We start from the raw sequence: 144,179 nt of genomic DNA, 5'->3' as shown, positions 1-144,179 counted from the left end.
ACAGAATATAAAGCATGCCGCAGTTTACACATAGAAAGAAGCAAGAGAGTCTCCAGGCCTAAAGTTGTGGGATGCAAGGCTTCTAGGGGATTAAAGCAGGACCAAGGAAAGCAACATGCGACTTGCATGTAATTGAAGAAGGGAAAGAGTGAAGTGGACACCAAAAGCAAGCAATAGTTGCCTCTACAAATCAATATGGAGTCTCTGTCGTCGTCGAACGGAACAGGGAAAAGCTCAAAAAACGACTTTTTCTTTGAAAACACTTAACAAGCTCTCAAAAGCACTTCGCAAAACCAAAGTAACTTTTCCAAAGGTTCCTCCAAGGTCTCTACACACTTGGATGCAAGTAAAGTCACCCACAAAGCTTCCCATAGAGCTTCTCCTTCCTCCCACAGAGTTGCTAAGCTTCAAGCATTCACGCACACTCAGCTAGATCACCCGGGCTCTGATACCAGTTGAGAGTGCTCTCAATGGAAGTAAGAACGGAAGAGGGAGAGAGAGAAACAGAGAGCCACACAAGTTTTGGTGGGTGCAGAACCACCCTAATCTTCTTTTTCATTCATTTATATATGTGTTTGAGTATTGTACATAATCGGGGTGAAGGCACAGTGACCTTTAACCCCCACAATTCTCAGCATAATTGTAGATAAACCTACGATAATAGCCCATGTGCCCAGTGAACTGTTGTACACCCTTTGCATTAGTGGGTGGGGGTAGTTCCAGGATAAGTCTAATCTTATTGTAATCCATGGAAATTCCATTTTTGGACACTATGTCACCGAGTATAACCCTATGTTTCACCCAAAACCAGCACTTCAAGGGGTTGAGGGGGTTTGGTAGAGATGGCATTTCCCAAATACGAGCCTCAGATACTTGAGATGATCATCCCATTTGGAATGAATGCAAACTCATCCACAAATACCTTTAGAAAATCTCTCAAGTATTCTTTGAAGGCCGTGATCATAAGCCTTTGGAATGTCATAAGAGCATTACTGAGTCCAAAGAGCATTACCTTTGAGGCATAGACTCCTCGTTCCATTGGCGAATGCAGTTTTATGCCAATCCTTTGGTGCTATAGACACCTGATTGTATCCCAAGAACCCATTTAAGAATATATACGCCTCTTTGCCTGTGACTCTCTCTAGGACATGCTCCGTAAAGGGCAGGTGGGTAATGGTCTTTGCAACTTGCGGCATTCACTTTCTTGAGATCAACGCATACTCTAACCTTGCCATTATTTTTCAACACTATGATAATGGGAGACACCCAATCTGTATGCTCAATCTCGTAAATGAACCCTGCATCAATCTCCTTTTGTATCTCTTCTCAAACAATCATCACATACTTTTGGGTTCATTGGATAGGGTCATTGCTGCTGGACCAATCTGATATCTTCCATCATAGGGATGATATGTTGTAACACTTCTGGTGGCATGCCCTTCATGTCCATATATTTCCATAGATTTCCAAGCAAAATAGTCTTGAAACTCATGCAGCAAAGTAAGCAAGGTCTGTTCTTGCTCAGGGGTCAAATCATCGGCTATGTAGACCGATTTAGGGTCTTTGCCTTCATTAGCAAGGTCCACCTCCTTAACCATAGCCAGGCTATCATACCCATACTAGTTTCCTTGCTCGACTGACCATTTAGTATGCTTCAAGAGTATCTCGAGGTCCTACACCATGTAAACCTTGAAATGCTTAGGGACCTATTATAGATTAGTTTCTTCCTCCTCCCCATCCTCTACAGCTTTTGGGGTTGGTTGCTTTTTGCTGTAAGAACCCTTAGTATTTTTGGCTCTCGAGGCCTTGTTTTATTGGGGTAGTTTCTCTTCCGCAATAGGCTTATAACCTTGGCAAGAGGATCTTCCTTAAAAGGGATCCAAGGGGGGCCTTAATTCTTCTCAATCTAACTCCCCAATTGGATGAGAACTCATGGTGTGCTATAACAACACCCACATATTTGATCCGTCTTTACCCTTTGCACTCCTTGTTCATCCTACTAGTGCCCTTAAGACGTTTATCATATTTAGGGGAGCTACAGTTTCTGGCCCCTTGGGATCATAAGCTGCCATTTTGGTTCCTGTCTTCTCGATTGTATCTATGATTGCTAGGACATGCATTTTGGTTTTGGAACTGGAGCATACCAATGCTCGTCCAGGTTTTCTCCCATGTCCTTCTCATTACAGGCTTGTAATGCATGCAGTTCTTTGAGTTGTCTAACTCAACTGGCAATATGGACTTTCTAGGTTTGTAGGTCGACCCTCACAATCTGCTCATCCTTGCACAAATAAATTCTATTGAGGCATAGTCATGGACTAGACCTACAATGTGCAGCATAAAGGGTCTCCCTAGGATGACATCATAGTAGCCATTCAGCTACTCGTGGAAGTCTATCACCACAAATCAAACCCGATAGATAAGACCAAAGGTGTTTATCTTTATATCCTTCAAGACTCCCACTAGCTAAGCTGTCGTACCATTAGCTAGCTTCTATTTCCAAAGATGCAAGTACACAATGAAGACCAAAGTCAATTTTTTGTCCTTAAATACATTCCACCTTTTGAAGGGAGGGCTAACCCTTGTTCTCTCTTGTACCTCCCTGAGAAGTGCTTGGATCACTTTGCAAACCAAACAATATAACTGGGCTCTCGAAGCTCCTGAACATTGAGATGACTATTGTCTTGAGTCTACTTTTGAGGCCACTATGGTTTATTATGTCCAATGAAATGGTCCTTGAAATTATAAAGCCCTTTTTGGGATATTTGATCAAATGTTTCCCAGTCATCTACAAGCTTTTTAGGTCAGTTCGGCATTGGTTTCAAAGTGATTTAATGCTCTACTTTTGATGGGTGGACCCCTTTGGGGCCCTAGTATGACCATGCAAAGAAAAGAGTCTATCAATGGGACAATAATATGAAGCATATGGCTATAGGCCACAACTTGGTTATGCTTAAATAAGAGCTTTCATCTAAATATTTGATATCCCAAGACTTTACAAGACATGGATGTGCACACAATTGGAAAATTCTTTCAACATATGCACACTACCTACTAGTCAAGTATTGGAATTCCATTATAAATTGACTACACTAACATAGTTGGTGATCAAATCTTGAAGCTAATTGGATTCTTCTTCACGATAAATTTCTTTAAGTTCTAAGTTTGGTTGATCATCTTTAAATTAATGGGCAAACAATAAGGAGAGATTATGTCAAGGATGTATGTCTCAAGATAACCATTGGTGGATTGGGAGAAATTATGTTAGGGATATATGTCTCAAGATAACTACTAATTAGGTGAGAGTTGGTATCTACTTTTTGAGTGGTGGATAGCTCCTCCTCATAGCATAAGTTGTCCACAACCAGCTCTCTCTCACAGTTGGATACCCTGAATTCTCTTCTTATCTCAAGCCACATCTTTGATCTTGTACTAGCTTGTTATGACCCCAAGGTAAATGATAGTAAGAAAGCTATGTGAACACTAAGATGATTTGTAAACCATTTAACAGAGCTTTGTAAATATATTTGGCATAATATAAATCACTTGGACACTTTGGTAAACTCGATCAAGCTTGGTCAATTTGGTAAGCATGGTCAAAGTTGGTCAACAAGACATTGGACCATCGTTAATAGTGATTGGAATAATTCTATGTGCAAGAATGGTGAAACCATGTATATTTTGGGCCTTAAACATAGCCTTGGTTAGAGGCCAGCATAACTTTCTTGTTTGACTAACTGTGAACGATTTGACATGTCAATAATTTGCTTGTATGCATACCATGTAACACATGTTTTGGAAGATTTTATGACCATGGAAGGTCTCTGAAGTGCTTTGAAAAGCTGGGCATTACTTTTAACGTCTAATGCTCACATGTGTGACCTGAGACATCCATAATTCTTGTCAAGGCACATTGTAAGAAATTGGGGCTATCACCATCATCCATACATGAAACTATAATTATGGTGTTCATGTACATGCCTAAATGGGTAATTTATAACTTTAAAAATATTTAAGGGCTAAAAAAGGGTTTGATCAATAGCCTTGGTGTACATGAAGGAATGTACAAAAGGAAGCCACTAGTACCAAAACTCTCTCTAACAGCTCATTTTTGGCACTCTAACCCTCCATAACACCTCCAAGCCTTCACTCTTGGCACGTCTTCATCATCGCTCCCTCCTACATACACTTTTATTGCTCCACCATAGGCAGCCTACTAAGATTATGATTTCTTCTTTACTCGCCTAATGTACCCTCTACTTGTGCCATTTGAGCCAGTTCATTCTCTATTACTGCTGATACTCTTGCAGCTGCCTTCCTTTATTACCATATTGCGCATATGTAACCCAGCTATGTTAGTCAAAAGTTGTATACACATACAAGACAAAAGAATATCTTCTCTTGAAAGATAGTGCTTCCTATTAGGAGTGTCTTGTGGCGTACTAGTATGGCAACCAAGTCAAATTCCCCCTCAGGGTTGGATTTCATGTACATCTCTTTCTTTATGGTAATATGTACTTCTTTAATATGTATTGGAAGCATTCTTCTTGGCTGCTCAGGCCTATCCTTTGAGCTCCCTTGCTACCTCCAAGCCCCTCTAAATGAATTCCCCTTTGCATTGGCATGTTTTCAAGTTATTTCTTTCTTATCCAAATTCTAACCATTTCACCCATCAAGCCTCTATTGAATAGAAGTCCATGGGATTTATAGTATTTCTAGAATCCATTCTTGAAGGCATGAGTCTAAAATTGGATAGATTGATCTAAAGGCATTCATGGCAAAGAGTTAGGAGCCAATGAAGCCACACACTTTCTATTGTGAGTCAGAAGCAAATCTCTTGACCTCTATAGTAAATTGTGGCACTATAATCAACTTTCAAAACCAGTGCACCACTTTAAGGATGACACTCAAGCATTGGAAAACCTAGGTCTAGGACTAAGGTCATGGAGAGAACTCCTTGAGTCACTTACAGGAGTCTGCGGCAAAGCTAGAACTCTAGGAGTTCAGGCACTCATACACACAATCAAGTAAAGGAATTAGTCACTCAAGGAGTGAGTAGCAAATTAAACTCAAGGAGACACAAGCCATGAGTGAGTCGAAGATTGAGCTGCAATATGAGCAAGCATAAGGATCCCACTAAAGCCTTCATTTGAGGCATGTAGGATCCACGCCATATTTTCATTATCATAGCTAAAGTGCTATTGTGACAATCTAATAGTATTAAGAGATGGGTCACTTGTAGATATACTCCCATTCCATTGTTACAAATACGAAGAATAGGGTGATTAGTGACATGGCTAAAGCCATGATGGATGAAATGAATATGCCATTGACTGTTTGGGCTAAAGCGATACAAACGACCATGTCTACCATGAACAGAACACCCACGGATGCCATGCATGGGATGACACCTTTTGAGAATCTTTATGTGTATAAGCCAACCTTGGCATATTCGAAGGTGATTGGATGTGTTTGTTATCTGCATGTGCCAAATGAGTTAAGGAAGAAGATGGAGCCAAGGGCTATAAAATGTGTGTTTTTGGGATACCCATATGACAAAAAGGGATATAAATGATATGATTCCATCACTAGACAAGTATATGAGATTCGGGATGTGAAGTTCAGTGAGCATGAAGCATCGTATCAGCCCAAACTGATTGTTGTAGAGGATGAGTATATGCCAAAGGGTGAGAAGATGAAATTACAACAAGCTAGACCCTCAAGTAAAGTGATGTTAGGGCCATCACAACCTGAGGAAAGTATTGATAGTGTGAGCCCATGGAGTGGTAGATTAAGGGGGAGAAAGCATGTGGATAAAGGGAAGCAAAAAGTTGAAGTTGAAGAGAGTGTTGCATGCAAGTAGTGATGAAGGGAGTGATTTGCAACTTGTTAAGGCTCAAGAGACAAAGCATGCCTCAAAGTACATGCCGCCACATGCTAGAAAGCAAATGGCAAGTACACAGCCCTTAAGAAGATCAGAAAGGGTGAGACATCATGTGGATAGATTGACTTACAATGGATATATGAGGATGCCTATGCATACATGGTTAGAAAAGTGCAACATGTTGAGTCTTCAAGTTTTGAAGCAAGTTTTGAAGAGGTTGTAAAAAGTTCAGATTGGAGAGATGCCACGGATCAAGAAATGGATCCTTTGGATAAGAACAACACTTGGACACTTGCCAACTCCCAAAAGGCAAGAAAGATATAGGCTGCAAATGGGTTTATAAGGTGAACTACAAATTGGATTGAATTGTGGAGAGATATAAGGCAAGGTTAGTGGCAAAAGAGTGTGCCCAAACATATGGTTTGGACTATAATAAAACATTTAGCCTGGTGGCAAAGATGACCACTATAGGGATTGTGATTGCTTTGGCAAGCATGCATGAGTCAAAGTTATATCAAATGGATGTAAAGAATTCATTTTTGAATGGTACACTCCATGAGGAAGCTTATATGCATCATCCCAAGGGGTATATACACACCAACATGTGTGCAAATTTAAGAAATCCTTGTATGGGCTGATGTAAAACCTTGTTGAATATGCACTTCAAGCAATCCAAGGCTGATAGCTCACTATATGTGAACCAAGAGTGTACCAAAATGGTGATTGTGATCATATACGTGGATGATTTGATCATCACGGGGAATCTTGATGCAAAAATTACATCAACTACGAAGAGATTATTGAGTGAATTTGACATGAAGGATCTTGGACAGCTAACGTACTTTCTTGGAATTGAGATAATTGATTCACCTTATGGTATTCGGATGGTACAAAGACAATATGCTTTGGATATGCTAGAAAAATATGGTATGACAGCATGCAAACCGGTTGAAACTCCACTTGAGCAAAATGCTAAGATGGTTGATGATGGCTACTATGTGCAGGATGTGACTATGTTCTGGAAGATGGTTGGAAGTCTCATATATCTCACCATTTCTAGACCGTACTTGAGCTATGCTTTGGGTGTGGAGAGTCAATTTATGCAAAGGCATTGCAACAGTTACCTTGATGCGGTGAGAGGATACTTAGATATGTGAAAGTCAAAATCAATGTTGCCTTGTTTTATGCCAAGAGAGGAGGAATATGCTTGCATGGAAAAACCGATGCAGATTGGACTAGCAGCATTGATGATAGAGGTCAACTAGTGGGTATGCATTCTCTCTTAGGAGTGGTGTGATTAGTTGGAGAAGCAAAAAGCAGTCCATAGTTGCATTGTCTAGTATAGAAGTTGAGTATAAAGGGGCTACCATAGCAACATGTGAAGAAACTTGCATTTTCTTCATGAGTTGGGTGTATGCATGGATGGTCCAGTAGTGATATACTATGACAACATAAGCACTATGATGCTAGCCAGGAATCCCATTTACCATGCAAGGACTAAGTACATAGAGGTCCACTATCACTATATTAGGGAGATAATGATACCTAGAGAAATTGATATGAGCCCAAGTTGCAAATATCTTTGCCAAGCCTTTGGGAAAAGATAAGTTTTGTCTTTATAGAGATGCTCTGGGTCTATGTGATGTACAAGCTCATGCTAAGCTTGAGGGGGAGAATTGTTTATGTATGGATGTTGCATGTATGTTTGGATATAGAGGAGTATAGAGGAGATGGCTTGGCATCTTCAAAGTACAGATGTAAATGAACTTTAGGCTAATCTTCTTGTATAGTGAATGTAGAGAAGAAGAAGAGATAGAGGTGTAATGATCTTTCTCCCCCCGTAATGAAGAAGTATGTTACATGAGCATTGTGCTATCTCTCCCCCTTTGCATTTTCACTTTCTTTATTGCATAGGGTCACCCTTGTATACAATAGGTCTCTCTCTCTCTCTCTCTCTCTCTCTCTCTCTCTCTCTCTCTCTCTCTCTCTCTCTCTCTCTCTCCGTATGTAATGACAAGCAATTTGATAAGGACTCTTGACAGCAGATTCTCTCAAATCCTTAACATAAGCTTGGAGAAGAGCTAAAGTTGTAGGACACTCCTTTCTGGTCATGTTCAACCTCTCCTTTATCCTTTTACTTTTGTGTGAGACTTGCCCTATTAGTGCTTAGAGCAATCCATGCAAGTTACAAAATTTCGTTTCCTTGATACTTGAACCAAACATGACATAGTCTTTTCAATGTCAAAGTTCAAATAATTTATGGTGTCATGATATCATTAATCTCCCGTTGCTTTAAACTCTTTTTATATTGCTCTTTTATCTTGTTTTAAACTTTTGCTATTCCAATATTCAAGATAAAACTATCAATATTATTTATGAGTACCAAATCAAGAAAGAAGGAATGATACAGAAAACTATCAAGAATTGTAGGAGCAAATTGTCATAACTACTTTTGGATGGCTATAGGAGAAAAGATGGAGATAAACAAAAAATGGTTTGGATGCAATTGGACACCACAGCTATTGCTAGAAAAGCGTTTAGGTACTACAACACTTTTAGAAGGTGGAAAGAGATACAACACGCAACTATAGTGAGAGTTTATGCTACAAAAATTAAGGCCCACATACTATATAAAAGTTGAAGAGTATGAGATGTCATGACACTCATAGAAAACTAAATTTAATTCAATCTGAGTAAAACATCAACAACGGCTCCTATGCATTCATTCCAATGGTGTACATCTTTGTATTGTATATATTGATTATCACCTTACATGCGAAAAAATGATAAAAAATCTTGGAATGTCCACAAAGATATCTCGTGGCACTAGAATTCATGTTTTCATACAACACAACTACATGCAAGTAGATTGTGGAGTCATCATTCCAACCTCCTACTCAAAAGTAGTGAACCATGTGACATGCGAGCGAGTCCTTCCACTTCTCTCATCATGCATGAATTGAGTTGTAATGTTTCTTGGAGCAAGCATCACGATGCACACAATAAAAAGGATCATGAGTGCTCTTGCATCATCCTAGATAGCTAGCATCATTCCATCAAGAGCCCAAGTCCATAAGAAAGAGTTACATATGAAACAATTCATGATAAAAAGTATCGGCATGAGAGAATTATTACTTCCGCACGGTTGGAAGAATGCATGAAATCAAGAGGACAAAATAGCTCAATGCTAGCCATCATGGTGTCATTTCTAAATGTGCCAACCTCCGGAGCTTGTACAATCAACTACTGGCAGCGATCAAGAGGAGGATAAAAGCAACAATGTCAATGGTAGATTTGACCAACTTTATGGTAATGACGATAGTGTGTAATACGAGAGGAGAAACTTGGTTGGCTCGAGATGAATGGAAAAATAAGAGCTAGCGTACAACGAGAGCTTTTGCTGCATCCAATTGCCACATACCTTGATTAAAGTATGCGTGTACACATGTATTGGACACCTCACTTGTAGTTTGGGTGATTTTTCTATCTCACTTTAAAGCTTACCTCATGGATATCTCAATCAAGGTATTCACTACTAGTTGTGTTACCACATAGGCGAAGTCTCAATCTAGCCGAGTTTCCCCTCTCCTCCTGTTGCACAACACCTTCACTAAGATGAAGTTAGTCAAATCCACCACTGACGTTGCTGCTTCCATGCTCCTCTTGGCCGCTGCAATTGGCTGTGAAAGCTAATGGTGCCGTAATGGCTGGCACTAGTGGATGCTACTCCTAGGTTGTTTTGTCCTCTGAGCCTTACCTTGCAAGGTGGACGTCATAAATCTCTCCAAGAGAAGGTGGCAACAAAAAGAGCTAAAACTTGTTAATGAATGAATGAAGGAATTTTTTTGTGATGCAAAGTTCTAAGCCTCCTGCCCCGTGTGTGCTCTTTTCGAGCTGACGACGTGCTCTCTCATCTGGCATCAGTGAACTGTTGTATGATGAAGTTGAATCCATTGCGTCCTCTACGTGCCACCCTCGCAACCACGTCGACCTGCTCCTAAGGCCTGCATTCTTTGGGATCGATGGGAAGCCCCTCCGACTCAACCACAAGCCCCTGCGTCTTTAGTGGCCAAGCACCCTCTGCATGATCGTCCAGTGGTTCCGTCCTCTGTGCCTGCAAAACCTCGCTTGGTTGTGCGCACTCAAAATGCTTTTCCTGAGGCTCCCATTGAAAACGAGCAGCAGGTTCCCATCGAAAACGGGCAGCAGGTGGACGGAAGTTTCCGTGTTCTTGCGCGTTCAATTGTGGTGCAGCAAAAAGGCAAAGGTAAACAGGTTTCTGATTCTGGCAAAGAGGTTGTTGGTGGCGGTGGTGAAAGGATTTCGGATGTCCCTTTGCGCACTGGACAGGGAAGTCGCTCTTCGCGAGAACGTTTGCCTCGATATTAAGCCTCGATGTCTCTTAGTAAGGGTGCTGCTCGGAAGCCTGCTCAGTTTACTAACATCTATTCGCCTTTATTTGATCTTATGGAAGAGGAAGATGCTCCGGCCAATCTCTAAGTTTGTTATGCAGAGGCTACAATGCATGTCTTGGAATGTTAGGGGTATCTGTTCCCACTAGAAGCAGAGATGCGTTCTTCGAACAGTTTTGGACCTCCGTCCTGATGCATGTGCTTTGCAGGACTTAAAGACTGGTTCCAACGATTTACAGGATCTCTCTATCCTGAATTACTCTCTATTTCTCAATTGTCCGGTGCAGGGTAAGGATGGTGTGGGACTTCTGATTCGGTCGTCCTTATGCCCTGTTGTGGTTGCTTCTGACGTACTTGGTAGGTTTATTGCCATTGAGGTGCAACTTCAGGACCTTCGATTGTTGCTTGTTTCTGTTTATGCCCAGAATTGTCCTCATGAACGTACGGTGCTTTGGGAGGATTTGGGGCGATCTTTTTCTGGGTATAAGGTTGTGTTTATGGGAGAGTGGAACATGGTCACTGCGTCTGAAGATCATTCGCATTTTACCTTTGATATTTGTGTCACAGAGCGTTCAGCATGGGATCTCTTTACGACCTCGGCAGCCCTTCTTGATTGGGGGAAGTTTTATCGAGACTGCGCAATATTCGCCAGTATACATGGCATAACAAGCATTTTGATTCAACTTGGAGGGCAGCAAGGTTGGATAGATTTTACTTCTCTCATGATGCTTCTTGGATTGCGCCGTTAATTTCTGGTGAAGTTATCACCAACTCCATATCTTCAGATCATTTTCCTATTTTGTTGTCCTTTAGGATTCCTTCTCTTGTGCGGCCTGGCAATGGGCCCATTCCTTTCAAGATGAATTTCTCTTTGTTCGGACAGCCACGGTTGGATGCTGCTGTGGGTGATGTTTGGAATAGGCAACGGGCCTTCCATAGGAATCCAGTTGATCGGTGGGAAGCCTGTCTTCAGAGTGTCATTTCGGTCAGCAAGTTGTTTGGTTGAGCTGCTACTAAACACCGCAGGTTTGCTGAATCGCATGCTATCAATGCTCAGTTGTCTGTCCTTGAGGCTCTTTCACTTCATCCAACAGATCCCTTCCTGCCCCCGCTTCTTAGTGCTTTGGATATATACCTTCGTAGGATTGAGCATGGAACGCTCTCTGCAGCACGCATTCAATCTAGGCTAAGGTGGCTTGATCAGGGTGATAGACCTTCTGATTTTTTTTTCAAGCATGTGAAGGAGAAGAGAATGCAGGAGCACATACAGGTTATGCTAGATGAGAGTGGGAGTGAGGTTTCAGGTGATCATCGAATTGCTGAATTGTTTATTTCCCATCTTTCTAGTATAGCTGGTTCTGACCCCCCACCAGTCCCTCACTATGAGGATCGAGTACGGGAGTTTTTGGAACCTACACCAATGGTGGTGTCGCCTCATGAAGCCCTTTCTCTGCAGCACCCTTTCACTTTGTATGAGATTAAATTTGTAGTTTTTTCTATGGCTCGAGACAAAGCCCCTGGGCCAGATGGTATCTCGATTGAGTTCTACCAGCATTTTTGGGAACTATGTGGGACCGATCTGACAAATCATCTTAATTACTGTTGTTCCATTGGCCAACTTCCTTCTTCGATTAATCAAGGTGTAATTAAGCTAGTTCCTAAATCTCAGAATCGCTTGCTCCCTAAAGACTTGCGCCCACTCACAATGCTCAATGGAGCATACAAAGTGTTGGCCAAAGCTTTGGCTAATCGGAGTAAGTTTATGCTGCCCCGTTTGCTACATCAACGGCAGTATGGCTTCATATCAGGACGGAGTATACACGATGCGATCATGAATCTCATGCTAGTTGTTGATTATGCGATGCTACAAAATAAAAAGTTTTTGCTACTGAATTTGGATCTTGAGAAAGCATATGACAGGGTTTGCTGGGACTTTATCCGTCATACGATGGCCAAGATAGGATTTGGGCAAGGCTTTTGCAATATGACGCAGACCTTGTTTTCTAATGCTTCTGCATCAGTGGCAATCAATGGGTGCCATTATGGTAATTTTCCACTTCGACGTTCGGTGAGACAAGGTTGCCCCTTGGCACCACTTTTATTTGCAATTATTACCGATCAGCTTCTACGTCAAATTGATGCCAAGCTTTCTGTGGGCTCTCTTCGCGGTCTTTCACTCCCCAATGGCTCAATGTTTGCTGCTCAATTTTTTGCAGATGACAACACCAATGTCTTGGAGGTTGATCAGGAAAATTTGCAGCAACTTTTATGCATCTATGATGAGTTTTCTGCTGTTTCAGATTCCAAGACTAACATGTCTAAGACTACGGTAACAACCCTGGATCGTGACCCTCCTCCGGACTAGCTGCTTGAATATGCATTTTCATACATTCCTTGACATGGAGTTGTGTTCAGATATTTGGGTTGCCCAATGGGTGTTTCAGTTTCTATGCAGCAAAGAATGCAATGGTGTCTAGATAAGTATGCTGCCAGATTTCATAAATGGCAAGAGAAGTCTCTGTCTTTGCTTGGGAGGCTTACTGTTCTCAAGCATATTATTACTCCCATGTTGGTATACGTATCTACTGTTTTACCTTTCTCTAAGGCTGGTTTCCCTCCTTTGAGAGACTTACAAAAGATTTTATTTGGCAAACTTAGTGGCACTCCATCCCCTGGGATGTGATTCACACACCGAAGCATGTAGGTGGTCTGGGCATTGAGTCTTTTAAAAGTATGTGCGATCGCCTGTGTTTGAAATGGGTCCTCAAGTTGTCATGTTCTCAGCCATGGGCAATACTTGCACGGCATTGGCTTCAAGAACAAGGGGTATTGGGTTTTCGGTATGGCACACTATCTTGGCAGGAGGTCCTTCTCTCCAAGTATCCGGTTAAGTTGCCTCAGTCGGATATTTTCAGAAGACTTGTCATGGTTTGGCGCAAGCAGCTTGGATTGTGTGTTTGGGAAGGCACTAACCGTTTGATGGGAGATGCCTCTTTGGCCCTGAATATTTGGATACATTGTTTCCCGTTTGTTAATAATTTTGCACCTGTTCAGTTACGGCCTCGTATGACACGCATTTAAATGCTCGTGGGCTTTGTCAATGGCGGGACCTGTGGGACTGGCATTCGCATTGCTGGCTCAAGTTACTGGTAAGCAGCTGTCTAAGCTGTGTTTACATGATTTTGATATTTAGTTCACTTCCAATGTTCCACTGGTAGCGAAGAAATCTTGGCAGCGTTGGGCTTCATGGGATTTTTTGCAGGTATGGGTTCATAGGCTGCGTTCTGTTTGGAAAGCTTCACCTTCTATGCACCTGAATTTTTTTATGTGGAGGGTAATTGTTGGGAAACTCTCTACGAAGGATAGATTATGTAAATGGCAGCCTTTCTCTCCTCTCTGTCCATTTTGCCATGTTGCTTTGGAGACACATTTCCATTTATTCTGGCAATGTATTGTGTCTCAGGGGTTGTGGGGGAGACTCCATAGTTGGCTTGGCAAAGCTCAAATTCATGTGGATCTTTGGTGGAAATTCTCACTTGGGTGATAAAGGGCGCTTCTCAGATTCACAGTTCTTTCTCTGGAGTATCATTCGTGGTGTGCTTCTTAGAGAGATCTAGAAGTTTCGCAATGCCAGTGTTTTTCACAGTTTGAGGCCACCTTCGGATTTCTTTCGCATTTTTCAAGTTTATACCTTGGATGTACTTGATTATTTCAGTCATTCTCATCCTGTGTTACTCCCTCCGGTATTAGGCCTCAGGGGTGTCATGTAACTTCAGCTTTATAGTTGTTTTTTTTTTTCCTTTTTAACAGTTAATAAATTTTAGTTTTTCACGGCCCCAAAAAAAAAAAACTTGTTGAAGGATCATGGACGTACCTTTGCATTTAGCTTTCGGTCGTGTACTTTGAGCTTTACTTAAAAACAACACCTCCGACCTCATTGCAGGGTATCTCATCACTTTATATGCCTCATATTTGTGCCACTGGCCCTATCTCGACCACTTTGCAGATCTCTTATTCATCTTCAACTCTTCGTCAAAGGATGCTTCAACGCCTTGCTACGTTGCTTTGATGCTCTGATTCGGGCCTTACGCTCCAAAGCCCTTTGCCTGCTACCAGGAATGCCCTCTTTGATTGCCACAAACAGGAATTCTCTTTCATCTGCATCACTAGCAAGTCACAATCCTTAGACGTTGTTGTCCCTCTCCAAAAGAGGTCGCCTTCATATGTTGCTCTCATGCAAACAATTATTTGTTTGTCTTTGGGTGGGACTCTTCTTCATTTTGGTCCGGTTGCTTTTTTTTCTGCTAAAAGAGCCTAGTTTCGTAAGTCCCCAATATTTCCAGGCTGCTACTCTCTCTCTATTATTGGCTGCTTCATTTTGTTAAGGTCTGCATTTTCGATGTTTTGCCCTCAAAAAATCTGCCGCGAGAAAACCTGTTTGCCCTATGCCCTTAGAGTACCATCTGCGTGATTCTTTACTGGTTCCCTCCAGGGACTGACTTTACCAAATTTCTTCTCTCCGTCAAGCAAGATCCTGCCTAATAGGCAGATCTCTTTTCAGAGTCTCGAATGCTTCACCAATTGGAGGATCATTACTAGTAAAAGATCAAAATGAAGAGAAAAATACAATACACTATCCAAAAACTACAAGAGAAAATGGTAGGTGAGGTTCACACCCTTCAGATTTCCAAATCAGTTTGTCACGGGTGCCCTCTCTTTTTCTCTTTATGGTTGAGGCTATGAGCATTTTTCTTAGGTCTTGAGTTGACATTCTTGGGCTCAGACTTCTGGTCAAATGGGAAGACGACCTCGTGGATTACGAGTTAGCGGATGACACTGCTATCTTCTTGCAGGCCTCTCCTCAAACTCTCACTTCCTTCAAGACAGCTTTGGACTATAGCAGGTGCTCACATCAATTGGAACAAGTCCAATGGCTTTTGGATCTGTGATGTTTGCTCTTGTGTTTGGAGAGCATTAGGAGGAAACTCCTTTTTTGGAGGTTAACTAGACTAGACCTTACATCTAGAGTGGTGATTGTGAACCAAGTTTTGCTAGCCATAGCTTGGTATGTGTACTCATGTTGGTGCAATTCCAGATATTGTATCACTCAGCTCATAAGGCCTATCATGAATTTTTTATGGAGCGGGCTAGATGGCACTACCGACACTATTGCTAGAGCAACTTGGGACACCTTGATCCTTCCCACACAGGAGGGGGTTTAAACATCATAGATCCAGACTTGCAATGCATGGCCTTGCTTCTTGCTCTGCAAGTTTGTGGTTGAGCCTTGGAAAAATTTCTTCATTCCATGTATTCATGGTATTTAGGCTTGCAACCCCTCCTCAGGGGGAGATTGGATGGATAGCACCAGATGGATCTTCACCTCAGCCATCTCAAGACTCCTTCCTCCCCGCTTATTGTTGTGATTCTGAAGGCTTGGGCCAGCTTTAGAAGTGCCCTTTGGAGAGTTCCTCCCTCCTTCGTCGAAGAGATTAACAGGCAGCCAATTATGTGGAATGAAAGTATACTTGATGAACATGGCAGGCTGTTTGGCATGTCTCACTATATGCAGTGGTCCAAGAGAGAGGCCCTACCGCCTCCGTAGGTTCTTGAAAAGCCTCCAAGAGGCTTTCAAAAGTTCGTTACTAGCAGCAAACAATTACTCACCTCAAAGGATATGTGTAGGGAGGATACTTCAGATTGTTGCATCCCTTCTCCTTGATTGGGTGGATACAGGTGACATGCCCGTTGTTTGTTCCTTGTGGATGGGGGCCTTCTCAAGGATAGGCATTCCTCTATAGGTTATAGCTTTTTGTGAAGCACACGAGAATGCCTTGGTTTTAGATGTACATGCAGGTACCTAGCAGGCTAGTTATTTCTTCAGACGATATTCTTTTGAGCATGCCTTTTTAGACTTTCAAGATCATGTCAGGGCAAGGACTCTACATGGCATATTGATCTAAGCCCTCGTCTTTCTCTTTTGGGTTCTTGGAGGGTGTGGCTCTTTGGAGGAGTCCCCATAAATTTTCTTCAGTGGGACCTTGGAGAGTGGGAATGGATTCTTGCACAGAATCAAGAGAAGAGCCTTCCTTTCTTTGGTTGCGCGGTCAATAATTCCAGGACATTCCAGATGAGTTATAGAGGTTGGAGACCTTCTAAGGCCCCTCGTTGGGAGAGTTATCAGGTTTTCACTGATTTGCAGATGGTCTTCTGGCAAAGGCTTTGGAGATCCCGAAGAAATAGAAAGGTCACTCTATTTTTTTGGCATTCTATTCATGGAGGGATTGTAGTGAATAGGTGGAGGTCTAGATTTGGGGGGCAGACCCCACTTGTCCTAGGTGCTCATCTGCTGTTGCTGAGTGAATTCATCTTTGTCTATGGGACTCCATGCATGCAAGAGCCATTTGGATGGGAATTGTCAGGGTCCTCAATACTTTTGCTCCTTATCATTTCTTCTTGATGTGGGGATCAGTGGCTTGGCTCTTCCTGTCAGGGCCTCAGATCTTCTTTGAGTGGTAGGATACTTCTTGGGCCATATCGATTTGACGTCACCTAGTCGAAACTTGCTCTCTAGAGAATGTGCCTATCTCCCACTATAGACTAGTATATGCTAATGGGGATACCGCTTGGGAGATACAGGGAGATACAGGCTAGCATCATTGCTTGGCAGATTTGGAGGGCCAGATGCACAGAGGCCTTAGATGGATCTCAAGTCCATCCTTGGTAGACCCTGGCCAGTATTTGGGCTGACCCCGTTCACACACTGATGGCCAGTTGGGTGAGCATGTAGGGTTCTTCCCAGAAAGCCTCTGCCAGGAGGGTTATATATCTTAGGGAATGGAGGGATTCCCCCTTTTTCTTAGAGACTACAACAGGGTTGAGGTGGCACATTCAGCCTCAACCTTGGTTTCTTTCCAGCTCATTTTGAGTTTTTTGTTCCCTATTTTAGGGGGGTTTCCTCATGTAGAGCATGATGTATTTCCATTGTGAACTTGTTCATGCGGGTATTTTTCGTACTTAATAGAAGTCTTTTTCAAGGGGAGGGGAAAAGAACATGCTGCAAAATGCAACAAGAAAAAATTGAAAATGCCCTCTCTTAAACATATATTCACAGAGCTCTAGATAAGGAGCTGCCAACAAGCAACTTGTATCGCTAGAGTGATAAAGAATCTCTCAAACTAAAGGGGGACCAGCTTTCTCCAAAAAGATGAGCAAAAACCACCATTCAAGGGCTAGTCCTCCAATACCCACCGGAACACAATGATGATCTAATAGTGTTACCACACATTGTGCTCAAACCAACAACATGCATGACACAAACAAGAGGCAGCAAAAGGTATTCTCGAATAGGCCTACCTAGCAAGCGAAAGAAAGAGTGCCAACACCAAATATAGAAACTTGACTCGATGACCTAAATTCAGATGCCCCATGAGTTGACTCCCATTATTCCCCGAATGTTCCCTCTCAACCTATTGGCAAAGCCTAGATTGAGAGGGAAAAAGGTGGGAAGTAGGGAATGCAGCTCTCCCCCATTGTGGCACTGATGCCCTAATCTTATTGACTTTATCATATAAATTTCAATGTGAAACATGTTATTATAATACTCATTCTCAGAGGTCAAACACTTTTTGTCGATGCAAGAAATGCTGTTAAGAATCATTTCAATGCAAGCATGTCTAGGATAATTCTCATGGAGAAGTAATTAAACAAGCATCAAAGTTACAAATCAAATAGGACCAAACTCCTTGGTTAGATCAAAGGAACTAGTGATCAATTGACTTAATAGGTCAAGAGATCAACTCAAAAAGGCTAGTCTAGATTGCTCTCAATGGACTAGGAAAAGATTATGATTAGTTTGTGGTTATAATAGTCACTAGAGATGCATTGTTGTCATTTGAAATCATGTCAAATATGCTTGTGTAGGGGCACATGAGAAGATGTGTAAACACTAATTCAAAAATTCATGATCATTTATTTCTATCTAGACAAAAAGGATCCATAGAGACAGAGGTAGAAATACTAGTAGATTCAACAACCAAGCTAGATGGGATACTTGTCATAGCCATGGCAAATAGGTCTCCATCCTCATTAGGACACCACATTCAACACCATGGTTCTTTCATTTAGAGGGACATGGAATCCTAGAGGTAGAGGAAACCCTAGAAGAGGAGGGAATCAATCCAATACACCTAAGAGAATAGGCAATTGTATTTACTGTGGTATCTAGGATATTGGGAATTGAAATAGGAGGGGACAAAGAGACTTAGCCAGTGGTGGTATCCAGGATATTGGGAACCAAAATAGGAGGGGAAAAAGAGACTTAGCTAGTGATGGCTAGAACAACAACAGATCTAGAAATTTACATCCATATAAAGGCAATAAACAGAGACAATTTATATATTATGCCCTTTTTCAAGATAATTACCAACATAAGGTTCAAACATCTCTTAGTATGCTTATTTAGAGAAGCTAGCTACTCAAAGTCACAAAGACAAGGACACATGGTGGCTTAACTCAAGTGCAAGCAACCCCATGATACCAAAAAGGGATTTTGGTTCTCAAAACTCTACCCTAATATAAATCCTCAAGAGAATGTTGTGATGGGTGATGACACACATCAGAAGATAGAAGAAATTGGGAAAATATTTCTACATAGTAATACAAGCACCATAGAGAGCATAGGAGACACATTTTAAGTCTCAATAGTGGCACAAAGTCTTATTGTTATTGAACAAATAAAAAGAACATTGAGATTGTCTTTAACAAGTATGGATGCATAGTTAAGGGAACTTGGGGATCTTGGTCCCATCATTGCCAAAGGTGTTAAGATTGGCTAAATGTTCAAATTTTCTCGACAATCCAAATTTAGAGAGCCCTATTGGCTCATCCTTAGATCATCATGCATCTTTGAGTACACTATAGCATAGGAGGTTTGGATACCTCAACTCTAAGAGTTTGGTATCCTTGAAAAAGTCAAATATGGTACATGTACTTCCACAAATATACTTTCAGATTCATGTTGCATGGGATCTATAGATAGCCATTTCCAACATCTTGGTCCCAAATTTAATTGTTCCATAAATCATATAGTTTAACTTATGGGATTATGCTTCCACAATGTCAAAAATCAAAGGAGCAACAAGAGAACTATCAGTATTTAGAAGAGGTGCTACTCAAGTAATGGAATGAGCTTCAAGTAGGAGGCAAGTTACAAATGTAGTTGAAAACATAGAGGCCTCACTTGTTGATACTATGCACAATATGGGTGATGAGCCTATGGCTAGAGTTGTTAACGCTAATGCAAATCAAAATGAAGATCCACAACCACAAGTGGATGCAACATCCTCCCCATGTAATGCTCATGACAATTCTAGTCAAGGTACAACTAGAACATTTATTGAGGCTTCTTGAGTAGCACAAAGGAGAGAAAATTGTGGGGGGGACAAACATAAGTTTGTCGACTTAGAATGGGAGTTTGCAACAATCAATTTATGTGACTAGGTGAATCAAGATGAACATTTTGTCATGAGTAGATCTAGAGGTGCCACTCATATAAGCCCATAACCTACTTGGCTCTACAGATAAATTTTTTGCACTTTTCTATGCTCAAGGGGTAACTACCGTTGCTTGACAATCAAAATATAAACTAGAGACAAATGGAAAACACCAAGGAGAATTTAGAAAGTTACGAGTGATAGTTCCAAGGTGAGATCTCCCATTGTTTCCAACATAATCTCATATGCCAATCATACAACCTTGCACAGGTATTGAGGCTACTCAAGCCCATTTCATTAGTATTGGTGCAAGCATGCCTCAATCAAGGAATTGGGAAACACTCATGTCTACACCACATAGAATCAAAGTTACTTGTGGCAGTGGAAGCCAGAGCATGAGGCAACCATTAACTATAGAGACTATTTGGATGCAAGACTTGGAGATGAATCAATACATTCTTCATTGGTCAATTTTGCATTCTGGTTGTCCATTGAGTATGGTTGATAATGCAAACATGCAGGATGCATGGAATTGCACCTTGGGGTATGGTGCAGGTTTCACTCCTCCTAATTATAATTCCTTGTAAGGAAACTTATAATTCCTTGTAGGATAACCTATAATTCCTTGTGGTGACAATTATACTAGAAAAATCATATGCTTGGCAAAAAGATCACATCAACCATAGTATTTTTCAGCTCTTGCATAACACAAGATGCACAATATTTTTTGATGGAAGGACAAATATAAAAAGATGTATATTATTGAATGTGATGATTGTATCACCTAGAGGAGAGGCCTTTCATAAGTCCACTCCAAAAATGAAAGAAAGTATGGGATTTACATAGCAAGTATGTTGGCAAAAACCTTAAGATAGGTCCATCAAAGTGTAGAGATCATGCACAATGTGAAGAGTCATAATAAGCTTGGTATATTATTAATAAGATAGTTTCAATATTTATATGCATTAGCATGCTGCAATCACACCACCTTGAACTTGGAGTTGAAATATTGGTACAATTATTACCAAGGTTTAAAAGGATTATAATTGATGCTCATGAAGCTGTTAAGTTTATATTATCATGTCAATGGCTCAAGACAATATACAGTTCATGGGTTGGGTCCACAATTTTACAATATATAGCTCATGGTTGGGTCCACAATGTTACAATTGCCTACAAGAACCAAACTTTTCAAACCTATTACACGTTACAATCATTGATAAAAAATAAGACTTTTGATTGAGACACTCCAAGGGAAAGAATTTCATGTGTGTCTGAGTCGGGGAATAGTGCGGTTAGAGATGAATGCAATGATATGAAGAAAAGATAGCATCACAAGCATTTTGGAAGTCTTCATGGGATGCCATCAGGATAACCCATCATCTTTGCACTAAGAGGTTTGGACTCAAGTCCGCAATGATTGAAAAAGATCGGATGCAATTTTAGTGCATAGAGAAAGCACTCATTGCTAGAAATTTGTTAATGCATCCAGACAAGCAAATATTAAAAGGATTATCAATGCACAAAAACAAAGGGATCTATGGAATTTAGAGAGGATGGAAGAAAGCTCATAGCCTACTACATAGTGTTGGGTAACTCCTTGATCTAGAGTGGTGGAACATGAATTCCAAAGAGGTTCTTGAAGTCATGGATCATATCAATAAGGTGGTTCAAGCATACTATCCAAAGGATGCTATGTTTACTAAGTGATGTAATGAGCTACCTAGCTACCAATATAAGGACGATTTATTTGCATCCACCAATGTACAAGCACTAGACAAAACTACATGTGCAAAGAAATGGTGGATGATCAATGGTTCTAGGTGGTGAACTCCTACATCCAACCGCCATGATAATTTTTGCACCATCATGCTCCAATTCAAGTGCTGAAAAGAATATGTGCATGGAAATGGTGGATGATCAATGGTTCTAGGTGGTGAACTCCTACATCCAACCGCCATGATAATTTTTGCACGATCATGCTCCAATTCAAGTGCTAAAAAGGTTATAGCCATGACAAGTAATTTTGAGAAACAAAATCTAGAAGATTGAGGTGAGGAGCTTGTATATTTTTATTGGAATCATAAAAATTTGGCTACCTTGGGAGATTCAAGATATGAGGAGCAACATCCAAAATGAATATATGATGTTGACCGAGTCTTGGTGTGGTACTTGTAGTGTGGTAACTTGGTGTGTTACGTGACCGGGACTTGGTGTGGTACATGACTAAGACTTGGTGTAGTACGACTTGGTGTGGTACCTTGACCAGGACTTGTGGTGGTACATGATAGCCTTGACCCACCATGGGTCCCATGGCCAAGACTGAGAATTTGCAAAGAGTATGCACATGGATACTATTCTCCCCATGCAAGAGTCATGAGAGAACACATGTGGCCACCACTAGTCAAGCTCCTTGTCAGAGACACGGGTGGTGCATAGGTGATGCACATGGAGTAGTTATGGTGCACCAACTTGGCAGAAGTGGGCTGTTGTAGAAGACATGAAGAGATGACCTGGCAGGATGGCTAAGGAGGAGGGGGACAAGCAATAGCAGGGAGGAGGGGGACACGCAATAGTAGGGAGGAGGGAGATTTCCAACCAAGGGAAGGCTAGGGTAAAGTGAGGGGATGAGGAATGAGGGATGAGGGGAGGCAATTCATTCATTCATTGTATGGGTTTGTGAGAGGGAGAGGAAGGCTTGAGTCATGAGCTCGCCTAATGTATCATTGTGGTGTCATGTTAGTGTTATTTTCTTGTTTATCTCTTATACACTATGCTTCTTTCCATCTCTAGTCGCAACTCCAAGTCCTTTTCATTTTGTATGTCCCTCTCTTCGTCCCCCTTCAACTAGTATAATAGACCTTCTATCATGTGGCTTGAGTTTTGCTATATTACTGTTGAAGGTTGGCTGTTGTGATTACACTTCACTCAGCATCTTGCTCTTTCACATCACTCTTACACTCATCCAGCACTTGCACCATTGGTGACACCATCGTCCCCTACTCGTTCCATGATTTCATTGACACATCCTACTTGTTCCTCACACTAATGGCCTTAGGCCACTGGTAACACTTTCGGAAATGGTAGGAACTCTCCCCTCAGACAATTTGTGGATCATGGTGGGACACTACTGGTGTTGAGTAACAAGAGTGAATTGGTATTCTAGGGTCCTAGAGGAGAGAGGCCTTATGCCAAGTAGTTTTAATACTCTTGAAGGAGCTAGTGAGACAACTAGGAGGTACTTAAGGAGAGTAAAAACAAGACTTCCAATAGACCAAACTTGATCCAAGAAGCATTGCATGGAATGGGAGTTCTCAAAGTCCTCAAGGCAAGCACAGCATGAAACCATTAGAGTAGTAGCCAGAGCAAGCAACTTCATCAAAACTCTCATTGACTTAAACCAACAGGAGGATCCATGGTGGTTAGATAGGAACTTTGGAGAAGAAGAAGTGCAAAGCAGAGAGCGGGTGAAAGAGGAAGGTATGAAGTATGATTGGCAGCAATCCAAGGAGATGGAAGAAATCAAATAAGGTCTAATATATAGAATAAGGATGGATGAACGGTCACCCTTTGAAGCTTAGATAAGAAGTGGTCTCTAGTGCACCGAGTGCAAGGGTTCTAGCCATCATCACTAGAATGTCCCTTGAACCGTAAGGTACCCACTTCCATCTCTTTTTTGCACATTTTGTGAAATTCATTTTCATGATGCCTCCGAGTGTAGGTATCTTAAGGGGTTCCAAGGTCTTCTATAAGAGTATCCTATTGGGGAACCCCTAGTGGCTATAGTCAACGTAGCTGCACCAACCAATTCGGGCTCAGTACCCATACCTCCTGCCCCTGTGAAGGCATCTGAGCCACCTACTCCTCCTACCATTCCATGTCCGTTACTTCCTAATCCCCCTTTTCTCCAAGCTCCTACTTCCAATTGGATTGAGGCTCCATATTTCTATCCTGTACCCTACTATGCACAGTATAAACCACCTATGCTAGGAGGCGGATATGGATCACCTTATCAATGCAATCGATGGGGTGGTTTCTAAGGCTGACATGGAGGTGTAGGCAGAGGTACCAAATTTTGAAGACCCATCATGTGCTACAGGTGTGGAGAGTATACTAACTCTAAGAGTTACTCACCTCTAGGTGATCAATCTATGCCTTCAAGGTACCTAGAGGTGGTTAAGAGTGTCACCAAAGATCTCCAATCCAGTTTTGAGGATGAAGGCAGCACACCTTAGTTTCCTTCCTGCAAGTCCAAAACAGTGAGGTTTGCAAGGATGTGACAACTCTAGGATAGAATAGGAAGAATGAGGCGCAAGCAAGCCCCTCCACTTTCTCCCTAAGAAGCACACTCAACAAAGAGAAGGAGATGGGGGTGAGACCTAGTAGTGCCCAAAAAAGGGGAAGCAAGTGATGGAGAGACACCACAAGAGACTATGACTCACAATTCAGAGTTACATCCTCACCCTCCAACATCAAGGATCAAACTATTGTTGAAGCACATTCAAGGAGGTCAACAAAAGGGATATATTTAGGGTGGGCCCACACAAAAGACAGTTCTAGTTCATGACAGGCTGACAATAGATCATTGTCCGCCTACGCTTCCCTCACGTGTGTGAACAAAGTCCCAAGCTCACGGTGGATGTACACTGGGTGGAGCTAAAGGACGTCTTTTTGGATAGTGGGGCAGTCATGAACATGCCAAAAGGTATGCTCCAACAACTGGACCTTGTCCATTCCTTGCACACCCCAAGAAGTCAAGTCCTTTTCGGGACATGTGGGTTATTACAAAAGATTCATCCTATTCTATGTCGACATAGCAATGGCGCTCATAGAACTCCTTTGCCATGAACAATCCTTCATCTAGTCCACAACTCAGTATAGGTGTTTAACAATCTCAAGGACCATCTAGTGAAGGACCCCATCTTACAGCAACTCCAATGGGATATCATTTTTCATGTAAATGTGGATGCAAGTGGGTTGGTCATTGGCACAATATTGGCCCAACCAGATGTGGAGCACAAATTGGATATGCTCATGTACTTTGCCACCAACTAGAGACAACTCAATAGTGCAAAACAAAACTATAGTACCATTGAATGCAAGAGCCTAGGCATGGTTTATGCCATGACAAAGTACTAGCACTATCTCTTGGGCAATAAGTTTATTACCATCAATCAGGCTCTCAAGTATTTGTTGAACAAACCCATGCTTGGGAGTAGACTGGGCAGATGGATACTTCTTTTTTAAGAATTTGACTTTGACATTGTAGTGTAAGCAGGCTACTTACATCAACCCTACTACAGTAGATCATTTGTCACATATCTGGGTGAATCAGCACAACAAGGGTTGAGGATGACTTGCTAGATGCGGACCTCTTCGGTGTCACAGTGTTAGAGATGTATGATTGTTTGTTCTCCTACTTTTCACCATGGTATGCAAACATTGTACACTTGTTATTCAAGGGAGAGTTTCCTAAAGGCCTAACCCTAGCACAAAAGAGAAAACAAATCCTTCAGGCTGCCCCCTTTAAATGTTACTGGGCAAACGTGTAAGATGAGAAAAGACCACATCCTGTGACGGTGCATGCTCCCTCATGAAACACAAGCCATTATCGAAGAGGCTCACTCAAGCATGGGGGGTGGTTGTATGATCACTGCTAGAAAGATAATGTGCATGGGGTTGTGGAGGCCAAAGTTGTTCCAAGACTGTTACACTCATGTGCGTCACTATGACTCATGTCAAAGAGCTGGCTAACCCAACGTGAGTACTTTCCCCTTAAGCCATTCATCCCTATGCCACCCTTTTATAGATGGGGATTGAATTTCATTGGATGCATCTCTCCCACCACTCAATGAGGGAACAAGTACACCCTAGTTGCTACAGACTATGGCACTAAGTGGGTCGAGGGCAAAGCCATGAAGACATGCATTTCTCAAGGCGTAGAGCCACATTTCTTTATGATCAAATCATCTCTAGGTTTGGATGTCCTGTGGAATTGATGAGTGATACAGGCACCCACTTTATCAATGATGTTATTGCAAACCTCATCACCCAATTGCAAATCATTCACAAGACATCTAGTTCATATTACCCTCGAACCAATGGCTTGGCTGAGAGCTCTAATTAGACCATGTGTCATATCTTGGCTTGTTATGTGTCTTAATTCCTTGAAGGATTGGGATGTTTTACTACTAACCACTCTTTTTACCTACAAGGCAGCCCAATAATGGGTACTCACCATTTCAATTGGTTTATAGCCTGGAGGTGGTTATGCCTTATGGGTTTCACATGGAGACTACTAGGGTCATGGCAGAGATGGATAACAACTTAGAGGCATGTACCCTCGAAAGGTTATGGGATTAGAAGCCCTAGAGGAGCATCATAGAGAGGCAATCTTTGCCGAAGAAGTATGGCAAAATAGGCAAAAGGCAAGAACCTATTCAAAGTGGGTGATCTGGTATTATTGTATTTCAATAAATTTTTGAAGCGTAAGCCTAATATTTTCAGTGACTAGATAGGCCCTTTCTTTATCACCAAGATCACTCCGATTGGGGGTATGTACTTGGCCACCCCCACAGGACAACTTTCAAGGGCACTCAATGGATCACGAGTGAAAAAATATCACTCTTCATGATCGGTATTCTAATTGAGTTTGGTGTACATACTATGTTCGGCTCAATGACATTTTGTACCTGGTTCTTTGTCTATTTCCTTTCTTCTTCTTTTTTGTAAAAAAAAGGCAAGTGTTCATCAAGTTTCACATTTGCATGATACAAGTGCAGGTTAACAAGCTCTTATGATGAGGAGACCAATTTGCAAATGGTTCTAGCTTTCAAAGGGTTTGGGTAAGCAACGAAACAATCATCTTTTATCCCCCTATGCCCAAGTCCTAGGATTGATTCTAGGTGATCCAATACTAGTACCATGCCTAGTCTAGTACGAGTACCAAGACCAATACCGATACTAGTGCCAATACCATGAGCAGTACTGAACTAGTACCATGAGTAGTACCAGTACCTAACTGATATTGCCTAGCTGGTACTATGAGCAATACCTAACTAGTACCATGAGTAGTACCAGTACTTGATCATACCATAAGAAGTACCAGTACCTAACTAGTACTACCATGAGCAATGCCTGACTAGTACCATGAGTATTACTAATACCTGACCATTACCATGAGCAACAATCGAGTGGCACCGTGAGCAGTACTTGTACCGATCCCAATCACATGCATGACCAACTTGGTGCCATGATCCTTGTGGTCACCTAGATGACCAAGAGCTTGGCAATCATCACCACAATGACCAACTTAGCTTGGAGGTCACCTCGATGACCAACTAACACCAGAATTTTGTGGTCACTTGCATGAATACAAGCTTTCCCTTTTGGGTTAGATTGTAGTCACTTAAACCCCCCTACTTGTGCAATCTATCTCCCATATAAGCTGTCCCATCTATCTTGCAATCAACCCCCCTCCTATTTTTTGTACCAACTCTTCTCCTTGGTGCAATCAACCCCCTACTTGTACCATCTATCTCCCATACAAGCTCTCCCATCCCACTATACAAGTTATTCCCCTACCTCCCTACTTGCATTTCCCTCAAAAAAGGGTGAATCCCCATGCTAGCATCACCGTCCTTAAAAGTGCTCTACTAATTCATTTCCATCCCTCAAGTAAGCTATTTTGGATGAGAGTGTTCCATTGTCAGGTTCCAAAAGGTTCTTCAACCAAGTGGCCTTTGTTCCCTAGTGGCTTTTCTTTCATCACCAAGTTTTCCAATCAAGTGCCTTTATTCCATCATGCCCTTTCTTTGATCACCAAGTTTTGGAGGTTCTTGTAGCCTAGGGCAAGTTTCCCTACTTCCATTTTAAGAGTTTCTCATAGTCTGGTTGCACTTCCTTCACTCAATTTCACTGTGCACCACCTTCAATCGATTGATTGCCTTACCCACTCAAACTCCTTCTTGCCTTCTCTCGGCCATCGATTCTCACCACTACTTTTCGTTCTTTCTTGTGCGAGGCTTTGGTATTTGATTCAAGAGATACAAGGAATTGGGTGGAATCCGCTCGCTCTTTCCCACCGTCGAGCCCAATCCGTGTCTTTCATTGGAATTGGGTGGAATACTATAGCCACACAAGTTTAGCCTAGATCTCATCTTCTCCTGTTTTGGGCACGTGTGCTCTAGCTGCACCCCACTAGCTCGAGTCTCAACATGTGACACCATAATTGGTTCTGGTCCTGAAGTGAGACCATAGCACATCTTGAATCTACAGCGGTCACTAGGGCTTTGGGTGTCAACAAGGAGACAAATACAAGCAACATCCACCTCCCTCGTAGTACCAGATGTATAGCTTCTTCTAGCTCCACATTCCTTGGATATCTGGGTGCCTTTACTTCCTCACTCAGCCCTTTATCTTAGTAAACAAGTATCAAAGATAGCGCTTTTCCCCAAGATCCCACAGACAAAAGACAAAGGAGCATGAATGCGACCGAGCTGAGATAGTGTTTGATAACTTAGAACTGCTTGGTAAGGAAGATTGGCAACCAATTCAAGAAATAAATTGTTTTGGTGGCCTTGGGAGACAACTAAGTGTGGTCAATTCACAAAAGAAATCCATCCCCACTAATTCCTAGCTGGCTTTTTACATCTCATGAGAGAATACCATGAAAATAGACCCATTTAGTGGAGGAGGACTTGGATGGGATCTTCACTTATCCCATGGCAAAAAACATGACTACTAAGGGCAAGTAGTTTGCACCATACCATTTCAGAAAAATTGAGTCGTTGATACCCGTGGATAACTCGAAGGTCAAAGAAGAACAGATAGAAATGGCTATCTTCATTGATCTGGGACAAAAGATCCAGAATGCACATCGTTTGCAGTTCTTAGACAGGTATGCTTGGGCAAAGCGCTCCTTGTACATGATCAATCATGTGCTCAATGACAGTTTTAGCCAGCTAGCTCTATACTCTTCTCTTGGTCACAATTTCCTTAAGTTGAGTCGACTACATGAATTGGAGAGCCAAGTACAAGACACAAAGAAGGCTAGGGAAGAAGCATGGCTACAATTTGCCTCTACACAAGTAGCCTTGGAGATCCAAGTTTCAAAGGAAGAAAATCAATGAGCTATAGCAGGCGAATATCACAAACGAAGAAAAGCTAAAGGACTTTCAAGGTGAAAGGGATGAATGGCAAGATGAATGGCAACTGGTGTTCTGGGCTGAATGACAGGTTGCACGGCCAAAAATGGAGAAATTGTAATAAGATCTCACATCGACTAGACGGATTTGGCAAGTATGCATGCCAAATACTCAAAGATGAAATTGCAACTCAAAAAATAACTTTTGCAACAACATGAGGCACACTACACGAGGTGACAAAACTTTGTGCCCTATCCACCTCTCTCCAAGATAAGGCGAATGCTCAACATGTCAATTTGGCTACACTCCAGGATGCCCGAGACTGCTACCTTATAGAAGGTTGCCACTTACAAGATGGGATGTGCCAAGTATAAAAATAAGTATAGAGAGCTTTAGCAGATGATGTAGACCATAGATAGTGATGATGAGCAGACATAGAGCCACACTCATCCACACCTAAGTCCACTGCAATCCTTGAAGCTCATGCCTCTATGGGTTTGTCTTTGCTTAAGGCAACCACACTTGAAGCTCCTAACTCTACGAGGTGGTCTTTACCTCTAACAACCACAAGGTTTCCCTCTTTGAGATGATTGTGGGTTCTGGTTATAGTGTTCATCCACTAGTTTTTGGTTATGGCTGCATGATTCTAGGTGGATGCTTTTGTTTGTCCTTTTTTTACAGTACTTTATTTCTCTACATATTTTAGCTCATTCATGGGGCAACCAATTATTCACATGTAATTATAATGAGTTCACATTTTCTTTTGCTATTCACATGGTTAATTAAACTTCTTTGAACCACTAATTCCACCTTGTTGAGACAGTGTATTGATAGTGGTGTGGGACCCGTTGATCAAGTCGGTGTGTGGTACATGACTAGGATTTGGTGTGGTACGTAACCAAGACTTGGTTTGGTACATGATCAAGACTTGGTGTAGTACATGACCCAAGAGTTGGTGTGGTACATGACTTGGCCTTGATGTGGTACCTGACTAGGACTTCTTGTGGTACATGATAGTCCTCAACCACCATGGGTCCCATGGAGAATTTGTAGAGAGTATGCACATGGGTACTTATGCTTCACAAGCAGGAGTGATGAGAGAACACATGCGGCCACCACTGGTCAAGATCCTTGTTAGAGACACAAGTGGTGCACATGTGGTGTCGCAAAAGGTAGTTTTCATGGAACAAGCTCCCACTCATAGGCAATCCTTATTTTATGTTTCCCCCTTCCCATGAGTTGGACCATGGTGAGTTGGAACATGCACAAGCTCCACGATCATGCTCATAGTCAACCACAGTATGTGATAGTTTGCCAGGAGTTACATAGGGCAGTGTTGGTCGAATAGTGGATTTTCTTTTTATTCAAGACCATATGTTCTCAATGGCAGATGTCAGACCCTGTCATCACCTCTTGCCAGGAAGAGGCCCATAGGTTTTGTTCCCAACAGTAGGCAGGAGCAAAGGGGTCTACATTTTGGTCTTGTAAGTAGTTGCCTCGGATGTTTTTGATTAGGGGGAGCTCATTGCAGGTCGTGCAGTTTGGATGGGAGTCTAGGCAGGTGAGTCCAGGATTGGGATCTTGAACATATACGCACCCGCTTGTCCTCAGCATGTCCCCACTTTCTAGAGGCAACTTTTCAAGTGCCTCTTGAAGGTGGACTCTTGGATTGTTGGAGGAGACTTCAACAATCTAAAGCATGGGGAGGACAAGCAGGGTGGTGCTTCCTTCCCCGAGATGCACGTAGTAGAGAGGAGCACTAGGAGTAGTTCATCTTTGTGATCAGAGGGAAGGACCCCTCGTGAGAGGTGGAGTTCATGAGGGCCACAAGTAGCCTTTAGTTTTATTTTGTTGGTGGATGGACCATTTGAAGGATGGGTGGCTTGGGTTGAGTAGTGAGGAGCTTCATTCCTAGGCCTCGTGACGGAGACATGCCCTTCATGAATGTGCAAGAGCTTTGAGGCAAGATCTAGCCTCCATAGACAGACTCAACGAGAACAACCCGGACTCTCAGTGGCTTTGGGACCATCATGAGGCTGCGAGACTCATCTTAAAGGATATGGAGGTTTGCAAGGCTAAGATTTTGTATCACTCATCTTGGACCAGATGGGTCCAATAGGGGGACAAGTAGTTCTTCTACTAGACCTCGTTTAGTAGGGACACGGTTGTAGAGGTTGGGGGATGCATGGGGACAGATGCACTTGAACACTTAGGAGATCCTTGAGATGACCACAGCTTTCTATCGGTAGTTGTTAGTGCAGAGGTAATGTCCCCTGAGATGCTTATAGCACACGAGGCAATTTGGGACTAGGTTTCTACATTGGTCACATCCAATTTGAGTAGGTCTCTGGAGGCTTTGTTCATCGGCCAGGAGCTTAGGGAAAGTCCTTAAGGCCCTCCCCCCTTAGAAGTGTCCAAGGGAAGACGGATTGACCCCAAGTTTCTTCATAAGCATATGGGAGCAAATTAGTATGCCTTTTTAGCTAGCCTATCAGGAGATCTTTGAGGCTGTTCCACTCTTGTGGTCCATGAGTTGAGGTTGGATAAGCTTGATCTCAAAAGGGGGAGATAGAGCATACATTTGCCAGTGGAGACCGCCGATCATGATTTTGGATACCGCATACAAGATCCTCGCCAAGGTCTTGAGCTTGTGGTTGCAGCCCCACCTTTTGGACATCATCCACAACATGCAGACAGGTTTTGTTTAGGAGAGGAGCATCCTAGACAACATCTTCACTTTTTGGGAGGTGGTGAATTGGGCCAGGAAGGAGTCACAACCTCTCACATTTCTTCTCTTCGATTTTGAGAAGGCCTATGATAAGGTGGAATGGTCTTTTTTGGAGGGCACAATGCAAAGGCTAGGCTTCACAAATTGATGGATTAGAGGAGTGTTGGCTCTTTACACGGGGAGCTCTAGTCAAGTGATCATTGGTTGATACATGTGGGAGACCTTTTGTCTTTCACGCTCGGTTCGCCAAGGTTGTCCCCTTGCCCCTTTCTCTTCCTCTTTGTACGAGAGGCTTTGGGCTACTTCCTTTGCTCCTAGACAACTGAGCTCACATGGACGTGGCTTCCATTAGACAAGAGGAGGAGCTTCTAGACTCGTTCATTGAGGACACATCCTTGTTTATCAAGGGTACCATAGAGCGCCTGAAAGCGGTTAGGAGAGCTTATCCATGTATTGTGAGCCTTCAAGGGCTCAAATCAACTCAACCAAATCGATTGGTTTCTTCATGGGCACAGAGGTGGTCCAACACGTTTGCATTTAGGGTTCGGTTTTTGAATTTTGATGGATTTTGCGTGGACAAACTGTGAGATACCTTCTGCCAGGTTGGGATTAATATTTCAACTGAGTAGAAAATCACCCCAGTGCTAGAGAGTGTGCGGTGTAAGCTCTTGTACTAGAGTTCAGAAAAACTCTCTCTCCTCACAGGTTGAGCATTGGTGGTCAACTATGTCCTCCTTACTATGGTCTGGTACATAGCCTCTTCTTGGTGCCTCCACCAGGAATGCATGGGGTAGTTAAAGTCTACCAGCGGCTTTTTAGCGGACTTATTCAGGCCATCCCATCATGTAGGGAGAAGTTTGAGCGTCAACCACTTATTTGGCATCCAAAGGTTTGGATGCAGAGGGATGTATGTTAGGATAGAGGATGCACATTGCATGGGCAGAGTGGAATAGTGACCTAGTGAGTTCTTTTGGAGTCTAGACATAGCTTCCTCGCAAGGCGCCAGTCACCAAGACAAGCGCTTTCTCATCTGAGAGGGGCAAGCATGAGAATGACAAATATTGAGGCAACAATACTGGCCTCTTGGTGGGAGGGCGATGCTTGCCCTAGACTTTGCATTGCTAGGACGGGTAGTTCTCGAGAATAGGGATACCCCTCAAGGTCCGCTTCTACTAGAACACTCTCCTTTCTTTCCATTGTTGTCTCTATAGGGTGGGACCAACTGGCCTTTTATAGGCAGAGTAAGAGAGTGATGACAGAAATGTGGGTGACTTGTGGGAGTTGCAGTGGTAGCAGATCAGAGTAATAGGTCGACTAGGCAAGGCCTGGCACATTGCCTCGGACATAGTTCTCTCAGGACCGGAGGGAGCAGTGTGGTGCCTTTGCCTTTGGGAAGGCCGGCCTCTTTGTGACTTGCATTGGGACCCAGGGGAGTGGTTTTAGCCAGTGCAGGTAGGAGAGTCAGACATAGTGGAGGAGGTGCCTTTATTCTCTTACACGAATCGCATTGATCGTCAAATCCAGTTAGAGGCCGTGGCTTGGGCCCCATCAAGGGAGCAATGCTAGGTAGAGCAGGATGTTCCCAAGGAGGTCATCTCACAATTCTGGCCTCACTAGCCTGAGACCATAGAAGATCTCCTACTTTATTTGGTTGATGGCTCATGGAGAATTTCCCATTGGCCCCTAGCTAGAGCAGATGTGAGTTGATGGTAAATGCCTTTGTTGTGTAGAGGGCATGCTGATGGAGACTATCCCCTATTGCCTGTGGGGATGTGTAGCTACTTAGAGGATCTAGCTTGCATCTTTTTAGTGGCTAGTACACAGCAAATGTAGAGGGATTTCACTTGGGGGATGTTAGCATGGCTCCAAGAGAGTGGATGCACTTTTTCCATCATCCTAGTGTCGCCAGCTTATAGGATCCATGGACAGTAGGTCTCTTGGATAGAGGCTTATGATGTAGTACCACCTTCCCACTCATGCCCCTCTTTCTCACCAGAGGATAGTGTCTGGGAGATAGTGGCCAGAATTACCACCTCGAACATTTGGGTTGCTCATTGTAGACAAGTGATGGGGGGATGGATGATGACTCTAGTGGGAAACTTAGTGGCCATTTGGCAAGATATCATCTTCATGTTGCATGCTGCCTAGGAGCGTAGCACTCCAAGTTTGAGAGGGACCGCTGAAAGGCAGGACCGCTTCTATAAGGCTTGGCCTACATGGATTTTTTACATTTCTCCACGGGTGATATCCGTTGGATGTATAGACCACCTTTGTGGCTGTTAGCCCATGTTCTTGACACAACTTAGGTAGTGAGCTAGTGCCCTAGAAACATGCTATTTTCTTTCCTAACAGCCTTTCAATGTATTTACCATCTTCATCCTTTATGAAGGCTAGAAGCATGGGGTTTTTTAAAGCATTAATAGAAGTTTATTTTCTATCAAAAAGAGAGAAAGATGGACTCCATGGAATTGATAAACAACTGCACCCATAAAAATAAACGATCTGTTAAGAATGTTGTTCCAAAGCATAGTGTACCAAGAAGAAGCCTTTAACCATGAACCACGCTTGATATTCTTCCATGGGTATATCACACTCATAGGCCAGAAACTCATGCAACTTCCATGTGCTTTATGAAGGAGGTCATATATGCATAGTGAATAGAAATATCCCGATCAACCTATCAACTGGATACCTGACTCTTGTGTGATCTTCACAAAACCTGTGGATCACTCTGTACACCTACCATTGTAGCATGTTGAGGCACATATTTCTCTTTCTTTTCACCTCGAGTGCATATAGCTAGTATGCCAAGTTCCTCATCTAGACTCTCTGAGCTAGATGACTCATATCCTATAATGCCAATACCTTTTACTTCTTCTTCCCTTTATCCACAGCACTACTACTTGTGCTTGCACTGTCATGTCTTAAACGGCCAGACCATGCTATTTTACATAACTATGATGGCCCAAACATAGACGTATAGTTTTCTTGTTGCAAGGCCACATGCACATAATCATCATGGGACTCAATGGCACCCTCATCTCTTGCCTTGTACCAACTAGCCATCTCATCAAACACCAGATCCCGTGAGAAGAGCACTTGCCTAGCATGTGGATTGTAGCATTTGTATGACTTAAGATCATATGCATGCCCAATAAAGATGCACTTCTCTACCTTAAGATCAAGCTTCTGTTCTTTCTCATTTGGTACATGTACATAAGCAATGCTACCAAACACTTTGAGGTGTCCAATATTTGGCCTACTAGTAAGATGCATCTATGGTGTACTTTCAAGTATGAAAACTATAGGTGTTTTGTTGAGTAAGTACACCGTTGTGGTGCACGATAAAATTTTTGCATGTTATTCTTTTGTTGAGGTATATACCTACGTGTAAGTTGCCTTATGATGCCATTCTTCCTCAATAAATCCTCAAATGCATCTCAAGTATACTCACCACCTCCATCTTCCCTTTTTCTATAAATGCTTTTAAATCCATAAACTTTCCCAACATTCACTCTTCTCCTTGAGAAAATAGATCCACATCATCTTGTTGTAATCACTTGTCAATGAAGGCTACATAGTACATGTTACCATTAATGGATGGGCTTTATGTTGGCCCCCATACATTACTATGGACAATCTCAAGTGGCCTGCTACTCGCATCTAGGGAATGGCAACCTTTTTTGCTTCCCAAACTGGCAAGCATCACATACATGCATACTCCCACCATATTTAATTCTAGGCAGCCCACCAACTATACTACTAGCATGCATATTTTCACATTTTGAATATTCACATGTCCATATATGTTGGTGCCAGATCTCAATATCTTGGACCATATTATGGCTCTTAGAAAACATAGCCTATTTTGGCTCCAAAATACCCGCATCCAATAATTTGCCTTCTTTCTTGCCCTTGGTAATAACTCTACAACCATTCTTAAAATCCTCAACAAAGCAACCATGTATGTGGAATGGTACTTGTAATCCCTGCTCAACCACTTGGCCTACAGAAGTTAGATTCTTTGTAATGGAAGGCTCATAAAAGACATCTGGCATAGACTTCACCTTGCCCTTCTGCATCACCAATGGCACACTTCTAACATGAGTGATAGTATGCTAAGTGTCATCACCTGTCTCCATATATCCTTTCACATCCAGTGGTTTCATGTGCTCAAACCATTCACCATGGCAAGTCATGTGGTTTGATGTTCTTGAATCCATATACCTTGTGTCCTCATTGGTTTAATGTGGCATCATTGAGCCCATGACATGCTTCATTGCAAACAAATGATTTGCACTACCATCATTAGTGCTTGATGAAAAATGCAAACCATTCACCATGGCAAGTCATGTGGTTTGATGTTCTTGAATCCATATACCTTGTGTCCTCATTGGTTTAATGTGGCATCATTGAGCCCATGACATGCTTCATTGCAAACAAATGATTTGCACTACCATCATTAGTGCTTGATGAAAAATGCCACCATGTACTTTACCCCCTCTCAAATCATTATGTTTGCTATAACAACCACAAGCCATATGACCAAGCTTCCCACAACAGTGGCATTCTACATTCTGCATACATGTTTGTGGGCCTTGCTAATGACCTCTTCCACAAGCATTACCTTCGTTTCTTTGAGGTTCATAAACACATCCACCTCTAGCACCAAATGATGGCTGAAATTTTTGCTGGAGCTATGGCATCTTACCATTCCAGCCACATCCACCACGTTACCACATGATGCAAATCTCCCCCTGCCTCTAGAGCCTCTTTGTGCATAAAAAGCCTAATTCCTACCATGATCATCGTGACTAGTAGATGCATCACAAGGATCACTAAGCTTGATTTCCTCAACAAGAAGGAGGGAAAACAACTCGTCAAAATATGGCAACCCATCACTTCAAACTAATTAAACCATTTGTAGTCCTTGCCTAGACCATGCAAGGTAATATTTACCAAATCAGGATCTGACATGGGTGCATTACTGGTTGCCAATGCTTGAACATATTGCTTGATTTCCTATAGATAAGCATGTATAGTCCTTCCTCTTCTTGTAACCTTATGTATTTATTGCCATAATTGTGACTTGCAAGCACTAGTGTCTGTATCAAAGAGCTTGACCAATGTATCCCATGCATCCTTGGGATTTTTAGCATCTTGGATGTGTATGAGTACAACGTTTCATATACATATTGGGAAAGTAATGCAACACCTTGGATGCTAGCTCTAAACATTGCTTAAGAGCAGCCAGTCATTGTGGTGTGGGTTTTTGTGGGATAGTACAGGCACTGGCTCATCACCTATAACAAGATTCCACTAGCCTTTTCATCTCAAAAAATTCTTAATTTGATATTCCATTCCAGGAAGTTATTGTGATCCAATTTCGCACCAACTATTTGCACTAGGTTATTTGTCATGATTGCCAAATGTGTAAGAGCTCTCTCAGCAGATACTCGGAAAGCAATTATGTTTGATGACCAACAGCCTGAAGTCAAGGCAAAAAGGAAACTTTGCATTAAGCATAATCAAAATGCATCACATGTCAAAACATTCATCATAGTTTTATGGCAATAAGCAAATAAGACATCTCTTTGATTATTGCATAATGCACATAACACAATTTCACTACACTACAACTTCGTTCTCTACAAATAAATTTATGCAAGTCTCCGTTTTGAAGATAAGCTCTTGTAAGTCAGTTTCCTCCAACTATATTCCTACAACTCAATTTTTGTAATTAGAATTCCTGCAACTCTATTTTTGGGATTAAAATTATTGCAAATAGATACTTGTATGGGAGGAAACCTTTGCAGCAACAATTCAATTGCACTAAATCTGAGCTTGAAACCCATTCACTAAATGCTTGCTAATTGCACTAAATTCACCGAACGTCAATAAAGAGAATGTCAATAGTAGCAAGCATTTACAATGTTGATTACAGAGAATGTTAATAGTAGCAAGCATTTACTACAAGGTTGACATGCTACTATTGAGGTTCTCTATAATAGACATTGTAAATGCTTGCTACCATTGACTTTCTCTTTATTGACATTCTCAGTATTTAGTGTAATTATCAAAGCATTTAGTGAATGGATTTCAAGCTCAGATTTAGTGCAATTGAATCGTTGGTGTGAAGGTTTCCTCCCATACAAGGATCTATTTGCAAAAATTTTAATCCCAAAAACAGAGCTGCATGAATTCTAATTGCAAAAACTGAGTTGTAGGGATCTAGTTGCAAGAAACTAATTTGCAAGAGCTTATCTCCAAAACAGAGACTTGTACAAATTTATTTATAGAGAACGAAGTCATAGTGTAGTGAAATTGTGTTATGTGCATTATGCAACGATCATAGAGATGCCTTATGCAACGATCGTAGAGATGCCTTATGCGGTTGCCATAAAACTATGATGAATGTTTTGACATGTGATGCATTTTGATTCACTAAATGCTTGCTACTATTGACGTTCTCTGTAATCACTATATGCTTGCTAATACTATTGATGCTGTCTATAATCCTTTCACTAAATGCTTTGCTCTACTATTGACGTTCTCAATAATCAACATTATTCCAAAATCCATTGAGGCAGTCCATGGAGCTCAACAAATTTGTATTGTTCTTCTTGTGTGTGTGTGTGTGTGAGAGAGAGAGAGAGAGAGAGAGAGAGAGGCAATAAATGAAGTCAAAACATAGTAAAAGACATAAACAAAGCAATCACAGAGGTGAGTGGTGCCTCTCTACACGTTTGACATGTCAAACAATGAACTCTTAGGAAGCAAATATAGACTTTGGTGATTCTTAGCAAGCATACCTCAACGATCCAAGTGAAATAAATAATAAGCTAGGAAGGGAATAACCTATAAGCATGACAAGGAAAACCATACGAGCATTGGAATATAGAATGACTAGAAGGATTGAAAGAGGCTATCATACATGCAGGCGTCATAGAGCCTTGGAAGTTGTCTTGAACTTGCACAAAGTCCCTTTTGGGCAATTGACGTCCAGGTAAGTCCTTAGGGTTTGAATAGATTGAAATCATGAGCCGCAAAGTAGATTTCACATGTGAAGCGTGGAGGGCCATGAGAGTGACTAGTTGAAGGGTGTGAGCAACTTGCATGTGGAGCAAGTGAAGGAGAGTGGGTGCTAGAGAATGGAGAGGTAATGCTTGTGTAATAAATGAAGACAAAACATAGCAAAAGACATAAATAAAATAGTAAAAAAGGTGACTAGTGCCTCTCTACATGTTTGACATGTCAAACTATGAACTGTTGAGAAGTAAATAGAGACTATGGTGATTCTGAGCAAGCATACCTCAATGATCCAAATGAAATAAATACAAGCTAGGAAGGGAGTAACCTACAAGGAAAACTATACAAGCATCATGAGTAATCTAATGTAGAAGGGTTGCAATAGGCTATCATGCATGTAGGTGACATAGAGCATTGGAAGGTCTCTTGAATCTACACAAAGTCCCATTTGGGCACTTGACTTCTTGTAATACCCTAAAGGAATCTAATGTAGAATGACTAGAAGGATTGAAGTAGGTTATCATGTATGGAGGCGAGAAAGAGCATTGGGACCCACACAAAGTGCCCTTTTGGGGAGCTGGACTTCCGGTAAGGAGTAGGGTGTGAAGAAATTGAAACCATGAAGTGCAAAGCAGGTAAATGTGAAGGGGGAGTGAGCAACTTGCAGGGGGGGGGGGGGGAGTGAAGGAGAGGGGGGTGGAGGGGGGTAGAATAGGGAGGTGCGAGGTAATGATGTTGGGTAAGAAGGAAAAGGGTGTGTGAATGTGAAAAGGGGGAGCGGGTAAGAGAGAGGGCGACTGAGCAGAGCAATTTCAAAAAGGGGGGAGGAGAGGATGGATGGGTTAGGCAGGAAAAGAGGGTTACGGCAAACGGCAGGGACAGACGGCGCCGTCAACCAAGCGTCTCTACAAAGTCATAAGCACAAAACACTCTTCTTCTACCACCACTACTACTACTACTACTACTTACTCTGTACTGCTATGATGTGGGTTTGCTTGGTTGTTTGAGTGGGTGCTACTTCCCAAACAATCTCTCTCTCTCTCTCTCTCTCTCTCTCACTCACTCACACACACACACAGAGCATAGCACACAGAGAAAACATAGCACAGAACAGAGCACAGAACAGAGCATAGAACAGAGCACAGAACATAGCACACAGAGTATAGCTCCTCCCTCTCTCACAAAACTCTCTTCCAATCTCATTACCAACCAAGCCTCTTAGCTTCCTCCCTTTCTTACCTCCCCTTCCTCCTTCCCTCAGATCTGCCCCTTTCATCTCTTCCCTCCCCTCAATTCTCCTCTGCATTTCCTCCACTGCCCCTCTTGGACCCCTTCCCCCTGCATTTTTCCTCTTTCCCTGTGCCCCCCTCTGCCTTCTTTCTCCCCTGCCTCCCTCTCCTTTTCGACCTTTTGGGTTCGTGGGTTCCCCCTCCCTGCTTCCAATTCGCGCTGTTGTTGGTGATCGTTCCACGTCGAGCATTGCGACAACGTCCGTTTTCCCAAAAAATTGGAAGGTGGCATCTACTCCACGCCCCAGCAGTCTGATGCCACTACCATTCTTTAGCAGGTTTGCATTTCAGTCTCTTGTGTATGCTTCCCCGAACTTCTCCAGCTATCAAGTCATCCATCGTGCAGACCGAGTCTTCGATCGCTCTATTTCTCTGGAATGAGGTCCTAAATATTCTCGGGCAGTACTGTCCGCGACTCTATCTTGTACCACTATTCCCTACCCTGTTTTCATGGATCCGTTCAAGGGTCGGTAATTAAGAACTGGCGGCTTAGCCCGATGCAGCTTCTTTTGCAAAGCAGAAATAGGCCAACGGTGGGTACCGTTTGTCTGCCACTTCAGAACGGAGGCTGATTGCGACCGGAACCAAACAAGCCTTTGGGTGAAGCCGAACTGTTACATAACCAGGGGAATCGTAAAGTGTTGATGCACGAAAAAGAAGTCTTCGTGCAACGGTTGATACTACGCGTATCAGTGGCTTCGCAGATGAGCGCATTATAGGTGTCCAATTTTAATGGATCTGTGCCAAGGCAACGACCTAGGATGCAATGTCCACACGTGGGGCACACAGACTGGCTCTAGGTGCTGCAGTGCGGGAATATCTATTTCGCTTGTGCTTTGCATTGGCAAAATGCAAAGAGTTCCGATCTTTTGGGGCTAGCCTTCCCGGCAGAGGGGGTGAATGAAGCTGCTGGATTTATGACAATGGGGGGTGCCATCGAAGAAGATCGCCATGGAGTCATCATAGCATGTGCTGCGTACGGCACGGCCTTTTCTGTGCTCACTGCTGTTTCAGTGGCGATTTTGTGTGTAGTGAACTGGAGACCATGGCGACTGTACAGGTTTGTTTCTTATGGGCACTTGGAGATCCTGGTAGGAATTATGTATTCGTTTGCGCCTCGTTTTTATTGTTTCTTCTGTAATCAAAGCTAGCTGTATTAAATCCAAGACAAGGTCTTATGCTATATTTTCAGGACTTAAACTGCACCGAGTCTGGTACGTCTAGCTGAAAACGAGTCGAGTAACGGTTTAAGCCATTTGGTTGTGAGTGTTTTGCGACAGTTAATTCTTTTTGCGAAGGTCTTGACATTTTGAAAATGCTCTCAGATATTATCCTTCTACACGTGTTATAGTACAGGTTTGTAATCTTCTGCTTTAGAACCCTGAGGACCTGGCATGGGTTTCCTCATCGAGCTCAAATAACGCAGCTCATAGGTGTTTTTCCCTTGAACACATCAGAATCCTACTATGTATTGCTTTGCCAGTCAGGTGTGCCATTCTTGATTTGAAGCGCTGCTGTTGATAGTTTTTTCATAGGTGCTTGCTAAGATACTGTGTCTGGAGGTTGCGGATCAGTTCCAAATAGGTAGGGCTAAACCCTATCTAAGGGACTATCCATTTCCATCATACTGTCAAAGCTTCGCTGCAGCAGTATGCTCCTGTGAGAAGTAATAGTTCATGAATCCTTTTTCAGTATAAAGAATCGCCAGTTGTCTTGTATGGGCACTAGAGATAAGCTGGCATTTTCCTCTAGTGTCTTCATTTCTTTGAAACTCAAATCCACTGTTTCCAGGATGACCCTGTAGGACCATATACAAAGCCAACACACCAGTTAAGTCAAGAGCCTTGTAGAGTTTTTTTGTTTCTCTTTAGCTTTTTGCTGGGCAGGGGTGGGGGTGGCACTTGAGACCAGAGAAAGTGCGCAGATTCAATGCAATAGATGGAACTTTATCTCGGATGCCTACTGTAAAGGACCATATGAATACTTTTTTTTAAAGAGAAGCGATTCATAGACCAAACAACCCATTTTGAGAAGCTTTCCAAGCAGAAACTGTTTTTCAACTTCTGGGTGCTACTATCATACCTGGGAGCTTGACTTGTTTGACCAAGATTATTTGTGAGATTTTGACAACTTTAAGACATTTTATGGTGCTCTATGTTGGAATGGGCTATTCTTGGCACGCAAGGCACCAGAGCACCTGAACAGGCTATCTCCCCTTAGTACACTCTGCCTTCCAGGAGAGAATTCTTGGATTTGTTGCTAGAGATGAAGACAGTTGAATGGTTCTTACTGTGGGGTTTGCTGTCGTAAGCCATGGTGTAACTGCATGGAGAAGTCCACATTATACATGTACTCTAAAAATGCCAACGTGGTGGCTGTTGAATAATCAGTGAAATCGAAGGGCAGGGTCTGAGTATTGTAAATGCAGTGTCCCAGCAACATTCAGGATTGCTACCGGCATGGTCAGCATGGACATGACATTTTGTTCTGTTTATGTCTTACCTGGCACTGCAGAGGGACTCAATGATTTATGATGCTGCTAACACTCATGGCAAATAGTTCCGAGACATACTGACTGTGCATACTTTAGTCAGGACTGGCACCCAAAATGGTTGGACAACTGGCTCACTAAGCTGGCTATTTCAGCAGGGATGATAAAACAGGCGTAGACATACATCTGGAGGACTCAACACACATGTGGTCACTGGACAGATCAGAAGAAACTTATGGTCACTAACTTTGGACAGATCCGAAGAAACTTATGGTCACCAACTTTGGCTGGTCATTCGTCCTCGGTGTATCTCTTCTGGTGGTTTGCATGAGCATACACAGGATTTTGGAGCGATTTGAATGAACATTTTGAATAAAATTCCTACAAGCTTCTAAGTACATTTTAGGATTGATTGATGCAGATTACAAGGCCCAATTACTGGAATGGCATGCTATGCGAGTTCAAAGGTATCATACATTGACAGGCAGTAAAATGGGTTATGCCAAGCCCACAACCAGAGGATGCAAAGTGTGGCTCTAAAGGTGGCGGTACAATAGAAGGATCAGATTGAAAGAAAGGGCAATAATGGATTATGGAAAGTGAAAATAGGGCAAACAAATGCTCTCAGTGTGGAGGGAAAGAGTCACCCGGTGGTACAATAGAAGGATCAGATTAAAAGAAAGGGCAATAATGGAAAGTCAAAATAGGGCAAACAAATGCTCTCAGTGTGGAGGGAAATAATCACCCTGTCCTAAAGCATTGTGCAGGATGAGAAATGTAGGGAAAGCAAGGTCAAGCTTGAAAGTTGATGGTGGAGCCATTAGATGGTAAGTATCTAGATTCACAATGACATTTGCACAAAGGATTTCCACGAGACATGGAAGGATACATTAGAAAGGTGCAGGGGAAACCCTTGGTTCTTGGTTGAAGAAGAGATTTTTCCTTTCTACCCCAGCTTGGCCAGCACATTGTTGCATATGCACAATACATTGGGCATGAAGATGGTCTGTATAATGTGGTTGCAAACTCGTAGGTCCTTAATGAACTCCTCCCAACATCTATGGCTATGTCCAGCTGTGTGTTGTAGTGCTCTGCGTGCCACTTCAAGTGACGGCTTCTCCTGTGGGGTGCATGGAAGAAAGGATGCACTTTTTGTGTACATAATGGAAAAATAACCCTTGAATCGCTTTAGCCAAGATTAGTGTACGAAAGGTTTTGTTTTTCCATCATACTTCTTGAAATTTAGTTTTGTGGGAAATGAGGACACTGGGGTGGTGGAATTGGTAAGGCAGGCTATGCTACTAAGGCTTAGAACAGAGACAGGATCAGTGTTGGTTCCGGTGCTTCTTTAGCGTCTGATTCTCGTGGTTCTGTTCTCTGGCTACATGGTCCTGCTCATGCTCATCCTTGGCCTCTTGCAGGGTATAGTGCCGTTCTTCTTTGGCCTCTTGAACCAAACGCTTTCAGTGGCACATGCATCCTAGAGCTGTAAGGCCCTCTTGATAAGAGCCTCTGACTGAGGGCTTTCATTTGCTTCATTGCTTTACTGCTGGGCCTGGACCCTGCATCTGCATCAGTGCCTGCATCATGGCTAACAAAGCAGCTTGGGTTAATAGCTGCTTCACTAGTGGCCCACTTGTTTTTGTGGGCAGCCTGGGCATTGCCATCATCACTTACAGGCATGTTTGTATTGATGGTGACCTTGGGGGAGTGGGTTGTGACCATCCCAGTTGATGTCCTAATGAGGCCGAAGGATGGAGGGGAGAGCTAACTCAGGTAGACGACACCTGGAGGGGCCTCAATGTACAGGCTGGATCTATTGCCCGAAGGGGCTAGGTTTGGCTGAACATGGTTGATCTTGGCTATAGCTAATGGCTGAGATTTGCTTCCACATGAGCATTGGATATGGAGACTTGAGAGCCTATGGAGGCTGAAGCAGCTGCTGGGGGGGCCTGCGTGCTGGTGAGGCTGGTTGCTGAAGTGCTGCTCTGGCTGATGCTGGGAGAACGAGACTTAGGGCTGGGCCTGTAAATGGCCTAGCCCTTCATTTTTTGCAAGCGGTCATTGCTGGGTGTTCTTCCAGCTCTTCTGCCCATAGACAGGGCTCATAACCTACCTAAACCAGGGCCTAATGTCAGCCATATGTGCTGATCAGGGTGATCCATGTGGTTGCCCAAAAATTAAACTAAGGACACCAATATACTGCCCACCTGGCAGCTCCATTCCATCCCCCACATAGGACTTTCTACACACATCATGATGCAGGTGTCATTCCCCTTTGTCCTCCTCATATGGGGGCTCACGGGTGCATTGACCCTTAGATTCCAACTTCCCCTGTCAGTGACACATTGTGGTTTGATCCCCGCTCAGTCGAAGGGAAGCTCCTTCAGTTCTTATGAGAAGCTTTCAGAAACACGTTGATGATGTCGGCATCGTCAGGTCCATGAACCTGCACCTCCATTACCTTTTCTAGTTTGGGTAATTGCTCTGGATAGATAGATTGATATGGCCCACTCTGCAGTTGTAGTTGATTTTTTTTCTATGATTATGATTCTGTTAGCATAGATTAGTACTCAGCAAGGGTCCTAGCGTACCCTTTGCTTCAGCCCACTGAGACTTGTATGAGTTCGCTTTTCTGTGTACTTTGTCCCATAGGCCCGTGAGGCCGCCCGTGGATGTTAATATATCTTTCTTTCTTTTTTTCTGATCTAGCATCCCTTTCTCCCCAAAGTGGGTACAAGATGCCATGGATGCCTGTGTGGATTCCTTGAAATCTTTGTCAAACAATTACCTTCGCTCTCGTTCTGCAAGCCTTCACTTGATCCAAAGCACATTTGACCGAGTCCGAGTCACTCTCCTTGCTTTGAGCAAGAGCCTCCACCTCAGTTTCAAAGTTGGTCTGTTGAGTAGGATACCTGGATTTTACCTCCCTTGGCTTTGATACCGTGTTGGAAAACACACCTCCAAGGCTTACTGGATTTTACCAAGACTTTGCATCCCTTGGCTCTGATAACACGTTGGAAGACGTAGTTGGATCCGTACACATATGGTTGGCTGAACCATACGTATGAAATAAATTATTCCGTGGTACGGCCAATCATACTTGACCTTCTTTGGGGGAAAAACAGGATTCCCAGGCCTTTACAAACATGTTTCATTATCAGTTTCGTACGTGTTTTGGAGTCCACGCAGCACGCTTGAGCATTGGAATTTATAAATAGGAGTCCCAACCTGTCAGCTTTGTACAATGTATATTTTCCTTTTTTTTGGGGGGGGTAAAATTAAGGTCACGTGTGATTCAGCCCCAGGGGCTGAACCATACTCCAATCATAATTCCGTACCCATATGCGTTTGCCGTATGGTAACGTATGGATAAAACTATGTTGGAAGACACACCTCTAAGCCTCTATCTCTAGACCTAACACCATGTAGAAGATCAATGACCTTGCATCACCAACTGAGAACACAAGTCATCCTAATGACAAAGATATGCCAGGATACTACAACTACTTAAATCACACTTGAGCATGTGTACACAAGTAGATATCAGAACCAGGGGAGAAAACACTGAGATGCACAACCAGAAGATCTCACATATAGATGTAGTACAAAACCTGTCCAAAATATGTACCAACGCCTCCAGTATATGTGGCTGAGGTAGGCATCCTAAACGACACTGTATGCTGTACCACCTTTCTGCAAACTCCTTCTAAACTGCTGCGAAACTTTGTAGTAGGCTTGAGTACTCCTACACAGTATCCTTGCTCCTGTCCTATGCACCACTAGATGCTTTCCAACTCACCGTCGGTATGTGCTCATGTGCCTTGGGAACTTGACATCTACATCATGATGCGTGTAGAAGGTGCCACATGGGCACATGTGGCCTCCCTGGTCAGCACATGTAGCTGGCATTAGGCCCTGGTTTAGGCTGGTTGTGAGCCCAGTGTATGGGCAGAAGTGCTGGGATCCCTCAGCAATAGGCGCCTGCAAAAAGTGGAGGGCTCTCATATGGGGGCTCACAGGTGGGGCATTGACCCTTACATTCCAACATCAAGTAGTTATATGTGTGTGTTGGGAGGTCTCACATTATAAAGAAATCCATGGGGTGTAGAGTCGTGAGCATGAGGAAATTTACACAAATGAATCGGTCATCCACATATAAGCTTTTGGCATGCCAACCCTTTGGCAAGATTTGGCCCAATTTTAAACTTAAAAATATAAGTTTTGAAATTGGGCAAGTGTTATAGACTCTTTGTTTCTGAATTGATTTTCTTGGTAACTCGCTGTTAGTAGATCTCTAAAATTCAGTTCAAGTCAGAATATCCCAGGTTCTGTTCAGTGAATGAATTTGCAATTCCAATGTAGTTGCATGCCAAAAATTCTTGTTTGTGTACTTGTTTATGTATTGTAAAATTCTGTAGGCAAAAAAATGCTAGTTTGTTGACATACAAGGTGCCATTTATTTTGGGCTGTCTATATTGGTCTTTTTTGGGTGAATGAATTTGGAATTCCAAAGTGCTTGCATGCCAAGCTTCTTGTTTGTGTGCATGTTTATGTAATGAAAACTTCACAGACATAAAACCTACATTGCGCCATTTATTTGGACTTTCTATATTAGTTTGTTGAAGTTCTGTTTTTTGTTCTTAGTTTATGCTTTGATGAACCAGACACAATGTCTTTGTGTATGTATATTTCTCTATATAATTCTAGTTTTCGTCCAAGTTGCGGCCTGCTGGTATTGTGATAATTCTTTCTATCTTAAATGGTGCGTTGCCCTATCAGCTAGATTTAGATTTAGATGCTCGTTGGGGAGAGACTAAAATGAAAATGTTTAGACTTCACAAGCAGTTGTAGCTTGAATGAAGAGATTTTGGACTACCTTTTGATTAGCCTTCTCCTTTAGTGCTAGCCTTCATCATGGCTGAGTCTGCCCTTCACCTCCGGAGTGCTGACAGAAACTCGGTACGAAGACTTTGTATAAATGGATGCTCAAGTATGTGTGGGTGTGTGGATTTGTATGTGTGAGAGCATATTTTTATACTATGGTCTACACCCACTGTTGGGCGCTGATGACGTCAGTGGGGATGTCATAGTAGCTAGTCCCTGCTATGCATGATGGAGTTTATGGTTTTCAACCTTGTGAGTGACTATCATGAGATTGAAACTGCACTATGTTGTGTTTTTAGAGGATGAGTTTGGGAATGTTCCTGGATTCATCTAGGTATATGCTTCTGCCGTATTAGCGGACATGCAAATTTCACCTTGTGAAGTTTTCGTCCAAGTTGCGGCCTGCTGGTATTGTGATAATTCTTTCTATCTTAAATGGTGCGTTGCCCTATCAGCTAGATTTAGATTTAGATGCTCGTTGGGGAGAGACTAAAATGAAAATGTTTAGACTTCACAAGCAGTTGTAGCTTGAATGAAGAGATTTTGGACTACCTTTTGATTAGCCTTCTCCTTTAGTGCTAGCCTTCATCATGCTGAGTCTGCCCTTCACCTCCGGAGTGCTGACAGAAACTCGGTACGAAGACTTTGTATAAATGGATGCTCAAGTATGTGTGGGTGTGTGGATTTGTATGTGTGAGAGCATATTTTTATACTATGGTCTACACCCACTGTTGGGCGCTGATGACGTCAGTGGGGATGTCATAGTAGCTAGTCCCTGCTATGCATGATGGAGTTTATGGTTTTCAACCTTGTGAGTGACTATCATGAGATTGAAACTGCACTATGTTGTGTTTTTAGAGGATGAGTTTGGGAATGTTCCTGGATTCATCTAGGTATATATTGAGCTTTTCAAACTTTTGCTGAAGACGGATGTCTCCTTTGTTCTTTTGTGCTCTTCTTTGTGTGCCTCTTGGATCACTGGCAAGCTGGTTGGTTTCTTCACTCTGAACTCCACCTTGTAGTTCTTCCATCTTGTTCTCCATAAGTGAGCATGGGATTCAACTCTTTCCTATAAGCCATTCCTTTCTTGCTAGGTTGAATTTTATCCATCATTTTGTGCTGTATGGGAGACCTTATTTTTGTGAGTGCTCTATATTGAGTGGTCATTCTTCTAAAGCATTTGTCCCTCTTACCAACATTCTATTTTCCTTGTTGCCTTTGAAGCTTTTCGTAATAAACCGCTTCAAGGACTTTTTGACCGGTTGCAAGTTTCCTTTGCCAACTTTGGGCCCCATGTTTTGACTGTAGTCAAAGCCCACTCTTCCTTTTGTGGCTATGACTTTAATGTTGGAAGAATAGGGAAGTGTGTTGGAGATAAGTGCACTCTAAGTGTACTATTTCCTAGTCTACAATAGTCTAAGTCTAAGTCTAGTCTTTATGTCTTGAGTATGTGCCATGTGGCACTTCTACAATTATCCCATAAGCACTCTTGCTTTATGTCTTGTACTTTGGCCCATATATTCAATGGGTCACATCATTGTAAACTATCAGTCTAGCTTGTGTCTTGTGTACACTCTTCTCAAAGTATTTCTAGTCTTTCAGTCTTGTTATTTCATTTCCAGTTTCTAGTTCTAGTTCTTGCTTCCATATTCCAACATGGTATCAGAGCTAGGTTGATCCCTCTTCTCCCTCTTCTCTCTTCTCAAGTCTGTCCTCAGATACAGATCTGCCCCCCCGCTCAGATCTGCCTCTTCTCTCCCCTGTTGCAGATCTGCCCCTCTTTCTGCCCCGCCATTGCGCTCCAGATCTGCGCGACTCTGCTGCATGTATTCCTGCTCCAAATCTCTGCGCCAGATTTGCGCAACACCTGCTGTCACCGACAGATCTGCGCAGTCTAGCACCCACCCCTGCTATCCGTACAGCGTTGCCCGAATTCTGTACGCCGCCGTACGTCGTCCGTACTCCGCCGTCCGTACGTCGTCCGTACTCCGCCGTCCGTATGTCGTCGTACGCCGTCCGTACGTCGCCCGTACTCCGTACGTTGGCCGTACTTTCTACTCTACTCGCCGTCCGTACATCGTCAGTTGCTCGTACAGTCCGTACAGTCCGTACGACTGTACGGAATCCGTACATGCACAGGCCGACTTCTCCGACTTCTCCAGCTCCATCTTCACGGAGATCTGCATTCTTTTGCACCTCTACCTCTGCCCGGGATTAAGGTACCAAGCTTTGCCTCTTTCAGTTTGCTGAACAGTCTCTCCTTTTTTACTGGTTCCTTCTGCTTCAATGGGCTGTCATATGCTATGGCCCTGACAAAGTGATGAGAGAACCGGCTTCTGGGATCTCTTCCTCTCATTTATTTCTGCAATATTGTAAGGGAATAGACACTGCCCTTGCATCCTAGCAAGAGGTTAGACCTTCCCACATGGCATCTTCCTCTCATTCTCTCATATCTATCGACAAATTCAATGGGTCCAATTTCATACTTGGCAGATCAAAATCAAGTGCCATCTTATGAAAGAAGGCCTTTGGGACATTGTTTACCGTGATGCTCCCGAAGGTCCATCTGAGCAAGTTGTCGCTGCCAAGAACGACAAAGCCTATGCTATCATATTGCTCGGCCTTGGAGATGATTACATTCATCACATCTCCGACATACAGTCTGCTCCTTAAGCATGGATCACTTTGGATACTCTTTTTGGAGCCCGATCTAAAAACTCTAAGATTGCACTTATGATCTCATTCTTTGATCTACATATGCAAGAAGGAGCTACTATAGCCTCTCATGTTAATTATCTTCGCAGTCTTATGGTTCAGCTTGCGTCAGTCAAGTCTCCCATCTCCGAAGATATTGCTATTGTTGTGCTTCTCAAAAGCTTACCTGACTCCTATGCTACTCTTGTCACTACCTTCAAGTATCATAATAATCCTTCTCTTGAGGGTATCATCAATGCTCTCCAAGAGGAAGAAAGAACTCAACAACGAAAGGTAACTGACACTGCATTTTTAGCAAAGAAAGGAAGTTCTAAGGTAAGAAAGCCTTGCACCCATTGTGGCAAAACTAATCATGTGGAGAAGGATTGTTTCAAGGCTCATCCATGCACTATTTGTGGCCGTGATAGTCACCGGGAGAGGGACTGCTACTCCAAAACCTCTACATCAGCTCCTGCATCTACCTCAGCCCATGTTGCTGCAACATCTCCATCAGCTGATCCTGCTGTTCCTTCCTCACATGATGAGAAGTGGGCTTTTTGATTATTTCTATTTCTTGTCTACCACCTTAACCACCGATAATGTAGGTCAAGGGGTTCTAGTGTCTTGGTCTTTCTATTTGTCTACAATCAGTCTTCTGTCTATCTAGTCTTGTCTGTCTGTCTATTTGTCTATCAATCCGACTGTGTTTTAGATCCATCTTGTCCCTACCCTTGTGGACCCATATGAGGATATCACTTGAGGAGGGGTGTCTCAGGATCTTTTGTCTGTCATGTCTTCTATCTTGTCTCTCAGTCTATCAGTCTTTATGTCTGTCTTCTAGTCTTGTCTTTCTGTCTTACTCCTAGTGTCCACTTAAGGAGGGTGTTGGAAATAAGTGCACACTAAGTGTACTATTTCCTAGTCTACAATAGTCTAAGTCTAAGTCTAGTCTTTATGTCTTGAGTATGTGCCATGTGGCACTTTTACAATTATCCCATAAGCACTCTTGCTTATGTCTTGTACTTTGGCCCATATATTCAATGGGTCACATCATTGTAAACTATCAGTCTAGCTTGTGTCTTGTCTACACTCTTCTCAAGGTATTTCTAGTCTTTCAGTCTTGTTATTTCATTTCCAGTTTCTAGTTCTAGTTCTTGCTTCCATATTCCAACAAAGTGCCCCACCTGTGAGCCCCCAAGTGAGGAGAGCTCAGGGGGTTGACACCTCACCATGTAAATGGGTAGTAGATGAACCTGTAGAGGGATGGATTGAGGGTGCCATGTGGGCAGCAAGATGGCTGCCATATGGACAGCAGAGAGAGATCCTGGTTCATTTGAGGCAGACCAAAGGGCCACCAAAGAATACTTTCAGGGGCTTGCTGTAGGGCTGGAAAGATCCCAGACATGAGCCAAATGATGGGCACAGCATCTGCAAGAGTGCGCACCAGAAGCAGCAAGAAAAGGGCTGCAAAGGAGAGAGGCAGGAGGCGTGGGATCAGTGGCAGCAGTATGGTGACCTGTACAGCTGTCCAGGCTTGCCAAGGGTCAGTGCAATTAGTTTTTAGATCTACACACCTCCATTTATGAGGACACAAATTTAATTTAAGGGGTGATGAATGTTACGTTTCTAACAAGGCTAAGTAGAGCTTTAGCTGTGATTGGATAATTGTGAGGAATAACCTAAGGTTGACAGTGGAGCTAGCATGGATGAGGTTTAAGATCTTTTGTACAGAGTTAATCCAAGAAGAAAAGTAAGTATGGAGAAGCAAGCTATGTGGGTAATGACTTCTATAATTAGAGCCAAAGGCTAAGAATTGCTGGAGCTAGGCTTGTTGATACAAGCCAGGGGCTTAGTTCATGGGCATCTTGGGAGAAGGATTTCCGAGACCACACGACCTGTTGGCCTAAGGAGTAGTAGGCTGGTGGAAGGGGCATATGTTATGGAACTCATGACATTACTTTCAGTCAGATTAGCTTTCAGTGGTTAGACCTTAAGCTCATGGTTGATTTGAGGCAGTACGTATAACTGGCTGCTGATCTCGCTGGCTCAACCCTAAGGGGTCCTGTTACCTAATGACTATTGTTAGTTTGATTGGCCAGGTCAGAGTATTATTACCAAGGTGGGTACCCAAAGGTGGAGGCCTTTACAGGTACTAAAGAGATTCCACATTGCTATCTATATATAGCTATTCTTGGCCTTCTTATTGAGCTTTAGCTTTGTTGCGTAGTATTAGATGCTTTAGAAGTTGTCAACGCAATTGGCATGGTGCCGGAAAGCTGTCTTTTTTTGGGATTCTTGTGAGTCCCTTTTCTGCTCTTCTTTTGGTTTTAGTTATAAGTAGATTTCTGTTTTGGCAAGGATTAGATGTCCAATGGGCTGTCGTGCTTGAAGGTCAGTGGATTCACCCTGACTCTGTAAACTCTTATTGTTCTCATATGTTATTTGTGTTGTCAGTAGCAGTTTGTGCAAAAGATGCACCTTTATTATCAGGTCCCTTGCATGCGTTTGTATGTTTTGTGTTCCTTTTCACTGTCCATCTATATGATTCAGTTCAAGTTCTTCTTTTTGCATTGTGGCATATGAGAATGCTATTTCTCAAAGATTGGTGGCTTAAGCTGGTGCACAGTCGGCAAATGCATCAAATTGTGTAATTTTCATCTCTCTGTAATCACTAGATAGGAACATTTTCTCTTATTTAGATGCTATTTGGTTTTTGAAAAGGTTTTTAAAAATGAGAAGTCTGTGTATCATCTTATTACTACAGTTATAAGTGGGCTCTCATGGTTGACCCTCAGTGCCGCATAGATTTTGAAGATTTTCGTTTGTTCTTAATTTCTGGGCTATCAGGCCTAGTCTAATGTCCTATCAGATAGATCAAATCTGTATTTTTAATGGTGGATCTGGTATGTCTTGCAGTTATGTCATCATGCGTGAATGGCCAACATGTATAAAGCGTCTTCGGTTGCTAGGCATAGTCTCAGGAGTATTAGCATACATTGCGTGGGGCCTAGTTTTATCCCCACTGTTGGTGCTGATAGTCTGGGGTGTAAGGCTCATTGCTCTCTTGGAACGCGATACAATTGGCCTTGCGGTGATCATGCCTGGCACTGCGCTATTACTTGCATTCTATGCTATCATGCTTTGGTGGAGAACACGGTGGCAAAGTTCTCGTAAGTCGCAAACCATTGACTAAAACTTTCCTCTTTTCTGGGATAGGTTCATTAAATTTTCTAGTGAGGAGTGCAGCATTCTGTATTAGGCGTTGTTTCAATGTTTAGTATGTATTCCTTGTCATTTGTTTTAGTGAAGCGCTATTAAGTCTGTGAAATCAACGTATCTTTGGTGATTAGAAGAAGAAGAAGAAGAAGAAGAAGCAGGAAAATGGTAGCTTCTTTGGTGAAAAAAATTGTTGGAGATTTTGGTTATGTGTTCTGCTCACTTTAAGTTATTGACATGTAACTATTAGGATTACTTTTTTTACGAGAATGTCCAGGATGATTGCTTAAGCTCGTCTGTTACAGGATCAGTTCTTTTACAATGGCTACAATTTGCTTTCACAGAAATACGATACAGTTGACATTGGAAGACTCTTTTTGTAAGAGTTGGGATGATATATATGAGTGCATTGTGTCAATTTTTGATCTGATGTTTCCCGTGCTTGTACAGAAAGTAGCAGAGACTCTGATTTGACTAAATTGTCGTAGCAGTAGTCCTCAGATTAACCTTTGTAAGTGTGAGTTGAATTGCAACTGAGATACCTTGGTTTGATCAAAGTTTGTAGCAGAAATTCCAAATTATCTGAATTGTCATAACAGTTGCCCTAAGTTTGACCATCCAAAGTGTGACACTTACTAGACGAAAAGCAAGGAACTATGAGTGACAATATATTTCCAATCCCTTGTTTTTTGTGCTTAACTTCTCAGGTGTGATACTCAAAAGTCTTTCTAGAAAGGTTGGGTAAATGAAGTATTTGTTCTATTGATCTGTTTGATGCTGGATTTCCAGCTTGTTCCTTGTGTTTCCCTTCATTACATGCGTCTTTAATTTTGTTGCAGGATGAATTTTGTACTACAAATGTAGCAATTTTTCTGGGCATTCGGTCCTCCTTCCTTCATCTGGACACAATTTGCAGAAGTTTGTATTGCTGTTTTCATGCCTGAGCGTATTCTGACAAGGGTTAGTGTTGATTTTTTCATCAGGTGCTGTTGCTATGCTGCTTTTAGTAGCCGTGGCTTTGTTGTGTGCATATGAGATTTCAGCAGTTTATGTGACTGCTGGGAGAAGTGCATCAAAGTGGTACTCAGCATCTGGACTTTTTTTTGGAGTCTCTGCAATTTCTCTGGCTATCAACATGCTCTTCATCTGTAAAATGGTCTTCAATGGTGAGAAACTTTCAAAGACAGTTTTGATGTTTCTAAAGGAAATCTGCAGAGTCTTGAAATGACTACTACAATCAGTGTCATTGCAAATTTTAGTTCTCTTTGTCTTGAATCTGTGTCCTCTCTCTCTCTCTCTCTCACGCGCACGCACGCATGCACGCGCACACACATTGAGCTGTACAAATTTTGGTGCTTTGCTTTCTCGAGATCATGTCCCATTCTGTCTAAACGTTCTTTTTCCTTTCAAACTTGTTCAGTTACTCTTTGCATATACTCTCTCTTTCTCTACATGAACACACAGACAATCATAAAAACATTGCCTAAGTGACATCTGGAAATAGTGAAACTTGGAAAATGTTGAAAGTCCAAAGATTCTACGATTTCTGTCTTTCGGCATAGTCCAGAGTCCCCAATATCGAACTCAAGTGAAGAAAAGATCAAAGCGACTTGTATCTACTCTCTCTCTCTCTCACACACACACACACGCATTTTTTTTTTCCTTTGGTGAATTTTTTTTTGCATTATATTACAAAGTCACTATCCCAAAATGGGAGGTGCTCAAATACATCAAGAGAAGATCTCAATATATGACAAGTATACATCATGGTCTATGGACTGTGTTTGCAAGCAATCATAAAATGATTGCTGCAAAAGAATGCCTTAAAAAAGAGGAAATTGAAAAGTTGGATCACCAAAAACTCTATAATTTCTGTCCTTCGATAGAGTCCAGAGTGCCCATAGGGAACCCAAGTGAAAAATAAATAAAACTCCTGTCTAGGTAGGTGAATTCCAAACAACCAGAAAAACTTTCCAAAAGTAGCACTCGGAAATCTGGTTCACAAACACTCTGAGGAAATCATGCTTGGCTTTTTGTGCACTCTCTTCTTTTTCTATGTTATTCAAGTCTTCTTGTTTTTCTTATTTTTCTTTCTCTCTTTTCTTTAACGCAGGTCGTACTCATTTTCTTCACCACAGGCATGTGACACAAGTAGATGGCTGTATAGTACATTTTGGCTTTGAGCTCCACAAACATGGGTGCCTCTTCTCCATATCGTGTTTCTCTTGCTCAAATCTTCTTCTCCATATTGTGTTTCTCTTGCTCGGATCTTCTTTTCCATATTGTGTTTCTTCTTGCTCAAATCTTCTTTTCTCTTCAATGCTCTCTCTCTCTCTCTCTCTCTCAATTAGCTTCTTGATGATCATCACAGTGGTGCCGGCCGCCATCTGCTCCATGAGCTTAGAGGTTTCTTTTTGGGTATTGGTACCTTTCATTCTCACACACGCACACACACCCCTGCCTGCCCACGCATAAACGGCTACTTCTTTTTATCCGTATTGCGTTTGTCTTGCTCGAATCTTCTTTCTCTTTTAAGTCTCTTGAATTCTCCCTCTCTCTCTCTCTCTCTCCCCCCCCCCCCCCCCCCAAAAAAAAAAAAAGAAAAAAAGAAAAAGAAGAGAAAAAGAAGAAAAAAAGTCCCCACACACTTGTGCATGTGCTTGCGGACAATCATGAACACATGTTCTGGATGAGCCCCAAAACATCGTCTTTGAAATTTTTATTCCTTGGCACAATCCTCCCTTTTTCTTGATTGTCTTCACGATTCATGATGTTTTGTGAACTTTACAGGATATTATTTACTTATACCAAGTCCACTTTGTACAAGAGTACTATGTGTATAAACTGGTCTGTACTCCCCCCCCCCCATAAAAAAAAAGAAGTCTGTACTAATTTAAGCTATGAGATTTAAGAAATACACTTTTTTAGCTGATTCCATGAGTGATTGGACATTGAATGCCCAACCGATATTGCTTGATGAATGCCCAACTCGTATTGCTCGAATCGGTGGATCGATTTGTGGTCTAATTTTGCTGTGCTCCAGTGGTTATTATGCCTTCAATGAAGGGATGGTTTAATGGTATCCAGTCTTGTAGGTCTGATCAAGTGGTTAATAATTTTGCAGGTAAATGACACCATATTTCGTGTTTTGTCTTGATGTGGTCTTCAGGAGCAGGCCTAGATGTGGATGAGTATGTGCGTAGATCTTACAAGTATGCTTATGCAGATAGCATTGAAGTTGGTCGTGTAGCTTGTCTTCCAGAGCCACCTGATCCAAAAGACTCCACTATGCAAAAGCGTAGAAGGTGGGAGAAAAAAAGCCTTTCTTTATTTTTCGAACTTAGTTTTGTATGAATGAGATTGTGCTGGCAACATGTTCCCTTACTGATGCTCAAATCCAGAATACAAAATGTAGTGGTAAACAAGAGAAGGGTTTTTTAATTTGCACAACGTTATTGCTTTTGTTCAGTTGTCTGTGTGAGTTTTTGTGGGTCAGCAAAGCAGAGTTGCTCCTCATCAAACAGTCTGTGTACAACTAAGAAGCAGGCGTCCATCGTAGATCAATGGTAGCCCTTTCCTGTTCAGAGTAATTGAAAGTTTTACAATGATCATCATAGTCTTCAAATGGATGTCTTTTTGGAGTTTGAGTTGAGTTTTTGGAAGAAGAGCTTCTCTCTCGTGTTTGTGGTTTTTATAAGTACTTTAGGCATGTTCTTTACACTTCTTGTTCATGGCTTACGTTAATCCTTACATTGCGAAATTCATTCTTGAAGCATGCGTACTCTTTTATGGACACTTCAGAACTGTTTAGACACACATTATATGCATTCTTATCTGTAGAATTGATAGAGATGCAAAATCCTTAAATGTAAACAAGCGCACTTATCCTGTGTCTCATTTGTCTGGGCCTATACAGATAGGCAGAAAATGGCCACCTTTCTATCTTGAAATCAGAGCTCAAATATAGTTCAGATTGTTAAGCCTGAAGGGGCAGATTGGTAAATAGTTCGTGCATGTCAACAGTTTTTAGGTGTATGTGCTTGTCTCAGCTTCTTGAGTGCAGGGTTGGCTAGGTGACTACATAAAGTTTGATATTTGCCTATAGATGCATGCATGTCCTGAGATCATGTCAATTCTGTCTCCAGTTTCTGTAGTTCTATTTATACTGCAGGCCTATTTCTTTTCATTTATGGCATACTTTTAGTCACTTGATAGACTTTCTGCATTTTGATACATGTTTGCACGTCATTATTGAATTATGGGTGCCTTTCTGTAGGCACCAATGTACTGTTCGACAATATCATACTGTTAATTATGTTGCCTTTTTATTTTCTGAATGAGTGATACAAACATATTATTACTGTCTGAGGAAATCTCCATGTGCTCTTTAGTAAACCTCTCATTTGTCATCCCCATGGGCATTGTTTGCTTGGAGGCAGGTAAAGAGGCAGGAAATGATTGTTTCCATTACTTAAAAATGCATTCATCTTAGGTGGATGATGCTAGCAGTCTGCCTCAATAATACTTGAGTGCATGCAGTGGGGTACTTAAGTACCATTGGGTTCTGTGAGATGTTGGACAGGTGCTATTCAAATGGATTCTTGCAGTTTTGCATGGATTTTTGATCCTGGTTACACAGGAGATGTATGTTTAACATTTACAGAGAGATTTTGAAACTCCTTTCCTACACCTAAAGGTATTATGAGCTGAGGTTTGCAAAGGCAGTAAGATGCCCTGGAGAAGTTTTGCAAATTGCCAAGTATGGAGATGAACATATATAAAACAAGACAATGGCCTTTTGATCAAAGTAAAAGAAGAGTTACAGTGGAGATCTATGCATAACCTTTGCGTGGAGCTTCTTCAATTTGTATTCTAACTCAAGACTCAAGGTATGGATGCTCTTGCTATGAGATGAGGCCAATTTGCAAAAGACTCTTACCCTGTCACATGTGGTGCATCCTCTGAGTGCCTTACTATCTCAAGCTTTGTTGGGCCCATCTCTAGTACTCTGAGGGGTTCTGATCCAAAGTCCACTATGCCCACTTGCCTGTTCCCTGTACGTGCATTGAAGTCACTTACAAGGTGAGAGGGAAGGAAACAGGAAGAAGAGCAAAGGGGGAGAGAGTGAGTGAGAGAGAGAAGACTCAAGTGTGCGGGTGTGAAGTGATGAGCCACACCACAAACTCATTAGTTTTATTAGGATTAGGTTTTACCCTATGACTGTCTTAAGACAGTCATAGATGTCTTATCTTTAATAAAGGGGTGGCAATGTGCCTTTACCCCAACAACCTCCCACCTAAAGGCCAATGTGCCTAAAGGGGAGAAAAGAATAAAAATTTCAGCAATATACAGTTACTGTATACAAGACCATAAAATAAGAATGGTCTTATCCTAATCCCATGATGTGGCGGCAATGTGCAAACCGCTCTGTAGGCAAGCTCTTAGTTAGCAAATCTGCAGGATTATCATCAGTATGCACCTTCACAAGCTCAAGTCGCTTGTCTTCCAGTACCTCCCTGATGAAATGATATTTCACATCTATGTGCTTGGTCTTCTGATGAAAGACCGGATTCTTTGCCAACATGATAGCACTCTGACTATCACAATGCAAAACTGGCATATCTCCTGTAATGCCCAAGTCTCCCACCAGCCGAGTAAGCCATATTGCTTCCTTGCAAGCCTCAGTGGCTGCAACATATTCAGCTTCAGTAGTTGACAGTGCAATGCATTTCTGCAACCGAGACACCCATGATATAGCACCTCCTGCAAATGTGAAAATATTACCGATAGTAGACTTCCGGTTATCTGCATTCCCTGCATAGTCTGAATCTGTAAAACCATGCACCAATGCATCCTGCTTACCATAGCATATGCACAAGTCTTTGGTACCCTTGAGATACCTCAAGACACCTTTCACTGCTTCCCAGTGCCGCTTGCCTGGATTTGCCATATACCTGCTGATGACTCTCACCGCAAAAGCAATATCCGGACGAGTGGCAACCATGGCATACATCAAAGAACCAACTGCAGATGCATACGGAACCTTGGCCATCTCAGCCTTATCATCATCTGATCTGGGGCTGTCCTTACTGCTGAGTTTTAAATGTGGAGGCAACGGGGTACTAATAGACTTCCCTCCCTCCATTTTAAACCTCTGCAATACTTTGTCAATGTACTCCTTTTGTGACAGAAACAAAAGTCCCTTGGACCTGTCACGAGTAATCCGCATGCCAAGAATATGATTTGCATCACCCAAGTCTTTCATGTCAAAAGACTTATGCAGTTGTTTCTTCAAAGCACTAATCTCATGCTCAGATTTACTGGCAATAAGCATGTCATCCACATATAGAATGAGTAGCATCAAACTGCCATCCTTTGCCCGTTTGGTGTACAAACAATGATCGGTCTCACACCTATGATACCCTTGGGACTGCATGAAGGCATCAAACTTCTTGTACCATTCTCTTGGCGCCTGCTTGAGTCCATACAAGCTCCTCTTGAGCTTACACACAAGCTGCTCTTTCCCTTTAACAGCATATCCCTCTGGCTGACTCATATAGATCTCATCATGGAGATCTCCGTGAAGAAAGGCTGTCTTCACATCCATCTGACATAAATCCATGTCGTCATGAGCAACAAGAGCTAACACTGCTCTCAAAGTAGTCATCTTGACTACAGGGGAAAAGATCTCATCAAAGTCAATGCCCTTCTCCTGCTTAAATCCCTTGGCAACCAATCTGGCCTTATACCTCGGTAAAGCATTTGAATCCAATTTGACTTTGTAAACCCACTTGCATGGCAAAACCTTTCTGCCTGCAGGTAGCTGCACCAAGTCCCATGTATCATTTTGAAGTAGGGAGTCCATTTCTGACTGCATGGCTTTCTCCCACTTCTTTTTCTCTGTTCTTCCCATAGCTTCCTTGAAGCTGGAAGGCTCACCACAATCTGTCAGCATGATAAAATCAGCCACATTATTGGCTCCTGGAACAAACCTGGTAGGAGGCCGTTGTACACGGGTGCTCCTCCTAACAAAATGTTCTGGATTAGGCTGCTGTCCAGCCTGTTCGTCATGCATGACGGGTGGCTGTACCACCATATCTGGCTGTTCTACAGCCCCATCTGCTGGCATATCCAGTGGTGCATCATTGGCAAAATTATCTGGCTGATTTTCAGCCTGTATACCCTCTTGAACAGGGTTATCTGCAGCAGCCTGCTGCTGCATATAAATGGGCATTCTTTGCTGTCCAACATCATCATAAATAACCCTCCTGTATTCCACAGGTTGCACGGGTTCCTTGTGTACACTATCCTCTTTAAAGATGACATCATTGCTGCGTATAATCTTCCGTTTAACGGGATCCCATAACCTGTACCCCATTTTACCTTCGTCACCATAACCCATAAAGATGCATCTGATAGACTTTGGATCCAGTTTGGTGCGCAGTTCTTTGCGTACATGAGCAAAGCACTCGCAGCCAAATACACGTAAGTGCTTATATGAAGGTGGCTTGCCAGACCACACCTCCTCTGGCACTTTCAACTCCAAAACCTTGTTTGGCGACCTGTTAATAATGTGAACTGCTGTTTGCACGGCTTCTGCCCAAAAGCCATGGGGTAATGCAGCATAAGACAACATACATCGAACCTTCTCCTGAATAGTTCGATCCATCCGCTCACTTGCACCATTTTGAGATGCATTATGAGGGGCTGTGAGTTCCTGTTTGATGCCCTTAGCTTCGCAAAACTGCACAAAAGCATGTGACACATACTCACCCCCATTATCGGATCTGAGTTATTTCAGCCTACGACCTGTCCGATTCTCAACCTGAGCGACAAACTTCTTGAAAGCATCTAAGGCATCGCCCTTATGCTTCAAGAAATAGACCCACACTTTGCGTGTGGCATCATCAATGAAAGTAATAAAATATTTTGCAACCCCCTAGTGATAACTGTGGCATCTCACACAAATCAGTGTGCACTAGATCAAGCGGTGCTCTATTCTGGGGAGTTCTCCTCTTATGAGGAGTCACAGAATGCTTGCCAAATATGCAATGATCACAAGTAGGCAAATCTGAAAAAGAAAGAAACGGCAGATAACCCAAACGTGACAGTTCTTGCATTCCTTTAACAGACATGTGTCCTAACCGGCTATGCCACAATGAAACCTTTGGCAGCTCGGTTATGGCAACAACATGATTACCCACACTGGAAACATAAAGAGGGTACAAGGTATCACTCTTAAAACCCTCAGCCACTACAGCCTGGCCATCAGTAATCACCCATTTGGAATCCCCAAATGTGGTGTGGTAACCACTGTCATCCAATAAGCCAGTGCTAATCAGATTTTTCTTGATTGCGGCACATGGCGAACACCATCAAGCATAAATATGCGTCCATCAGGGAATACTATCTGTATACTGCCAATCCCTGCAATCTGACATGCATAGTTGTTCCCAAGATGAACAACTCCATAAGTATCTGTGTAGGAAGTAAACCACTCCCTATGAGGAGTAACATGAAAAGAAGCACCTGAGTCCAAGAGCCAGGTGTGCATGTCATGGCCATCAATAACCAAAGCATGTGCTATTATAGCAGAAGAGCATAAAACATCATGTATGTCATTGTCACTGTCGTCTGCTGCAACATTCACTGCATCCAAGTCATCTGCCTTGGCCTTGCCTTTGCCTTTGCTTCCATTGCTTGCATCCTTTGTTTCAGCCTTCTTGGCTTTCTGATCCCGTACGAACTTGAAGCAGTTAGACTTCACATGTCCCTTCTTGCCACAATAAAAGCATTCAATATCCTTTTTGCCACGGGACTGACTACGGGATTTGGACTTACTAGCAGATCTCCCCTTCTGCTGAGTCCTGCCTCTATCCTGTACAAGGCATTTGAAGACTTGCTGCTCGCATTATTCTTCCTGCTCATCTCCTCCATAAGGAGAGAGCTCTCTACATCAGCATACATAAGAGTGACATTCGAATTTGACAGGGTGGTCTTGAAAGTGTCCCAACTCTCAGGGAGGGTACACAACAAGAAAGTAGCCTTGAACTCCTCATCAAGGTTCAATCCCTGTGCAATAAGCTGTGTAAAGATGGCATTGAACTCACTCAAGTGTGAGGTCATAGCTGTACCTTCCTTCATGCGAAGATCAACCAGCTTCTTCAAGCAATAAACCTTACTGGCTGAGCTCTTTTGGGCATACAACTCTTCTAGCCTCTGCCATAGGCCATAAGAGGTCTTTTCAGCCTGAACATTGAACACAAGAGTATCAGAAATAGTGAGCATGATAGCTGCCCTTGCGGACAAATCAAGCTCTTCCCAGTCATCAGCTGCCATGTCAGATGGCTTGACACCCTTCACCCTTATGGGCTTAGAAATCTTCTTTAACAGAAGTACATTCAAGCACTGTTCTGCCCATAATGCATAATTGTGTGCTCCTTCCAGTTTCTTTATGTTCAAAATTGAAGATTCACCTCCCCCTGATGCCATATCAGATAAGGAAAGTATCTGACTCCCTGGAAGTAAAAAGGACTGAATAAAAATTCTGATTTCTCAGAAAAAACCTGCTCTATCAAGAGCCAGGAGCACTCACAATAGTGCTGTTTTTTACTGTCAGGAAAATCTGCAGCAAAACAGTAAATGTCCCTGCAATCGCTGTACCTTCTGACACACTGTACCGTGCTCAAATAGGCATAAACAGTAAATCCAGAATGCTGCAGCTGTTCCACAAGTGCTTTAACAGTGCATCATCAGCTGACAAAACACAAAACACTGCTGTAAACACTGCTGTACTGGCTGTACTGATCACTTCTCCTACCTCAGATGAGGTATTGCACTGAGTTAATATGCATAAACCACTTGGCATACACAAAAAAAAAATGACACTTCAGCCTGTCACAAAACCTGCAACAGAAAATGGGATAAATCCCAAGCAATCACCCTTCTGCCAAGGGGATAAAATGCATCTGAAGATCTCTGTCGGTAACCCAAGTGCTATCAAACAAAATCTGGGCAAAAGCCCCTTGATCTGACACCTTAACCAAGTGAAGAACACCTCAACACTGAGGTAGCATGCAATGTGAAAATCTCTCTGACAAAATCAACCAATAGTGTAATGCATATACTGCCCTGTGTAGAAATGACATACACAGATCCCAACGTACAAACACTCAATGAGGAACCTTTTGAGCACTGTCAACGATGGACAGTTAGGGACCGAGTAAACTCGATGCGCCCTGGCCAAGCGTGGCTCAACTGAGGTTCTCTGAGTGTTGCACAAGAAATGTGACCTGCAAGAAAATGTCACCGCGGCACTGCGGAAATCGAGACAAATGTGTGCTCTCTGGCACCACATTGCCTCAAGGCATACAAAGCATCAACTGCCGGGCAAAAGCCCTATGATCTGCTCACTTGGAAACTGAGATTGAAGCCCAGTAAAAGCATAAAAGTCCTCTGCAAAATCAAGGCATTTCCTTCACGAAAACAGATAACTGTGCAATCAACCACACACTGTGGTTCTCTTCACCTCAAGCACGAGGTAAATGAAGGTACTTGCTGTACTTTCAAGAAAACACAGTTTTGAGAACTGAAAGATGATCCTGAATCAAGAGCAGAGTGCTCTTTCTCCTTCTCTTTCTTCCAAAAAAAAAAATCTGCGCCTGCTGTACTTCCTGTACTTGTGCAGGGTACGGAATCCCAGAAGAGGAAATTTTTTTTTTTGAAAGTTCTTCCCTGATGCAGCTCCCTGTAGGTACGGCGACGTCCTTACTGTATGGACGCCCGTACGGAGTCCGTACGACAGTACGGACGGCCGTACACCTGCTCGAACTTGTGCGACGCCCGGACGAAGGCCGAGGGCTCTAACAGCTAGCAGCTGCCGCCCTGCTGCAGCTAGCAGCTGCGCTACTGCCCGCGCCCTGCTCTATGCCCGCGCCCGCGCCCTGCGCTATGCCCGCGCCGCCGCCTGCTGGCTCGCGCTGTCGCCTGCTGGCCCGCGCTGCCGCCTGCTGGCCCATTGGCCCTTGCAGAGGCTAGGTAGAGGTCGAGGGGGGTGGGTAGGCAAGGGTAGAGGGAGAAGAGGCTCTGATACCAGTTGAGAGGGAAGGAAACAGGAAGAAGAGCAAAGGGGGAGAGAGTGAGTGAGAGAGAGAAGACTCAAGTGTGCGGGTGTGAAGTGATGAGCCACACCACAAACTCATTAGTTTTATTAGGATTAGGTTTTACCCTATGACTGTCTTAAGACAGTCATAGATGTCTTATCTTTAATAAAGGGGTGGCAATGTGCCTTTACCCCAACACAAGGAGGCTCTCTCCTTGCTTGGGGAACTGTATTCATATATCGTCTCATATGTGCTGTGACCGTCTGTGGTGACCTCATGCCCATAGAATGTTATTTTATGGGGAGGAGTAGCACACTGCAATGAAAATTGGCCGTGCTCAAGTGACTAAACTTGTATCCATGTGTCGTGCATGCTCGTCTCTCCACATCACAGATATGAGCAGTCTCGGATGTGATATGAAAAGAACTGCTATGCCCCTAGAGACGTGTGAGTCGTATTCCACTGTCTCCTCGTCTTTTTCCTGTGAGCTGACTCCTAGGTGTATCTTGTCACCCTCTCTCTGGACTCTCGTGCGTCTCAGTGTAGAAGACAACATCTCTGCCAGTGTAAGTCTCTGAGCACCCTCTTGGGTCAGACCAAAGGGTACCATTGCAATTCCACACAACCATGCTCACTCGCCCGTCCTGTAATCCCGACATCGTCATGTGTTGTGTGCATCCCTCTCTCCCCTTTTTCCTTTCTCTTGAATAATTACTTTACCATCTCTGTAGGCAGCCCACTCCCTTCCTATCGTGCTGCCATTGCCGGCACCCACTTCGGTGCTCTTGCTGCAGGGAGTGTGAGATCATTATCTAAATATGTCATCGTTTCCTTAAGTACGGCCCTCATACTCATGAAGGTGGACCTGTCCACTGCTGCCCAAAATCTCACTACCATTGGCCTTACTGACTGTCCTAGCTGCCCCAAAAGTGAGGTTGACACGCATCTTGGTGATCAAAGCTTTAACGTCAGCCATCAAGGCGGCCATTGGGGTATCACCCACTACTAGGCCTCTAACAAGGGCAGTTAGGACCTTGATGTTCCGCCTCTTGTCCTCCTCTAGAGCTTCAGAAATGAATTCTTTCTTTCGGGCTGATATGCCTTTTTTTTACTACCTTTTTCCATTCCAACATCTTTGCTTTCCCTCTATTGATCTATTGTGAGGATTTAGCTTCCCTTGCATGGTGGCCTGCATGGTAGCCATCTCCTTCTTAGTTTTTCATTTTCTAATGCTTTAGTGCGTGTGAGACCCGTCTGTCCTCAAGATACTGGGGCCTGGTAATTACTGCATCCTGTGATTCTCTCAGGAAGTAATCGTGGTAGAATTGGATCTTGGTGGGGAACTCTTGGTTCCCACCCCCAGTCTGTATGTATAGGGATGGGGTAGATCCAGCTGTATGACATGGACATTATGCTTTGACTTTGTATTGAGGTTCTTATGACTTTGTAGCATGTAGTATGTAGTATGGGTGTTGATGCTCACTTAGAAGCTCCACCCTTTTAGCTTGTTTGTATCATGTTTCTCACAGTCGACTTGCATGTGTGCGCATACCAACATTTGTGTGCGCATATCAGCATCTCTGGTTGCCCTTAGCAGCTAAAGCCATAGAGGAGGACAATGCCAGCCATGGCAATCTCCCAAACTCGGCGTGAATAATCTAATGAGGAACTGACGGCTTATTGCGAATCATAGGTGACAACAAGAGGACTTGGAGACGCTCCACTTGAGCCTACTTTGCATCTAAAAGATCCGGCCTCCAACTAGTTGATTGGACCAAGGAGTCGAACAAGAGGTCTGAGGGATCCTGAAAGTGTGAGTGGAAGCACTGCCTCTCCAATCTAGCTAGAGGAGCGTACCCTCTGTTGAGACCAGCGTGCATAGCTGGTCTCATCGTGAAAATAGGGCTAGAAAAGAGAACCCCTAGGTATGTGTAAGACGAGACAATCTCAATCGACGATCCATTAATTGTGAATTGCTCTCGAGTCTCTATGCATGGCTGCCCGAGAGGTATTGAAGATCATAACCTTGATTTTCCAAGGTTGACCTTCAAATCGTGTGACTCACAAAAGGAGTGTTGCATCTAAATGTCTCCGAAGGCGCCAGCGCATCATCTGCATACAACAAGATCTGAATCAGAGTACGAGCGAGAGATCACCCAACCCCACTGATTGTCCGCATAAAGGTATCGCTCATCTATGTAGATGCCAAACAGGGTGGTAAAAGAGGATACCCTTGTTTGACCCCAATAGTGCTGATGATCCAACCAGAACTAATCCTGACTCTGCTCGAGATTGGCTTGTAAAGTGCCATGACAGTCCAAATGATCTCCTTGTCATAACCCAAATCTTGCAGTAGTCTAATAAGGTGGGACCTCGGTACCGTATCAAAGGCTTTGCAGAAATCCACAAAGCAACAATAAACCTTTTGCTTTCGTGCCCTAGCCTCCTCAATGATACATCTGAGTGTGAGTATGTGGTCCATGGTCCCGCGGTCACGTCGGAATCCAGCTTGCCCTCTGCTTTGAGCCCTTGCATCTCAGCAAAGTGGCTGACCTCGGTATCAAGTACCGATGCATAGATCTTGGACATGAATCAAAGACTCAATCTCTACTTGAAGAAACTCTATACCTACGTTGACACAGATCACGGGCGATGGCAATTCAATTTTTCCTCCCAGCCTACTCTCGTAGATAACATGTATCTTTTTTTCTTTCCTTTGTTTTTCTCATGCTTATCCACGAGACCCTCATTTCCCTAGATAGTTCTCCTTGCCAAATGTCATCATGTTAGCCTCTCCACTTGGTGCACCTTTTTTTACCCCTCTCTTGGGGCACATTAAAAACCACTTGCCCCTTGGCATTATTGCACATTTAGGTGCACCTAGGCCTTAGCACTGAGAACTAGCTAGTCAATGCCATTTCACCCTCACCTAGGACCTTGGCAGTTACTTCTCTTGACCATTTCAATTACACACATTAACTATTACAAAAGTTGGTCATCTAAGAGAAAATGCCCACCGATCTTTCCGAGGTCATGCTATCTCGGCTAGAGCATAACATTCCTTCCCTCTTCAAGCATCAGCGTCCTCAATGATGAAATCTGGGAACACTCTCCGTAATTGATATACGGATTCCCAGGTAGCTTCCGATAGAGGCTGACGATGCCATGCAACCAACACCGTGGGTATCTTCCGATTTCGTTTTTGCATTGTTCCTCGGTCCAGGATTCTTGTTGGCTTGCGCCTTGCAATATCCTCTATCTCCTGAAACAAAACCACACCTTCGATTAGTGAGTCACCTGTATGTAAAAATTTCTTCAAGGGCGAAACATGAAAAACCGGGTGCACCTTACACCCCTGTGGCAATTCTAATTTATAGGCTACACTGCCTATTCTCTTTAGAATTAACCACGGCCCACAGTATCGAGGTGATAACTTAGCACACTCCCCTGAAGTCAACGACTTCGAGTGCGAAGGAACTTTGAGAAAAACTTTTTCTCCTTCCTTAAATACTCTTATAGATCGATTTTCATCCGCATACACCTTGGCTCTATCCATAGCCTGACGGATATTAGCTCTCGCAAGTGCTAGCATTTCGCTTCTGAACTACAAAGTTCGCGGCACTAGGCACTTTCTGAGGTACTCCAACAATAGTTAGATTGGCTGGTCTATAACCATAGTTCAGTTCAAACGGACTGAACCCGGTAGAGGAATGTTTCCTATCATTGTAGGCAAACTCCAACAATGGCAACCACTTGTCCCATGTATGTTGCCTCAATGACACATATGCCCTCAGCATGTCCTCTAAAGTTTGGTTGACTCTCTCTGTCTGACCATCCGTCTCAGGATGATCCCCACTACTCATTCCCAACTCAGTCCTTAGTGTCTCAAATACCGCTGTCCAAAAATGACCGGTAAATCTGACATCTCTGTCTGACACTATGGATCTAGGCAATCCATGCAGACGAAATATATGTCTAATGAACAAATCCGCCACTTGCGGGGCACTAACAGACTCTCTAGTCGGAATGAAGTGAGCCATCTTGGTTAGACGATCAACCACCACAAGGATAGAATCATACCCTCCTTGTGTTGTAGGCAACCCTACAATAAAGTCCATGGAAATGCTCTCCCACTTACTTAGTGGTATTTCCAAGGACTGTAAAAGTCCGGCTGGCTTCACCCGCTCGGCCTTACTTACCTGACACGAGAAACACCATGTCACATATTCATGAATATGCTTTTTCATCTTTGGCCAAAAGAAATCTCGCTTCACGAGATCATATGTTTTCTCGACACTTGGATGTCCCGCACACGGGCTATCATGGCACTGTCGAATGACTCTCTGCCTGAGATCATTCTGACCAGGTACTACAACCTTGCCATTTCTAACTAGCATACCATCCCTTATGGTATATCTTGCATAAGTTTGGCCTTTTCTGGATGCTAGGTCATCCTTTTCATTTTCCCCGGGTTTCAACACATGAGCTTTAGGCTACAAGCTCTGGACAAACTCGTCCACTTTTTGAGTCTCTCTTATCTCGGTCATTAGAGCACTCTCTAATACTGTGAAACTCAGGTTGTGCATAATGCGAGACAACGCATCAGCAACCTTATTGTCTTTTCCTCTTCGCTACCGAATCGTTAGATTAAACTCCTGCATGAGCTCTGCCCACCTAGCTTGGCGGCCCCTCAAGTCAGGCTGTTTACAAAAATGTTTCAGAGTGTCATGATCTACATCCACATAAAACTCTGAACCATACAAATAATGCCTCCATGTTTTCAAAGCATGGATAATAGCGTACAACTCCAATTCATGAGTTGGCCAATTCCTTTGAGAGGGAGAAAGCTTCTTGCTTTCAAAGGCTACTGGCCTTCCCTCTTGAAGGAGAACTGCTCCTACCGCAATGCCACTTGCATCGGTTTCTAGGAACAAGGGTTTCTGGGGATCAACTATTTTTAACACCGGTCCTGTGACCACAGCTTGTTTTATGGTGTTAAAACTTTCTTGTTGATTCTGTCCCCAGATAAAAGGTGCTTTATCTGAGGTCAGATCAGTCAATGGCGATACTATTCCGGAATATCCTTTGATATGCCTTCTATAAAACTGGACAAATCCCAAAAATGATCGCAACGCGGTCAGACTCTGAGGGATTGGCCAAGTTAGTATCGCAACCACTTTCTTCGGATCCATTTCTACCCCCTGTGGAGTAATTATGAACCCTAAATATTCAAGCCTAACCATACATAGTATAGTTTTCTTCTTATTCACATAAAGCTTGGCTTTCCTCAAAGTACTGAACACTATTCTTAAGTGTTCACGATGCTCAGTAATACTTTTACTGAATATCAGGATATCGTCAATAAAATGGACTACGAACTTTCCGATATACGGACGTAGTAAATCGTTCATAAGCATGACGAAGGTCGCTGGAGCATTGGTAAGTCCGAAGGGCATTACCAAAAACTCATAATGACCAAACCTGCTTCTGAAAGCGGTTTTATGCACATCCTCGGCTCTAATCCGGATTTGATGATAGCCGCACTTAAGATCTATCTTGCTGAAAATCACGGCTCCATGTAATGCATCTAGCAAATCATCAATCCGAGCCATCGGATACCTGTGCTTAACAGTGATATTATTCAATGCTCTGTAATCTATTCAGAGGCGAAACGTATCATCCTTTTTCTTCTTTAATATCACTGGCGAAGCAAAAGGTGAGAAACTTGGTTGAATCAGCCCCAACTTGAGGTATTCTTCCAGTTGTCTACGCACCTCCGCCTCTTCAGTAAAACTCATTCTATAGGGAGGTCTATTTACAGGTTCTGCCTCCGGGATCAGTTCAATCTTATGTTGAGCTTTCCGCTCCGGAGGTAACCCATAAGGTAGTTCATCCCTAAAACATTCAGAGAACTCCTCTGTTATAAGATTAGCCAGCTTGGCCATCTCACCACTTTGCGTAACATCAGTACTAGCCGAAGAATCATCCATGGGCTCTACCGATGCTGTGCAAAGGAATAAAAACCCTACTTGAGCTTTTCTGATTTCCATCATGGAAACCAACGGTCCCTGAGGTATATCTTTCTCACCTCGCAAGACATAAATTACATCATTCATCTTGAATTGATATACGTGCTTTTTCCAATCAATGGCTGGATTCTTCCTAGAATGCCACGCCATACCCAGGGCTATATCTGCATGAGCAAGCTTGGTCATTTCAAAATCAAGCTTCTCAGCATAGTCCTGAATCCGAAGCTCCAACTGGGTAACCCTTTGGTCCCATACTTCAGTTGAACTTCCATCTGCCATTCTGACTGTATACGCATAGTCAGATGGACTTGTCTTTAATTTCAGCCTCTTCACGAGCTTGGAGTTAATCACATTGTGAGTTGACGCTGAGTCAAACGACACAATGACATCATGACTGGCCACTTGCCCTTTCATTTTAATTAACTCCGCAAGGTACTAACCTCTGAGAAGGTCCCGCCAGTTGCATCTGCATATGTTCCGCATTGGGACTCTCCTGCATTTGCACGTCGCATTCAGATATTATCATATTAGCCGTGCGACGGTCTTTATTCAGTGGACAATCCTTCCACTGATGTCGCTGAAGGCAACCGAAGCACAATCCTTCTTTTCTAGCTTTCTCTTTTTGTTCAGGGGTCAACGAGGACTTTGACCAAGCCCGGGCTGCCATTGGAGTTATTTTCCTTTTCACCCCAACGGTGGTACTTGTTTTTACTGGTCCCTCAACCGGCTTCACCTGCTTGGTTTGGCCACTTGGCTGCGAGACACTTGTCTTTGAAATCCATTTCCTCTGAAATCCCCCTTTTTTCGGGTACTCATACTGAGTCCCTGCCTACAGAAATCCACCAGATCTGCCCCTGGCATCCTCATAGTTCAGGGCTACTGCAATAGATTTATCTAATGTAGTCACATATTTAGCCCGAACTTCCATTTTGATTTTGTCATTCAGTCCATAGATATAGTCTTTTAATTGAACCGACATAGGGAGAGGGTCTGTTATTTTCATGACACATTCCTACCTCACCCGGTCAATCTGTCGATTCGCTCTCAGCTCGTTCGACGATCCAACTCCATCTCGTTCACGTGAAGGTTTTCTTATCTCCTCTCTTGTCCCTTACTCTCTCCACAAGGCTCTGATACCAACTATCAAAGACTCAATCTCTACTTGAAGAAACTCTATACCTACGTTGACACAGATCACGGGCGATGGCAATTCAATTTCTCCTCCCAGCCTACTCTCGTAGATAACATGTATCTTTTTTTCTTTCCTTTGTTTTTCTCATGCTTATCCACGAGACCCCCATTTCCCTAGATAGTTCTCCTTGCCAAATGTCATCATTTTAGCCTCTCCACTTGGTGCACCTTTTTTTACCCCTCTCTTGGGGCACATTAAAATTCACTTGCCCCTTGGCATTATTGCACATTTAGGTGCACCTAGGTCTTAGCACTCAGAACTACCTAGTCAATGCCATTTCACCCTCACCTAGGACCTTGGTAGTTACTTCTCTTGACCATTTCAAATACGCACATTAACTATTACAAAAGTTGGTCATCTAAGAGAAAATGCCCACCGATCTTTCCGAGGTCATGCTATCTCAGCTAGAGCATAACAGGACATGACATGTCCAATCATGATGGTCCTGTAATTCCTCGGGTCCATGGAATCCCCTACCTTGTGAATAGGTGAAATGGTGTTAAGGGTCTAGGTGCGCAGGGAGGCAAGGCAAACAGCTTCATTAAACGGCTTTGCTAGGATCGGGGCTAGGATGTTAATCCCATATGCAACAAATTCAGTGCTTAAACCCTCATGATCTTCGCTCGCCTGCTATGAAGCTTCATCACTGTGCCCTTAACGACCCATACATACATAAATACATACATACTCACTCACTCACTCGCTCACTCACTCTCTCTCCATGATATCTCATCTCTGCTCTCTGCCCGCCCTACCGGGGTTACCGTTGCCCTCATCCACAGGGCCACCCGTCGCCCCCGACGACCGAGCTCGACTAGGCCGCGTGACGTCAGAGGCCAATCATCTATCGTAGGGTTTTTTCTGATCTCCCATTTGACGGCCCCTCTATGATTGGTCTCTGACGATCACCACCTGCACATGTATACTGTATCTCCCCCCTTTGCCCCATTTTTGGTGCCCCCCCCTTCTTTTTTGTATCATCTGGAGGTAGACACATATTTTTTGTATCAGGACTAGACACACAGTCCTTCATAACCTCCTTTTTGTAGAAGCGGTTGGCTGGCCCGTTTTGAGACCGCCACCGTTATGCTCATTGTATCAGTTATCTTTAGTCTCATAGACCCTCACGGTCTCCCGAAGACTTTAATAAACTTTCTTTCTTTCTTTCTCTCACACACACACACACACACACACACACACTTTTTTTTTTGGTGAAACCAAGATACTTATATTATGAAACATTCATTTACATCTGGGCAGAGCTCAAAAGAGAGCCAAAGCCCTATCCATCAAAAGCAGTAAAAGAAAAGCTGAATACAAGAAACATCCAAATCTTCCTAATGTAAGGCATCATATAAAGACTGCCACAATGAGGCTCGGAAGAACTCATATGGCTGCTGAAGTGGAGAATTCAGATATGCTTGATTGCGCTGTAACCAGAGGGTCCATAAGGCCCAGTATCTGATCCAGTGGAAGAAAAGAGAATACTGTGACAAAGAAGCTGATAGTTTGCCATATATCCAGAAAAACCTGTAGAACCTGTGAGTTGGGAATCTGAGAGATAAGAAATAGGAGATTCTATCTAGAAGGTCTCTGGAATATGAACAAAACCACAGTAAATGCGGAATACTCTCAGATGTAAGATGACATCTTGGACAAAGAGGCGAAGCTATCCTTCTTTGAGCCAATTTCACCCCTACTGGAAGAATACCAAGAATACATCGCCGTAGAAAGAGTCGTTGCTTCAAAGGCATTTTCAACTTCCATATCAATTGCAATCTTCCTTTCCACCAGGCTAATGACTTGTTCAAATGCCATAGAGAATTAGCATGATGGGCAATCCAGGGAGGAGGTAATATCAATCGATAAGCCTGTATAGAAGTCAATAAATTCAGAGACCTAGAGGATATGCTTGTATTTGAAGACCAAAGGTGCCAATCTTGAAGCCTGTCTCTGACATTCAATGTCGGAATCGGAACTAGAGGGAGTAAGAGATCAGCAATAGCTTTCCAAATGGGTCTATGATGCATCCCCAGATTGTATTGTTGACAAGCTATTGGAAAAGTGAGAATATTTCCTTGCATATCTACCACGTCATCAATGAACCGGATACCCATTTTCATAAGATTGTAAGCTCTGATGGGTTGTTGAACAGCAAGGGGAGAGGAAAACACAGCACTCCAATGAATGCTTTCCATTCTGAGTGAGGAAGCTAAAGAAGCAGGATGGGGAGACCATTTGATGTGAGAGAGTACTTGCTTCCAGTCCTGAATCAAGGAATTAGAAAATGGACAACCAGGGATTTTACCTTGCAATTTGCCAAGCACTACTTCCGATGGATCAACTAGCCAGTGTCCATAAGCATTAGTGCTCATCTGTCCACACAAAATTGCCAACATGATAGACCAAGGCTGCTCTTGTTCAAAAAATGTCTTGAGCATAGTGATCTTTCTTGCCAACACATGAAATTTGATGTTTATTATATTCAAACCACCATGCATTCTTGGTGAGCAAAGCAAGTCCATTTTGAGCAGCCGTAAAGCTTTTTTATGAAGCTTAGTTTTCCAAAAAATCTCCATGGCTTGATACATAAAGGAAGTGAGATCTCGAGATGACCAATGTAATAGAGGAAGATAGAACTGGACATAAGCTAGAACAATAGACTGGACAATTCGAAGCCGTACATGCAGAGGCCAAGTGGAGATCTTCCAATATTCTAATTTGTTCTGAATTTTGTTTGCCACCCAGGACATTTGTTGCTTATTGCTGATTTTCCAGCCAATGGGATAGCCCAAATGTCTTACTATGTTTTCTAAATAAACAATCTGGCCTGGCCACAAGATAGCATGCCAGTCACAATGCTTGAGAGGCAAGAGTTTTGATTTCTGAAAATTAATTTTAAGACCAGCTGCTAACCCAAATTCTGAAAGGGTATCCATCAAGAGGCGAATCTCCAAAGGACTATTCTTTGGCATGAAGAATGAATCATCTGCATAGGCCTGTGCAATGAAGGGTCGTGAACCATACATCTGAAGCCCCTCTAGCTGTCCAGTATCAACCATGTGATCCATATAAAGTAGCAAAGGATGTGAAGCAATGGCATAAAGCAAAGCACTGAGAGGGCATCCCTGTCGAACTGAGCGTTCGAGAGTCCAAGACTCAGACAAATGATTCCCTATAAAGCATTGTGTAGTGGAATCTGAGTAAAGTCAATATATGACATTAACTAGCTTTGGCCCAAAACCAAGTTTTAACATGATTTGAGAAACATAATCCCACTGTATTGTATCAAAAGCCTTCGCCACATCCACCTGCATGACCAACACATCTTGATCTGAATATTTTGCATATTCCATTGCGATGATAGTGTTAGAGATATTGTCATGTATGTGCCGTCTAGGAACAAAACCATATTGCCTGGGATGAAGTCCTTCATGAAGGATATCCTTTATCCGATGTACCAACATTTTGGCAATCAGTTTGTATATAACCGGCATCAAAGTGATGGGCCTCCAGTCATCCATAGTCTCACATAGAGGTTTTTTGGGCACAAGCTTATCCAGACCATGCTTCCAAGCTGAGGGAAGATGTTGATGCTGCCAGGCTACATTTATAAACTGCAGAATTGGACCCTTCAATTCAGGCCAAAAGGCTTCAAAAAATTCAACCGTCAGACCATCCCAGCCAGGGGATTTATGTTTACCCAAATGCCTAAGAGCTTCATCCAATTCAACATCTGAAAAAGACATTTCCAGCATTGAGGCTTTTTGCAAGGAGACAATAGGAGAAACAAACTCAGTAAATCTGTTACGGGCTGAAATAACCTGAGGTGTAGAAGAAGATGGCTGAGAAAAGAGAAGCTGAAAATGATCCAAACATTGTTTTTCTAGCTGAGATAGAGTCTGGGTCCAAAGGCCGTTTGGTTTCCTGACCCTCATGATAGATTGGCTTTGTCTATGTGCATGTAAGTTCCGAAAAAAATATTTCGAGGAACAGCCCTTATCTAGCATAGGTTTAGCTCTAGCCTGGATCTGCCATTTGTACAACTTGCGTTTATCATTGGCATCAATTATGGAGGAAGCACAAGACAATAAATGCTGCTCAGAATCAGATAGAGATCTTTGATGACTAATCTGTACCAAATACTGCTTGTATGATTTTGCCCACTGGATAATCTGTCTGGTTTCTGCCATGTACCATCTTCCATATTCCTTAATGACATTTTGAATACGATGTATGAAAGAGGTCCAAGCAAAGTCCAGATCCTCCTAAGCATGGGAAAGCAATGGCCTGCAAGCCAATCTGATCATATGCTGGAAATTTTCATGAGAGAGATATAATTCATTGACCTGTAAATTTCTGACTGAAGAGAGCTGCAAGTCATCCAGAGGCATACCAAAAGAAAGGATGAGCCATAGTGGAGTATGATCAGATAATTGCTGTGAATAATCAGTCCGCATTTGACATGTATATTCATCATATTGCTGAGCATGAATGAGATAATATCTATCAAGCCTGGCCCAATATTCTGTAAAAGCATTATGATGATATGTAGATCCCATAACTGATGGGTGAGTTGTTGTCCATAAATCTGCAAATTGAAGTGATGATGTTATATGTTCCCATTGCTGGATTTCAGAGGGCAGCATATGGGATTTATGTGTAGTGTTGTCCTTCCAGTGAGGAGAATTGTTGAAATCACCACAAAGTAGTGCATTTGAAGACCAAGGATATTGCTTGATGGAGTTCCACATTTGAGCTCTTGAAGCTGAATTTTGAGAAGCATACAAAGATCCTATTTCAAAAATCTCTCCATTAATCATACATTGGATAATCATCCATCGTCCACGAAGATCATTATATGCTATCCAGGGTTGCAGATCATGTCTGGCTAAAATGCACAGCCCAGAGAATTGTTCAGATCCTGAATAAAATATATCATATCCAGAAAAAAACCCATGCTGGCCAGCCAAAAAATGCTGATTATGCTCTTGTAGACACACAACATCCGGATGAGTTGTATTTATATAATGCCATAAAAGCCTCCATTTATTCTGGTTGCAGAGGCCCTGTATATTATAGGAAAAACATTTAAGAGAAGCACGCATGAAAATATATACAAGAGATGATCGGTCCTCAAAAAGAACAGGAGGTCTCAAGCCTCTGCCATTGCCACAGGGTCTTGCTGACCCTCAGCATCCAATTCCCTGATAATATCACCTTCTTCACAAAGGGGAAGACCCTTCTTGACTGCATTAACCCATGCCTTTGAGATGGGGTTGCTTGGAGAGGTAGAAGATTGTCCTGGAGAAGGAGCAGAGGCATCCCAATTACGAGATTGGAGAGGTCTTTGTTTGAGGGGCACCGTCTTCTTTGCAGTCTGCCATCCCTCATGAGAAGATGGGTTATTTTCCCCTAACTTGCTTTTTCCTTTATCCTTATTTTGAGCTGAATTGGCCTGGCTCCCTGTATGAACTGAAGGCTTTGCTCCGTTAGCTTCAATCTTTTCCACATACGTCTTATGACCTCCTTTATTAGATGGCAGAGGAATAGCTGTTGGAGGAGGTGGATGAAGGATAGAGGGACACTCTGAAGCAAGATGCCCAAACTTGTGACAAGAAAAACAAGCTCCAGCAAAAATGCCCCATTTTAAAGTGAAATATTTCCTTCCCAAATGAACACCCTCAATCTCAACTGCAATAGAGGAGGGGGTCGGTCTATCAGTATCCCACAAGATGCAAAAACGATTTTTATTACCTGTGGGACGAGGAGGACAGATCACTTGTCCCAATGTCATAGCTAAACCTGGAAGCTCTGTTCTCATGTAATCTGGAAAATCAACCACTTCAACCCATACAGGGCAATGATGCTTGATGAGGATCTGATAGTCCTTATTAGGGGACCAAGGCATGATATGCACCATTTGTTGACCAACAAATAAAGGAGACATTTCCAGCATCTTTTGTTTTGTCAAGGCATCCAAAAGATGTACTTCATAAAATCCTCGGGAGGAAAAATAGACTCCTTCTACATAGCATCCACTTAGGAGAGAATTCACCCATTGTCCCACATCATTAGCAGAGGGAATTTTGCCTGGGAAAAAGATGATCACTGCAGTTTGAGAGAGCTTCTTCAAAGGATGCACAAGAGAAGGCAACTTCATTTTGTAAGTGAGTTCTGGAGCAGGTTGAATCCATTCCCTTCTACTTTGTTGAAAATCCTCATTCAACATATCAAACACATAGGAAGCATCTTCAGATGAAGGAGCTATGGGGGGAGAGGTTTCCCTTGATTGTTGTTTGGGTTCAGGAGAGAGTGCTCTCTTGACATAATACTTGTTTGCTTCTGCCATGGAGGCTAAGGGATTCAACAGATATCAAGCGAAGAGAAAGAGATAGGGCTGAAGCACTATACTGACGAAAGGAGAAGCTGGCAGACTTGTACGGAAGGGATGCTAGAGTGTGGTACGTACAGATGTACGGAGAAGCGACAAAACTGTACAGAATATTGACACGGAGAAGCTGAAAGAACTGTATGGAGCAGAGGTGCTGAGGGGACACGATGGGGCTAAGCTGTACGGAGGAGCTAGGGATGTACGGACGTATGGAGGCACTGTACGGAGATACGGAAAAGATGATTTAACCTTACGGAATACTCACACGGAGAAGATAGACAGAACTGTACGGAAAAGAGAAGCTGACGGGACACGAAGGGGCTAAATTGTATGGAAGAGGCAGGGAGGTACGGACGTACGGAGGGAAGTTCAGAAGGGGAAAATCGATGGCGAGGTGAACAGCAGCGAGTTCAGACGAGGCTGCGTAGGGATGGGCCGAACTTGTGCGTACAACGCCGTACAACCGTATGGTGTCCGTACAGATGTACGGACGGAAAGGGGAGTTGTACGGGGACCTGGCTCTGCGTCGACCTCTTCTCTCACGCTCTCTCACGCTCTCTGACACACACACTCCACCACACACACACTTGTGAATCAACACACACACACACACACACCCCAACACACACACACACACACACAGACACACACACACACACACACACACACACACACACACACACAGAGTCTATCAAAGTCTTCGGAAGACCAAAAAGGGCCTATGGGACTAAAAGAAGCTGATACAATGAACTGATGGGTGGAGCCACTAAATGGGCATCAACATACAAAATCAAGAATCCATAATCCTGACCATAACGGCGTCAGTACATGAAAGGGAGAAAAAACTCTTTGAGTGGAAGCCAACGAGAGTGTCAATACTAGGAGGGGGTGTCGATGTGTGAGAGAGAGAGAGAGGTCTATGAGAGAGAGTGAGGTCTATGAGACTGAAAGAACCAGATACAATGAACTGAATGGGTGGAGCCACTAAGCGGGCATCTACACCCAAGACATACAAACACAAGTACTAAATTTATGAACCAATGGAGAGAAGGAAAGATCTGTAGTGTGGTATCATTGTGGCGGCTCTCTGTATGCTCTCTGAGGAACCAAGTCCATTGGGTGGTTGAGAATGGAGCAGAGAGAGATGATTGGTGTGGCGGGGGCATGAAACCCGTGATAGAGAGCTGACATTGGTCAAGCTGTGCGGTCCGCTGTGTTCTCTATCACCCCTTGTTGGCTGTGTCTCTTGTCTGTTAAACAGGGAGGGAAGATCCCCAAGCCTCATCTATGCATTTACATGCTGGGGGGTCTGTAGTGTCTCTTGCGGCTATGCCATCTCCTTGGGGGCTGCTGGTCCGTGCTATTTGACTGGGAAACTGCCATAACTTGTCCCGGAGTGTGTGAGATAGAGAGAGGGAGATGGTATGATATTACACCACTGGGAAAGATCTATGGGACAAAGAGACCATGTATTAAAGAATAGAGGTTGAACTCCACGGAGAGCTGTCAACGATAATTTTATTGTATGTTTGAGGTGTTGTGTCAGAGAACTTTCTGCTTTGTGTAGGCAACCTGAGAGTGGATTGGAAAAAATTCTTCTATTGTATAGATGCTATTCTAGAGTGAAGCATACCTAGTCCGCAAGTGTCACAACCTACTTTAGGACAATAGGTTTTATCCATGGATTTATCGAGGGCCATTTCATATGGTTGAAATCTGGGAATAGAGCCCAATGATGGAATCCGGCTTTTGAAGTTTAAACAAATGTGATGCTGTATTGAGGGATGCTAAAAATGGCAGAAGCTTTAGAAAGGAGCTGGTTGATGGAGTCCTGCGGTTGTGTATTTCCTCCTGGTAGTGTAAATGCTACGAGTTTGCTGATGCTTGATTTATGCGATGTATCATGCAGCACATTCTTTGATTACTTGCACGTTATGAAGCATGGACCTTCCAGTATGATTGGAAATATCTGTCATGCTCTTCTCATGGATGTATTTACCAAGTGAATTGGTGATATACAGCAGGTAGTTTGATAGTATTTTGATTGGATGGTTTTTTAATATGCTGCTCAAGTTGACAAAAAGAGTGATGCTGCAGGGCTGTTCATCCCGTACTGCTGTATTTGGGATCAGTAGCTACACTCGTTGCATATTCAACATTATATGGTTTCACTGCCCAAAGGGCTCGGTGGTTGGGAGGCATTACCTCTGTTGCAGTCATCATACTTGGTAAAGATTTAATTACTGGTTACTTGTACTTCTTCAAAATAGTGCTTGTTTATTGTAGCACAGCATTTGGCTATCATTAGTCTCCTTTGTCCCCATCCCAGGGGGCGGGGGGGGGATAGCTTTAATTATTGTTCATGAATTAGGACTAGTTGCTCAAACAGAGAGGCTGCTTGGCTTTTTGATATCACATCCAATCAACTCTCGTTACTTGGTTTGGACTGTTGAAGTTTTGGTTCCTTACTCTTGTCAAGGAAAAATATTATCAGAAATAGCTGGATTTGCGTTGTCATATTCTGTCTGCAGATTCGAACATTGGGGCTTGCTTGTTTGGATTCGAGCTGCTGAGAAGCCGAGTGGTAGCTCTGTTTCTTGCTGGAGCATATCGAGTGTTTCTCATTTGCTTTGGCGTTCATTACTGGTATGTGATACCTTTTTTTCTAGAGTCAGTTTGAAAATCTTGCAAAGAAATGCTCTGATACAGCTTTCTTGTCAAAAGGAAGTCCAACAATCTACTCGTTTTAGTCTTCCAATCCCTCAGTTTATCTGCCATCGATGATTTGAACTACTTTTTGGCAGGTACCTGGGCCATTGCATAAGCTATGCAGTGGTTGCTTCTGTCCTTTTAGGGGCAGCTGTTACTAGGCATTTTTCTGCATCTAATGCAGCAGCCGCAAGGAGAACTTACTTAGAAAATGCTAGAGTTCGTTTAAGAGAAGGTTTTCGTAGAAAGGGATCTGGTAGTTGTTCTAGTTTCTCTGAAGGTCGTGCTTCGAGTGCTAAGCGTAGCAGCAGTGTTGATCGTGGCCAAATCGGCCTGTGGCATGCAGTCACTCAGGGTGGTGCTGGAAATGGAGTGGATGAAGCTCATGAAGGTCTGAATAGTGCCCGAAGCTTGGATAGTGGTAGACCGAGTGTGGCTTTACACACAAGCTCTCGACCTTCAACTGTACTAGACTCGGATGCTGGGATGCCTTATTGTGAAAGGCACGTGGAAAAGATTGGGCTGGACACCAGCAGGTCTGTGCTTCATGGGGCAGCTCATTGTTGGGAGAGTCAAAATTGTGATTCTAGTGCTTCTTGTGGAACTCCTGTTGAACCACATAACATGGATGGAAATCTGACATTTGCAAGTGAGCTTGGTATGCCAACTATGCGAAGGCACAGGATAAGACAAGGAGAACAAGAGTTGACAATGCTGTTTCAGGATAAAGGTCTTGATCCAAACTTTGCAATGATGTATGAGGAGACTGGCATCCATCCTCCATTGCTGGCATTATTGCAGAGAGCTAGTCTTGATGCTGACAGGGATCATAGGGACAATACGGAAGTAGTAGCTACGCAGTCATCCCATTTGGAGAACCCAGCTGCGGAAATTGTTTCTGCATCTGAAGAGCTAAGAAGGAAGTGTCGAGAGAAATGGATGCACAAGTTCCAAAGTGTATGCATCCTCTTTGCTGGTACACCAGAGCGTGCTTGGAGCATTTTTAGTCTGATCTTTGTTGCTGAACTGGTGACTGTAGCCATTTTTCGCCCAAAGACTGTGGCAGTTCTTAACGCTACACATGAACAAGTCAGTTGGGTTTGGCCTTGATAATTTGAGCATGTCTACATACTTTTTAAAACGCTAGATTAGAAACTAGAGCTTTGTTGTAAAAGATGCTGGGTCAAAAATTTCCACACACTGCGAATTACATGATTTGGGATTGACTTTGTAGCCTTGGGTTTGACAGATTGAGTTTGGAATCTCAGCATTGCTGCTTTCTCCTGTGGTTTGCTCAATTATTGCTTTTTTCCAAGCTCTGAAGAGTGAAAATATGGTTCTTTCATTTCGAGCATGCAAGGTAAGTACAATTTCATAAGCTTAAGCTACTTAGATGGACAATGTTTGAAGGTGGAGTTTCATTATATTTGAAATTGTTTGTGGCCATTCTGATGGACTGCTTTTTTTTGTTTTGACTGATAGTTTGGCCTTGTTGCATGGATGTCAAGTACTTCTGTGGGCCTATTGCTCTCCTTTCTCAGGTAAGCATGATGATGGTTAGAATGTGGTTTCATTGCCAATCGAACAGTTCTGGTCTGCGAACAAGCAGGCCCACCTGAATTGGATTAGTACTAAATTTGTTGGAGATATGTAGCTTATGCTTATGTTGCAATGGTGCAGCAAGTCATCAATCCTTCTGGGTCTGTCAATAACCGTCCCTGTAATGGTGGGCTGTTTGGCTGTCATGATACCCATTTGGGTGAGAAATGGCTACCGTTTTTATGTGGCTTATGCTTATGATGGAATGGTTGCCTCGTCATCCAATCCCCAGAGCTGCTTGAAATCAAAGGAGGTAACTACTTTAATGTGGAAGGAGTTTAGTATATCTATGCACGATCACTTGCTTCTTGTATATGGAAGAATCTTGATTCCCATAATGTCCAGCTTGGAGATGACATTGCCTTTTAAGCTTATATTTGCTAGCCATGTTTATTTTGGTCAAAACTTCATGAGTCTTTTGCAAGTAAGGTTGGTTCCATTGTTTCTAAGGAAATCTTCAAGTTAACCGATAACAACTTCTTATCCGAATTCTTAACTTTTTGTTTGTTTGTATTACAAATATGTAGTTTGATATTAAAAATTTTGGGGTTTTTTAATTTGTTTGTTTGTTTGTTTTGCTCAGTCACCTTCTTCCTTTCTTCTTTATTTCTTGTTATCTTTCTCTTTTGTTTTGTTTTGTTTTTTTTGGGACGTATTTTAGTAAGCATTGGGCTTGCCCAAGAGACTCCGTGGGTCTTTAGAAACCCAGTATAACTGCGTATGCTTGACGACATAAGCGTTGCTTTGCTTGCTAAGTATGTCTACCTTTTGTTTTTCTAAAATTTTTGTTACCTCATTTTTCTTCTCTTTGTTTTCTCTTTTATATTCTTTGTAGAATGTTTGGACTTTAGAGCAACACAAATCTGAATTTGTACTATTGGATATATTCTAGTCTTACAAATGTATATATGTAGTTTGATATGCGTGATAAGAGCTCTTGTTGCTCAAGCTTAATGCATGTGTTGATTCTGATTTCTGCTTGACCTAAATTTCCCAAACTTAGCTGTAGGGAACCTCCATTGTTTGTTTTGATTGTTTTTTTCTCTTTTGTATGTTCATATGCAGGGGATTAAAATTGCAATTTGTACGTGTCTTTTGATGGTTTGCATACTGGCTCTTGGTACAATTATCTCCTGCAAACCTCTAGAAGATTTACCGTACCGCGGGTTGAGCTGGGAGCTGAACACTGTCACCTCTCCCTATAGTTCCTCTACGTATATTGGATGGGCAATAGCGTCAGCTTTTGCACTAATCATCACTGGTGCCTTACCTGTAGTATCCTGGTTTGCAACTTATCGGTTCTCGTTATCATCGGCAATATGTGTTGGAATATTTATAGGTTTGTCTCTTGTTCTACACTTCTGGTCTTAGATATTTTTTGCGTGGATCAAACATGAGAGGTGAAAAGATAATGATTTGCCTGTGCCCTTCTTCAAAAGATTGACATGCCTTTGCTTGTGCAGTTGTTCTGGTTGTCTTTTGTGGTCTGTCATATGTGTTCATTGTCCATTTGCGAGAGGATCAAGTTCCAGTGAATGCAGATTTTCTAGCTGCTCTTTTACCACTGATTTGCATTCCAGCACTGCTATCACTTTGTTGTGGTCTGTACAAGTGGTAAGTTTTCTTATTGCATGCATACAAATAGTGTGTCCTCTCTTTTAAAAAGTCGCAAGGCGAGCTTCCATTTTCTGTTTCTATGTGTGTAAAGTAGTCCAACAGTGTGAAACATAGGATTGTTTTCCTTTTTTAAATGCTGATCACTGACATTCTATTTCTTACAGGAAGGACGAAGGGTGGCAACTCTCTCGTGGAGTATATGTTTTTCTTGGATTTGGACTGTTTCTTCTTCTTGGTGCAATCTCTGCACTGATAGCTACTATTGATCCATGGATGGTAAGTTAAAAGATCCATTTGTCAAATGTCTTATTTTAGGCCTCTTCCTGAAGGTTGCCAAACTTTTTGGAATAGGGGGGAGCTAAAAATTTTGTTTTAGGAAAATGTTAGTTGTGCAATGCCTTACACATTTTTCTGGATCTTTCCAGGTTGGTGTGGCATTTCTTTTGTTCCTTTTGTTAGTGGTCTTGGCGATAAGTGTGATTCATTATTGGGCATCCCACAATTTTTATTTAACAAGAGCAGAAATGCTTCTTGTCTGCCTTGCCGCATTTGTACTGGCCCTAGCAGCTTTTCTTGTGGGCCTTCTAGCAAGTAAGTAGTATACTAAGTTTGGATCAATCAAGTTTTTGAAGTCTTTGAGTTGCAATTTTGTCTTCAAATGTAGAGAGTCTGCTGAATCAGTCTAGGATAGAATTCAAATGTCCACACAACATGTCAGACTGGGAATTCTTTTTGAAATTTGTTATATCTGAGAATTTGTGAATGGATATAACTTGCCTTGTTTCTTGCAGATGAGCCTTTTGTCGGAGCATCAGTAGGTTACTTTTCTTTTTTGTTTCTTCTCGCTGGACGAGCCTTAACGGTAAGTCAGTATCTGTTTTTCTTTCATTCCATAAGTCTGTTTCTTCAAGAATATTAAAGTGTGCTTTATGACAGGATTTGGGTATTAGCCTAGTAGGTTTCAAATAATGGTAATGTGCTTCGTTGATTATGAAAGGCCTAAGAGCTAGGCTGATTCTCATTGCAGGTCTTGTTATCACCACCTGTGGTAGTATACTCACCTCGTGTTCTTCCTGTATATGTATATGATGCGCATGCAGACTCTGCCAAAAATGTTAGGTAAGGAGATGATGAAGAATAACAAAATTTTTTAGAACCAGTTTACACCGTATCTGCTGATTGGATTTTGTTTTGTAAAACCAGTGCTGCTTTCCTAGTCTTGTATGGGGTTGCAGTAGCAACAGCTGGTTGGGGTGTACTGGCAAGTCTGGAGATGTATCCACCCTTTGCGGGAGCTGCTGCCTCTGCAATCACGCTAGTCGTTGCTTTTGGATTTGCAGTTTCTCGCCCATCTCTAACCTTAAAGGTGAGACTGGGTCGGTTCAATTTCTGTTTATGTATGCAATCATATGCTTGTTTTTTAGAACATATGTACATTTCTGACTCAACTTATCGTAGTCTTGATATAGAAATATACATGAAAGCCATGAAACTAAGTTTCATATACTAAAGATACAACGTTTTCCAAGCAGATTGTGGAGGATGCTGTGCAATTTTTAAGTAAGGAGACAGTTGTCCAGGCTCTATCACGTTCAGCAACTAAGGTTGGTGTCTTTTATTTATCTGCCCTGCCATTTTTATCAGGTTGGTAGCACTGCATGGTAAATAACTTGTCAAATTCTCTTCTGATTCTTTAGAAGACACATTATATGAAAGGTTCTGCCAAACTGTCGTCAGGCTGATGTGGAAGTTTTCTTCACCTGGCATATTGTGTCCATTTATATATCAGGAATGCTTATTACCCCTTAGACCTCTAATCATCTAGATGGTATTTCTAAACCTTAGCCCTTGGATCGTCCACCCTAGGCTCATAGCCTCGTCCTTTAGGTCCCCCCCCTAGGATTGGCTTCTTGCAACCCATGGCTAGCTATGGATGTAACATACTTCCTCCCCTCAAGATACTTATGTCCTCATAAATGGAGTAGGATATCCTTATCTTTGGGCTGGCAATTCTCTCTTCAACAGGATCTGCTTAACATATATGCCAGCAATGATTGAATATTGACGTCAGTCCAAAGTCCTTATATTCTAGAAGTTCATTTGACATTCCCTAAATAACTCCTAACAAATTTTTATGCCATCCCATACCACCACAAGTGATCCCTAAGAGGATGCTAGGTTAGATTGAGCATTTAGAAATTCTAGTTCAACTTAGGCCTCTAGTTGATCGTATGAAATATATGCTAGTTGAAGAGCGGGGTTAGGGTACTTAGTTTGTATGCAATGTATTTAGTACACAGTCCCTCGTGACCTTTGGATCGGCCATTACGTAATGTCAAGGTTGTGTGTTTGATGTCACCAGTGGTGAAAACAATGCATAGGAGGCGGGGCAGGTTAGATGAGAGAGGTAAGGGACCAGCTAGTGAGGAATGTTGTAGAGTGTACATGCATAGGAGTGCCAAAGGGTGGTGCGATGTAGGGGGAGAAATCCATCGCTTAAGAGACTTCCACCAATTGTCTTTAGAGTTGTGGCCTGCTGGTATTGTGATAATTCTTTCTATCTTAAATGGTGCGTTGCCCTACCAGCTAGATTTAGATCCTATTCGCTCGTTGGGGAGAGACTAAAATGAAAATGTTTATAGACTTCACAAGCAGTTGTAGCTTGAATGAAGAGATTTTGGACTACCTTTTGATTAGCCTTCTCCTTTAGTGCTAGCCTTCATCATGGCTGAGTCTGCCCTTCACCTTCGGAGTGCCGACAGAAACTCAGTACGAAGACTTTGTATAAATGGATGCTCAAGTATGTGTGGGTGTATGGATTTGTATGTGTGAGAGCATATTTTTATACTATGGTCTACACCCACTGTTGGGCGCTGATGACATCAATGGGGATGTCATAGTAGCTAGTCCCTGCTATGCATGATGGAGTTTATGGTTTTCAACCTTGTGAGTGACTATCATGAGATTGAAACTGCACTATGTTGTGTTTTTAGAGGATGAGTTTGGGAATGTTCCTGGATTCATCTAGGTATATGCTTCTGCCGTATTAGTGGACATGCAAATTTCACCTTGTGAAGTTTTCGTCCAAGTTGCGGCCTGCTGGTATTGTGATAATTCTTTCTATCTTAAATGGTGCGTTGCCCTACCAGCTAGATTTAGATTTAGATGCTTGTTGGGGAGAGACTAAAATGAAAATGTTTATAGACTTCACAAGCAGTTGTAGCTTGAATGAAGAGATTTTGGACTACCTTTTGATTAGCCTTCTCCTTTAGTGCTAGCCTTCATCATGGCTGAGTCTGCCCTTCACCTCCGGAGTCGACAGAAACTCAGTACGAAGACTTTGTATAAATGGATGCTCAAGTATGTGTGGGTGTATGGATTTGTATGTGTGAGAGCATATTTTTATACTATTGTCTACACCCACTGTTGGGCGCTGATGACGTCAGTGGGGATGTCATAGTAGCTAGTCCCTGCTATGCATGATGGAGTTTATGGTTTTCAACCTTGTGAGTGACTATCATGAGATTGAAATCGCGCTATGTTGTGTTTTTAGAGGATGAGTTTGGGAATGTTCCTGGATTCATCTAGGTATATGCTTCTGCCGTATTAGCGGACATGCAAATTTCACCTTGTGAGGTTTTTGTCCAAATTGCGGCCTGCTGGTATTGTGATAATTCTTTCTATCTTAAATGGTGCGTTGCCCTACTAGCTAGATTTAGATTTAGATGCTCGTTGGGGAGAGACTAAAATGAAAATGTTTATAGACTTCACAACCAGTTGTAGCTTGAATGAAGAGATTTTGGACTACCTTTTGATTAGCCTTCTCCTTTAGTGCTAGCCTTCATCATGGCTGAGTCTGCCCTTCACCTCCGGAGTGCCGACAGAAACTCAGTATGAAGACTTTGTATAAATGGATGCTCAAGTATGTGTGGGTGTGTGGATTTGTATGTGTGAGAGCATATTTTTATACTATGGTCTACACCCATTGTTGGGCGCTGATGACGTCAGTGGGGATGTCATAGTAGCTAGTCCCTGCTATGCATGATGGAGTTTATGGTTTTCAACCTTGTGAGTGACTATCATGAGATTGAAACTGCACTATGTTGTGGTTTTAGAGGATGAGTTTGGGAATGTTCCTGGATTCATCTAGGTATATAATTGTCTTTAGAGTTGTTACTAAACAAGATGTTAAGTAACTCCTCGTTCTGGCGGAAGTAAGAGGGGGCTGCCACATGGGCAGCACCTTACAGAAAATCAGAGCTTCAGAGGGTGCATCTAAGGAGCTGATGTGCAGGAGAGATGGTGGGTCATCGAGCCTTGGATCTGGCCTGGCACGAGGCGACGAAAGAGCAGCAGCAAAGAAGCGATGGTGGAGGGCCTGGCAACAGCAGATGGCAAGGGAAGGGAAGGGCTGCAGTGGGCAGCACCGGCATCAGGTGGCGTCTCAATTTTATAACGAGTATTTCTCACTAGGATGATCTCTGTCGAGGAGCAACTCACAGACCCATATTTATATGGATCTGGATCATCACAGTTTGCTACTTTCCCCTAGAGACCTCACATTTTGCCAAGGAGCTTTGGGAGAAGGGTGAGACATCCCCATATATAGTCCTATACCCAAACATCATTCATTCCTTGAGCCATGGGGAAGCTCTCTTTTTTTGGAGACTTTAATGTTAGGACTGCAGACTTCAATGTTAGGACTGTAGACCAGAGGTATCGATAATTGACTTTCAGCATTACTTGATCATATTGCCTGACATTGATCTAGATGAGTTAGGTTTTTCTGGAGTTTTTGCAGGCAGACAAGACTTGGGTCACCTGATACATGCACACTTTCATGGCCCTTTATAGGGCAAAGGGGCTGGCTGGTCGGCCAGCCTGGTCAGCCACAAGGCCCAGCACACAGCCCCAAAATAGGGGGGCTTGGAAGGGAGTCACACAAAACAAGGGGGTTTGGCCCCCACATAAATGCAGAGGGCGCACAGCCCAAGAAGAGCTGCCCACAGCCCAATAGGACTTGGTGGGGGCGGTTTTGGGACAGACTGAGTCAGCCAGGAGGCCTGTTCCAGTCGGTCATTTCAGAAGGCCTTTTGGCCTATAAAAGGAGAGGCTAGGAGCCTCATAACACATCCAGCACACCAGCAATTGTGGGAGCAGCAGGAGCAGCAGTGCACACATCTTCAGGTCTACTTCCAGGAGGCAGAAGAGTGCAATAGAGGCTGGAGACTGAGCTCTACTAGGGCTGGGACTTGGCTGTCTTATAGGGCAGCAAGAAGCAGAGATCTCTGGACGGAGAAGTCTACATATGCTCGAGGTGTCAGCACGCGGGCTGTGGACGGAAATATATATTTTTGGTAGCTTCTATATCTGGCTGGATTATTGTCTATTGATGAGTCTGCACATCTATTTGATGCACATAAGTTTAAGAAGTTTGTGATTCCACTCCCCACACACACTGTGTGAGCTTCTAGGCTATTCTATCTGTCTTCTGCTGTGCGTACCCTCTGTTGGTCGATTTCTAACATTTTCTAGCCTCCATTTCTTCATGTGGTATTTGACTTGCATCCATCTTCCCAATCTGAGAGAGAGAGAGAGAGAGAGAGAGAGAGAGAGAGACGTCCATAGGAGGCCTCACAGGCTTATGGGACAAAGTGCAAAGTAGCCCAAAAGGGAAATTCCATACAAGCCTTAGTGGGCTGGAGCAAAGGGCGCTAAGACCCTCGCTTAGTAGAATGCTGAAATAAAGAGCTTAATAGCTCAAGCAAAATCAAGTCCAAAACATATATCCAATGCTATTTGAGGGGGGGGGGGGGAGAGAGAGAGAGAGAGAGAGATTAACATCTTTAGGAGACCTCGCGGGTCTATGGTACAAGATACAAGATATACAAGAGAGAGAGATTAATGTCCGCGGATGGCCTCATGGGACAAAGTGTGGAAAACACCAAAAAGGGAAAAAACTCATACAAGCCACAAAGGACTGGTGCAAAGGGCATGTTTAGGCCCTTGCTGAGTGCTATACTGAAATAAATAGGTCAGTAGCTCAAGCAAAATCAAATGCAAAACATGTCGTATGATATGATATGATATGATATCATGTCATGTCATATCATGTTCTATCTAAAGTAGTAAGGGAGCTTTGAATTGGGACTAGAACTCAGAAACTGAAAGTTGGCATTGTGGTGGCTCGTCTATGAGCAGCGAAAATGTCTCAGATCTGCGTGTGTCTGGCTGTCTTACGCTATGATGGCGGAGGGGGACGAGGTCTCCTCGATCTCTGAACCCACTGAGCTATGGTCAGAGTGACCCCTTGTCTCAGGTGGTCTCCTTCGAGGAAAGCTGTGATAGGTCGGACCTCAATCCAGTGTGTTCTAGTTGCTCTCCGTGTCACGGGTAGCCTTTGCAATCCTCTCTCGGCAATCCATATTGCCCGCCGCATATCAGCTAGCTCCTCCTTCTCCACCCTATAGTGTCCTGGATGCATAGAAATCTGTGACATGCCGCTGTCTTCTATCTTGTGGTCTATAGGCCAATGCAAACTTGGTCATGGAAGTGGATCAGTCGTGAGTGTGGGCTGAAGCCGCTCCCCTCTTAGTAGAGGCAATGGTATCATCCCCTGATCTCATAATAGATTGGGCAGGTACATAGAAAATGCTCCTCTGTCTCACCCACTCCTAGTGTGCATAGCATACAGATCCGCTGCTCTCTGGGTATGCCTATTGCTCTCCTTGTCTTGATCCTCAACAGATGAGATGAAACACGCATCTCTACAATGGCAATCCTCAGTGCATGCTGGACTCCTCCGTCCTTGAGATACTGAGGTCTGATGATGAATCCCTTCTCCGATACTCTCAGGAATTGGTCGTGGTAGAACTGGGACTTGGTGGGGAGCTCCTGGTCACCCCTTCCCAGTTCGAGATGTATGGAGCTGTAGAAGATCTAACTGTATGATACGGTCGATCTCGTCTCATGGAATCGACTCAGGGGGTGCGTCCATACTGTACTGAAAAGGGGGGAGCCTGTCCATTTGAATACCATGCTTGGTAAACCATGTGGATATCCGTGCATACCATGTGTCTGCTCCACTCTCTGCTGGTCGTCTGGACGACTCCAGGGCCAGTCTTGGTAATCTCCATCGAGGTAAGTCCTAGACTCTGTGGATGAATGTCACTCTCTGAAAGGTGGCATCAACCTGGAGAGGAGTCATGGCGAACTCTGTCTGTACTATCTCATTTGGAACTGAGGGCTTACTCCGAATCATCCTAGACCCCATAATCACTTGTAGGCGCTCAAATTTCCTACACTCGGTCTTCGGTAGGTAACATCCCTAGAGGGGTGCTGCATACATGGCCGTCAGTCATACTAGTGTCTCGAAGAGCCGGCTCTTCATTGGTGGGTCCTAGAAGTGTGTCTGCAATCACTGTCTCTCTGGTGGGGCCAAAGCACTCCGCCCTTGTGTGAGTCGTGCCTGGGCTGCATGGGCCATCGTGAAAAGGGGTCCCGTGAAGACTTGTCCCAGATATGTGTACGACTGCACTATCTCCACTGGCTCACGACAATAAGTGAAGCTGAGTCGATGAGTCATTGCATGTGAGGTGTTAAAGACCATAACCTTGGTCTTGACTGCCAAGTCTCTCTTTCTCTGCAGAACACCTCTAAGGCCTCGAGATGTCTCTGCAGCCCTTCCGGTGAAGATGATATGAGGACTGTGTCATCAACCTATAGCAACATTTGTATCATGAGGTCAACCAATAGTGATCCCTTGCCTCCTAGGCGGTCTATGAATGATGTAATCTCATTGATGTAAAGTCCGAAGAGGGTCGGTGAAGCTGGACAACCTGCTTCACTCCAATCGTGCTTTCAACCTAATTCGATAAACCACTTGGAGCATGTACTCTGCCTTTGACTGACTCATATAAGCCACCGCACCCCAAATTAGCATCTCTGGGATCTGCATCTTTTGTAGTCTCCTGATCATGTGGGATCGTGGGATAGTGTGAAAGCCTTCCGAAAGTCTACAAAACATGTGTAGAATTTCTGGTGACCTCGCCTCCTCGATGATAGCTCTCAGAGTAAATATGTGATCTAAGGTAGAGTGTTGCCTCTGAAATCCTGCTTGTCCTAGTGATCGCTGCCCCCGAGCCTCTGTATGATTGCTGAGCTCCCTCTTTAGAACCGATCCATAGATCTTGGCCAAAGTATGACCAATCATAAGGGTGCGGTAGTTCCCAGTCTCCATAGGGTCCCTGACTTTGTGTATTGTTACAATAGTGGTGGTGCTCTAGGCGAGTGGGAAACTGTGACAAACAGCTTGGTTGAACATGTGTGCTAGGACCAGAGTTAAAACCTCATGTCCATGCTCAAAGTGCTCAGTCCGTAGGCCGTCATGATCCTATGCTTTCCGATTGTGTAGTCGACGGAGTGCATCCTGCACATTCTGTGCGGTAAACAAGTGACAAGTGGTGGGCTTGGGCATAGAGGACATGTCCGGTGGTGTTCACATCTGTGCATCATAGAGGAAATGTGCATACGTGTGCTAGACACGTGGGTCAGTGATGGGGATAGGTGGCTTCCCCTCCAATAGAAAACCCCATCTAGTGGTCAAGTCTCCTCCTAGAAAAGATCTATCAATCTCATCCATCTTGTGTGTAAGAAGGTCTCGCCTCTTGCAGCATGTCAGTCGTCGAAAGATTCTCTGTGCCTCAGATGATGTCAGATGTCCTAAGGCTTGCTCCTGTATGAGGTGGGCTCTCGCCTCTCTGCACTTAGTATTAAACCAGGGGTTTTGAGGTATCTTGCCATCTCAGACTCTCGTGGATCGGGTCGTGGGAAAGGATCTAGTGGCAGCATCCTATACCACTCAGATAAGGGTGTAAGAGGCGCGTGCGAGGTCTATATCATCATTGAGTAGGGTTGAGAGCTCGTTGGCTAAGTGACTCACGTACATTGGGTCGAGGGCACGGTCAAGGTGGACATGGACAGGTGCAGGCGCGAGGAGGGCTCTCCTTGTGGGTGGCATAGTAGCAGAGATATGGAAGGTCAGGTGTGAGTGGTTGGCTCTGTGAGAGAGATTAGGGTAAAGTACATCAAGAGAAGAAGCTCATACAAGCCTTTGTGGGCTGAAGCGAAGGGCGTGCTAGGGCCCTCGCTGAGTGCTGTGCAAAACTAAAGGGCTCAAAAGCTCAAACTCAAAACTCAAAAGTTGAAATCTGAAACTCAGAATCCGAAACCTGGTGCCATGGTGGCTCTGCGATGGGCTGCAAACATATCCCTTGTCTGTCACTGTGGTAGAGGACGTGGTCTCCTTGACCTGTGTATTGGATGGGCTATGTCAAGAGTGACACCTTGTCTCTAGCGGTCTCCTCTAAGGAGAGCTGAGATAGACTGAATCTCAATTGTGCATGCTCTGGTCACTCTCCGGGTTGTGTGTGGTCTCTGCATTTGTGGCTCGACGTTGCTGCGTTGTCTCTTCACATTGACTCATATTGCCCTCATGTCAGCAGCTAGCTCCTCCTGCTCGACCCCACTATGCCTTGGAGCTGACTCAAACGCATAGAAATCCGTGACACGTCATTGTGCTTGGTCACCCTTTGCTGCTGTCTAATCAGTCTCAATAGTGTCTCTGTGTAGTTGGATCTCAATCAAATAGAACCCAATGTAGACCTGGTCGTGGAAGTGGATCAATCGTGAGAGTGGGCCAAAGCCATGCCCCTCCTGAAAGAGGCACTGATATCACCCCCGGTTGTGGAAGAAGCCTGATTGTATTAGTTGAACTATCTTTATTAAAGCAGTTATGTTAATGCTTGGAACGTATGGAACTTAATTTTGTTGAGATGGACAAATTTTGGGGATGGAAATATCTCGTGCAGGACACAATACTCTTCATTTGTTTAGCATCCTCTAATTTTCTTCTTTAGAGTCCTTGGGACTCTATTGCAATTTGAACTTAGGTCAGCTTTGCCATTGTTTTGATATCCATAATTCAATGTGTATTGGTCAATGTATATTTCTTATTAGCTTGCGAGGAGCTGATGATTCTTTGATCTTTATGTTTGATGGTCATCATGCAAGAAGCCTTTAGTTTGTATACATGTCTGATTCCAAAGTGCTATGAGTCAGCTTGCATTGTGTATTCGTGTTGAATATGAGCAAACATTAGATGCAAACTCTAGGCCCTACTAAAGAGAGTGTCTTCCTCTATTCCAATGACACGATGTCCTTGTTCTTCACAGTAGTATTGATTCTTTGTGCTAAACCATGTGTCTTTAACTGATTAACTGATCAACATAGTGAAGATTCGATCTCATTTTCTTTATTTGGTTTCCCTTCATAGAAATATTCTAGGAAACATGTATTGTTGACAATTCAATCAAGGGTCCATAACTGTGGACCATTTTCTTAGTAGAAAGCCAGAAGATGTTTGACTTTTGCGATTACGAGTACTATTTACCAATACCTAAATAGAGTCACGTCATGTGTTAATTTATTTACCTAAATAGAGTCACGACAGATGTTAATCTGAGTAAATTATTACTTAGCTGGATGTTGGACCTCTAGTTAACATCCTTGGCCAGAAAATTTGTTCTTAGATTTTTGAAATTGCGATCCTCAAGTAAACTACAATGAATTGAGATTCCTTCTGGACTGTTATCTCATTGGAATTTCTGGTATGCCAGACTCGTAATGCTTTATCAGGTACATACTCAGCACCACAAAGGTCGGCAAGCTCAACTGCTCTTCTTGTTGGTGATCCAAAGATGGGTCGTGACAAAGGGGGGAACTATGTTCTTCCTCGTGATGATGTTCTCAAGTTGCAAGAGCGTTTGCACAATCAGGAGCTTGCGGCTGGTATCTGGTGGTGTCGACGGAAGGTTGGGCATGTTCATTATCATGAGTCATCATCTGAAGCCGAGGTTCATGCTAAGATCTTTCTACTTGAGGAAGCCTTAGATACTGAATGGGTTTACATGTGGGATAAGTTCGGCGGCCATCTGTTGTTGCTACTTGGTCTTGCAGCAAAGGCAGAAAAAGTCCAGGTGAGAAGATTCTTGACATTGTTTCCTTCGCACTTTCTACTTATGTTTTGCTAAACTCACAATTAAGGTGTTTCAGTACTGAAATCTTATGTATCTTTTGATAGGACGAGGTTCGTCTGCGTCTCTTCCTGGACAGCAAAGGTTTTTCCGATTTAAGTGAGAGGAGGATGAAAAAATGGCAGCCTGAGGATTATCGGGAATTTGAGTTGATGCAGGAGAGGTATGTCTGTCTCTCTCTCTCTCTCTCACACACACACACGCGCACACACACACACACACACATAGTTCCTTGTGATTCTCGTCCTTCCTTTGCCTCTCTCTCTCTCTCTCTCTCTCTCTCTCTCTCTCTCTCTCACTCACTCACTCACACACACAAAAGCACACTTTTTACACACACACACGCACACGCACGCACGCGGGGCACATGCGTACGCTTTCCGTCTTTCTATTTCTTTCTTTCTTTCTATCTATCTATCTCGTAGATGCTCACACATACTGACATTCATGTTCACACTCATGCTGTCTCTGTCTCTCTATTGGAGCTCAATTGTAGACACAAATACACAAAGCTACGTGTTTTGTAGACATAGTACAAACATGACTGGGTGTATGTGGTAGCTGGCTTATTATAAAAATGCCATCTTTTTGTTGTTTGATACAATGTCTATTTCAATGTTATGCAGTTTCATACGAGAAAAAGAGATGGAGGATGAAGCAATGCTACAAAGACGAGAAGAGGAAGGTAGAGGTAGAGAAAGAAGAAAAAAGCTATTGGAAAGAGAAGAACGAAGGCGCAGAGAATTGGAGGCCACTGTACTTTCTTCACTTCCAAATGCCGGAAGTAAGGAAGCAGCTGCTGTTGCTGCAGCAGCTCGTGTTGTTGCTGGTGATGTGTTTATTGATGAGGGAAGAGCTGGAGAACAAGTCTCCAGCATCGCTCAGCGAGTTCTCTCACGGCAAAGGGCAGAGAGGGCGCATCAGGTTCACATGTCTTGCCTTTAATGAGTTAGTTTACGTGTTTCTTGTTTTCATAAAACCAAATCTGGGTCCTGATGATATTTGGCTTTATGAGGACCCACATTGTAGATGCAGTTGAAAAATGCTGGAATTCCATCACGTATGTGCTCTTTTTTTTAAAGATTTTGTATTTCTGTGTCTTGGCAGAATTGTAACGTGTGCATATTCCACTGCTTCTACTCTTACGTGTTGTTCCACTCATAAGCAAGCTTGCCTGATAAACTTGCTTTATATGTGCTATTTATAATTAGGTCTTTCTGATGACATTTCGCTCTTAACCCAACCAGTATATCACAAAATAATCTTAGCTCTCTTTCTTTTTTGGGGGGGCGTTTTGGTGCAGACTGGTGTAGACGGAGCATTCTGCATTATAGATGCAGAACCTCAAAGTGAGGGAAGATCTTGTGGGGTTATCGACATGTCTGTTTGTGGCAGCCCAAGAGTTACCTTCTCAGCAGCAGTGCTAGTGGAAGTTGGATCTGGGCCTGTCTGCCTACTCGGCACTGAGACACACGGTCACTTTTGCTTGGAGATTTTGGTCACTGGTGCAGACTTGGCTTTTGATGGTGGACAAGTTAATTTACGCCTGGTTATGAAGGGTGATACACAGACCACAATTACTAGGTGCTGGAACATTGGCACCCATAATCTTGCAGACGGAAGGTTAGTCCTTGCTGGCCTAAAATTGAATTGCACTGGTGCTAGTTTTAAGATTCATGTGTGTGCATGGCTGTGGACGCGATTGCACAGCAGAGAATACATGTTCTTAAGTTTCTTTGTGGATTGGCTAGGGTATGCAGTTGGTTGCTATTGGGTGGCTGTGTGTATAGGGGGCTTAATGGATGTTTAATGCACAGTGCATACGGTTGGTATGGTCTATGAATGAAAGCTGACAGAAACGATTGTATGTATTTTGGAGCTTGGGTTGGTCGGATTTTTAAGGGCATCTGTGGGGTATCTAGTCTATGCCGGAGTTTGTGAATTGGTGGTTCTGTAATGATCTCATGTGGGCCTCGTTTGTGCTTTCAAAACAGATAATGTTTGGTGATGATTATGATGTAGAATGCTGTAAATGTCTTGAATTTTCTTGTGATGCTGATAACCTGGTATCTGCATCTTATGCTACAGATGGCATACTGTTGCTGTGACTATAGATGCAGAGGCAGGAGAAGCCCTCACCTACTTGGATGGAAAGCTGGATGAGCTGCAAAATGGGATGTCCATCCCAGGGCAGGGGGGTGTATGGCAAGAAGGGACAGAGGTTTGGGTAGGAGCAAAGCCCCCGATGGACTTAGATGCATTTGGAAGATCTGACAGTGAAGGAGGAGAACCAAGGATGCAGATCATGGATGTATTTGTTTGGGGAAGATTATTATCTGGGGATGAAATAAAAATGGTGCATAATAGTACTCGTGTCGATGAAGATCGTGTGGAAGAGCTTTTGGAGGATGATTGGCACTGTGAAGAGTCACCTTCAAGGGTATGTGATGACTAAGGAAGGCAATAATTTTTTTGGTTTCATGTGACAATTTTGCTAATATAACATGTGGCTCCATTGTCCATGCTTTTGAGATGTTCTTGTAGGAGGAAGAATCAGGTAGTGATCCTCAAGACATGGACCTGTATGTGCGTGAAGAAGCACTTTGGGAGGAACAATTCCCAAGTGGAAGGAAGCGGAAGGCTGAAAGGGAGGTCGCAATTGAAATGGACCAAGTGAGTCGGAATCTCAGACGACCTAAAGTGGAAACAAATGAAGAAGTGATCCATCGGATGCAGCTCGTGGAGCTGGCAGTAAAGGAGGACCTCGCATGTAGAGGGGAATCCCATTTTACTGACCAAGATTTTCCACCATCGCGTCAGTCTTTGTTTGTTGATGCAGAGCAACCATCTATAAAGCTTCAGGTAACAAGGGGTTCCCAAAGTTTTGTCTAATTAATAGACGTTTCTCTTTCTGAAATTGATACCCACTAAAACATGGTTTGTAAAGCTGTCTTCAAATGGCAAGAATTTCCATGCATAGAGCTGCTCATTTGGCATGTGCAGCAGTTGATGGGGAAAGTGTTTCTATCTCAAAGACATGATTTTGGGTTGATATATTATGCCAATAGTGCATACATGATTCTACATATGATTGGCTACTATGCGACGACTCCTAATTGTCCTAACCTACCACCCCAAGATAGAGCTAATATAAACCCGCCGAGGAGCTGAAATTCAAGGTTCAAACCAGAAACCTTGATATAACATAGCACTAAGATGCATCTTGAGGGTATGGTTACTATCCCAGGGGGCTTATAATAGTCCATTCATGCTTAGGCCTCCGTGTAGCTATAGTTAGGTACAAGCTAACGTAGCTAGCTTGGGACATTATATAAATATTTGATCCAAGAACTTTGATGCTCTCATGGTTAAAAACAGGAATTTTCTCTTAGCCTACTCATAGCCTCTCAAATGACATCATCATGAGCTTTATTGTTCCGTCGATTAAATTTTTGTGGTAAACAAGTACAATTAGTTCGTTGAGCAAGACTAAAGGTGACTCGATTTGAAACACCTTAATAAGCTCGCTTGGTAAGTCCTCATTAAGCTTTCTTCAAGGAATAATTCATCGTTTAATCTCTCTCTTTCTGAAAATACTGTTAATTTCAATACCAACCCCAGGCAATGGAAGGGAGCCATTGAGAAGATACTTAACATAGTGAATATCCCATGCATCGGAGTGTTATTCTCTTTTCATCTGTGAATATACGTGTCTACAGCATTGCCATGATGTCATTATGATAAATTAAACGGAAAGTCTTCTGGCCTCTACCATTAGCAAGTCCTACGACTCTTGTACAGAGGGGCGAGATGCAAATGAGACTCAAGGGGGTGCGGATGCTGACTTGGGGAGGTAACACGAGTGAATTTCAAGGAGGTGAGTGCGGAGAGTGCCTCTTTCAATTTAATTTTGTCACATGAAACAATGGATGAATTTTCTCTCTTGGTTGAAGTGAATTTTACCGAATATGCAATCCCCGATAAGGTAATGTATCAAGAAGATGCTTTGTATTGTTTTCTAGTTCTTTTTTGGCACCTTTAAGGATACTCACATGTAAAATGTAGGGCATCTCAAGAAAGTTATCAACTTCTTGCATGCTCATAATATGAATTTTTTTGAGTGACTTTGACTTTTGAGGTCTAGTTTGGGAATAGTCCATCATTTCACGTGTTTGGAAGCCAAAGCTCTACAAATTGAGAATCAACAAGGTTATGTACTTGAACTTCCTGAGTCACCTTGTTCCAAGAATGCATGCCTCATTTGGGCAATCCTTTACGCATGACCAACATTCAATGCAGTGATGATCTTTCTTCCTTTTGAAGGCTGAGTGGCCATTTTTTAAGGCCAACCTTATTCTTTATTGCTTGGGTTCGAGATCATTGGTAATAAGATCAAGTTGCCATGCTTCTTGAATCCTTAATTTATGGCATTGGGTAGACATCTGAGCTCCAACCCCAAATATATCGTCATATAAATATGGAGAGGAATGACTCAACACTGTACGAAAAGACCTTTATACTCTTCTTTAAGAATCTAAGCTTTGACCACCAATCTTCAATTTATGGAGTCGAGAATGATAGTTCACTGGGTTGATATGGGCAACAATTCCTTAAGAACCTTTGAGACTTTTACCAAGAAGTACGTTTGGAGCAAATCTGTCCTCCATGTAGAATCTTTCTTTAAATGCTCTTGATTAACTTAGCCTTGGAAAATTTGTGCAAACCTATCTATTAAGTTAGTGCACTGCTCTTTACCATTGAAGTACTTTGGAAGAAAAGTCATATGCATGGGTGGAACAAGCCAAATAGCTCTGACCAGCAGGGCTCAGGGAGACGGTGGATCTGAGGACCAAAGTGGGAGACGCAACAGACTGGCCAGTAGGTTGAGGCATAGATTAGACTCGGGGACCTTCTCTCCATGCTTTCCAGATCCGGAACACAGCCGATGGGAGTGCATTTTTCAGCTTTTTGATTACACCTTTCAGCTGAGATGTACAGAAAAGAGTCGAGCTAGTAGGGTGACGAATGTAAGAGATTTGTGGTTGGTGCTGGTTGGCATCATGTAATGTAGAAGCATAGTTCTTCCAAAAGGTGAAGTCTTGGGTGGGCACGGTGATTCCCTCTCTAAGCGTTTCATCCAGGTTTCCTTGGAGCTACTATTGTATAGGATACTGAGGAGCTCATGCTTGTGCTTGACGACAAACTGTCAATTTTTGCGTAGCACTAAGTGTTGGTACTCCTATCCTGTTGGTTCCTTACGTGGGTGCCCTTGGTTGGTCTCAAACTACGAGGGTTGCCTAAGCACGTTGCACTCGTCATTGAGCCAACCATTTTCAGGACCCTTGGCTTCCCGGTGGATGTGACTATGAAGGGAAAAGACTGCTGAACTTCCTGTGGGTAGAGTGAGCGAGGAGCTAGGATCTGGCATCGACGGTGGGCTGACTGTATATATCCTTTAGGAGAGTGGCGAGGCTGCTATCATATATGTGGTCCAAGGAATGATCAAAGTCCATATTGGTAATAGTGGAAGAGGCGGGCGTATGTGGGATGGACTGGGGTATCTTTACATAGAAGGAGCTGTGAGAGTGGGCAGCCTCTGCCATGAGTAGGTGGACAGTGATATTGGAGATCTTTGGCGTGAAATCAGGAGACCCAATGACATAATCAACGATGCTAGGGTCACCCTCGTGGGGACTGCATGTGTGTATCTTTTTGATTTGGGCCATCTCTGCAGGGCGTTGTATATGATAAGCTCATGGACCATACCCATAGCGTGCAACGACAGCCTGCTTATGTATATTCTCGAAAGCAGAGCCAAAATGTTGCGTGATGTCTACTTATGGGAGCTGAATGGCATCTCCCAAGATGTCTAGGATTGCTGCCTGCATGGTGCGTGTTTGGGCATTGAAGTGTTAAAGCAGCAAGAGCTCTCCTTGCTGCCCATATCTCTTAGTGTTCTTATAGGATGGCGGGTAAGTGGCCGTGTGTACGGCCCTTGTGGAGATCGTGGCATATTCAGATGTCTCAGGAGGAAAGTAAGCACACTGCAATGTACACATCTCTGGTGGAAGGTCTGCGAAGCCGCAGGCATATGTGTCTGGCGTGTCTGTCTATGCTAGGACAGTGACATGGGGCTGCAGATGCAGAATCGCCACCCCTGTTGACCCCCGTAATCACTCGTGTGTGCATGCCTCCTTGTGATGCACTGAAAGCCAACTCTAACTGTGTTCAATACGCAATCCCTTTGCTGGGCTCTGACGTGTCTCTGTGTAGACGATCAGGTCCAGTCCATGTAATGTCTTCTCAAGGTTGCCTGGTGCTGAATGTGTGTGTCTGTGTGTGTGTGTAGGTGTTACTGAAGCCTCCCGCAGCAGCTGCACACCCAAATGAAGCCTGCTGTTGCACCATGCATCAGAGGTGCTGAAAATGCCTCCCGCCCAGTGGTAAATGTTAAAGGTGAAGCCAAGGCCCAAAATGCAGGCCATGCCTTCCAAGGTGACAGATAAAACATCGGATAAGCCTTGTTCTTCAGATTGGCAATCCCCCAGAAAGTTTTTTAAGTCGAGGACAATGGCTAATAGGAATTGGACGGAAAATGCAACATCCTCTAAAGAGAATGTAGCTGTGAATGGGTTTGGTGTTGGTAAACTTTGGTTCGCAGTGGCTTGTGCAGATCCGTTGTGTGTACCTTTGGTGACAGCAGTGTCTTATGATAATTCCACTTTTCCCCCTTCTTCACCTCGCCCTATGCTAGATGATGACTTAGGGAATGCGTATCGGGAATCTGCTGGTCTGCCACCATTGGCGCGGCCATGCAGGAATAATTTGTTGATGTGTCATGTACTGGTTTATTTATATGTACATATCGATCAAATGCCTTACATATAATTTTCAGGGCCTCTGTAATATAATTAAATGGAGGCTGCTTTTTATATTACCGCTCATAGATTCCATGTTGTTTTTTTGCAAGTACATAATAAGCATTGCTTCGCGGGCCGTGAAGGCTTCATTGCAGGTTTTTGTATCTTTTATGCTGGCCCGACTTCTTTTTCAGGGGTTGCCATGCTGGTCCATAATGATTTACAGGTCAGATGCATTATCAATGGAGACAATTATGATTTTGCTTCCATCTATGCGTCTTCCACATCTGTAATTCGTGCTGAAATGTGCCATCGCTTGGCTTAATATCCTTGGAGCGATCATGCATTTATATGTGGAGATTTTAATATGTCCCCTGGCAATGAAGATAGCAGTACACATCGTTCGCATATGTTGGCAAGAGAAAGGCATGCCTGGGCACTCGGGGTTGATACTTTGTAGGCCTGTGATTTATGGCAACATCTCTAGCCTGATGATATTGGATATGCTTTCTATCACAATGCATTCACTCAGTATTGGTCACACTTGGATAGATGGTACATGGTGCATGGAGCCTAGTTTGATGGTTCTACTTGTGCCATGCATTTGGATTATATCTTGTGCCTATCTGATCATTTTCTAGTCTCTATGACTTTATATTTTGGTCTACCTGTACATGATGTGCAGTTTCCATGCAAAAGACTTTTACTGGTCAATAACTCTTATTTGAGGCATCATGCCTTTTAGATTATAGTTGAGGCTCTCATTCATCAACTGGTTTTGCATGCTTTGATTGATGGGGAATAGGAACGGGACTGTCTCTCCATGGGAATGCAGGATCTCATTAAAGCTTATGGTCAATGCTATCTTCGGGATTTGCACCACAAAGTAGCAGAGGTAAAAGCCCTGGTTCAACGCTTCACTTCTATAGTGCAGCCGGGCCGATTGTCCATAGAGGATCGATCTACTTTTAGGGATGCCTTTCTTTACTTGTCTGACAATGATCATCGCAAGGTAAGAAAACGAGAGCTTCGCTATGTGCAGAAAGCTATGCAAGACACCTGTTGTTCTTGCAAGGCCTTTTTCAAGAGTCTTCATACCTCTCGTCGCATGCATTCTTTGCATTGTGTTTTGTGCCAACATGGAACATGGACAATGAATAGGTGGCAGCTTGATGATGAGGTGCATAAATACTTTTCTGATATGTTTGCAGTCCCGCCTCCTCCCTTGCCTGTGGAGGTTGATGCCCAAAGGGTTTTTCTGCACAATGTTTGATCGATACTCTCTTGGGAGTTAGGAGGATGCACACAAGTTGGAATTTCCTTTTACAGATTTAGAATTGAAGGCGGCACTTTCCAAGTTCTGATGCTCTAAATCTCTCGGTTGGGATGGATTGACTGTTATATTTTTTGCTGAGTTTTGGGATCAACTAAGCTTGATCAACTAAGCCCTTCACCTCCGGAGTGCCGACAGAAACTCAGTACGAAGACTTTGTATAAATGTATGCTCAAGTATGTGTGGGTGTGTGGATTTGTATGTGTGAGAGCATATTTTTATACTATGGTCTACACCCATTGTTGGGCGCTGATGACGTCAGTGGGGATGTCATAGTAGCTAGTCCCTGCTAGTCCCTGCTATGCATGATGGAGTTTATGGTTTTCAACCTTGTGAGTGACTATCATGAGATTGAAACTACACTATGTTGTTTTTAGAGGATGAGTTTGGGAATGTTCCTGGATTCATCTAGGTATATCAACTAAGCTCGATTCTTTTGTTCATGATTAACAGGACTTGGCTTTCCACTTGCTTGCCTTGATCTTAGAAAAAGGGCTTGCTGCGTTTGGTTCCAAAAAGGCCCCTCTATCAATGTTTATCTGATTGGCGTCCAATTACATTGATGCCTCTTTGTCCAAGTTGATTTCTAAAATGCTGGTTTTACATATGTTGCACTTCTTGTACATGGGATTGCACCCTGCTCAGTATGGTTTTGTCCTTCGCAGGCAGATTATGGACAATATTGCAAATGCTTATATTGGCATAGAATATGTCAAATACACTCAACTGGATGTCCTCATCATGCAGGTTGACATTGAAAAAGCATTTGATACTGTTAGATGGGATTTTATTGCAGCAATTATGCGAGAGTTGGGTTGTGGGCCAAAATTGGAAAATGTGGTTTACTGGTTATATGAGGAGGGGCACAACAAGTTACCAAGCATCTGATGCCCTCTCATCCTCTTGGTCGCCTTTGTTTCTCAGCAGGATTTGCATGGCATTGAGTTTGAGGGAGGCCCACCTTTTGCAGCCAGGCTTATGTAGACGATTCCTTTTTCTTTCTATGAAATTTTCAGGCTGATGGCAGGCGTATTATGCGTGTGGTTCATTTATTTGGCCTTGCAGCTAGCTTGAAATTCAATTTTAGTAAAGCAAAGCTTTTGCCTTGCCGCGAGTGTGATTGGCATAGTATCGAGTGGCATGGGCATGTGCTGTCTGAAAAAGATGGAATAGTGGAAGCTGGCCACTTGGCCTTTGCATGTTCACTACCGTATAGTTCAATCAATTTTGGTTTCAGTTTTATTTGCCCTTGATAATGTTTGCCAAAGAGGGCATCTCCTTTTTTATGTCCTATTATGGAGTTTTTGTGGCGGTCTTGCTTTTGTCGCAAAGCTCTTAGGCTGCTCTTGATGGTTGATGGATCATCCTTTCTCACCTCAAATGCATGGGGGATTGAATATCTTGAACATTCATTTGTACATCCTTTCTTTTAAGGGGAAAGTGATGCTGCACTTCATGCAAGGATATCAGCCATGGATTATCATGATGCAACATGTAATTTTTTACTTGTCTTCTATAGCTTTTGGGTATTGGCAGCACTCCCACTAGGGCTTTCTATTGGGTCGCATCCATGGCAAACTAAAAGGGTGCCGGTTTGTCTCTCGAATGCTTTTGGATTGGAAGCACATACTGTCCCATTTAAAATGGAATGGCAGGGATATTGTTGCAAGAAATTCTTTAAGCAATGAAAAACCTTCATTGCTCAAAGGTTTTCGCGCCTCCATTGGCTTTGCAGGAACCTCGCCCGCTCAATTTTCTTAGCTCTAAAGATTTCTCATGTGGGTGATGTGCTTGATGCAGATGGTATGGTAATATATTTTCCTATAGCTGTGTCAAACAGTATGCCTTAGGGGAGCATTATATGCCTCTCTGGTCTTTATTGGCACAAATGCTACTTGCATTTCAGCCAAAATTCCATCTTGAGATTATTGACCGCTCCTCTCAGTGGTGGTGCCAAAGATTGCATCACATTTGGGCTTATAAACTCCCCCCTAGGTAGAAGTTCTTCTTATGGACAGTTTTACTTTGTGTTCTCCCTACCCACAAGCATTAATAAATCAAACAGATTATATGTGATTCCCATCAAAGTACATTGCTTTTACTACAGCAACGGTTACAGGCTCGTTTCCCCAGTGCTTACTTTGGCAAGAATTTCTGGCTGTTTCGTTTTCATCCTGTGCAGCAAGAAAAAGATCTTCTGTTTTATGGGGTTGGTTATTGGGCACTATGGACCTTGTGGAAGGACAAAGATCGTCGGGTCTTTGGTGATCCCTCTCTTACTAGCTGATTGTCCCTTTCTTTGGGAATTTTTTTTGTAATACAGTGAGAAATGGATTTGACCCAAAGAAAAGTGTGTGGATAGATGCCATCTTTCAACTCCATTTTCTTATGTTTGTAGCTGGTTGTCCCCTCTCTTGGGGCTGCTTTTTGTAATATAATGCCATCTGGATTTCACCCCCCCAAAAAAAGTGCGTATGTGTGTTTGTTTAGAGAGAGAAAGAAAGAAAAGAAAGAAAGTTTATTAAAGTCTTCGGAAGACCGATGGGTCTATGAGACTATGAAAAAACCTGATACCAATCCAGCTAGAGCTGTGGAGCTACTAACTGAGCATCCACGCCCATACAGAAATAGAAAACTGTATCATACATAGTCACATCAAATAATAATAGTAATCATCTACAGCAAAACCATCCTCCACTACCGTCATAAGAGAGAATGAAGTGTGCTATAGGACAATGTGGCCCCTCCCCTCGTCAATAGTGAGGGAGTGATAGCATGAAATCAGATATGGAGTGTTGGTGACCCCCAGTGTGTGCCGCCCTACGCACTCTTGGTCACAGTTCTGCATTTGATAAGGGTGACGGTTACACTTGTCGGTCTGGCTCACTCTGAACACGGAGGGAATGTCCCCAAGTGTAATCTGTGCATCAACCTCTGTCTGAGCTATCGTGTCACTGGCTCTGGGTCACGATCATGTCTGAGACCTGTGGAACAGGCATCCGTGTGATCTGGCAAAAAGAAATCAGTGATCATACATTGAGATGAGTCCAACTGGGTCTGCTCCTCATGTCTTTGAGGTCGGAGTTGGTGCTCAAGATGCCTAACTGCCTCATGAATGAATGTGAGAGAGAGAGAGAGAGAGAGAGAGAGAGAGAGAGAGAGAGAGAGAGAGAGAGATGATATGGTTGTATATTAGTCCGTGTGAGACCCTTCAGGATCTATGGGACTGGTGGTCGCTATCAACTAATAGTGATCCCTTACATCTAGAGAGAGAAAATATTACAAACTTGTTATGTAGTGAGTACTTTGCTGGGCTAGCTTGTGTCATAGTCCCAGTATCTCGTTGCAGTGTTCCAAAATCTCTTTCAAGTAGCCTTCTAGCTTTCTCCAGCAGATTTTGTAGATTATCTCTGCTGTCACCATAACCTTCTGTGATGTGTGCTTAGGCTCTACATCTTGGGGGGGGAGAGAGAGAGAGAGAGAGAGAGAGAGAGAGAGACAGATCTCATCGTAGATCCTCTCATGCACCCTTAGATACATATGCATTTCTATTGGCAGTCCTTGCATACTTCCCTACATGATGCCTATCGTATAAGCGACATTTCTCTGCATCTCTTATAAGAGTTTTACCACCGCTTTTAGCTGCCCCCACTATGGGTGGTAGCGGTTGTACATTCATTTAATTAAATAAGTGGTGTGTGTGTGTGAGAGAGAGAGCGAGAGAGAGAGAGAGAGAGAGAGAGAGAGAGACCCCACCCCCACGCCCCCTCCCCCACGGCCTAATCGGGTCGTTGTGGATTAAATGTGAGAGAGAGAGAGAGAGAGAGAGAGAGAGAGAGAGAGAGAGAGCCCACCCCCACGCCCCCTCCCCCATGACCTAATTGGGTCGTTGTGGCTTGTTTAATCCTTATTGCTGAAAAGAGAGGAAAAGAAAAGATGCACTTTCTTTTAGTGTGTTGAGAGAACGGTAAGAACCCGTCATTAAAAGTATGTTTTATTTTTCTCCTCAGGTGGTCAAAGAATGGATGAGACCGAAGGATGTCTTAAGGGAAACTTGCATCAATTCTGAGCCTTGTCTTTTTGCAGGAATAGCAGATGCCTCTGATGTTTGCCAGGTGACTTGGCTGCTGCTTAGTGTTAACGTTAAATTTTTTTCCCCCAAAAAGATTACTTCATTAAGTATGAATGAAACCCGCTAAATGCTGCTTAGTGTTAACGTTACTGATTTGGCTATTTGGGGGTTCCTTTCTCTCTCACTAGAGGGTATTGGAAGGGTGCTGCATTTGTTGTATCATATTTTGAAGTGTCTGCATGGGGTCTACTAAATCTATGATAAGGGCTTCAACTCCCCCATTTACTCTCCGTCCTACCTCCCCCTTTTGATCCGTCTCCTCCCATCTCTTTTCTGGCGTCTTCCTCTCGATTCACTTACTCCCTTTTCTCCCCTCCCCTTTCACACTTCTCCTGTGCCCCCTCTCTTTTCTCACCTCTGTCCTTTGAGATTTCCTCTCTTTTCGCGCCCTCTCCTTTTCTCCCATCTCCCCCCTTTCATTTTAATTTCTAGGTGTATGTTATTCTCTTACAAGGTTTGGTGGCCTTGCCATTTTGTTGGAAAGGGATGGTGTTTCGAGGGGGTGGAGCCCCTTCCTTATTTGTGGTTGCAGTTGTAGTTGCTCTTTGCTGCGGTCATTATTAAGGCTGCGTTGCAGTAGCACTAGTTGTTTTCAGTTATGTGAATGTTTCATGTGCTTTCACAAAGTTCTTTGTTAAATGGAACGGGTTTTCATGCCAGAAGTCATACGAGTGCATACTAGGTTGCCACACATTTCTAAATTAGTAGATCTCCTGGTCAAACAGATCAGAATAAGAGACTATTAGCTGTAATCTTACCATTAAAAAGGGTAATCTAATTGATATATGCCACTGAGGTTTGGTTTTCAATATTTCCTGACATGATCATGTGTGGTTCGACGATTTGTGGACTGCTAAACACCCCTTTGCTTGTTTTGTTTTTTCTTTCTTTCTTTTTCGATTAGCTCTACTTTCTGAATCAGAAGTTCTTTATCACAGGGCCGGCTAGGAGATTGCTGGTTCCTTAGTGCAGTTGCAGTTTTAACAGAAGCGTCACGCATTTCTGAGGTTATCATCACACCAGAGTACAACGAGGAAGGGATTTACACTGTTCGTTTTTGTATTCAGGTTTGTTACAAATTGTGGTTTGATCTTAGTGAGTAATTTGAGAATGTCAGGTTGATGTCAGGTTGATTGTATCTCATAATCCATACATGTCAGGTCTATTGTATCTCATAATCCATACATGCTAGAGCTTTCATATAAATATATAAACATAATCCATACATGCTAGAGCTTTCATATAAATATATAAACATACTGCACGTTAGAAACATTAGCAAGCATTCAAAATGCCATGATCCAAGTCTATGGTGTTAATGCCAGCCCGATTCGGAAGGTGCCGATCCACACATTGCACGCGTGCGCACACACATGCATGTGTAAACACGTGAACACGCAAACACATATAGGTTTTGTCATCTTTAGTTAACACTTGAAGAGAACTTTGTTTTTCCATCCGGTAGCCTTCTTGATCCAATTACCCTGGTTAAATTTTCTTTGAATATATACTGTAATGGCATAAGTATTTGTCTGTTTGCCCCAATTCCAGAGATCCCCCTAGGCAGTGAGCTGGGTTTCTCTGGAACAGGCTGGTTTTTCTTTCAGCCTTTTACCGGTTTTTTCCATACTCAGCACCTTCGGGGCTGCTGTCTTGTATGAAAATCTTTCAAGCATTAATAGAAGGTTCCTTTCTTTGGGGAAAAAAAAAAGGTTTTTGTGTGTTTTGTGATCTGAAACTCATTCGGTGAGTGTTGGCTTGATCGGAGTCATAATCGTGCTTCTTATGGAACGGAGTCGTAATGAACTGGGTAAGCTATAGAGTGCCTCAAGTCTCCCAAAAAACGCCACTGGGTTGCTTGGCACAAGCTATTGTGCGGTAAAATGCTTCCTCTAGCTACCATCTATCGCCAGGCAATAAACTATGTTGCTGTCATTTTTATACTCTTAATATATTATAGTTCATCAAAGTGACTGATGAGCGGCTTGTGTCTCGTTAATTAGTTTGCCTTAGCAAGTCTGCCAAGGATAAAGAGGAGGGATTACAAACTGGAACTTAACTTTTGGATTTCAAGTGTTACAAATAGGCACAGGGGCTGGTTGCTTTAGTGAAACAAAATATTATGCACATTCCTATCGGGGTTATTGTTGAGAGGTTCACATCTTTCAGTGATAGGAGGTGGTGGTTGTAAGCATGGATCCCGCAAGTCTGTCTTCATCATCCATCCCAGTCGTGGGTAATTTTTCCCCGGCCATCCAAAATGACTTCATCTATGTCTATGCTGCTTTTTCCGCTGTCTTCTTCCTTCCCTACTGCCTTATCATCCAAAATGACTTCAACTCCATCCTTCTCTTTCCCAGCTGCTCTCCCATCCTCTTTACCCCCACATCTCCTATGTTCTCACCCTTAGCCTCTGTAACACCAAGGCCCTCCATGTATGCAGTACCATCAATGTACACGTCCTCTATGGCTACATCCGTGGTGAGTTCTCCATGTGGTCCTATGCAGGAGGTGTTGTCTCATCCTCTGTGGCACCCACCTTTATTACTGCTCCATTGGGAGGCCCTTCAACTCTTGCACCCGCTTCAGCCTCTAGGGTGGGGATGGCGGTTCTCAGTCTTGCAGAAAAAGTCATACTTCTTGAGTTACTCAACAAGATTCAAGTAATACTTAAACTTCGAAAAGTTTTTAGATTTCAAGTGTTAACAAAGAGGCACAGTAAGGCTGGTTGCTTTAGTGAAACAATTTTTTATGCACATTCCTATTGGGTTATTGTTGAGAGGTTCATATTCTTTAGTGACAGGAGGTAGTGGTAGTTAACATTGAGAATAATCAAACAGAGCTTGGTTATAACTTATGCACGTAAATTTTCTATGACCTTTGGCTTCTTGAAACTGCTTTAATTCTGAATGAGGCATGGGTATGCATGCTTTGTGAGTTCTATTAATACTACAATTTTTGATCATGTAGTAAAATTTTGTTTTCCATACATGATTGTTCTGCTCAAATAGTTGCATGTGCATGCTTCCAAAGCACAATTAGCATATCCCAGCATGTAGCACTTTTTTGACTGTTAAATAATGCATATTTTGTAGTTTAAAACCTTTGAGCACTTGATTCTCTATTGTATAAGTCCCCTTTGTAGATTTTGCAACCAACCTGCATGCAACAGGTGGTATACCCTGCCATGCAATAGGATGCTCACATGAATTTTAATGTTACAGCCTTTTCCCAGAGTGACATGCAAGAATCTCTTTAACTTCTTGCAGCTGTTGCAACCAGCCAGATAAAGTGTACATAAGGTAGGGTAGGTTGATGTCTTCAGTATATTGATTTCCGGCAGGGGAAAGAGATGAAAGTTTGGCAAGTATGGCGAACATTTTTGACTAGTAGAGGAGAGACGCTAGCTAGGGGATAGCATGAATTTGCTCTGTATTGAGGAAGGTAATGGTTGGGAGCATGGCCATAGAGAAGAGCTTGGCTTTGTGGGCTGGGGCTGCATGAGTACAGATTTCCTTAATCAATTCGGGGACTGTTTTTCTGACTCTTTACTAGGGGAACTTCCTGAAAAGCCCGAGGATCATGCAAAGATGTAGCGCTAGGTGGCAGCCCACCAAAACAAGCCACCATACAGGGTTAGTGCAGCTCGGCAGGAAGAAATCATGAGCCAGGTGAAGGATTTATGAGAAAAGGGGCTGATTCAACCCAGTTCATCTCCTTACTGTTCACTGGTTCTGTTAATCCAAAAGGATAGTTCATGGCATATGTGCATAGATTATCGCGCCTTGAATAAGATTACAAGCAAGAATCTATTCCCCATTCAAAGAATTGATGATATCTTGGATCAGTTGGAGGCATCAACTGTTTTCAGTCGCATAGATTTGAAGAGTGGGTATCACCAAATACGCAATCGATTGGAGGACGTGTCCTCAAATAGCTTTTAGAACCTCCTTTGGGTTATATGAGTTCTTAGTGATGCCATTTGGGCTTCCAAATGCTCCTGCCACCTTTATTGAATGATGGCTAGAATCTTTCGTGAGCACAGATCCTTTGTGGATTCCGTCTTTGATGATATTATAGTATACTCATGGGATGAGGCAGAGCACAAGAAGCATTTGGCCATAGTGTTTGTAGAACTCAGAAACCATAGGCTGGTCATTAATGCCAAGAAAAGTGAATTCTTTATGCCTGTGATTCACTTTCTGGGACACATTGTCTCCAAGGATGGAGTGCATATGGATCCTACTAAGATGGAAGCAATCCGCACTTAGCCACATCTAAGAAATTTGCATGATGTATGGAGCTTTTTGGGTTTATGCTCGTACTATAGATGCTTTGTACGTGATTTTGCTGGGATTGCTTCACCCCTTTATGCATTGTAGAAGAAGGGAATGCCTTTTAGATGGGCTGAAGACGAAATTGCAGCATTTGTAATGCTAAAAGAAAATCGTACTTTGGATCCAGTGTTGATCTTGCCAGATCTTCGAAAAGCTTTTGCTGGCCTTCAAGGTGCCACCATCTACGGGAGGGGGTTGTTTCTACTCGAGGGCAGCTCGAGCACTTGACCTTTTGGTAGGAGTTGTGGAGAGCCCTTGTTGAGAAGGGAGTAGATATTGTCATTCTCGTGGAGCATGTATTTTCAGTCGTGAACATTTAGAGACGTAGAGGACTTTTTCCCAAAAGAGCCTCGAATATTTGGTCCTTGAGAGTAGGACGTAGAGCGAGGGGTTTGCATCTCAGTGGGGAAGGCCCTAGCCATGGAGGTGTTTGATCAGAGTGAGCTTATAGACGGATGCACAGTGTAGGTGGGATTGAAGATGCTGGCTCGTAACTCCATCCATGCAAAGTCTCGAAGTCTATATTCCTTGTCAAACTTTTCAGAGTATCTTTTAGATGTTTACATTTTTGTACTAAAATTGCTACACTTCTAAGGAGTCCCGAACCTGTGATATCAAACGACTCTGACAAATCAGCCTTTGTTGATGCCACAAGTGTAGCGTTGTTTCCACTTATGAGTATATTGTGAATATACAAAATCACAAGCACCAAATTAACACTTTTTCTCGAAAACTCTTTCTTAATTCTTTTTTTTAAAAGAGTGCTAGTCTATTCTTGCATAAGAGGCTTTTGCTACTTGTTTTATGCCATATAGAGCCTTCTTGAATATGCACACAAGCTGCCCTTGCCCTTTGTCTATAGAGCCTTTTGGCTGGTCAGCGAGCTTCAATTCCATATAAGCCTTAAAAAAATGCATCCAACAAGAAGATGGGCCAGCTTTTGTGTCTTGCAATTGAACACATTATAACAAATAATGTTTAGTTGAAGAGTAGTCAATGCCCTCAATCCACTTCGTCCTTGTGCCACCGGCCTTGCCTTGAACTTGTGAACATTGCCTGTAGAGGCCTTATCGATCCTTTAGATCCATTTAGTGCCAATGACATATTTTTGATATTTTTGGTATGGTAACTTGCACAATTTCCAAGTGTTGTTAGTTATTTTGAAATTATAGTTTGACTCCATGGCTTCCTTTGATTAGTTGCTATTGATGGTTTCCTTGAATGATCGAGGCTATGCCTATCATCTTGCATCTCTTTCACAAGTGCTACAAAACTCGGGCAACAACGTAGTACAATGTGCATCTGAATTTAAATTGTCTTTGACTTGACCTCATTTAGATGGCATGAAAGTGGCATATTCATTGCTTCTCGGGTATTCGATACCATATGGCCCTTGAAGCTTTGTATCTCCCAATGTCAATACAAAGATGGCTAGAAGAAACTCCGTTGTGCGCATGCACGAATGCACACATGCACGTGCACACATACATATTTTTATTTAAGCCATTATTTAAATTGTTGAAAAGGCAGTGATAGAGTAAGAAAATCCCTCATAGTAAGGCATCATGAACTATGAAAGTTAAAAACAGTTCACAAACACATCAAAATCAGCAAATTGCAAGAAATCATGTAGGGATTGCAGCAAAGAGCTTAAAGTAAGAGAAAGTGCGGAGATTTCCATCCCCCAAAAGAGCCAGAGTCGGATGCAGAGAAAGTGCGGAGATTTCCATTCCCCAAAAGAGCCCGAGTCGGATGTAGCGAAAGGGTCAAGAGAGCCTAGAATCCAATTGAATGAAAAAGTTTGTGTTGCTCACAAAGAGAATACAAATCACGAAGATGTCTCACACACTCATGTATAAGACCTTAAATAGGCAAATGGAGAAGTCCACTTGTCCTTCAATAAGCATACCACCTCCAAGGGTTTCACATGCAAGGAGGTACTTACAATTGCTTGCTAGATAGCGCCGGGATGTGTCACAAGCCTAGGACATGATAAGAACCTTAGACACCTCCTCCATTTAGGTACTCATAGACCCAATGTCGTATTGGATGCTATGATCAACAACTAATTCTCAATGCTCTCTTTGATCAAGCATCCATACCATGCAGGGTGTGCTTGACCAAGGAACCACTAAGTACTCACTAGGAACTTGTTTGATCGCAAAGAAATGTAGCATCACATAGTTTAGAATATACTTTCAGAATAAGCGAGGAATGCTTCATGGTTGGATGAGGTATCTGTATGATTAACCTTCTCATCTCGTTGCTTCTTGCGGCACTCCTTAATTACATGTCCAGGTCGTTTGCTATAGTAGCAAATATATGGCTTTTCCACAAGGAGAGCGTGCTCATTTGGACGTTTATTTTCTTCATCCTTTGAAGAGGTTGTATCTTTCTCTTTTTCCTTTTCATTCTCCTTCTTGAAGCAAGTCGTGTCTCCTCCAAGATGAGAGCGGTAGCAACATCAATAAGTGTTAAGGTAGATTGATTTGCTAAGGTAGACACACATGCTCCATGAGTCTGAGACATATTGGCAAGAAGAACACTTACAACTTCCTCATCACTTAATGTCACCTCAGCACCAGCAAGGTGATCCACCAAGGCTCGGAGATTTCGGGCACTTTCACACTTTGATTCATTTCGAGGCGATATAAGCTCTTTCATAGAAACAATCGAGAAGCGGCATTTACTTAACCAAATACATATCGGAGATGTTCCCAAGCTTCATGTGAAGAACTTGCCGAAGCTACTTGATCTATTTGAGAATTAGCCAATGCAGAGATAAGAAAGGCAAGTGCCTCCATGTCCATGGTCACCCAGCTTGCCAAGTCTGCTGGTCGACTAGCAAATTGCTTCTTATCGGCTTTGGATACTATTCCCCACGTCTCTCTCGATTAGACCCATCTTCATCTTGACGGACCAAGTGTGATACTTAGTTCTGTCAAGCTGATCTTTCTTATCAAAGTATTTTCCTTCGGGAGCCATGAGCCTCGCCGGTTGATCACTAAGACTACGATTGCTCACAAAGTCTTCAATTAGGAGACTGATTTTTAGAATAATAGGAGAAATTCACGTATCCCTTGTAAAGAAATGCTCACAAAGAAATAAAAGATATTTTGTAAATGACCTTGAGAACAATGATAAGAGGCTCAGTCAACTTTTTCAGTTGATGTCACAATTAGAACCTTGGAGAGAGGAAGAGATTAGAAGGTCAATGTGGCAAGTATGTTATACATTTAGAGATAAGGTCTCCATAGCCATGTGTCACGCATACAAAGGGTTCCCAAAACCTTAGCAAACAAAAGAAGAATGAGTTTTACAAACAACAAGGTCTTTTGCAAGTACGCCGTTTTGGATAGAAACAAAGGTAGTCGAATGTGTTTATCTGCATATCAGATCCAGGAGTCTTTCTCGTGAACTGCTTGCAATAGAAACCTATAGCCGGATGATACTCAGCAGCAAAACAATGACGAAATCTAAGCGATTAACAATATCTCCCAAGACGTTCTCATTAACCCACCACCTTTGCTCTGTTGCTTCCGGCTCTTTGTTTCATGCTATGTTCTTGCGCCTGCTATGACGCTAATTACTAGAAACAGGTTGGGCAATTATCACCGAGACACAGAGGAACCAATCAAAAAAACTGCCAACAATGAGAGCCCTTCAATTGTTGAAAATAGATTGAGTTGATGAAGGCCTCTGGAATATTGTGGTTCACAGAGAGTTTGCAGCTACTCTCCTGTGAGAACCTTCTTGGCTGAGAAAAGCAGTATAAACTCCAGGAGAGATGCAACCGGCAGTACAAAATGCCCATGAAATAGAGCCTTTAGGCATAGTAGAGCCGTTTTGGCCGGGATTTGAAGGCTTCTCTTCACTTCTGTTGTCCCACAAACAACAACAAGACACATTACACCTTAAGGCGACTTCTCTTCTTTAATAAAGCTAGAGCCTAAGAGAATAAAGACTAGAGCCTTCACACAAGGACTTGCTGTGTGCTGATGAAGTTACTGCCTGAGAAAATGTACAGCTTGAAACTCTAAAAAGGAACATCGATGAATGATAGGATAGTGCTCCAGCCTGTACAGACGCACAACCCAATAGAGGACAGACTCCCTCTCTTCCAGTATAGCATTGACGCGCTGTTCTTTCCTCTCTTGTCACACGAGGTCAACCAGATCATCCGCGAGAATCTTTTCAAGCTACACACATTCCGGACCTGGTTGGGACCGAGCAAGCTTCCAGTGAAGCTCAGCTTCTATAGGGATCATTGTTCACACATCACAGAGGAGGATTTCATTGACCCACCAGGATATACGCAGATCCACTTACCCCACTCACTGAGGATCTCTACTGGGCAGTTTCGGGTCTCTTCACATAGAGTGCGCATTGAGAGTGGCAGGGCAAAGGGTCTACATGAGGAGAGGCACACATGCACATTATGTGACACACAGGAGGTCGAGTTGGAGGAGCATTTCATTTTCAGGTGCCCAGTTTACTATGAGATTTGAGGACACTTCTACTGTCTCTTCAGAGATAGTTCTAGGGTGCTGTCCTAGTTTCTCTCCTATCTAGACTAGAGATGCTTGGCGGCTTGCATCCATGAGGTAGTCAAGCCCCCCGAGCGTTTACTTCAATCACGGTAGAGACAGGAGCAGACCTCCTCCTTTGTAGATCTTTCTCAGAGCTTGATCACGGAGTTCTTCTAGCCAGAGCAGGTGTACCCCCATACTAAGAGGCCTTGACATGATCGGGATCCAGAGCTAGCGACACAACAACTCAGACAGAGGATTGACACACTTGAGGATATCCCCTCTCTGTTTAGAGTCTGAGCTCGATCGACATGGGTCATTGCAGCCTTTGTAAGACGTAGAGCTATGACCAGGAGACGACACAAGACCATGCCCATGAGTAGCCGATAACACTCTATCGTCGATTTCATGCTCCCACTGTCTCATCCATCTGGATGAACTGATGATGGTGATGATGAGGATGATGATGATATTGATGTGTAGTCGATCACTCTGACATGACTATGTAGTACTTAGGACTAGCTTTTTGCATTCGGCATTGGTGTGGATGCTCGTTTAGTAGCTCCACCCTCACAATTTTTTTGTATGAGGATTCTCACAGTCTCATAGACCCATCGGTCTTCCGAGGCTTTAATAAACTTTCTTTCTTTCTCTCTCTCTCTCTCTGTCTCTCTCTCTCTCTCTCTCACACACACACACACACACACACATACATTTTTTTTTTGTGAAATCTTTGATTGATTATATTATATGAGTAGCAACCTCAAAAAAAAGGTGCTACAATTACATCAACTGAAAATTTCAGTATATGCCAAAAAGACCTCATAATCTATGCAGTGGGTCTGCAAGCAATCAAAGAAAGATTGCTGCAAAGAACGCCTAAAAAAGCCAAACAGAGAGAAAGTAGGATCAACAAAGACTTTACAATTCCTATATGTCCATAAAGTCCATAGTGCCCAGTAGTGAACCCAAACGAAGAAAAGATAAAACTCCGGTCTGGATGGGTGAAACCCAAATAGCCAGAAGAACTTCCCAAACGGAACAGATGGGAATCTCGCTCGTAGGTGCTGTCAAAGTAGATCAAAAAACTCACAAGAGCACGGACAATGCTAAAACAAGTGAGGCACAGTCTCCGAAGAAGCAGAACATCTATGGCAAAGTGCAGGAGCAATGTGTCGATGAGCTAATAGCTGTCCAGATGGAAACACTGCCAAAAGAACTCGCCAAAAGAAAACCTGTTGCCGAAGCGGTACTTTATAGGCCCAAAGTTCCTGTAATCTTTTCCTCCACCACTTGGCTAGGTGATGCATTTGCCAAACAGAATCACCTCTCTCTGAAACCCAAGGTTGAGGCAAAAGGATTTTATACAATGCAGGTACAATAATCTGAGATAGCCTCAAAGGACGAGAAGAGGACCCTGGAGAAGTCAAAGTCCAATCTTCCAGTCGGTCCTGGAGTTCCAAAGGAGGAATCTTGGGAGAACAAATGTGATGCATTGAAAGCAGTCTGAGACTTTTTCTGCCATGTTTGGATCGCCAGAAGAGTTTCATAAAGACAGACATGAAAGATGTAAGATCTGCCTTAGTGAACATAATCAATGGCAAGTAAAATTGAATATTATGCCACAAGGATGGACTGCACTACTCGAAGACGAACGTGCAAAGGCCAGGTTACCAGTTTCCAATACTCAAGCTTTTTTCGAAGCTTAGCCAAAACCCAATCAGTTTGTTGTCGGCGAGTGAGTTCCCACCCTAAAGGGTAACCAAGATGACGAACAAACTGAGTGGATGGAATGATATCCCCGGGCCATACTAGACTATGCCAATCTTTGGAATGCAAAGGGAGCAGCTTAGACTTCTGAAAATTAACATGAAGACCAGCTGCCAAACCATAAACAGAGAGGGCCTGCATCAAGGCACCAAGATCATGGGGCGTATTCTTTGGGGTAAAGAAGGAATCATCAGCATAAGCTTGAGCAACCATGCTGCGATTAGCATCCAATTCCAAGCCATGAAGTGATCCTGTAGCCACAAGATGATCAATAATTGTAGCATAGGATGAGTAGCAATGGCATAGAGTAAAGCACTGAGAGGGCATCCCTGGTGGACCGAACAACGAAGAGTCCACTCATCAGAGATATCCCCAGAAATAATGCAAGCCTCATTGCTATTTCTGTAAAGCCAGTAAATAACCTGCTGCATTTTTTGTCCTCTCTCTCACACACGCACGCACGCACGCGTGCGCGCACACACGCACGCGCGCGCGTGTGCACTGACGCTCGCATTTTGTGGTGAGAACTTTGAGGACTTTATATTACAAGAGAGCCAACCTAGAAACAAATAAGCTAAAAGTATACATCAAGAGAAAATCTCCATATAAGACCAATATGCATCATGATCTATGCATCAAGTTTATTTTGCTGCCATTGAGCTCTTACAGGCATGTTTCTTTGAAGGAGCAAATAGAGGGGTACTGTTGTGGATTGCCTAGTGAGCTATGTGATTATTGCATTAAAACCAAGGTGGGTTCTATGACTCAATTAATTGAGAATGCAAGGACATCATATGCACGGATGCAGGAGAAGAATTGGGGTTTTATGGACAGCAAGAAAGAAGACAGGAAACGGGCTGCCAAACATCAAGACAAGGACATCAAATCTGAAAATAAAAATTATGGCAAACGATCGTTTCAAAAGGGAGGAAAAGCCCAATTCAAAGCTGGTCAAAGGCGTGGACAGCCTAATAAACAGCCACGTACCAAGTTATCTGATGAAGAGAAAAAGTCACTCATGGAGCAAAACAAATGTTTTATATGCAAAGGAGAGGGACATCACTCTTATGATTGCCCATCCAAGAAAAGAGACAGGTCAGATGATGACAAGAATGGTGATAAACAGGTTGATCGGAAGGGCAAAAGGCCTAAACCTTCCGTAGGACTTCTTCTAGATGTGATTGGGAGTTTGCCACATGCAAATGATGAAGAGGAAATGAAAAAGACTGAGATGTGCAAAGCATGGGGAAAAATCAGAAATCAGAATTGTTTGTTTTTTTTTAATTCTGGATTTAACTTCTGATATGGCAGGAAGGATTGGTATCAAGCCCGAGGAAATGGGGCCAGCCGGCATGTGTGATATGGCCAACCTTGAACTCAACACTCCTGTCACTCCTATCATTGGCAAGTGGAGGATGCATATCTAGGGATATCAGGATGTAGAGGACTTCTACATTATGCCTTCGCCAGAGTGTGATGCTTTGCTTGGGATGCCTTAGATGTACATGGTAGGGGCTGATGTGCAGATGAGAAACAAGAAGATTTCTTTAACTCATAGAGGCAAAAATCATGTACTTGATGTAAAGTTTAAAGGACAGTCCATTCCTGTAGTTTCAGCTTCTTGTATTTTCAATGTAATAAGGCGTCATATTTTGGCGTACTTGATTTTTGTCAAAGAGGACAGCCAACCAGTTCAGGAAGGCTCTACTCTTTCTGCTTTAGATAGAGAAAGGGCTGCTTTTATTTCAGATTTTCAGGATTGTTTCTCAAATGCACTTCCTCAAGAATTACCTCCCAAGAGGCCCGAGGATCATCAAATCGATATAATTCCAGGAAGCTCACCGCCTAATATACCTCCCTATCGTGTCAGTAAGGCACAACAGGAAGAGATAATGTCACAAGTGAAGGAACTCTTGGAAAAGGAATTAATACAGCCAAGTAATTCTCCTTACTGTTCCCCTGTGTTGCTTGTGCAAAAGAAGGATAGCAGTTGGAGAATGTGTATTGATTATAGGGCTTTGAATAAAGTCACAATTAAGAACCGTTTTCCAAGTCCACGCATGGATGATATATTGGATTGGTTGGAAGGTTCCTCAATGTTGAGTCGTATTGACCTTAAAAGTGGATACCATCAGATAAGGATACGGCCTGAAGATGTCTATAAGACTGCCTTTCGTACTTCATTTGGCTTATATGAGTTCCTTATGATGCCTTTTGGTTTGGCTAATGCACCTATCACTTCAATAGAATGATGGACATAATTTTTAGAGCACACAAAAAGTTTGTGGGCACTTTCTTCGATGACATCATTGTGTTCTCTAAAAATGAGCAGGAGCACAGGAAACACCTCACTGTGTTCTCTAAAAATGAGTAGTGTAAGAAAAGAAGTCACATAGCATAGCCTTGCTACAAGAGGGCTTATGATGCAAAGATGCGAAGGCATGTGTGGTTGAAGAGATGTTGATGACATGTTCTTGCAGGCTTCGTGGTGTTGAGGAATCTCTGGATGACGGAGATTACACCTTTTAAAGTTTCAAATGATTTCCAGTTTCTTGTGCCTGGCCGCCCCTGTGGGGGTGGTCGAACTTTTTGCTGGCCTTGCCCTGTGTGGCTGGTCTGATTTCATATTTTGGAGCTGAAATGATTTCCAGTTTCTTGTGCCTGGCCAGCCTTGCGGGGGTGGTCGAATTTTTTGCTGGCCTTGCCCTGTGTGGCTGGTCCGATTTCATATTTTGGAGCTGGGCCCTGTGGGTAGCTGAGGTGCTTTTGTTTTTATTTGGCGGTTTGTGGGTAGCTCAGCAGCGGCATGTTTTGTCCCCTACTCGGCTTAAGTGGGGGATTGTTAGGAACTTAGCCATCGTTTGGGAACCTAGGTAGGTTTAAAGTGGCCATGCATATGCAATATGGCAGTGTGAGTGCATACAGGGTCAAGTCCAATAAAACTCGAGGTGCGCATTTCAAGCATGATGCTGTTATTGTAGCAAGGCAGTTCTTCTCAGTTGTGAGTGTGTGGGTTTATATCTAGTGTTCTTCAATGAGAGTCGTTGCTGCTGCAACTGTGTCAGTCATGGTTTTATCCTAACTTGCATACCAGTCCAGAGCTACAATCTTGCAAGTAGACAAATCACCTCCCACGAGATCTACAGAGTTCAAGGACATGTATAATGGAAGGGCCCTACCTATTGGAAATCGGAACTAAATTCTAACACAGTCTTTGTTACTCCCTTTCTCGAAATGTATTTGAACTGGACAAACAACAGACTCGGAAAATCGAGAAGAAAACACCCAAAATATTACATAACTTTGAGCTCACCGGTACCGGGCTTGCTGCTTGTGTACATATCTTGCTGACAGAAGCTTTTACAATAAAGCTTATACTATATGCTATACTCATGACCACCTAAACAACCCAATTTAATTTTAATTATAGCCCTTTTGCTGCTGCTGTGGCTCTCTCTCTCTCAAAAAAAAAAACAGATATTAGGGGATTCAAATCGCTCTTTTGAGAACGTTACGAAAATGATCTCTTCTGTGGCATTAGTGGATTTTGATATTTATTTCTGGAAAATTTTATTCTGAGATTGAGACAGGTGATATTGCAATATTTTCATAATCTTCATTACATTGCTTTAGTATTGCTTTCATCTCAGAGAGAATGTAGTGAATTTGGATTAACGTTCTGTGTTGAATGCTCGCCTTTTGCCAATTACAGTTATCTTTGTTCATTCGGCCTTTTAAAGAAGGAATTAAAAAATCCCGCTTTCCGTTATCTTGTCTGCAAGAATGTCAATCAACATCTTCCCTTAAAGCAAGATCGTGGTGCATGTTTTGGGGTATTTTTGCTGCTAAACAAAAAAATATTTAAAATTTGTACGATTGGATATCTTCTAGTTGTAAAAGGTATATTTTTGATGTTAAAGTATAGTTGTGGTGTTCTGCTTTTTTTTAAATCCTCTGATCACATGATTTGTTTTTGGTTCCATCTCTTCTCCACAGGGTGAATGGGTCCCTGTTGTAGTAGATGACTGGATTCCTTGTGAAGCCAAGGGCAAGCCGGCATTTGCCACCAGCAGGAAAGGGAACGAGCTGTGGGTCTCAATTCTTGAAAAAGCCTATGCAAAGCTGCATGGTTCTTATGAGGCATTGGAAGGGGGACTTGTCCAGGATGCCCTGGTGGATCTAACGGGTGGTGCAGGAGAGGAGATTGATATGAAGAGTTCCCAGGCCCAAATTGACTTGGCAAGTGGAAGGCTGTGGTCACAGTTGTTAAGCTTCAAGCAAGAGGGTTTCCTTCTTGGAGCGGGCAGTCCATCAGGCTCTGATGCCCACGTGTCTTCTAGTGGCATTGTGCAGGGGCATGCATACTCTGTTTTGCAGGTGATGTTGGGATAATTTTCTGTTTGAGATGCTCTTTTGTATGGACCTCAATGTTATCTGTACTTTTGATACTCAATTTACTTTTGATACTCAATTCTGCATGTCTATCAATAACTGCAGGTGAAGGAAGTAGATGGTCATAAGCTTGTCCAAGTACGAAACCCTTGGGCAAATGAGGTTGAGTGGAATGGGCCGTGGTCTGACCTGTCATCCGAATGGAGTGATCGCATGAAGCATAAGCTAAAGTATATTCCTCAGGTATACGTCCTTTGGCGTTTCTATGGTTAGTAGATAGCTTCAGGCTCAATATCAAAATTAAGCTGACAGTATACTTCACAGGCCCAAGATGGTGTGTTTTGGATGTCATGGGAGGATTTTCAGCTCCACTTCTGCTCTATTTATGTGTGCCGTATATATCCTCCGGAGATGCGGTATTCTATTCGAGGCCAGTGGCGTAGTCACACAGCAGGTGGCTGCCAGGATTATTACAGTTGGCATCATAATCCCCAGTTTCGTTTGAAAGCTATCGGAGTAGATTCACGGCATCCTATTCATGTCTTTGTGACTCTGACTCAGGTATATTCTCCCATAAAATCTCTATATCCGGGTTTGAATGGATATTGTTTGGCTATGATGGCAATGCTTTTTAACGATGATGACGAGGACAATTGAGATTCAGAGAAATTTAAAAAGATGTTGAAATGGGCACTCCGTTGACTTCTTGAGTGGTTTTCTTGATGAACTTCAGGGGGTGCACTTTTCCACCCGCAAGCGCTCTGGTTTTGGAAACTATCAGTCCAGTGGTGATTCATCAAAGTACTTCATTGGTATGCGGATTTTGCAAACTCGCGGAAATCGTGCAAAATACAATATCTTTCTGCACGAGTCAGTGGGGGGAACTGACTATGTCAATTCAAGGGAGATTGCATTTGAGATGGTTTTGGACCCAGATCCAAGGGGATATACTATTGTGCCCAGCACGTTGCACCCAGGAGAAGAGGCACCATTTGTGTTGTCAGTGTTCACAAAAGCATCCATTATACTGGAGCCTCTGTAGTTTCTGGATGTGAACTTCCCCATGCTGAGGATAAGCTTCAAATAGCATTTTGGAGCTCTGTGTTACCATCCTTGGGGTGTTGACTTGTTCGATGTTTGGATGTCGCCGCATGAATGAGTGAACGGAAAACAAAGGGAAAAAACACGGTATGATTCATGTTCTAACTGGTTGCCCTGTAGTATTTTCCTCTTCATGGCTTTCAAAATAGCTGTTTTAATGCTGAATTCAAAATAGGATGTTTATGCAGCTTCTGCGGTTCATGTGAAGATTGAACACATGGTTCACAAGCTGGTGGTTTGCAAAGATTTTAAGGTAGGATTGCAGAAGTAAATCTTGAAACATCACAGCACAGCTGAAAAACATTCCCTTCACTCTGTAGCTGTCCTTGCAGTAATTCTTAAATTCAGCTGTGCGGCAGTAGGCACTGATTTACGTTATGCCTTTCAAAATGTACTTTATATTGACTACAGTATTATGTTGTAATGCAGTCGTTCCAGTGTTATGAACACTGACAGAGTGTCAGGGGTTCGTCCAATCTGAGCTGCCTTGGCCACTGAAATCGTGTCAGGGGTTTGTGCAGCAGGTGCAGGAGATGTAGGCTTTGATAATAGAAAAGGTATGATGAGAGCCCATGAGCATCCTGCCTTGGATTTAGACTGTAGCTTGAAAAATTATAGCTGTCTGCTGTTGATAAATATGCTCGCACTTGGGCTGCTAGGAAGGTTTCTTGCTAGTGATGTTTCTTACATTTGAATTTGTGCAACAAAGAGCAATCGAACCCCTCACCCCCTTGCCTTCTATCACTGCAAGTGCTGCCCTCCCTTTATTTTATTGGGGACTCTCTCTGACCTTTTTTACCCAAAGTGTATAAAGCTTTGCACTGAACAGTTTTGCTTTACTAGAGGGGCTAAACTGATAATGTATTCAACTACAGTGATTATTTGTTCAATAACAGCATAGGGATATACAAAGCTACATTTCCTTCTGGGCTTGCTTGCACGAGAGTAGCTTCTTGGGAAGAGGCGATTGAAGTCTTGGCACACTGGTCGGGCTTATTGGTGATCATTTATCGAGGAAAGGTGTGACATCATCATGAGTAATGATAAACCTCATCTTTTGGGCTGCAGTGGCAGGAGGCATTAGTCATTGTGATGACCAGCAGACGGTTATGCCTTTCGTGATAAAGGTCTTTGATGCAGCTTGTTGTGAGTCATGGAAATTTTGATACTATGATTGTCACTTGTATCCATCCATTGAATGATTGTTATCAGTATATGAAACACATTTGTGGTTTACTGTAGTAATGCTGTCTTGGTAATTACCTTCTGAAGCGATAATTGATTGTATGAACTCTTCTGTACTTGGTGATTATTGAACATAACTAATCAATCTTCTTTGGCTGTTATTCCACACAGCTTGCCTGCTTTGGTTTCATATGCACTGTTCAGGAGGTGTCTGGCAGGGACTAAAATGTGGGTACTGAGTTTCCAAATTTGGATTAGTTTGTTTGGTATTTACTGTGTGTCTTGAGGTATATCCTGACATGCTGTCTGCTGTCCTGACATGCTGTCTGCTGTCATATGGTTAGTAGTTGCAGGCTTGCAAGATGATCAGTTCATATTTGCTTGAAATCATTCTGGATAGACTGATGGATGATGACCCATATTTTGTGAAAAGATGGAGCAAAATTCTCGAAACAGTTGGCAACAGGACCGAGGCTTAATAATGGTGGGTTAGATAAAATGAAAGCAGCAACCAAAAAAGGGTTTCAGATATGTACTGTGTGATTTTCAGTTGCATCCCAAATTGTAACTTGATATTTTGATTGTCTGTGCAGATGCAGAGGTGTGTATATTTTACACTCGTGGAGTTCCTCACTTAAACTTCTAAGCTCCAAGCTGTTCCTGCAGGAGTTGGTCTGACATTCCAATATTTTCGAGGCTTGGGAGTTAGGTGATTAACCCTCTCCAATATTATCGGAGTGATCTTAGATGTTGCACTATGTTTTGGTTGATCCATTGTCTACGTCTGTCACTGGCAAGGAGATGGGTGGTAGTTGTATTATATCCATTATCGTTGCATAATAAATCTCCAGGAGTGCTGCTGGTCCAGCCAAGCAAAGTTAGCTGAGCCTTTTAATAATTTAAGTTAGACATGTCATACATTGACAATGTGCCTGCAGATGTGTTTGGATGTGGTGAGTAAGAGCTTTTCAAAGCAGACCTTGCCACAAGCCTATGGAATCAGCATTGATGTTTTAAATAAAACCTTTTTGAGCATACGCACATGGATGCTTTGCCACCAATGAAGGCAGTAAGAAAAAGGTGTCTTAAGCTGCTGTGATGGCACTTTAATTCTGATTCATTTTTTTGCTATGAAGTCAAGTCAACATACAAAAAGGTAACTTTCAAGCAAATTTTTATATCATATAAGTATACACACTTTGTAAGTTACTTTAGCCCTTAGTCTTGTGTTATGATAGGCATGCACAAGGATGCTGAAGTGTCAGCCTAAGTATGTCTCCTTTACTATCGCAAAGCACCAAGGTGCAAGACCTTCCCATTCAACAATCAAAATGTAGAAATAAAAAGTATGGATGTCCACCTCCATTGTATTTTGCACTACCTAATTTTCTTGATGACTTATGTAAAATGACATTTTGGCGTTGATGCCCACTTCAAAGTCTTAATTAGTTTAACACAAACAATTGCACTCTAGGCATGGGCATGGGCCCGAAAGTATAGTTGGAATGTTTTTTAGTAAATTTATTCAATCAATCTTCGAATAGTTTTTCATAAAAAAGGTTAGGGATGATCTAAATGTAACATTTCTCTCATTATCATTGTCCACATTTCATTATCCAATTAACTCATTACGATGTGCATAGGTAGGGTCCTCCCCCCAAATTGCCAAACTAATACTTTATGTCCTTAAACACGAGCAATGTTTACAAATGCCAACTTTGATATTGGATTTCAAAATGAAAGGTGGATTTTGTGGTGCTAGTACTATATGCTTCATTGTAAGATATTGCAAAGGCTGTGGTTTTCTTGAGGCTTGCACTTGTTTTTCTTTTGTTGGGACTTGTACTATTGTTTCGCTCTATTTGCATGGGTTTTAGATTATAAAAAGGTTTTATAAGGCACTATGGGAAAGTGTATTTCTCATATCTTGGGTAGCTTCCCATTTGATGCATCATGCAAAAACACTTTTGAGGCTTTAGTGGATTAGCAATGGCACCTTGAATCTAGAGCTTAGGGTTGACTTGCATATATATTGTAGCTTATAATTGGGCAAAAAAAATTCATTGCCCACACACAACAGTCAAGTTAGGTGGTGCTTGAAGCTTATAATTTGGCTAAAAAAATTCATTGCCCACACACGACACTCTAGGTAGATGGTGCTTGAAAGAATCTAATGATGACGAATATTGTCAAATGACTCGTCTATGAGCACTATAGTTATGTTTTGATGTTCTATAATTTTTCACTTCATGATATCTTCAGTAATTGGACATTAAGATGCAAATATAGAGGTGGACTTGTTGGGTTTTGGGGTTGTGGAAGCCAAACTCCACAAAATAAGATTAGAGAATGGAGAACATACATACTTTAAACATTATTTTTCAATCTCCATGACAACTAGTGAGTTTCAAACAATGATATACTTTGTGAAGATACGAAAAGCAAAAATGGCAACAATTATTAGATATTAGAACCAACCTCATTAAAGAAAAGTGTTGTACGCTTAATTGGGTTATTTAAAGGGAACCTAAAAGCAAAAATGGCAACAATTATTATATATTAGAACCAACCTCATTAGAGAAAAATATTGTATGCTTAATTGGATTATTTAAAGGGAGCCTAAAATTAGTTAGACCATAGGAGGTTTCACACTATAGTAGCTTTGAGGTTCGTTTATGGTAGGACAATTCAAAAAGAGAATGTATTGTAGAGTGTCCCATTCGCAAAAGAACTAAGTCCTTAGGTAGAGCAATGTCAAGCCTTCTTTCAAAAGTACTAAAGCAAATGGCTTGAAGGATAGCTCTAAAGCTCAAGCATTCAATGTATGTATAAAAATCAAGATATTAGTGGATGCAAGATTGAGTTTCTTTATGAGAGTAGGTTGAAGACGTTGCAAATTTGGTTGATGTATTTGTTGGGCATACACATAAATTAAGGGAAAGCCCTCCCATTTATTAGATATATATAAATCTAGAATGGAAAGTATTAAGCCAAAGGGGTTGGTGAATAGCTAGGAACGTTAAGCATTGGTTATGTCCCCTACCACCAGGAAGATGATGCGAGTTGTAGAATGATCCGAACCAAGAAATTACAAGTTTCAAACATGCTTTTTGAAAGCTGGCATGATGATGTCTTAGAATTGCACATCATTGATGTCAGAGGAGCTTGCAAAGTAGTTAGACATAATATTGTCTTTTAGGTAGTGCATCAAGAATTTAAATTCATCTAGTTAAAATTTTAAAAAGACTACTAATTCCTTCCTAATCATAGCGATTTGATCATTCATTGTCATTGGCCATAACACGTAACCCAAACCTACTTAATTCATTACATCGTCAATAGTGGCACACTTATCCCTTATTACAAAGCTTGACGTATTATCCCAAGTTTCAAAAGTATTAAGGAAAATATGGCTCTCTTCAAATAAATGCTTTTAACATAAAAGTGTTGCTTGTATGCATTGCACATTTCATTCTTTTAATGCCCATTCATGTTCTTGGTATTGAGAATATAAGACTTCCTTAACCACCACACAATATTATGCTGAAGGAGTGATATACTCGAGGATATACTAGGATCCATGCATGTAAGGAACTCTATGTGATATACTAATAACGCTCCTTAGTTATGCTTCCCTCATGCCTTGCTTTGTGCCTCTCAAATCCCTTCAATATTTTTGTAAGCCAATTTTAGGAAAAGCATTGGTCTATGAATTGTTTCTAAAATGGCTACCTCATCCACTATATGTACAAGCAGGTTTACCTATATCATCATAATGCTCAAGAAGAAGGGCTTTTCAAGATGGCATGCAACTTTGATGGACTTTTACCTAGCCTTATTGATGCTTGATGTGGAGATCTCCTTTACAGATATCCCATTTTAATACATTTAAATCAAGATTATAAAGTGAATCATTGAAGCTCTTAGGAACATATTAAAGCAATAGTAGATTGTGGATAGAAACATACCTCACAATGGAGTAATCTTTTAGATAGCTGTTTTGGTATCATCCTTTTATTGCAATTGAGAGGATAAATTGTATGTACAAAAGTAAGCTACAATAATAAGCAACAATAAGAAGACATCACCACATAAGAAATTGAAAGACAAGCATAGCTGTATGCTTGTGCTAATCGTGAGACTTGAGGCCACTAAGCTTGTTGTCCCTTAATGCTCATTTCACGTTTCATTTTTGAACTGAGCTCCAAAATATTTACAAAATATTGTTCCCAAACGTAAAGTTAGCTTTCTGATGCTTATTTACAGACACTACCGATTGCATGATAGACTTATGTGGAGATCATGGGGTGTGTGAAAGACTGCATTGCCAAAGCATTGGAGACCTATGAGATGCAAGCCAACAAGCACACCCGTGATGTGGTTTACAAGAAAGGGTTTATCTTTGGATCATGAAGAAGTGACTCAAGCAGACTGGAAAGAAGAGCTTGAAGCTCGCGCCAAAGGATTGGCCCCTTTCTGATCATCAAAGTTATCAATTATGTGGCCATGAAGTTACAATTACCTACTGCACATACCTTGCATTCAAATTTCCATGTGTCGTGGCTCAAGCCAGATGTGGGTCAGGCATAATAGTGGTTCCAAATGTGGAACATCCTGATATGGTTGATGACGCAAAGGTGGTCGAGCCCATGTAGATTTTGATTTATCTGTTCAAGAAGGCTACATGCAATCATCTGCACTTCTACGTAGGTAAGTTCAAGCACAGGTGCTCCCACGAGGCACCATGGATTGAAGAGGATTTTTTCATAGATTATCCCCATCTCTTTCCAACATATAAGGAGGGTTTTTCTATAACGTAGTTCTAATCTCAGCAGAAGATGTCATAGACATCCACAACCTATGGCATGCTAGGTTGCCACATCATCAGTCATACATGTTGCATTAGCAGAGCCACATCAAAAACCATGTCAATGTAGCTCACTAGTCAATAGCCACGTTAATGCTTGTAGCCACATTAGCATAGCACACATTCATGCCACATCAACAGGCATATTGTGGACTATCGGTAATTGGATAATATAGCAGATCTGACCTAGATCAAGATAGGTCAGTGTATGCCAAGGGTCTGTCCAGGTCCTAGTTGGCTAGTTTAGGTGCCCTAAGGGCATATGTAAGGAAGGCCTCATTTTTCATTCAATTCCAAGATGGAATTGAGGAGCTAGCAAAAGTGTTTGAGTAGCAAGATCAAGGAGTAGTAAATCTACCCCATCCACAGTACCTAGAAGACCCAGCCTATGCTGGATAGCAGCAATAAGAGTCTACATTGTAGCAGCTGGTTACATACACCCAGTTTAAGTTGGATAGCAGCAATAAGAGTCTACAAGATCCTCCAAATTTCTTGGCCACCATATGGCTCCAAAGCTTTACTTTCCATATCGAATATTTGGTTATATTTAGCTTTCCTATTTCTCCAAAGTTTGGAATGAGTCGGTAGGCTGACATGGTTCATTGTTGATACTATGGATTCTGCTAATCTATATTGCACTATCTGCAAGCCTTACAAGCACTTTTGAATGTCAAAGATCCTTTCTTCTTAGCAAGGAATCCACCCTTTAGCATGAACACGGTTTTGTTCTTTGATCTCCTAGGCTTGATATCATGAGAATGGCTCTGATACCATGGTAGAAAAACCAAAGGTAGGTTTCTTGCTTAGAGCCAATACTACTCATGTAGTGGAAGATGAAGCTCAAGATCACAAGAGAGAGAATGGAAGACAAATTATACACATCTGCTCTACTTGAAAGTAAGAAGACACTTCATTTCTGAAAGAGTACACAGATGTATAGCCTAAACTATGTCTACAAAATTTTCACATCAGCATAACCCCATGACCTCTCACATGTACATTGATAGGATTTGTTATGCCAAAGTCTTCTATAATATTGCAAGTGTTCATTGCATTATCCAATTTACTTGCTAGTAAGACTACCCTTATTGATGGCATCACCATGATCTGGAAGTCCGGGCATCCTTGAATAGCAATAAGAATGTAGTATCATAGTTTTCTGGTGAGGCCTCCTGCTCAAACGTAGAGGATCCATGTCTCTTTTTGGGAGATGATTAATTAAAAAAATGACACATAGTAACGCCTTTTAAATATTCATAGGACAAATGTTCTATCCCTAGGTCAATATCTTGTTGGAATAGAATGCTCACCTCCCATCCATGAGCCCCCACGTCATAGGCACATCATTAATCCCACACTCTTAAAAGTGAAAATAATTGAAAGAATGAGAAACAGAAAAAGTGAGGTCAACCAGGGTGCAAATGAAGATCGCCTCTTGGTAGATCTCAAGCACCTGGTATATTTCTGTATTCCAGCAATGTTGAATCTTAATACAAAAATATTCAAAATTTAGGTGGAGCCTGTGAAAATCCTAGGAGAATATAAAACTAACAACCACATGCTCTAGGAGGGAATTGCAATTCTTTAATAACAAAAGATGAAATCCGTGTAGCCAAGACTTGGTGATAACCTTGGAATCTCTATCTGGTGTCCAAAACTCAGCCAATAGAGCAGGCTGAAAACAAAGCCCTCATGCTTCCTTCATCCTCCTTCCATAAAGACACTATCACAATCACTTCCCACATAAGAAGAATTGGAAATCCCTCTAAATTTCTCAACAGAAACCGATTCATAGCCTTAACCTTACTTCAACAATGAAATAGTCAATTAAGAAGAAGCCAAATGATGTCAAAACCCAAGATTATCAAGCCAACGGTGATCAAAAGGTGTTACAACCTGAAATTGTCAACTTAGGAGTATAAAACTATGCCACAAAAGTGAGAAATGGAAGAATCTCTCAAATCATAATATCACGTGATGCCTAATTGTGGCCAGAACACGAGTACAACTCACAATTGATCTAGGCTTCTATTTTGCAATTGCAATTTACCACATGCTAGTTTGTGAATTCTTGCCTCGTTTGCTTTTGCCTCCTAAAACGTGTTGAAAGTTATAAAAAGCAGCCGAAAAACAAAATTTAGACAAACCTATTAGTTAAAATATAGATATATTCATTCAATCAAATATTCCTATCCTACACAATAGAAAAATGACTTTAATAATTGGAATTTTAATCCTCCTTTTAAATATTTGCCCCATGACTCCTCTACCTATGCACAATTAGGCCTAGAACATTTACTTTCACCTACTTTGCATAGTTTGGATTTGCCAAGGCCATAACTTGAGCTAGACTTATAAAAAATCTACCAAACTGAAACTATTAGTCCAGGGTACTATCTAATGTGCATGTGAGTGATCAGGGTGATAATTTCATTCAAAGATTATTGGTTCTGGAGATTACATCATACTCATAGGTTTGACCTCTGTAATCTTATTTTGTCCTCGTAAGACTCAATATTACTGCCTAGATGCACCAAGGCTCACCTCCATAGATAGTATGAAAGCAACTAGGAACTGAAGGGTATAAAATCCCCTTGTCTTTAGTACGAAAACCTAGTGGATGTGTGGAGCATCCGAATCTCATGAGGTATGTTGGTAGGATCCGGTAAAAAATTATCAAGTTGTAAGAACTTGCACAACCCTATGGGTTGTGAGCGAGCTAATTCCATGATTGGAGTCCACCCCATGCACTAGCTCCCATAAAATTGGATATTGCTTGGCAACACCCATAAGGATGAAGTTGGATATGTTATAAGACTAAAGAACGGACTCCATTATCACTCTCCAAACCCCATAGTTAGACAAGTCATAAGATTGATTGACTACAAACTCGCCATGTCAAAGGGGTGGAGAACCATCTTTGGTGAAAAAAGTGGGGGCAGTTGGGGGCGCAATGGGTGGGTGGAAACGGGTGGGAAAGAAGAAGAGATAGGAGGCTGGGAAAAGAAGAGAGAAGGAGGCTAGGAGAAGGAGCCGTTGTGATGCTTGTTACCTACAACATCTTCTCAATAGATCCTTGCTGTCCATGCCTTGCAACACCTTCTCCAAAGAATCGCCTTCTACAATGAACCGGCCTCACCTTCTTCAAGGGATTCTTTGCACCCAAACCATTAATCCTTCTAGTAGTAAACTTTGTCATCCCTAAAAGCTTAGTGTTTTGATGTTACATACACAATCATCACACAATCAAGACACATACGATGCAATAAGGGTGGGTGGGATATGTGATGAAACAATGTCCCAAAACTATCGGCACCTTAGGTCAAAGTGCTTGCAAATGGCAACCTTCCAACATTCCCACAATTCAAGCACTCTCTAGGCCCAAGTTTCTAGCCGAGTTACTGCTTTGATACCATGTGAATGTGTAGCAAAAATACGATCAGGAAACTGAGAGTAGAACTATGAACTGGAATAGCAAGAAGACTTTATGGAAATCAGCACAAGAGTTAGGGAAAAAACTTTGCTCATAATTCTGAGTAAATCCTCCACATGGATGATGCTACAAAAGGGCAAGGTAGCACCCTATATATTGGGGAGTCCCCCTTGTTGCTAGTCAGCCTACTTATGCAAGTAACTAGTCGACTTGATTATGCAGCCATTGCTCGACTTGCTGGTTGGCCTAACTTAACACATATGGGTCAGGTTTGGTCAACTCTATCGAACCAAGATGGGGTTACCCGACTTGGTTGGGTGGCCAAACATGGCCCCCAATCCTAGCTGGTGAGGCGGCCAGCCAAATGTGGCCTCAACCAGCCTCCAAACATAGCCTAGCATAGCCCCCGGACTCTAGTAGGGAACCATGGCATAAATGGTGCTAGCTCGTCTCCCTCCTAACTTGTGAAAAATGTACAGAGAAACGATGAATATCCTATGCCTCTCTTTTGGGCAGCCACATGCACATAGCAACCCTCACTCACTATTGTACATATAGGATCTGACTAACTCTAAAATTGATTGTTCTATCTCGTCTTCATATTTTTACTCTAGGGCTGTGCCCAATTGCTCAGGTTGTGTCTTGGTAAGGGAGTGTATTCATCAGAGGGGGTCATTGACCTGATCAAAATGGAGATTGTTCCATGGGGAGGGGAGTTTGGGCCTTTTGACTGTGGGCTCAAACGCCTTGTAGAGTATTGTTTTGACTTCATTGGACCAATTATCCCACTGTTCTTTGTGTACCTTGAAATGCTGCAAGGTGATGAACAATTCATGCTTGTTGGGTTGAATGGGCTTGTCAGTTGCCTCCTTCCTTTTGACCCTCCTATGCTACAATGAGTAATGGCAACTATAGGTGACAAACACCCTTGGTATTTCAACCATGGGAGAGACAAAGATAACATTTTGGCGTTGTAGCCAAGGAGGTTAGAGCTTGAAGCGAAAGTGGATCATGTACTTGCATGTGTGGGAAAGAACCCCCTTTGAAAGACACATCCCGCAAGGCAAAGGAGTGAAAAAATGCTTCCAATTGTTGCAAAGGGATGAGATTTACATCCTAAAACAAGGTTGACTTACATAAGCACATTAATCCGCTAGTCACAAAAATTAAACCCTTAAACCCTCCACATCCTATAAAAGCACCCACCCACCCCCCCTCTCATTTCTTTCCCCTCACTTTTGCAAGCCACTTCCATCTCTCCTCCATCTCCAAGTTTCTTCAAGCCTCCATATTTTTTGTCTACCTCTATTTTCTGCCCTCTAACTTCCGTCTACCATCTCCACCACCACCACTTTTTTCATCTAGCCTTTCATAAGTCCACTCCAAAAATGAAAGAAAGTATGGGATTTACATAGCAAGTATGTTGGCAAAAACCTTAAGCTCCTCCCCTACCTCCTCCACTTTCCTTCCACCTCCACCACCACCACCACCACCACCACTTTTTTTGTCTAGCTCCTCGCCTACCTTCTCCACTTTCCTTCCACCTTCTCCCTCTCCCCCATCACCACTTTTTCGTTAAAACCCCCCCCCTCCATCTCCACCATCTTCATCTCCACCTCTCATCATCTATTGGATGGTGGTGGTCTTCACCCCTCAAATGCTGTGTGGAGCATGGTTTGTTGAAGGAGGCTCATGGCTGTGACATGTAGATTTGGGGATATAAATCCCATAAACACAAGCAACATTGTGGGTTCCTTGCATATAAAGGGCCCTTGGCCCTCCACAGTCATCTTGCCGGTCTTTTTGGGAGACTGGGGAGGCATGCATGGCTAGGAGGCAAGGGAAGTGGGACCCCCTCATACTTGGTGCTCCTGTGGACACTTGGTAGCTTCTAATTGGTTGCAACATGGTATCAGAGTAGTTTTGTCCTATGGATTTTATCCGTGGCTTTAGCGCACAAATGTTATGTGAATGACATGTGGCAAGCGGCACCTCTTTTGAGACTGCACTACAGAGTAGTCGTGATCTACTGAGCATGCTTTAAGTGCAACTTGATTATTCGTTTTAGTAGCACCTTTGATTGTTCCTTCACTTGCATGTGTGTTCCTCGTGTGGGCTTTGGCAGCTAGCTACTTGTGGGTCTTTGGTGACGTGGACTTTGGTTTGTCTCACATGCCTTGTTTGGTTGGCCCCTCCTTGGTTTGGTTGGGGGTCAATTTAAGTCGGGGTTTGTCCACAAGGGGTGTTGGAGGCACCCCTCAAATGGTGTGTGGAGCATGGTTTGTTGAACGAGGCTTGCAGTTGTGACACATGGATTTGGGGATTTAAATCCCATAAGCGCAAGCAACATTGTGGGTTCCTTGGGATATACATGGCCCTTGGACCCTCCTTAGTCATCCCACCGGCCTTTTTGGGAGATTGGGGAGGCATGTGTGACTAGGAGGCAAGGCGAGTGGGAACCCCTTGCACTCGGCTCTCCTGTGGACACTTGGAAACCTTTGGTTGGTTGCAATCTCATCTCCATCCCCTCCACCACCTTTTTCCATCAAAACTCCCACACCCCCATCTCCATCACCTCCACTTCCACCACTCAAGGTAATCCCCCTACCTCTCTCTACCCTGCCACCTCCTTCCTCTCTCTACACCCTCTTCCTCACTCCACCTCTACCATCCCCCTATCTCTCTCCACTCCACCATCTCTCTATCTCTCTCTACACCCCCTTCCTCACTCCACCTCCACCATCCCCCTATCTCTCACCACTCCACCACTCTCTTACCTCTCTCCATCTATCTCCACTCCACCATCCTCCTACCTCTCTCCACTCCACCATCTCTCTACCTCTCTCTACACCCTCTTCCTCACTCCACCTATGCCATCCCCCTACCTCTCTCCACTCCACCGTCCCTCTATCTCTCTCTACGCCACCATCCCTCTACCTCTCTCCACTCCATCACCCTCTTTCTCTCTCTACACCCCCTTCCCCACTCCACCTCCACCATCTCCCCACCTCTCTCCACTCCACCATCCCCCTACCTCTTTCCATAACCTTTACCGTCCCTCTTAGATTTCCCACCACCATGCCTTCCACTACCCATCTCCCTTTTCTCTCTCACCCTCCCTAATGTCTCTACCTCCCACCCACCCACCTCTTTGCGCTCCCCCATCTCTCCATATTTCCCCCACACCAACCTCTCTCTAGCCCCTCATCTTTCTCTACTCCCCCCACACCACCCAGGACCCTCTACCCCCTCACCCAATCATGCCCTCTACACCCTTAGCCCCCTCTATCCCCCCCTCATGACCCATGCTCCAAGTCGGCAATACTAGGGCACGTCGCCCTTGATGGTTGTGCCACTTGGGGCGTAGTCGATCGATAGCCATGTCGCCTTGAGGTGCAGCTCTAAGCGGTCGTGCCACCTCGACCACCACCCTCGACAACTGCATCACTCGATCGCTACTTGTTGTGGCGAGGGTTGTTGCCTTAATTGCACCTAGAGAGAGAGAGAGAGAGAGAGAGAGAGAGAGAGAGAGAGAGAGAGAGGAGAGGCAGCTGCGTCACTCGGGCACTGCTCATAGGCGAAGGTTGTCACCTTAATTGCACCTAGAGAGAGAGAGAGAGAGAGAGAGAGAGAGAGAGAGAGAGAGAGAAAGGAACTAGCCCACAGGTCTAGAAAACTAACTATAGTACATTAGGTTAGGTTAGATTTTCACCCCTTTTAAAAAAAAAAATGAAAAGGGAGGCCCTTATTCAAAAATTGACCATTTTTGCCCTTACTTTAGGGTGCCTTTTCTTGTTCATTCACTCAATAACAAGTCAAGGACTACTTTGATGACAAAATCACATCAAAAGTAGGTACATGAGACCAAGCCTAACAACCAAAAAACTCCATGGAAGGAACAAAGCTAAAAAATATTCCCACTCAAAGCATCAGATCTCGAGGACGGGTAATTAAATTGGTTTGGGTGTCATTTTTCCAACCTGGGAAAAGGTTCTTAATGAGTTTTGAAACATAAAGTACATCTTTCACAAATCCTTTTGTACTAGTGAAATTGCTCATAGGGACTATGCCTTTCCATTGAGCTAGATTTGGTGTGTTATCTGTAGTGTAGATAACATTCTTCGGTCCTTCTAATGGTTTTATCTCTGTGCACCATTCTTGATGTTGTCATGTGAGATGATGCACCACTGTCTATGTGTACCAAAGATCTTGATTAGTATGGTCAACTTGATAACTACATTTCCCTTTGAAATTATAATCAATGTAAATGTACACTATGTTAGTCTTTTGCATGTCCTCACTCATAATATACATTGTCTGAGGTCCATTGGCATAATGACTGTGACTTGGATGTCCACTAGTAGTGTGATTTCCTCTTCCACAAAAATTCCCTCTATTGCTGCTCGATTGACCTAATTTGTCATACTGCTTTTTGTGGCAATCCCTTTCATAGTGTCTAAACTTATGATAGTAGGTGCACTGAATGTTTGACATGTTGGTGGATGCATTCCACTCTTTCTTAAAATCTCTCTCTATTAATATGATTTTCTCTTGGATGCTGATGCTACTGCATATGTTGTGACTGATGCTAATGAGCACCTCTTTGAGTTGTTGTACCTTTGCCTTTGCCATTGCCTCTACCTCAGTCTAAGGCTGTGAATGCTTGATCATTGGAATGAACTTTCCATTATGGAATGGATTGAGTCCTCAGTTCTTCACTGGCAGCATTGACTGTATCTCTTCCAGTGTTGGAATTTGCCTTTGAATTGCAATACTCTAGACTAGAGTCTCGTATCCCTCTCCTAGTCCATCAGGATGACTTGAACCATCTCTACATACTTCATAGTCTCTCCCACTAGTGCAAGTTGATTGTTACAATCCTTGACTCTGAGTCCATAAGCATGATTGGTTTCATTGCTGTTATGGAAACTCTTACTAAAGTGGTTTCTCAGTGTGAGAATCTTCGATGTGTTCATAGACTCATAAGAGCTGCAAACATATCCCATGCTTCTTTGGATGTCTTCATTGTGTTGAGCTATCCAAGAATGACATCTTGAACATTTTGCTTAATCAATTGATATGCATATTTGCCTTGTTTCAATCTACCTATGCTTGGGCAATGCCAGGATCTACTGTTGTAGGTGTGGACATAGTTGATGCACGTGTAGACCCTACTATTTGTGGTCCATCAATGTTGGAAGTTGTTGTATTTTGATTAGATGTGTAGGTGAAGACCCATCTACATACTTCCATTTGTCTTGAAGTATAATAATGGTGTCGATTCATTATTTCCATGTGCCATAGTTGGAGTCATCCAACTTAGCAAATGCCTCCAAATTTAGGTTGCTAGTAGTAGACATGATGCAAAAAGATGTACTTAAAGTGCTTATGCAAAACAATATTTGTATCAACTATAGTTTGAATTGTTGGTGAGGATAGAACTATGATAATATCCAATCTGTTACAAGGCTTGTGTGGCAAATGATGCCAAGAATAGCCAAGAGGCTTTACAAGGCTCAAATGCCAAAAAATAGCCTATAAGGCTTTACAATGAAGGCATGAGTGCAAATTAAAATGATGTGCAATTTTCCCACTAACAATCTACCAATACCTTTGAACACTTTGATATCTACTCATCACTAATGTGTAGGTGGTCAGGTTTCAAGACATATTATGATGTGAAACTCCATGTGATCAAAGGGATTGACTCTGAGTAGGAACTAGTCAGGAATTTTTAGGCATAGCTTTGATTGGCTACTTTGGAGTTGTCTCCTCTATGTATAAACTAATCTATGCTAATCTAGAGCTAAACTAACCATTGAGCAATGAAAAGCAAGAAATAGTTTCTTTTTCTTTTGTTCTTTTTAAGTGCTGGATCATATGCGTTGATGATGTGTGCAAGAAGTGGATTTGATGCCAAGGCTAGAAAGAATGTGATGCAAGAATTGAAACCTTCATGTAATGTGATGAGTGTGTAGAGCTCAAAACATCGAGTGATTTTCCTTTTTGGAGCACCCTCAAATTCGTATTGGATCAAGAGATACGGCTTAATCAACGTGGAGGGGCAAAAAGGTGAAAATGATGATGTGGCAAGTGGGTGCTGCACATGCAAAATGCAGTGTGCCTGTGGAGAGGTAAGTGTGCCTGATAAGCATTGTGTGACACGTGTTAGTGATGACGTGGTAGGGTGATGTGGCCTTGTTGATGTGGCTTATTGTGATGTGGATGATGATGTGGCACTTCTTGAGACGGCAGGATGACTAATGTGACATGATTAATTGTATTGCTGATGTGGTTGGATAAGATGATGATGTGGTAGTCTAGATCGGTTGCCATGTGTCAGTGAGAGGGCCAACCCTTGGTGATAAGGGTCGACAAAATCTTGAAGATTCCAGATAGAATCCTCTATATTTCATCATCTTCTTCCATTGATTGGGTCGCTTTTTGTTGCTATAGGTTGCATTCGGGTCGCTTCCAATGAGTGTTGCTGAACATGTGGGTTGTGTTGTGTGTTGGTTTCTCCTTTTGTTGTAGTAGAGTGCCATGCAGTAGGCTGATGCTTTGCTTAGTCGAAGCCTCATTGGTAGTCCTCTAGTGAGTCATATCTCTTTTAGAGGTATCTCGGTTCTGCATAAAATTCCATCGATGAAGCCATGTGGTTGTAGATGGCATCATTTGGTTGATGGCCAGGATTTGTAGTGAGTGGGTCGTATCTAGTGAGCAGATTGTTTGTGAGGATTCACCTTTGCCGTTGAATTCGATGGAGCTTGTGACTGAATGTGCTACTAGGGCATTATAGCTTAGTCGCTACTATTGTATGCTTGGTCCTCCCCTTTGTGAAGTCTACTGCTGTTTGCTATGATTTGTGTCATCTAGCATAGTGCTTCTACATATAGCATTCCTTATTGTTGCTAGTCATGCATGGTTTGACATTGCTTGGTCACTGCTGCTACATCATTTGGCTTAAATTCCCATGCTTGTGTTGCGCTACTGTCATAGAGTCATAGTTGATTCATTGCCTACTTGCTATAGTTTGTGTGGTGGCTGGGTCATAGTTGTGCGTTGTGTCTTGGCTTGGAGCTTGTAGTTCCTTCGTATGAAGTCAAAGTCCTTTGTTGAGCTATGGGTGTGCTAGTTTTATTTGTTTAGTTTTGCCATAGTTGACTATGAGTTCTTGTTTGTTCATCACTTTGCTTGGCTATTGTTGGCTTTAAATTGCCTTGTGTTTGATGGCTTGCTGTAGCTGTAGGAGTCATAGGTGAGTCAATCTTGTAGTCTTATGTGTGTAAGAAGTGCAGATTGTTGCGTGTTGCACTTTGACCCTCACTAATTCTCCATCACAGTCCCAAAACAAGATAGGCTGAAAGATATTTCTTAGAATCTTGATGGAATGAATGCTATAGATTCCTTTGCTCTCTGTGTAGCCGATGGTGACTCCATGTGTCGTGGGGATCTTGGAAGAATGTTGTCGGAGACTCCACTCCTAAGCAACTCAAGTGTGGGAGCTTTGCTTGCATGAGCCTAGCACTTGTGTCACTCAAGTGTCTACTGGATTGTGTCACTCAAGTGTCTGTTGGATTGTGTCAGTGTGATTCCATGAGAGTCAAGAGGGAAGAAGAGAAGGGGGAAGAGAGAAGGGAGAGTGGAAGTGGAGGGAAGAGGAAAGAGTCGAAGAGAAGGGGGAAGAGAGAAGGGAGTGTGGAATTGAAGAGAAGAGGAAAGAATGAAGGGAGGGGAGTGGCAATCACAAGAAACACACAATGGAAAGCAAGAAGTCTCACTCATAAGAGAATAAGAGAGTTTGTATTCAAAAAGTTACATGTATACACTGAATACTAAAGTCAAACTTCTGGCCTTTTACACAATCCACCTTTTAAAGGGAGGGCTAACCCTTGTATTCTCTTTCACCTCTTTCACTCTCTTGTTTATAAGCACTTGAGCCCATATGGCTCCAAGGCAGATAGCATATCACCTTCCTCACACCCTCTCTTGCTTCTCCGCTTGTCATTACAATCATATGGCGATTACATGAACTGTTAACCATTGTGGTTGATGTGCCCCCCTTCTTGTTCACAATTTGGCCTTGGACTGTGTGCGATGCATAATGTTTGATTTAAGGGCATTGTTCATGATGTGATGTGTCAAATAATATGTGGGAGAAGTGGTAGAATGGGTGGAGAGCTTCCTAAAATGTGTCTAGATGTGGTGACCATGAAAATTTTAGGCACATATATACAACCACATTATCTGAGAAAATAGAGGTCCTTTGTTTTAGTCGAACACAAATTTCGATCGAAGCTGTTGGTGATTCTCCTCTACCGGTGGCTCGAGCATAGAATGTCCTATAGCAAAATGATGAGCAATTAGAAGAAATGCATGGTGTCAATGACTGTTGAGGATCCAGGACCATGGATTTAGGATCGAAGCGAAGGCAGTATTAAATTCTTCCATTTGAGCGGCTAGTGCACAAGATGATCCTACTTCTAGAAAATTGAACTTGGGTAAGTTATACACAATGTTGGGATTGGAGGCACACATCCTCTCAAAATCTGGCCGATTCTATTTAAAATGTAGAGGCATGTATGTGGGGTCGACTTGTCGTTCGAGGCTAATGAAACAATATGTTCTCAAAAATTCCTCATGTTTTAGTAGGCTCTAATTTTTAAAAATTCCTTTACTTTAGGAATAATTTATAATGATATAATTTGAAAAGGTATTGTAAGTAAAAATAATTTTAACATATGATCTATACAAAGAACTGGATATGGTATGCACATGATGACTTTAGAGCTACTGTGACCTACCAACCATGTCGATGTATAGGAATTAAATAAACCTACAAAATTCCTAGACCACAAGAATTGAAAGGACTTATAAAGGACTTCATGGCCTTTATAGAAGTACAATTTATATAAACTACAAGTATATAAGATATTAACTAGACTAGAATTCTTCAAATAGTTAAAGAAAATACATAACATGAGCCATATATTCATGAAGAATAGACACTCCCATGTGCAATACACACCCTCAATATAGACATCATATATGAAACATGAGCCCTATAGTCATGAAGAATAGACACTCTCATGTGAAATACACACCCTTCATATATGCATAATATATGAAATGTGAGCCCTATATTCATGAAGAATAGACAATCATGTTGAGAGTTCACGCTCAACATCATGTGATCATGTGTGCATAGCACCATCACATGATCATATGTGCATAGCACTAACCTTATAGAGTGCTATAAAGGAAAGGGTTAGATCCCCTAACCCTAACCCTAAATGGGTTTGTATATATTCTATTTTTTCATCTAAATCTAGTGTACAGTTAGTCATTTGTGGTGTGCTCTCTAGATGTGCCCTCTCTCCTCATCTCCACTCTTCTCCTCTCCCCTCTTCATATTTTGTCATGATATCAGAGCTCCCTTGCCTTCCGCTGAGGCATTGAGATCCTTGCGGTAGAGATCGAGAGTGTGAGAGATTATGAGATTGAGAGTTCTCGAGTGTTCTTGTGAGAGTTCACTTCTGTAGAAAATTTCCATTCATTGGAAAGATTTCCGTCCATTCAACTCCACTACGAGGTTCTTTGATTGAAAGTGAGAGAGAGTGATCTTCTTCAAGTGTATGTGAGAAAAATAGGTATAGAGATTTCTGCTATGAGAGGGAGACATGCTTCATTGAGAGAGCTAGCAATGCATGAGCCTCCAACTCTTGCTACAACACCAAGCATGGCCTACTACAAGGCAAGCAGCACTCGTAGTTCTCACAGTTTGGAAAGCCAGACGGGTAGCTAGCTCCTTAACTGCCTCAACGACTATCTGCAAGGCCTCTACTCTGCGCTCTCGACTTGCAAAATGATGGCTCCCTAGCAAAGGCGGCTTCTCAGCATCAATGGCTCCATGGATGACCCCTCGACAATAGCTTCACGGGCAACCCTCTGACAACAGGCCGTCCTACCATGCTCCTTTCTACAACAGAGCTGTGGGTAGTCCCGAAGCAATAACACTTTATCGGCTCACGACATCACCAATGACAGGCCTTCCGCTCCATAGTCAGCTCCATCAGTGTCTCGTCTACATCGTCTCCTGATTGCAAAGGTAGCCCAGCGATCTATGCTCAACCACCACAGACAGCCCGCTTCTCTACAGCCAGAGGGCTGGCTGTGCGCTACTGACCGGTCTACGCCTCTCCAATGACCAATCCAATAGTGAGCGCGACTTCTCCAAACCCACAAGCTCCTCAACGACTGACATCCAACGCTCTTGCAAACCAGCAGATGCCTAGCCTAGATGCCTAGCCTAGCAACTACATCGCCAACGCAACGCCTTCATCCATGCCTGCAACCAGCTGCAACACAACCTCTCTAACAGCTCCAAGCAGATAGTCCACGAGTGAGTGACCTCTGAAAGAGCGCTGCTCTAATGCAAATAGAATCTTTGAAGATTTTGTTGGAATCCCACAAAGATTTTGATCTATCTCTTGCCAACACGTGGTAGATTTGAGGATAAGAAAAACCCTGCGTTAGCTGAGTTAACCACAGTCTAGCAAGAGACACGTGGCACACCTTGCTCACCTTATCCTCAGGGGCACCACTCACCCTAAGAGTGGTTGTAAGTTGACACATGGTAGCTTATCTGCCACATCAGCATCCTATCTACCACGTCATCACCGATTGGCACATCATCTACCATGGTGGCTACCATGTCACCTTGCCAACTCAGCTACCACATCATCTGCCATGTCACTTGTGACACATCATTTGTGCCACATCATCTACCATGTCACCTGTGCCACATCATTTGCCACATCATCACTACCATGTCATTAGTGCCATGTCATCATGGCACACACAGTGTTCCACAGTCACTTCATGTGACCACTCCTACCACCTCAGCATAGGGCTCCATTGGCACACCTCTTGCTTAGCACAGTGCCACATCATCATTTCATGTGACCCATAGTGACACATCATCATTAAGCACATTTGCACTCCTTTTGCCCCTCCACCTAGATCAAGTCATATCTCTTGATCTAGGAAGAATTTGAGGGCGCTCCAAAAAAGAAAGTCACTTGTTTTTTTATGCTCTACGCGCTTGTCACATCATGCGCACATTTCAGCACAAGTTACACTCACATTTTAGCCTCACCGACAAAACCACTTCCTTCATGCACATTTGCCTCTACATCGATGCATCTGACCCAGCACTTAAAAAGAACAAAAGAAAAG

The 144,179-nt window shown here is 42.8% G+C and overlaps 1 protein-coding gene across 1 annotated transcript; it reads left to right on the top strand.

Moving 5' to 3' along the window:
* Window positions 1-39,675: 39,675 nt before the first annotated feature.
* Window positions 39,676-125,761, top strand: DEK1 (calpain-type cysteine protease family). The gene is made up of 36 exons (XM_087393623.1): window positions 39,676-41,039; window positions 52,968-53,221; window positions 54,251-54,433; window positions 56,437-56,572; window positions 80,082-80,212; window positions 80,516-80,630; window positions 80,789-81,782; window positions 81,943-82,053; window positions 82,176-82,234; window positions 82,374-82,545; window positions 83,358-83,631; window positions 83,756-83,906; window positions 84,074-84,185; window positions 84,335-84,500; window positions 84,701-84,771; window positions 84,937-85,028; window positions 85,113-85,275; window positions 85,442-85,513; window positions 94,586-94,945; window positions 95,050-95,165; window positions 95,629-95,926; window positions 96,306-96,625; window positions 97,091-97,442; window positions 97,547-97,864; window positions 107,206-107,310; window positions 108,266-108,394; window positions 121,960-122,340; window positions 122,461-122,598; window positions 122,680-122,916; window positions 123,089-123,543; window positions 123,645-123,709; window positions 123,886-124,013; window positions 124,353-124,562; window positions 124,813-124,869; window positions 124,986-125,125; window positions 125,235-125,761. The coding sequence occupies exons 1-30, from the start codon at window positions 40,897-40,899 to the stop codon at window positions 123,395-123,397; spliced, it is 6,462 nt and encodes a 2,153-aa protein (XP_087249749.1). The 5' UTR covers window positions 39,676-40,896; the 3' UTR covers window positions 123,398-123,543; window positions 123,645-123,709; window positions 123,886-124,013; window positions 124,353-124,562; window positions 124,813-124,869; window positions 124,986-125,125; window positions 125,235-125,761.
* The last annotated feature ends 18,418 nt before the right edge of the window (window positions 125,762-144,179 follow it).

This window comes from Dipteris shenzhenensis, chromosome 22, assembly GCF_047967505.1.
Source record: "Dipteris shenzhenensis isolate YYH24624 ecotype China chromosome 22, Dip_SZ_1.0, whole genome shotgun sequence".
NCBI classification, from domain to species: Eukaryota; Viridiplantae; Streptophyta; class Polypodiopsida; order Gleicheniales; family Dipteridaceae; genus Dipteris; species Dipteris shenzhenensis.
The sequence above is the reverse complement of the archived record's forward strand: the minus strand, read 5'-3'. Positions and strand labels throughout refer to the sequence as shown.

Bases quoted from the DNA above. Each gene is read 5' to 3' on its own strand.
- DEK1 (XM_087393623.1), top strand. From the start codon at position 40,897: ATGACAATGGGGGGTGCCATCGAAGAAGATCGCCATGGAGTCATCATA. The intron at 83,632-83,755 runs GTTTGTCTCTTG...TTGCTTGTGCAG, and splicing joins ATGTGTTGGAATATTTATAG to TTGTTCTGGTTGTCTTTTGT. The intron at 83,907-84,073 runs GTAAGTTTTCTT...TATTTCTTACAG, and splicing joins TGTTGTGGTCTGTACAAGTG to GAAGGACGAAGGGTGGCAAC.